The 133204-nt window shown below is 41.9% G+C and overlaps 3 protein-coding genes across 4 annotated transcripts; all 3 read left to right on the top strand.

The window, feature by feature from the left end:
- The first annotated feature begins 15797 nt into the window (after positions 1-15797).
- RRS1 (ribosome biogenesis regulator 1 homolog) lies at positions 15798-17623 on the top strand. The gene has a single exon (XM_030304189.2). It carries the CDS (start codon positions 16046-16048, stop codon positions 17141-17143), a length of 1098 nt encoding a protein of 365 aa, XP_030160049.1. The 5' UTR covers positions 15798-16045; the 3' UTR covers positions 17144-17623.
- A 1572-nt stretch (positions 17624-19195) lies between these two features.
- Positions 19196-50391, top strand: ADHFE1 (alcohol dehydrogenase iron containing 1). Of its 2 annotated transcripts, XM_030304341.1 has the most exons (14): positions 19196-19275; positions 26198-26235; positions 28142-28188; positions 28998-29051; positions 29244-29398; positions 29542-29738; positions 31352-31429; positions 32753-32858; positions 34973-35125; positions 37080-37178; positions 38964-39042; positions 39455-39551; positions 42156-42313; positions 49602-50391. In XM_030304341.1, exons 1-14 carry the CDS (start codon positions 19217-19219, stop codon positions 49683-49685), a joined length of 1404 nt encoding a protein of 467 aa, XP_030160201.1. In that variant the 5' UTR covers positions 19196-19216; the 3' UTR covers positions 49686-50391. The 2 variants fall into 2 exon arrangements, with proteins under 2 accessions (XP_030160201.1, XP_030160202.1); XM_030304342.1 differs by lacking the exons at positions 39455-39551; positions 49602-50391 and having other exon boundaries at positions 42156-42312.
- Positions 50392-77802: 27411 nt separating this feature from the next.
- VXN (vexin) lies at positions 77803-99718 on the top strand. Its single transcript, XM_030304447.1, has 6 exons — positions 77803-78421; positions 82599-82654; positions 90356-90506; positions 94448-94509; positions 97452-97543; positions 98253-99718. Exons 1-6 carry the CDS (start codon positions 78355-78357, stop codon positions 98434-98436), a joined length of 612 nt encoding a protein of 203 aa, XP_030160307.1. The 5' UTR covers positions 77803-78354; the 3' UTR covers positions 98437-99718.
- The last annotated feature ends 33486 nt before the right edge of the window (positions 99719-133204 follow it).

Below are 133204 nucleotides of genomic sequence, written 5' to 3'. Positions count from 1 at the left end.
ACACCACACTTCCATTTCCAACAATACTATAGACTAGATAGCTTGAAATCTTCCTGCTACAAAACATTCAAAATGATTGGCTAAAATAGGAAAACATAATCTTAAATTCATAGTGGAAAGGATATGGAAAGAAAAGATCATCTCAGGGGTCAAAAGCAAATAAAGAACTGGAACCAGAGTAGTTTAAAAAGCAGATGTGATAGCAGCCCTGGGAGGTGAAAATGATGTAGCACTCTTCTCCATAACCTACTAAGGATTTGGTTTTACCGCTCACAAGGAATAAAGTCTCGAGCAACATGAGGTGGGAAGTTAAAACCAAGATGCCCAAAGAAGCCAGGATTTATGAGGAACTTAGATGAAAGAGTAAACTAGAAAACAAATCTAACTACTAGTACAAGTAAATTACAATAAAGAATCTTTTTTTTTTAACATTTATTCATTTATGAGAGACATATAGTGTGAGGAGAGAGAGAAGGAGACACAGAATTGAAGCAGGCTCCAGGCCCTGAGTTGTCAGCACAGAGCCGGATGCGGGGCTTGAACTCACGAACCATGAGACCATGACCTGAGCCAAAGTCGGACACTTAATCGACTGAGCCACCCAGGCACCCCTATAATAAAGAATCTTATCTGACCTGGCCTGGATCAGCTGTGGGGGAAAAAAAGTGTTACCTAGAACTTTGCTATGGACTCCTCATGTAGGCTTGGGATTTGGATTTATACAACCCAAATGATTAGAAGCCCACAAACCAAGTTATTAATATAAAAAGGGTTCCAGGCTGATAATGAAGCAAACTCAAAACTTCACTGGGAGGACATACTCTGCATCCAAACCACATAGGATGCCTACAGATAAAGAAAGCCCTGCTGAAAACAAACACACAATTCAAAACTAACAAACATGTGAAAAACCAATCAGCAGACACAACCAAAGCACTATTACACTCTCAACAACTTCAAATATTAGAACAGATAAAGGACTATAAAATAAATATCCTAAATTATTAAAGAAGCAAAAAACAAACTTGAAGTATGAAAAGAACAAGATACTATGTGAAAAGACTTGAAAACAAAACAATTAGGCTTTCTAACCAAAATCAAAAGTATAACGTGTTCATTAAAAGTCAATAGATAATTTTTAAAAGTTAGTTTAGATACAGCTGAAAGGAGAAGCAGTGAACTGAAAATAAATCTCAGGAATTACCCTAAAGGCAACACACAGAAACAAAGCAATAGACAATAAGAAAGAAGGATTAAAACTTGGAGGACAGAACAAGTTCCAATTTATTTATCTGTAGTTCCAGAAAGGAAAAACAGAAAATGGCAAATGTAATATTCAAAATTATAATGATTAGGAATATTTCACAGCTAATAAAAGACATGAACCCTTTGATTCAGGAAAAAAATCCTAAATGTGATAAATAAATACAAAATCTGAAACTTAGAGACATCATGGGGAAACTGCAGAACCCAAAGACAATGAGAAGACCTTAAATGAAGCCATAGAGAAGAGGGAAGTTATGCAGGTTGGGTTCTCCAGAAGCAGACAGTGAGAGTTTTGGGTACAAAGTGTTTATTAGAGATCAACTCCAGTGGCAGCAAGATTGAGCAGAGGAAAAAGACACACTGTGATGTGGCCTGACAAAGCTTCAGTCAACCCAGCAGAGATTCAGGATCTAGAATTAACCTTCAGAGTGCCCTACTTTGGACTGAAATAGTTAGGCCTTTATATCTCTATCTTGTTTGGTCACAGAATGCAGGCTGACCCAGGAAGGATGTGAACTCAGGCAATGCAGCTCTCTTCTGCTAAAGAAGACCCTGAAAGAGCTGACAGGTAGATGCTGTGTGATGTCCCCACAGTTGGAGAGCATGTCTCTCCTTGAATGGGGATCTGGTACATCTCTGTATCTACCCTGGAAGTTATCTACATAGGAATGACAATTCAACAGACAGCATTTATTAACAATAACAACAACAAAAATGCAGTAAACAACCGGATAGTAACTTCAAAAAACGAGGAAAGTAACTGGCAACCTAAATTTTAAACCCAACCAATTCATCATTCAAGAGTAAAAATGAAATAAAGCTATGCCAAAAATAATTAATTAAAAATAAAAGTGCTCAACACTAACTGATCTTCTGAAAGAACTATTAAAAGATGTATATCAGAAAGAAAGAAAATGAACCCATAAGGGAGGACTAAAATGTAAGAAGAACTAGTAAGCAAAGGAATATATAAACATATGGCTAAATTTAACTGTATGTGTTTTTAAGACGATTAATTTGGAAGGTATAAAAACAAGATGGAATTAAAGCTCAGGAAAATAGTAATGTGCAATGAAAAGGGAGCCATCAGAGTTAAACTATCCTAAGATTCATATATTTGATATGAGGAATGTAAAGTTGTTTGACCTTAGCATAGTTAAGTCAATTACGCTTTTAGCACTTAAAGGGTCACCATAAAGGAATAATAATAGAATGTTGAATATCCCAACCAGCAGGGTGTTAAAATTTAATAAAGAAAATTCCAATCCTTATCAAAATTCCAAAGGAATTTTTCACAGAAATAGAACTTCCCTAAAATTTGTATGGAACCACAAAAGTCCCCAAATAGCCAAAGCAATCTTAAGAAGAACAAAGCTGGAGGCATCACATTTCCTGATCTTGAACTATATTACAAAGCTATGATAATCAAAACAGCATGGTACTGGCATAAAAGCAGATATGTGAGACAGAATCAAGAGACCAGAAACAAACCCATGCATACATGGTCAATTAATTTTATGACAAAGGAGTCAAGAATATACAATGGGGAAAGGGTAGTCTCTTCAACAAATCGTGTTGGAAAACTAGGCAGTGCCACATGCAAAATAATTAAACTGGACCACTTTTTTTTTGTTTTGTTTTAAAGTTTATCTTTGAGAGATAGAGTGCACATACAAGAGAGAGGGAGGGAGACAGAATCCCAAGCACTGTCAGTGCAGAGCCCTATGTAGGGCCCGAATTCATGAAGCGTGAGATTATGACCTAAGCCAAAACCAAGAGTCAGACGTCTAGCCAACTGAGCCGCCCACACACCTCCACTGCCCCAACTTCCTTACATCATACACAAAAATAACTCAAAATGAATTAAAGACTTGAATGTAAGACCTGAAACCATTAAAATTCCTAGAAGAAAACATAAGCAATAAGCTCCCAGACATCAATCTTGGCAATGACGTTTTGGATTTGACACCAAAAACAAAGGCAAAAAAAGCAAAAATCAACAAGTGGAACTACATACAACTAAAAAACCTCTACATAGCAAAAGAAACCATCAATAAAATGAAAATGCAACCTACTGAGCAGGAGTAAATATCTGCAAATCATATATCTAATAAACAGTTAATATCCAAAACATATAAACAATGCATACCACACAATAGCAAAAAAAAACAAACCCACAACACACACACACACACACACACACACACACAACACCCACAACTATCCAATTTTAAAAATTGGCAGAAGATATGAATATGCATTTTTCTAAAGAAGATATACAGATGCCCCAGAGGTACCTAAAAAAGTGCTCATAATCTCTAATCATCAGGGAAATGCAATCAAAACCACAATGAGATATCACTTCATGCCTGTCATAATGACTAGTATCAAAAAAGGCAAGAAATAGTAAGTGCCAGTGAGGACGTGGAGGAAAGGGAACCCTTGTGCACTATTGGCAGGAATGTAAATCGGTGCATCCACTACGGAAAACAGTATGGAAGTTCTCAAAATATTAAAAATAGAACTACCACATGACCCAGCAATTCCACTTTTGGGTGTTTGAAAACAAAAACACTAACTTGATAAGACCTATGCACTCCCATGTTCATTGCTTACAATTACTTACAATAGCCAAGACATGGAAACAACTTGAATGTCCATCAATGGATGAATGAATAAAGAAAGTGTGATATATACATATAATGAAACATTATTCAGCCATTAAAAAGAAAGTAGTCTTTCATCTGTGACAATATGAGTAGAACTTGAGGGCATTATACTAAGTGAAATAAGTCAGACAAAGGAAGACAAACACCATATGATCTCAATTATGTGTGGAATCTAACAAACAAACAAAAACCCAAACTCATAAATACAAAGAAAACCTTGGTCGTTTCCAGAGATGGGAGGTGGAGAGTAGGAAAAAGGGGTGTGGGTGATGAAAAGGTATAAACTTCCAGTTATAAAATAAATAAGTCCTGGGAATGTATTGTACAGCATGGCAACTATAGTTAATTATATTGTGTTGCATATTTGAAAGTTTCTAAAAGAGTAAATATTAAAAGTTCTCATCACAAGAAAACAAATGAGGGGTGCCTGGGTGGCTCTGTCAGTTAAGCGTCCGACTTCGGCTCAGGTCATCCCCACATCAGGCTCTGTGCTGACATCTCGGAGCCTGGAGCCTGTTTCGGAATCTGTGTCTCCCTCTCTCTCTGCCCCTCATTCTCTCTCTCTCTCTCTCTCTCAAAAATAATAAACGTTAAAAAAATTAAAAAAAAAAAAAGAAAAAACGTAACTATGTATGGTGACAGATACTAACTAGACTTATAGTAGTGATCATTTCACAATATATACAAATACATAATCATGTTGTACACCTGAAACTAACATAATATTATATATCAGTTATATCTCAACAAAAAGAAAGAAAGAGATCTCAATCAAGCTAATAAGATACAGAAGCAAAAAAAAAAAAAAATAGATACAAAACATACCAGGTAAATAAAAAGTATATAATAAAACTGAAATAAATATATTAGTAATCACAATGTACTAATTAGTCTAAATGCATTGATTAAAAACTGTCAGATTTGATTTTAAAAAAAAAGCCACCAGGGGTACCTGGGTGGCTCAGTTGGTTGAGCATCAGGCTCTTTTTTTTTAATGTTTATTTATTTTTGAGAAAGAGAGAGAGACAGAGCATGAGCAGGGGAGGGGCAGAGAGAGACAGAGACACAGAATCAGAAGCAGGCTCCGAGCTGTCAGCACAGAGCCTGACATGGGGCTCAAACTCATGGACCATGAGATCATGACCTGAGTCGAAGTCGGATGCTCAACTGACTGAGCCACCCAGACACCCCAAGTGTCAGACTCTTAACCTCAGCTCAGGTCTTGATCTCAGGGTTGTGAGTTCAAGCCCTGCACTGGGCTCTGTGCTTAAAAAAAAAAAAAAAAAGGATTTCAGTCATCAGTTTGGAGCTTCTGGGTGGTTCGGTCGGTTAAGCATCCCACTCTTGATTTTGTCTCAGGTCATGTTCGTGAGATTGAGCCCCATGTCGAGCTCTGCGCTGATGATGCAGAGCCTGCTAGGGATTCTCTCTCTCTTTGCCCCTCCTGTGCTTGTGCTCTCTCTCTAAATAAATAAAATAAACATTAAAAAAAAAAAGAAAATAGCATTTTAGTTATGTCTACACTGGTCTAAAATCTTCCATGGCTCCTTAATTCTTGATCCTAAAAGTACTCCAGATTGGTACTGCCCTACACATTCATCCAAGCCTATTTCTTACCTGTCCCCAATACAAGTCATCTGTCCTAAGCAAACCAAACTGCTAATGGAATCTCTATCGTGTAGCATCTATATGCTTGGGTTGGGATTAGATTAAAAAGGTTCACATCCTGGTTTACCATTTATTAACCTCATGAACTTGAGTAAGCTACTTAACCCTTATGATCATCAGTCTTATTGATAAAACAAGACACTGTTAATATCTAACTCCTAGTCCTATTGTGAGAATTTATAAAGATAACCAGTGCCTGGTATATTGCACCTGCTCCATAAACACTGACACATGCTTTTATTCATATTGTTACCATCTACTAGAACACCCCTCTTCGTCCTCCCATCTATTCAAACCTTACTCAGGCTCAAAGGCCAACTCCAGTACCTCTTCTTTCAAAAAGCCTTCATCATTACTCTAAGGGAGACTTCATTTATCTCCCTCTTCTACAAAGTACAGTAGTTATTAACCATGTGGAGGAGGGGGAGAGAGTCAAAAATGCCTTAAAGAATCTAATGGGGGGGGAAATCTTCTATTCACAAAAAATGCACATGCATACACACATACATTTGCATAAAACATCAGGGGATTCGTGTCCTTCGTAAGTTCACCCATGGAACCCCAATTAAGAATCTCTGTATTTGGGTGTCTGGCTGACTCAGTTGGAAGAGCATGCGACTCTTGATCTCAGGGTCATGAGTTCCAGCCTCATGTTGGGTGTTGAGATTACTAAAAAATAAAATAAAATAAACTTAAAAAAAATTTAAAAAGAACTTGTGTCTTCAAGTATGTTTCACCATCACTCATTCTTTCTACCTGAGACCATCTTAACAAAAGAACAAGATGCTACATTGAGCTAGATGCAGCATAAAGAAGCTAGTGAAACTCAATTCATAGATAAGGAAACTGACAAAGAAGTGAAGTGACTTACAAAACTACACAAACGTATAGAGTAGCAGAGATGGAGCCAGAATCTGTCTCCTGATTATCCCTCTAGGTTTCTTTGCAAAAGTGGCTTGAATAATTTATACCCAACTCACAGAACTCTAAAATTGAGATATAATGTTAGCCCATTTTTCAGGTGGGTAATGACCCCTTAGATAATTTGTCCCCAGGTAATCAGGCCAGAAATTGGCAAGATTTATTCTCAGAATGATAGTTACTAAACATACCAGCAATATTATTGTATTTTATTCTACTTTCCCTTCCTGATATTGAAATTCTCTCATTAGCTTTATCTGAAGCAACACCAAACCAGGAAACACAAAACTGCCCCAATTTTATTATGTGAGGGCATTAACTTCGAAGCTTTTTAAAAAACTTTTCTACAACTGCAACATTCAAAGATCTAGATACGGTCTAGATCTTGGACGCAAACAGACACAAATAAAGTCAATTCACAATCTTTCATTCTCAGACCTGACTTTATAAATACAAACATTTTATAAATACATCGTCTATCTTCTTCCCTCTGAGACATTTTTCCAGAGCAACTAACAAATAGTAAAATGGATTATACCCTGCTCACTCTCTACCCTATGTTCCAAATCTCAAAGAAGTTTAATAGTAAGGAAAAAAAAAAAAAAAGAAAGAAAAACGTCATAAATAACCTACAGAACACAGTAATCAACCTCTACATTTTTAAAAATTGATTAGTACTCATGTAGTCAGTCTTCTTGTGCATTCAAGGAGTTGTTTCACTATGTGGAGTCATACAACCAGCCTAGGAAATGAGATCAATGACTCAGGAAGAGGAGGAGGTTTGTAAAATGAGGAATATTGGTCAAAAACTTTAATTAGCAACCAGAAAAGAAAGTACTTTATAGAAAAATAATAGTGGAGTGCCTAAAGAGCACAAGTTTTTAACAAAAGAAAAATATCTTAGAGATGAATGGTGAAGCCCACCTAGCCAAAACCTTTCATTTTCCAGATGAATAAACTGAAGCTTGAAACCTAAACTGTATCACCTCTAAAATTCATACACTTTCCAGAGAAGGGAACCTGAGAACCCAGCATAAGAAGTCAGCTTGCCCAGAGGCTACTGGGTGGCTCAGTCGGTTAAGTGTCCAACTTCAGCTCAGGTCATGATCTGAGGTTCAGGGGTTTGAGCCCCGTGTCAGGCTTTGTGCTGACAACTCAGAGCCTGGAGCCTGCTCCAGATTCCGTGTCTTCCTCTCTCTCTCACTCTCTCTCTCTGCCCCTTCCCCACTCATGCTCGCTCTCTCGCTCGCTCTCTCTCTCTCTCTCAAAAATAAATATTAAAAAGAAAAATTTTTTAAAGAAGTCAGCTTGCCCAGCTGAAAAGTCATGCTGTCTTGGATAATGAGGCAAGCATAATAAATACTGGAAAATTCCAGGAACATTATTTATACATTCTAAATAGTAAGTCCTTCTTAAGCCTTGGAGGAAAGTACACACACCACAAGCAACAGGATCGTCTGCATTACAAGTGGCTCAGGGACCTAGATTAGATTGCAGTGCACTTCCGGATGCTGACAAGGATACAGTGTCACACCTAATTGTCCTTAAGGCTTTTTTCGTTTGCTTTCTTTAGCAAGTAAAAACACCTAGAAAAAGTGTAGGCTATAGAATTTACCCTATATGTGGTCATACTTTTAGTGTTTCTATCCATTGTTTTTATTTTTCATAAATGTATTCTAAAAATAATGGAGTTAACAAAGATTAGAAACGATTCTAGGTTAAGAGGGACCAAGAATTACTGTTTATTTGGCATAACAATAGCTTCACTATGTATTCTTTATATTGCTTATGTGGGAAATTTAGCAGAAAAATTTTATTGGCAGATTAATACATGTTTACACACGGCCGATGATTGCAAGGACAAATTGAAATCTGCATGGCAATGAAGTTGCTTTCCTTAGGAGAAAGAAATTCAGGACTCAGATGCCTAGAGTAAATCTACTCTAAACTTTTACAAAAATCATTCAGACTCTATTAAGAAAAACAGGGACGCCTGGGTGGTTCACTCAGGTAAGTGTCCGACTCTTAATATCAGCTCAGGTCATGATCTCACAGTTCATGAGTTCAAGCTCCGCATTGGTTTCTGCACTGACAGTGCGGAGTCTGCTTGGGATTCTCTCTCTCTCCTTCTCTCTCTGTTCCTCCCCTGCTTGTGCTCTCTCTCTCAAAACAAACTTCAAAAGAAAAAAAAGAAAAGAAAAACACAAAGAGATTCTTTGTTCTTTGCAATTTTACTTTCATAAGTTAAAATATAATAGAAAATGATTTTTTAAATAAATGGATCTAAATTTTCTGTTACTGGATTCTTTGAGTGCAAAGATCCTAAAGTTCTGGAACTTTAGTTTTCTTTTTATATCAATCTTTTATTCTTATATTGAACTTCTTACGGAGATAAAATATAAAGCCTAACACCAATCTCAATCCCTTGTGATTTAGTGAAGAAGTCTTATGAATGAAAACCATCAGCCAGTGGTGCTTACATATCTTACAGGTGGTGATAAGATTTTGTGAAATGCAGTTTTCTCGGAAAACTGCTTTTGCCAATTTTTGAAAAACAGAAACCATTGTGTATTTTACAGACAGCAATCAACTTAAGTCAATTCTAAAATGCTACCATCGGGGCGCCTGGGTGGCGCAGTCGGTTAAGCGTCCGACTTCAGCCAGGTCACGATCTCGCGGTCCGTGAGTTCGAGCCCTGCGTCAGGCTCTGGGCTGATGGCTCAGAGCCTGAAGCCTGTTTCGGATTCTGTGTCTCCCTCTCTCTCTGCCCCTCCCCCGTTCATGCTCTGTCTCTCTCTGTCCCAAAAATAAATAAACGTTGAAAAAAAAAATTAAAAAATAAAACAAAATAAAATAAAAAGCTACCATCATTTTTCTATCCTAAAATCCAAAGTTCTTTCTAGGCAAATGTACAATGTTTGGTAATTATTCTATCTGCTTCAGTACTAACTACACAAAATCTGAATGCTATGTCTTCTATGTTCAATTGTAAAACAAAACAATGGATTTTTATATAGGTTTCTGACTAAAACTGCACATGAATACGCAGATTTTGTCTGTAATGAAGAAATTTTCAAAATTAATTTTTGCCTTCAAGTACTTCCAAATTAAAATTATAAATCAGTAAAAATGAACCATGTGGAAATAACATAAGCATTTCAAGGGCCCTTTTCTGCTATTTTATCAAATTACTGGCACATTGAACTTCCTAGACAAAAACAATCAAAATAACTACGTTCACAGCAGGATAAATAACTACGTTCACAGCAGGATTAAAGATTGAATCATCCCTAGCAATTTCCACTACCAAAAAGGGGCAACTGAGAAACATTTAGAAAGTAAATCTAAGTTAACGCACCATCCAAAAAATGGAAAAAAAACGCTTACAAAAATGTTTTACTAAACAAAGTTATGTTTTGAGGAAACATAAAGGTATTACTTCCGTGCCTTCTTGCCCCTGACTGGGGAGAAAAAAATCTCCTTCTAGGTTCACTTTTATTATTGAAATATTTCTCAGTAGTTGCTACGAAAATGTAATTGTTGATTTTTCTGTCCTGTGCCTCATTTTTGCCATTCTTGAGAAATGTTCTTAAGGCTCTAGAAAGGTAGCTAAGATAGAAAAATAAGAGTGAGGAATAAATATTTAGAAAACAAGCCTAAGGAGCACTATGATGCCATAGAGTAAAGAGCTATTCGGGGCCAGATCATGACCATCCAAGACCAAGAATAATCATTATTTTGATAGGTAGAAAAGGGAGTTTATGAGAAGCGTGATTTTGCCAGATGGGTGGAAGATAAATCTTCTGGACTGACCTGAAGAATGAAAGCAAGGAACTGGAAGGATGCTCCTAGAATAGCTCCCTGGGTATCGGGCAGAGTCCTGGCAGGAAACAGGTAGCAGTCAAGCCAGGTAATTTAACAAAGATCAACAAAGGGAATATTACAAAGATGTGGGCATGGTTTAAGGAAACTCACAAAGAGTAGTGCTACAACAGCAAGAGCCATACCAACCTCTAGGCCTCCAGCAACCAGGGTAGCAACTAGAGGATCTAAGAGAGGGTAGCTAAATGGAGAGCGCTGCCTGATTGGAGCTATGGCCTTTCAGAAGGAACCAACCAACCACAGCAATCTGCAGAGAGCTAGAGGCATAGATCCCCTCACCTTAACCTCTTTATACCCTGTGATCTTGGATCATTGCCTCCTGCTGGCCACATCTCACTGGAAGCCAGGGACAGAGAGCAGAGTGGAGAGAGGATCTGGAGAAGCAGATGGAAGAGACCCAGTCTAAGGGCAAGGTTGCAGTAGTGAGAATGAGAAGGATACAGTACAGAGTCAAAGTTAACAGAACTTTTAGACTGATTGGATTTGGAGCTGGGAAAAGAAAAGTCAAGGATAACATCATAGTTTCAAGCTTGAGTAACTAGCCTAGAATGATGATAACATCAACTGAGGTGCTTTTACTAACCATTGTATTCCCAATATCCAACACAGTACCTTGGCCATGAAAGGACTTCCATAAACTTTTATTGGGAGAAAAAAATGTGGATGGGTGGATGATGGAAGAAACAAATTTTCAGGAAGATGATGTGTAATTTAGTCTTAGATGTATTGAGTTTAGAGTATTGTGAAAGAGCCCACCAAGTGGTTTGAGATTTGATTCTGGAACTCTGAAAAGGAAAGGAATAAAGATGTACCTCTAAGAACCAGCTGCACAAAAGTGGCAGCTGACACAATGAAAGTGGATGAAATGGCATAGAGAGCAGGTATAAAGAGAAAAGCAGAGTCTGATGACCAAACCTGGGATCTGTCTGTATTATGGGACAAAAGAAGGGAAACAAAGAGAAAAGGCAAAGGGGAAAAAACAACAAACGATGTACAGCCATTGGCTGTACTGCTAAAATATATTCCCATATATTTACACATCCTTGGTAGGCTTCCTTTTTCCTGACACTACCAAGTCTCACCTAACATAAAAATGATACGAATGGAGACCAGCACTTACCTACTTGCCTCACTAAGAAATTTTTAAGCCATTTTACTAATTTTGCTCATCTTGAATCTAACAGCCAACATTAATCCTTTTTTGAATTCAAAAAAGTCTATTTAATAGGTTTATTCATTTAAGCAATCATGTATCAAACATCTGTTATGTATCCAGAGTTATCATTGGCAAAGTAAATGATGGGAGACTCAAGTCATTATTACACTATATGTCAACTAACTTCTATTTAAATTTTTAAAAAATTAGAATAAAAAACATTCATCATAAAACAATTAGAGGGGCGCCTGGGTGGCTCAGTCGGTTAAGTGGCTGATTTCGGCTCAGGTCATGATCTCGCGGTCCGTGAGTTCAAGCCCCGCATCGGGCTCTGTGCTGACAGCTCAGAGCCTGGAGGCTGTTTCAGATTCTGTGTCTCCCTCTCTCTCTAACCCTCCCCCATTCATGCTCTGTCTCTCTCTGTCTCAAAAATAAATTTAAAAAAAATTTTTTTAATAAATAAATAAAAAATAAAACAATTAGAGTTCAATTAAGAGCTGACACATATGATTCAAACCAAATAGCATTTCATACAGTGAGAATTCATACCATTTAACACCTGTTGACATCTGCTTTTTTTTTTCCCTAACTCAGAAGATTGACAGAAGAGCTAAAACCTACAAACATGTACTTCCTATTAAAAGCTCAATCATACCACACTGTAAATTTCTCTTAACCTTTTTTCTTCTCCACTGTTCCATATGGTCTCAGTAATCTTTGTATCTAGTGTCTGGTATATGGCAATCATTCAAATGTTTGTTGAATGAATGAATGAATCAGAAGCTAAGCCAAGCCCAGAACAGCTTTACCACTGTTCGTAACATTCTCCTATGGCAAATCACAAAACCTTTTAAGGGTCAAGGCAGTTACCTACTACAGCCTTCGACCTAGCCTTAACCCCACAATATGAGTGCTATTAAAAACTTGGTGGTGAGTGTTAAGACAAAGGCAGAAAAACTCCTGAAAATCCTAAAATGCTTTTAGAAAAGAAGAGGGGTGCCTGAGTGGCTCAGTCAGTTAAGCATCTGACTCTTGATCTCAACTAGGTCTTGATCTCAGGGTCGTGAGTTCAAGCCCCACGCTGGGCTACACATTGGGCATGAAGCCTACTTGAAGAAGAAGAAGGAGAAGGAGAAGGAGAAGGAGAAGGAGAAGGAGAAGGAGAAGGAGAAGGAGAAGGAGGAGGAGGAGGAGGAGACGAAGAAGAAGAAGAAGAAGAAGAAGAAGAAGAAGAAGAAGAAGAAGAAGAAAGAAGATTGTATCACATTGTCTGATGCATGAAATGTGCTCACTAAATGTTTGATGAGTGAATGAACAAAGGAGAGCTGAGGAAAGACAATGAGCTCCAGAAACCAAACTCAGGGGGCAGGTACAATAGATAGGGCTGTGTCTAGTGTCCTCTCTAGCTGAGACTCAACCGACTCTGTTTCCTAAGGGCTATGATATCTATGGGTTAATTTTCCAGCATAACCCCTTCTACACTACCCCTAACTTAAAAAAAAAAAAAAAAAAAAAAAAAAAAAACAGGCACCTGGTTGGCTCACTTGGTAGTGCATGTGACTCTTAATCTCAAGGTTGTAAATTCGAGCTCCACGTAGGGGATAGAGATTACTTTTTTAAAAAATAAATAAAGGGGGCACCTGGGTGGCTCAATTGGTTAAGTGTCCAACTTCGGCCCAAGTTATGATCTTGCGATTCGTGGGTTCAAGCCCTGTGTCAAGCTCTGTGTTGACAGTTCAGAGCCTGGAGCCTGCTTCGGATTCTGTGTCTCCCTCTCTCTCTGCCACTCTCCTGCTCATATTCTGTCTCTCTCTCAAAAATAAACATTAAAATTAAAAAAAAAAAAAAAAAAAAAACCAAGCCAATAAACTGCAAAATCAGCAGTATGCCTCCCAAACTTGATGTACATACTCATAACCCAGAGATCTCCTTAAAAAGAAGGTTCTGAGGGGCTCCTGGGTGGCTCAGTCGGTTAAGCATCTGACTTTGGCTCAGGTCATGATCTCATGGTTTGTGAGTTCCAGCCCCACATCGGGCTCTGTGCTGACAGCTCGGAGCCTGGAGCGTGCTTCAGATTCTGTGTCTCCCCCTCTCTCTGTCCCTCCCATGCTCATGCTCTGTCTCTCTGTCTCTCAATAGTAAGTAAATGTTAAAAAATTTAAAAAAAAATAAATTCATAAAAGAAGGTTCTGAAAGCAAGGGATGTTTTTCCATCCCATATCTGATCCCTGCTAAAGGTTTAAAACCTAGAAGAAGCCATCAGATATAATCACTTGATTATCTCCCTCTGGTGAAACCTCTCATAAAAGAGACTTACACTATCCATTGTAGAAATCTAAGATACATAAAACTTAGTGCATTCCAAGGTAAATGCTGCATAATGGGGGCCTTATCTCAAAAGGAGAACTGACATCTCAAAAATATAGGGTGCTCAAAACTTTTACTGTCTGTCCTCTTAGGCATTCTGAACTCAGAATTTCCTGATCTCAATGACAAGGAACATAAATTTTTTGGAGCAAAAAACCACATCCAAATTATTGGTTAAGATTATCCTACATGTAATATTGTCAGTTCATTTTTTTTTTTTTTTTCCCAAGATTTGCCTCAATTAAAGCTTGGAGTTACTTTGTTTTTCTCAAAAAAAAAAAAAAAAAAAAAAAAAGGTTCTGAATCATTACATCTCAGTTAAAGCCAGAAACCAATTCTAACAACTTCCTGGTGATGCTATGCTGCTGGTCAACAGACCACACTTTTTATGTATCAAGAGCCTGAAAGACATTGCAGAGAGTATGTATACAATCTTAAAGCTGGAGTTAAGATCCCTCTTGCTCCCATATTTCCTGTTGTATAACCACAGACTCATCTTACAGCTCTGAGCCTTCTTTTGCCATCGGTGGAATATGGTGATTAACTACTGCTAACATTTACTGAGTGCTTACTACGTACCAAGAATTAATGTTCCATATTTATCAATTTATAAATTGAATTGGACTTAGGTTAAACAACCTGTTCAAAGCAGGTACTGTAAAGCTAGATCTGATTCTAGGTAGTTTGAGTCAAGAACCTAGTGTATAATCTCTGTGTAAGACTTTTTAGCTCCTAGAGCCATTACACAGATAAATAACTGGTATTCAGGGGCGCCTGGTGGCTCAGTCGGTTGAGTGTCCGACTTCCGCTCAGGTCATGATCTCACTATTCGTGAGTTCGAGCTCCGCGTCGGGCTCTGTGCTGACAGCTCACAGCATGGAGCCTGCTTCGGATTCTGTCTCCCTCTCTCTCTGCCCCTCCCCTGCTCATGCTCTGTCTCTCTCTCTCAATAATAAATAAACATTTTTAAAAATTTTTTTAATAAATAATAATTGGTATTCACCTAACATTTATTGAGCGCTCATATGTTCCAGACCAAGCTCCCTTGTAAGCATATTAACTCATTTAACCGTATAAAAGCCCTAAGAGGTAGGTACTATTAGCACCCCATCTTACAGGTGTGGGTTTTTTTTTTTTTTTTAATGTTTATTTATTTTTGAGACAATGCAAGAGCCAGAGTGCAAGCAGCGGAGGGGCAGACAGAGGGGAGACACAGAATCTGAGGTGGGCTCCAGGCTCTGAGCTTGTCAGCCTACAGCCCGACCCGGGGCTCAAACTCACAAACCGTGAGATCATGACCTGAGCCGAAGTCGGACGCTCAACCGACTGAGCCACTCAGGCGCCCCTTACAGGTTTTAAATAGGCCCAAATACCCAAAGATCCCACAGCACAGCCAGGACTGGAACTCAGGCAGTCTCACGGCAGAGCTCAGTGCTCTTCTACCACAAGCCTGGAGAGGATGCAATTCCAGGGCTCTGGGCTACCAGACACCAGCTCGCCGACGTGGGCGCACCCTCGCGTCCACTTAGGCAGGTCTAATTGCCAGCCCCTGCTCGCTTGCAAAGCAAATCAAATCTTCCACAATTAGCTTTATGTGTACCTGTGGGAAGTGTCTTTCTCGGCTCACACCCAGGACCCCCATGAACACGTCAGGGCTCTGGCAAAATATAATTTGTCTAATCCCAGAAAAAACTGAGAAGCTAAACATCCTGAGAACTGATTTACACTGAAATTGTTAACAGTCGCAGCAGGACCCCCTCAAACCGCGACCCCCCAAATTTGCACCGCCCCCTTAACGCCGCTGCATCCTGGGAGCCACAGTCCCAATTAGGCCTGGAATTTGTAGTTTGGACTCCTCGAGCCAGCACCGCCTACCTCCGGGCCGCTGGTGAAGGGCCTCCGATAATCCCATCTGCTCTCCAATGCTGCTCTCTGCCGGCCTTTTCTCAGGTTGCCAGGACTGTAAGCCCGTTCCAGGTGCTCCGGAAGCGAAGCTTTCTCTTCCGGAACAAGCGTCTGGGCGACCGCACGTGGTTGCGTTGCCCGGGCTTCTGCCGGCGTTTGCAGAGAAGTAATTTGGACTGTCTCCCCGAAACGAGTGAGCCCAGGCGGAGCCATGGAGGGCCAGAACGTGGAGGAGCTGCTGGCAAAGGCTGAGCGGGACGAGGCAGAGAAGCTGCAGCGCATCACAGTGCACAAGGAGCTGGAGCTGGAGTTCGACCTGGGTAACCTGCTGGCCTCGGACCGGAACCCCCCAACGGGGCTGCGGCGCGCGGGACCCTCGCCGGAGGCCGAGCTGCAGGCCCTCGCGCGGGACAACACGCAGCTGCTCATCAACCAGCTGTGGCAGCTGCCCACGGAGCGCGTAGAGGAAGCGCTGGTTGCGCGGCTGCCGGAGCCCACCACTCGCCTGCCGCGCGAGAAGCCGGTGCCCCGGCCACGGCCGCTTACACGCTGGCAGCAGTTCGCGCGCCTGAAGGGCATCCGTCCCAAGAAGAAGACCAATCTGGTGTGGGACGAGGTGAGTGGCCAGTGGCGACGCCGCTGGGGCTACCAGCGCGCTCGCGACGACACCAAGGAGTGGTTGATCGAGGTGCCCGGCGGTGCCGACCCCTTGGAGGACCAGTTCGCCAAGCGGATCCAGGCTAAGAAGGAAAGGGTGGCCAAAAATGAGCTGAACCGGCTGCGTAACCTGGCCCGCGCGCACAAGATGCAGCTGCCCAGCACGGCGGGCATGCACCCTACGGGACACCAGAGTAAGGAGGAACTGGGCCGCGCCATGCAGGTGGCCAAGGTTTCCACTGCCTCTGTGGGGCGCTTCCAAGAGCGCTTACCCAAGGAGAAGGCGCCCCGGGGCTCCGGCAAAAAGAGGAAGTTTCAGCCCCTTTTCGGGGATTTTGCAGCCGAGAAAAAGAGCCAGTTGGAGCTGCTGCGTGTGATGAATAGCAAAAAGCCTCAGCTGGACGTGACGAGGGCCACCAATAAACAGATGAGGGAGGAGGACCAGGAGGAGGCGGCCAAGAGGAGGAAAATGAGCCAGAAGGGCAAGAGAAAGGGGGGCCGGCAGGGTGCTGGCGGCCAGAGGAAAGGTGGCCCGCCCAGCCAGGGAGGGAAGAGGAAAGGGGGCTTGGGAGGCAAGGTGAATTCCGGGCCGCCTCGCTTGGGTGGCAAGAGGAAAGGAGGACAACACCAAGGAGGAAAGAGAAGGAAGTGATTTTCATCCTCGGACCCGCCTGTAAACAAAGAACTATACTAAATGTTAAGTTGGGGGGGGGGGATGAAAGAAAGCGGCTTCTGCTGCCTTCGTTGAACTTGAGGTTGAAGGGATAGGCTGACCTCCCCCACAAGACAGATGTAAATGTTGGACTTTACAAATGAATGTTTTTCCCACAACCAAGAATTTGGCTGGAGATTAAAGGATGTATTTAAGGACATAAGAATCAGGGAAAGAATTTGGTGGAAACTGGGAACGAGTTCTGTTTTTTAAAACACATCTTTTTTCTTTTTAACTTTGAATATGGTGAGAGGGAGAGGAGAGTTGGTCATATTTCAGACTTGTAATTGATTTCTGCATTATTTTTATGACAAGTGTATCAAAGCAGAGGGGGGAACAGAAAGATTACATTTTCAAAACTGGACTTACAAGTAACTGTTAACCAAGGTTATTTAATAAAAGTGTCTGTGTCTAATGTTGCTTTTGACTTTTTGAGTGTTGGTAGAAATCCTAAGTAAAACCAAGGGGATACCTGGTTCAGATTATTTTCATTTACTTTCTAAAAAACATAAAGCAGTTAATTTATGATGATTTCAGTGAGGCTTATTAGGAAAACTCATACTTCTTTTGGTATCAGATATAATATTGAAAGTGTAGTAAAACTGATACCTCTTTGTAAAAAGATTTTATTGCTTTTTTATACTGTGAAAACATTGCCTTGCGGTAAATTATAAATTTGGGCTTCACTAAATAATAGTACTAATCCTCATTAATCCAGAAAATACTTAAATCCTCTTCAACATATATGTCCCCAATTTTTTTTTTAACTTCAGTGGGGTCTGTTTTAAGAAGAGATAAAGAAACCCACCAAATCTATAATTGGTACGCTGTTATCTTTGATTCATTTGTCAAACTGACCTGGTTTGATGAGGAGGTCAAATGTTGATAGCTATTATGGGTCTTTTTCCCTAATCTCAGTAACTTGTCTTTGTAAAAATAAATATCTTCTTTAAAGGATTCATAGTAGATCTAGATTCCAGGAGGGCCTTTTTGCTGCTGTTACAGCCCTGTGAGCCACTCTTACTGTTTTTTGGTCTGTCAATTGATAGGAAATTAAAGTTGGGAGTTCATTTTGTCTTTTTTTCCAGTGTTGCCTCATTTTTATAAGTTACCTTTAGAAATTGCTATGGAAAAAAAGCAAATTTCATATTCCAAATTTCATAATACGTAACAAAAATTTCAAAATTCATAATACATTAAATTTCAAATTTCATAATACGTTACTTAAAACACAGATGTCCAATTGTTACTATCTTAGGATACTTTGCCATCAATGATCAACTCTTCCACAGGGACGTGAAGCACTTGGCCCTGCTAAGCCACAGAGTACAGTGAAATCCTGGCAAGTTTGCAACTACTGATGAAATCATTCAGTGGTACATTAACTTCACCAAAAGCCAAACTTTTCATAGAGCACTTAACATCTTTTAAGTTCTCAACCATCCAGGGTATGTTGTTGTTACTGTTTTGTTTGGGGATTTTTCTGGTTTTTTGTTTTTAGACTTGATTCAGCAGTCAGACACAGCACTGGCCCTGTAAGAGATAACCCTTGGTGGGCTTTTTGCAAGGTCCTTATTTACTATTAAAACAGTTTAAATGCAGTGTCTTAATAATTTATTAGGAAAACACTTTAGGAAGGCAAAGTAGCATTTTAAAGGAATCAGTGGAAAAAGAATGCCCTTGTTTCTCTCCCTTACCCTACGTCCCCAACATGTGAAATAAAGGGTTTTAAGTAGAGAGACTTATGGAAGTACCCAAGATCCTACAGAGAAGTTACCTTTACCGCAAATTTCAGAGGTGGATGGTGGGACTGCAGCTAAGGCAGCGGAGATTCTGACTCGTGGGAAAACGGTCCTGATCCGAAAAGGGCTAATGCTGTGACAGGAGACTTAGCTGAGGGGATAGGCAAGCTCGGCCGAGTGGGCGGGAACAGTAAGGCGGCGGCCAGGATTGGCCAGTGGAGGGGGTGGAGGGGTAGGAGGAGGGGCTGGCTACTGAGGAGACCCCACGGCCATGGCTGCAGCCACTCGTGCCCGGGTCGCGCACTTGTTGAGGCAACTGCAGCGAGCAGCGTGAGTGCGGGGCGGGAAGGCGGGGGGCCAGAGGATGCCTGCGTGCCCATGCCGGGGGCGAGCCACCCGGGCTCCACGTGTTCTTCCTCGGGTTACTTACAAGAACCTGGGGTAGGGTATACTGCTGCCTGCACCCGCTCCGCGTCAGAGCCGTGCGCCCGGTGGGATAGCATTGTCACAGGGTGCCAAGCAGCCACGCACAGCGCGGTGAGGCAGGTTGTACCCTGCTAGGTCTACGGTAAGGAAACAAAGGCCCGGAGAGGTCAGTGCCTGATCCCATGTCGTGGCAAACATTGGAGGTCTTGACACAGTGGACAAAAGACACATTCATGTGTCCAACCAACACATTTGCACTGGGTGTATGTTACATGCCAAAAACTATTCCAGGTGCTGGGGGTACAAAGGTGAAAGATTCTGGAGCAGTTTAAAGTCTAGCAGGTAATTGGACGAAGGAACAGGGTTTGTGAAATGGGCCTGTGGGGAACTCAGGGGACAGAGAACGTAGAAGAGAAAGATGGCTGTGTGAAATCACCAGGAGCTTCACTCCCTGGCATGTACAGGCAGTCAAGGTATTAAATGTTATGACATGTCTGACTCCCCCTCCAGAAATTCCAGGTGTATAGTAGCCACCTGATAAATCCTTGTGGAATGTGCAAATGCACAAGTCAGCCTGGGAAAAACATGTAAAATTTTGAGCCAATAGGTAGAGGTAAGGGGAAAGGAGAGGGATTAGAGAGGAATTTCAGACAAACTGCAAAGAGCAGCCCCTTTGGCAAGAGATGTAGTTCCAGGAGCTAAAAGTAGTTAAAATCTGGACCTAGTTTCATAGAAGGAGATGAGAATGGAGAAGACCCACCCTTAATAAGAATATAGCATTTATCAGGCACTTACCATGTGCCAGGCACTGCCCTACAGGCTTTACATGTACTATTAATAGTAACTGTAATCCTTAGAACAACCCTATGCCAGACTGTATTATTATCCTCATATTACATATTAAAAAAATAAAAGCATGAAGAAAAAGAATTTGTCCAGATTCACACAGCTAAGCAAATGGCACAGCCATCATTTGAGCCCAGATATTCTAGCTTCACAGTCCTTGTTTTTAGTCCTACGCTAAAGAATTTGAATTATGTCCTATAGATACCGAAAGCTATGGAAGCAATAGTTCTCATTGTGAACCACTAATACTTTGAGATGCCCCATGGGGGGAAAAAATTCCATGGCCAAATAAATGGGAAACCGTTCTTTGCTGCATAGCGCTTTTGGAGAGTCAGGATAATTAGCACACGAAAGGCTCTGAGAAGTCCTACAGGATATAAAAAAAATAGTTGAAACTCTTTAAACTAGTGTATTCAAACTCTTTGTTCTAAATCTGTGTTATCATAAAAATCTTTCTAACAAGGAACACCATTCATATCCTTTGGAACCAGTGTCATGTAGAACATGTTTTTGGAATGGTTGTATGACAAAGGAGTGTGGCATGATTAAAATCATGTTCGAGCTTTCTGGTGGCAGTGTACAGTGGAGAGGAAAGACTAGAAGTAGTTGTAATGCTCCAGCTAAAAAGTGATAGCTTCATGTACCAAAGAGAGGCAGTTGGTACAAGGAGTGGATATGAGAAATATTGAGGAGTCGGTTAAAATCAGCAGGATTTTGGATCTGATTAGTGAGATGGAAGGAGAAGTTGAAGTTTCTGGCTGGGGTGCAGGTACACATTAGGGCCATTTACCAAGATGGGAACTAGAAGAAGCCTAGCTTTAGGAGGGAAATGATAACTTCCCTTAGGGATTTCAAACTGAACATCCCTCATAAGTCCAGACAAAGACCTCCAGCAGGTAATTGACTATATAGTTCTGGAGCTGAGGAGCGAGTAGGAACTCACCCATGTGTATAGAGGACTGTACAGAGGATGTGGAAGCAAAGTCCTTGGTAAACTGTAAACCTAGATGGGTTGAGAATAGGTCCTAGGGAGCAGCATTGTTAAGGCAGAGTAGCAAAATGGGGCTTTTTTTTTTTTTTAATAGGGTAAGCATTTAAAATGTGGGAGATTTCAGATAAAAATTTTAGAAAACTAGGAATGGCATCTTTGGGCCCACATTTCATCTGGGGAAAGTCTGCTAAGGCTGAGGTGAAGTGGGGGCCACCTCCTTTGAACAGGGCAAGCCCTCCAGCTTCCTGAGAGGCCCTGGCATGCAGCCCACCACTTACTTCACACAGCAGCTGCACAGCCAGCCAGCAGCCTCTCATTTACATTATCTGCCAGCCTCCTTAGACGCTTGGGGTTGCAAATGATTTGCACTTCGAATGAAGGAAAAGGAGCCAGCATTAAAGGACAGGAACATAGCCAGACATATAGGAGAAAGCCCAGGAGAGAAGGACTGTACCTCCACTGCTGATTTGCAGTGCTCTCATCTCTGGGGTACAGCAGGAAACAAAACAGCCTAATATCCCTGGTGCTTAAGTGCAGAGGTGGGGCAGGTGGAGTGAACAACAGACTAGTAAAGTTTACAGTATATTACATGTTACTTAAAGAGAAAGTAAAGGAGGATGGGTTAGAAGAAGGGATGCAATTTTAAAGGAGATGGTCAGAGAAGACCTCACTGTATTAGTTTCTTATTGCTGCTATAACAAATTACCGTGAACTTGGTGGCTTAAAACAACACACATTTATTCTGTTACAGTTCTTAAGTCCAAAATCAGTTTTACTGGGCCAAAATCAAGGTGTAAGAGGGCCACAGTCCCTTCAGCTCCTCCAGAGGAGACTCCATTATCTTGTTCTTTCCAGCTTCTGGAGATGCACTTCTTGCAACCTTAGATTATAGCTCCTTCCTCCATCTTAACAGCCAGCAATGTAACAACTTGCTTCAGTGGTCACATTGCCTTTATGTCAAATCTCCCTCTGCCTCCCTCTTAAGATGATGCTTCTGATTACATTTAGGGCCCACCCAGATAATCCAGGATAATCTTTCCATCTCAAAATCCTTAATATAATCACATCTGTAGGGTCCCTTTTGCTTTATAATGTTCACAGGTTTCAGGGATTAAGACCTGAATATCTTCCGGGTCTCAGCCAACCACACTCACTGAGAAGGTAACTGTTAGGAAAGATCAGTGGAAGGAAGGAGCGAGCCATGTGGCTCTCTGGGAAGGTACGTGGAGGTTGAGAATACCTGACATGGTTTCAGAACATGACGACTGGAGAGGAGTGAGGGGGAGGTAAGGTCAGAGTTGTTGGGGGCCAGATAGAGAAAGCCAAGAGGAGTACAAGGTTTTTTTGCCCTGATCAATCGGAAGGATGAAGTTACCATTAAACTCGGGTGGGGAAGAGGTTTTAAGGGAAGACCAGGAGCTGAGTCTTAGGCAGGTAAATATGAAATGCCTAATAGACATTCAGGTGGAGATGTCAAGTAGGCAGCTGAATCTGGAGTTCAAGCAACATGTCTAAATCAGACAAAGGTGGAAACCGTCAGTATGGAAGGCATTCAAGACCATGAGACAAGGTGAGGTCACTCAGGGAGTGAGTGTGGGAAGAAAAGAGCATTCAGAGTCAATAGCATGAAAAGAAACTAGGCCAGGAGCAGCCTGGAAGCCAAGGGAAGAAAGTATTGTCAGGGAGAAGAGAGTGGACAGGAGGATACCACTGGTAGGTTGGGTAAGATGAGGACTGAAATGAGAACTGAGTGATATATTAGTGGGGTGAAAGGCATTAGTGACCTGGTAAGCTTAGACAGTGGAGTCATGGAGCAAAGGCCAATTGGAAGAAGTCCCAGAGAGAATGGGAGAAGAGAAATTGGAGAGAGCATGTATAGTCAGCTAAAATCAAGAAGAGAGGTGGGGGCGACATCAGGAGAGGGAAGAGGGACAAGTGAAGGTTGTTGTGAGTATAAAACTGGAAAAATAATATTTTATGCTGGTGAATAAGATCTATTGAGAGGGAAATTTTGATGATGCAGGAGAGAGATGATGCACTGCTATCCTTGAGTAAATGAGGGAGGCTGAGATTCCACAGGAGAGGAACTGACCTTTGCTGAAGGCTTGGCTAGTTTATCCTGGCCAGTGATACCAGGAGGAAGGCCAAAATAATCAGGCCAGAGCCAAAAGGTAGGTAGATGAGAGCCTTGCTCTAACTGTGGTTTCCTCTGCCTCTCAGGAGGAGGAGAGAAGCCCACCAGTGGCTTCAGACTATCCTAAGAAAGTGGGGGAACCCACAATTTATTCTATTCTCCTTACCCCATGTCAGGTTCTGTGTCTTGGTACACAGGAAAAGAGAGAAGAAGCTAAGAGGATTTTAAATGTCTACATTTATTTATTTCTTCATTTACTCGTGCCTTCAGTCAGTATTTCTTCAATCAGTATTACTTTGTGCCTGGTACAATGGTAGCCACTGCAAATAAAGTCATGATCAAGGGAGATCTTATCTTGCAACCACAAAATTTACAATGTAGAGGCAGATGGAAACAGGAGAATGGTGCCAACAGTACATGTGATGACAGTTCTTCTGGGGAGGGAGGCGTGGTACAGACCACAGAGAGACAGTACCTACCTGGGGCCTCCAGCCCTAGGGAAGACTGCCCAGGGGAAGTGACATTTGCACTGACACTAGAAAGGACACTAATTACCCAGAAGAACAGGGGAAGATATGTTCCAGGAAGAGGAAATAGCAAGCACAAAGTTCAGTTCTGGAGGCAAGAAAGAGAATGTGTGGCCCATTCAAGGAAAAGAACAAATTTTCAAGGAGCTCCAGAGATGGAGCAAGATGAGAGGCCAGGCTAGAGAGATTAGCTGGACCAGTGAGGATGCCCATAGGGCCATGTCTGAAACAGGGCGGTGGGGAGTGGGGTTTGAGTGATGAGGAGGGGGGTCATCAAAGTACGTTTAAACAAGGGAGTGACATCACTGGAAATAAGCCCCTGACCACTGTGTGGCAAAGGTGGAGCCAAGAGAAGCCTGTTAGGAACTCTGTAGTTATCCAGATGAGAGATGACACTGAAACCAGAGATTGGCAGAGGACCCAAGAGAAGTGGATGGATTTTGGTAGAGAAATATTTGAGGCCTTGATGCGTGGTTTGCCATAGAGGTGAGGTGTGACCCCAGTATAGAACCCAACATTTAAGGAATGGGGAGGGTGGAAAAAGCTGCAGAAAGAATAATTAATGGAAGCCCAGGTGAGTAGGGAGTCCTGAAAGCCAAGAAGAGCACTTTGCCCACCTGAGGAGAATGTGGTCCACGGTGTTCATTGCTAGGAGAGCAAGGTGCTGAGGAGGTCTAAGTGAGGGTACAGCAGAAGCTGGAACTTGTTGAGACAGCAGCCAGATTTCAGGGGGCCAAGCAATGTGTGGGAGGCAAGAAAATGGAGCCAACAGATGTATGCCAGAAGGGGAGACCCAGAGGGTGAGCAAGCCAGAGGGGACAAGAGGTTGAGACCTTTAAGCATGAAACTCTTAAATATGATGACAAAGATTGAGTGAGGAGGAAGACCAGGAAATACTGGACAAATGGAGGTCCCAAGAAGGGAAGAGGGGATGGGATTCAAACCATAAGTAAGAACTAGAAATGATTAATCAAGGTAGCCTCAGAACCTTAAAAACAAAATAAAAAGAAGTGGGAAGGGTATAAGGAAGCATGTGTTCCCACGGTAGTGGGCATTGGAAAGTTTTGAGTCTGGCTGTTTTCTTCCCTTTGCCTCTGCTTCCTTGTCCTTGGAGGGGGTAAAGCAGGGAAAGTTCTCCAAAGTAAAACCCACCTTTGACGGACAACAAAGTTGGCCTTGCCCACTTTGATTTCCCTGCAGCAGCCTGAGGATTGCTCACCCCACTGGGATGCTCCCAGGACTCTCCACCACTCTTGACGTTTTCAGCCGTGTCCAGGAGGTGGCAGGCTTGACTCATGGTAGTGCTCTCACCACTTCCCACGTCAGCTTTGACTTAAGTCTGTCTCGGAGGTCTTGAACACTATTGAGCTCGGCACTTTTCCTTTCTTCCCCATCTTCCCCCTCAGATGTTTTTGCTCCAAATTTTAAGGGGGAACAAGGTAGTTGGGGGGGGCATACATTCACATATCTGTTGGGATCCCACTATGACAAGATCCTCTGGCAAGAAATAGAAACATTAAAAAAAAAAAAAAAAAACACCTTACGCGACACTCAAATGCATAAGCAAACAGGAGGAAGGGGGACTGTCCAGGAAATAGGAGGCAACCAGGATTGGGAAGGGACACGGAGCCAAGGGTAGAGAAGTGGACTGGGAACTGAGATAAGGTGAGGGATTCAGGGAGGAGAGGGTGATGGGCATGAGCACACTTCAGGCTGCTGGGAAGGGGGTGACACAGAGGGGACCAGCACGAGGCACCCCAGGGGCTGGCAGGTCGCTGGGGCTGGGAGGAGGAAGGATGGAAGCAGTAGGTGGTGACCTACTGGTGGCCTGCAGGCAAGTGAGGGCTTCTCATAGGGCGGGGTCCAGAGCCAGTTTCAAGAAAATTAAACATCTTGAAGACAATGGGGAAATACAAGTTCGAGTTCCCCGGGGTAGGGGGAATGGGAGGGGAGGCACAGTGAGTAGTTAACCTACTCAACTAACTTGAGCAGTCAATTTGATCAAGCACCTAACCTAGTAAAAGAGCTGAGACCTCATAGAGCACTGAGACCCCATCTCAAACTTAACTGTATCTCCAGAGGGCTTATCTCAGCTCCCTGCAGACATTTATTAAGTACCACTTGAATACTTCTTGAAAGAAGGATCCCGCAACACCGGAAAAATCCTGAGTCAACTTTTTTGTCCATGATGATTTCTGGGTTTTCCTATGTGATGTTTGCCAATAGCTACTGTTTTGACAGCATCTTAAGACTAGAATGTAGTGGGGGGTTACATTAAAGCTTCTTCTCTTGCTTTTCTATTTTCACTTTTTCTTTTCTTTTCCCTAGATGCCAGTGCCCTACTCATTCTCATACTTACTCCCAAGGTAATAATATATTTTGTGTTTTTAAACTGGCCAAAATTTCCAATTTCACCCCCCCCCACCCCACCCTTTGACACTCATATTATATTTAGGCAAAGGATAAATCAAGAAAATCAAGGGATATGAGAGGAAAATTGAAGTGGTTGCCTTTTCACTTGCAGTTGGTAATAATGTAGTTCTAATTATATGATGGTAGCTGAATGCATGCTACTGATTATATGTTTGGCTTAAGTATATATTTAATACTATTTATGCTGTTTTTCTATTTCAAACAGAATTCTTTGCCAAAGCTACAAATAAGATTTGTATAAGCTTTGTGCTTTGTAAAAGCACAGATAAGATTTTAATACTGTCTGAGTCAATCAAACAGAATTAAGATGAAATCTTTGGAAGGTTTTAATTTATCTCAAAAAAGAAAGAGGCTAAAGAACAAAGCAGTTCCTAGAAGGAAAAAACTTGTGTCTATCATTTTTTTAAAACTAACATTCTATTTCTTAATAATTAAAAATAATGACTTAAGTTTTCAGTTCCCACAAACGTCTTAATCCTTACCAACACCATTGTCCACAGAACAGCAGGAAGCTCATTGTAGCTTCAGCGTTATCCTCAGAACGTCACATGAATTACTGACACAAAAACTGATTTCACCTCGTAGAAGAAAAGGTCAAATCTAAAGGGCACCGTAAGAATGGAAACGAGGGGGCCTGCCCATACGGGAAACTAAGCAGAACCCACAGAGAAGCCTGTTGGGGAATAGAACAGATAGAGTAACTAACTGAAGGCTTTTTCCTGCCACTGGTGTTGCTCACCATTTAGAATAAAATAAGCCAAGGGACCTCCCAGTCATTAAGGACCTTCTACTAGGTGAAAGCTTGCCCAGCCTTTTAGGTCCTAAGGGACATATGCAGAATTTTGTCTTCAAGCTGGTTTTTTCCAATTATTAGTTGATTTCAACAAAGAATTAGTAGTTTCCTATTTGGAAGAATAAAATTAATAATTTAAAGAAAGATAACCTCGCTGTTTTCTAAGATTTGATTTAGGTCTTTTTCTAAACCTCAGTAGCAAGAGTAATAGGTTATTTCTTTAAAGTTGATGAGGATCAAAGTAATTTGAATTTTAATTAAGGATACCCTTGCTCTTGGGAAGCCAAAAGTAGACTGTCGTCTAGTGTAGTCTCTTTTCCTTAAAAAAAAAAAAAAAAAAAAGAGGCAGTAAAAATTGTTGTGTAGACTTTTTTTTCACTCTTATGCCTACCCAAGAGTGATAAAAATCAGTGGATTAAAACAAGGCTAAGACTCATTAAGTGGAGCCTTCTTGTTCTAACACAACAGGAAATCATTTCTGCCATAACCAAAACCTGATACATTACAAAGAAATATCAGTTTATAAAAATTTTTATTAAATTTCACAAAGAAAACTAAAATTTCCACATGGGTTCACTTGAAAAAATGTAAATATCTTACTGTGATAATTTTTTCCATGGAAAAACTTTAAATTCAAACAACTGATCACAGCTGTTATAAGAAGTATAAGCAGGACTCTAATTAATGAATTTACTAATAGTTGTTCTCTAACAGTAACCCAACTCTAGCATCTAGAAGGTTTTTCTTTTCTAGAGGGTTTTTACACCTTGTTTCAAAAGTATATTTTAACTTCAATGAAGAAAATATTTTTAATAACTTTATTGTCACACAATCAGCATCAAGTTAGCATTACAGTCTCTTAAAATGCAGGTTTTAATTCCAATTTGATATGAAACCTGAAACAATGAAACCTGAAAATATATTTTAGTTAAGGCTTTTTAAGGGAGATGCTTATGTTCACTGGCAAAATACCAATTTACTATCAAATAAAAATATTTTTGCTTTGTTTTTGAGGCTTACGCTGATGCTGTTTTCTACATTTCTAGCTCTTGGACTTGCACCTTCTGGGAAAACAACAGATTATGCCTTTGAGGTAGATATAATAAGTCCATTCTTTCCTTTAGGAATGACTTGAAAAAAAACTCCAGTATTTTGCTAATGCATTATTGTCTCATTTGAAATCTGCTATTAATTGATGTTCCCTAATCTCATTATTTGATCAGACCCTATTTAGAAAAGTACTTTGTTGGGGTAATGGAATATAAATCTTCTGATAACATGAGTAATGTCTAAAATACGGTCTTTTGTTCAGCCATCAAAATAGGACAAATTCCCAGGGCACCTGGGTGGCTCAGTCAGTTAAGCATCCAGCTCTTGATTTCGGCTCAGGTCATGATCTCTCACTTCCTGAGATCAAGCTCCATATGGGGTTCTGCGCTGATAGTGTGGAGCATGTTTGGAATTCTTTACCTCCTCCCTCTGCCCCTCCCCTGCTCGTGCTTGCCCTGTCTAAATAAATAAATAAACAAATAAACAAATGTGAAAAAATTAAAAGAAAAATAGGACAAATCCCAGTTCGACAAACTCTCTAGCTTATATACATTGTATGTTATATCTTCTTTAGTTTTATAACAATCCCAAAAGAGAACCAAGTAATCTTTTGAAGCAAAAACAAAGGAGCAATGAATTCTGATGAATTTTTATCACACTACAATTATATAATCACTTGTTTTTATCTCTGTCCCCTCCTAGTTCAGGAGCCATAAGCTAAAATGAAGGCCACCCTAAGAAATATACACTTTATTCTCTACACAATAAGGAACCATTCATTTCATTCATAGTTTTTAGAAATGAAATGGCCAATCCTCTAACACACCCTATACCTGAATCTTTTTTTTTCAGATGGCCGTTTCAAATATTAGATATGGAGCAGGAGTTACAAAGGAAGTGGGAATGGCAAGTATTTAAGAATTCCTACAGTCTTCTACTATAAATGTTATATATCTTTTAAAACAAGTACAAATTGACAACAATTGAGTCCTTTGTTTTGAAAAATGTACAATGTTAAGTTTACCAGAGAGAGAAAGAGAGCCTATTACAGTTCTAGGGCAATCAAACCTAACTTATAAATTATTTTTGTTATTGTAGGACCTACAAAATATGGGTGCTAAAAATGTTTGTTTGATGACAGACAAGAACCTCTCCCAGCTCCCTCCTGTACAAATGGTTATGGATTCCCTAGTGAAGAATGGCATAAATTTTAAGATGTATGATAATGTGAGAGTGGAACCAACTGATAGAAGGTATATTTTATTGTTGTTATTTACTTTATGTAGAAGCCAACACACCACTGTTGCTTAAAGTTTGCCCCAAGTCTTGTTTAATGGCACGGCAACTTATTTCTGAAAAAATATGACATAATGGCTTTTATTTTCTCTTCTCCAAGCTTCATGGAAGCTATTGAGTTTGCCAAAAAGGGAGTTTTTGATGCCTACGTTGCTGTCGGTGGTGGCTCCACCATGGACACCTGTAAAGCTGCTAATCTGTATGCATCTAGCCCTCACTCTGATTTCCTAGATTATGTCAATGCCCCCATTGGGATGGGAAAGCCTGTGTCTGTGCCTCTTAAGCCTCTGATTGCAGGTAAAAATTGTTTGTTTGTTTGTTTGTTTGTTTGTTTGTTTGTCTGGCTGTTTTATTTTGCAGTTGGCAAAAGGCCTTAGGAAAGATACAAGCCAGGGATTTTAGGGTATATGTTTCCAAAGCTTTCTGATTTCTTCATTTCAGTGCACTACATTGTTTGGAGAACAGAACAGATATCAATTCATTTATGTTTACAATTCTGATCTTCATTATTGTACAGATAGAGACAATTTGGGTCAGTGTAGGAAAGTTTGCAGATTTATGCTAGGAAGTCACTGTATGGAGGAGGGGGGAAGGTTATCATTTCTATATTATTAGATCCCTCTATTGGCAGGTTTGTCTTTTAAACCCCTCTCTGCTTTGTCCCATTTTGCCAGCCACTGTGGAGTTTAAGGGGAACATTCGCTATTATTTTTCTGGTGTTGACTCAACCCTTTCTTCCACACAATGGCTCTTCAGCTGACCTGGGGCTTTGTCTCTGCCCTGGGACATGTGGCCAGCAAGGCTGCATCACTCTGGGCAACATCTGCTCTGTGGCTGTCCTGGGGACAGACATGCATGCAAATCCAGATCAGAATAGCTTGTCTGTCCCACACAGACCTTAGGATCTTTTGGTCTTTTCTTTCCTCCCATTTTATGGCTGTTAGCATATTACTGTGTAAAGTCTTATAGTTAAAATGCACTAACTGGTAACTGGAAAATATCTGTCTCAAGTTTTGTCCTTTTTCTTCTCCCTCCTGTCTGCCCCTACTGCGAATGGGCCTTGTGATGGTATAGGAGTAAGTTGAAGGCAGATGAACTGCTTTGACGTGAATGAGCAATCAGCAGGGAGCAACATAATTGATGTCTGCAAAATGGAACCCTCTAGTGAAACTGTGTCAGCATCACACAGAGGGGTGATTAGTAAAGTTTAGAAACTTGACAGAACTACAAAACCACGGAGCCCAGCAAAGGCAGAGCATTACTGTGCTTGCTGCCAAGAGGGAATAAAGATGTCTTTTAGAAAAGGCGAATATGAGTTTTCTAACCAGAGATGCTGAGCAGCTTGTGTTTGAATACCCGGCTGCAGCTGCTAAAGTTCTGTTGCTCGAGTTCTCAGAGTTCCTAGCTGTTTATACAGAAACAGACATCACACATACAGGTTAAATATACACACATGTTAATATAGACATGGACACTGTACATACATGTTAGGTGTAGGTACATGTTAGCACAGGCACTGATTTCATACATGTGTGTTAATACAGATACAAGTACCACACATACTCATCAAAGGGGGCAATTCACGTTAGCTATGCCTACATGTTATGCAGACATGGACACGATGCATGTTAAACATGTGTGTGTATTAATGTGGATGGTGCCATCACATCCACATGTTAAACATGCACGTTAATGCTGACAGGCATACTATTATGCATGCATGTAAATGCAGGCACCCTTATACATGTGAAGCATACATGCTTATTAATATAGATACAGACATCAGGTGAGCAACAGACGCAGCAAAGCTTCCTTCTCTAACTTTGCTCCTTGCTTCCCAAGGCTGAATTAAGTATCTCCACTGACCTTTATTTAGAAGCATTATTTAAATTGATATTATTTTGTTCGAGTCCCAACCACCTCAGGAACTGGGAGTGAAACTACAGGAGTTGCCATCTTTGACTACGAACACTTGAAAGTAAAAACTGGTAAGAACTTTGCCCGTAACTTTTTAAAAAATTCTCTCTCTTACCTTTCAACCCCACCTCCTTTTCTTTAATCTTAATATTTAAAAATCAAGGAGTTATAGAGTTAAGGGGAGGGTATGTGTATACATATACATTTTATTTCTCTCTTATTTTTTATTTTTGAGAGAAAGAGAGCATGAGCAGGGAGGTACGGGGGGGGGGTGGGCAGAGGATCTGAAGTAGGCTTCATGCTGACAGCAGAAGCCTAATGCAGGGCTCAAACTCAGGAACCAGGAGATCATGACCTGAGCCGAAGCCAGACACTCAACCAGCTGAGCCACCCAGGTGCCCCTACACATTTTCTTTCTTTTTCAAAGTACATATAAACTATGAAACAGTCCAATAGACTTCTTTCTGAGAATTACCTACAAAAGGATATTGAAATGCCATAATCTCGATTGGCCATTTTTCGGCCGAAGTTAGTAACTGTATGTCAGTGGTAAATGATTATTCCCTTTCTTGGACATCTTTTCTACACTTTAAATCAACTTCATTGAGATACATTTTTTATATAATAAAATGCATACATTTTAATTGTCAGTTTGATGAATTTTCACAAATAGATACACCCATGTAACCACTACCCCAATCAAAATAACAAAACATTCCCATCACTCCTGAAAGGTCCAGAGGTCCCAGGCCTTTGTAGCAGAATAAATTGATATTCAACTGCACATTTACAGTAACTTCTCTTTTTAAAATTAAATTACATTATCCTTTGACATTATTAAAGATAATAGTAGCCAATACTTAAATTCTACCTTACAGTTTTTCTAAGACTTTTACATACTATTTTCTAATGTGATCCTTACAACAGCTATGAAGGATAGAAGCCCTACATTGTCATGAGCTAATCTAACAAAGAATTCAGACTAAATGACTTGTCCGAAGATACATAGTAAGTTGCAGAATGATGACACAAACCGGTGGTGTGCTAGTAAACCAGCTCTTGGGAATTTAATCAGCAACTAAGCACTGATTTATAGTACTGGCCCATTTCTTTGGTGTATAATACTCCCACCATAGCCAGTGGCATCATTCAACTCAGAGTTGGGAAGAGATGCACATACTCAACTCTTTCAAACCAGAAGGAGCTTCAGACCCACTGTAAAACCCAGGTTTCTGGCTCCAAATCTCTTTCCACTGGTCTTGCTGCCTCCCTTCATGAGAATGAATCTCATCTCATTTTTTTAATTTTTTAAGAATAAATTGTTATCCTAAAGTAATCTAATTTTTTAAAATGGTGTCCATACCTAGAGCCTCTATTGAAAATCCCTGTCTTAGGCATTGCTTCCAGAGCCATCAAACCCACGCTGGGACTGATTGATCCTCTGCACACCCTGCACATGCCTGACCGGGTGGTCGCCAACAGTGGCTTCGATGTGCTTTGGTAGGTACTAGTGCCATCTGGAGGGGCTTCTCCAGTTCCTGGGTCTATGGACAGTATGGATAGTGCTTTCTTGCCAAAAGCACTTGCTAAGCATTCATTGGTTAGTGTTCCACAACAACCCCAGCTTTGGTTCTCATTATTCCCTTCCCTACTTGAAAACATGGAACCTATAAAGGTTGGTGACTAGGTGAGCTCCTGGGTGCGCCATATAGCTGCTGTTCAGGATTGACCATTCCAGCCATAGCTGCAGCCACAGGGACACAGTGAAAGGAGCAGTTGGAGCTGGCATGCAGCATCTCAGACCCACGACGCCTGCCTCTAGGGCTACATGAAGCAGGAAATGTCCAGGGCTGCCACACTGTGGAAGAGGGCAGGAAAGGGAGCTAATGTTTCCCAAGCTGGACTGTGCTCACCGTGTCAGCACTTTACACACCACCACTTCACCACGGCTCTGTGCCATACGAAAAAGAAACCTGGCTTTGAGATGTTTAGTAACTTCCCAGAGCCATACTGCAGGCTCTCTTGACCTCAGCTGCAATGTGCTGATGGATCCCTGAGCAGTGTTCCTTCCAGCGGCTTCACAGAGACGCACAGACACTTCACGTTCAGCATGTCCTGAGCTGCCTATTTCATCCACTTGCACATGCACATTTTTTTTCACATTCTAACATATCTAAACTCAGAACACATCTTAAAATCTGTGGCATGACAGTATGGTTTTCTTCCTCAGTGGTACTATTTTTTTTAATTGTGTATCTTATAATGGATGACATCTTAAATTTGATGAAATCTGATAACTATCTAAACCCCCCACCCCCACCCTCACAGCCTCTCCTCCCGAGTCCCTTAACTTAGCAGCAGTCCCTTAAGTTCTTTCTCATGCCCACACACAGCTGGTATTTCCTACCACTTATTCCGCTTGAATCTCTCTCCTGTCTGCTCCCTCCTCTCGAGCCTCATTACTTCCGCCATGGTTCAGACCTGTCCAGCTCTTGCTTGGACAGTTGCAGTAGTCTCCTCATCAGTCTCCCTGCTTCCACCCTCTAGTCCTTCTATCTGTTCTCCATACTGGCCTTAGCAAGTTTTCAGAATGCAATATAACCATCACACATCTACATGCATGCACACACACATACACACACCTCTACCTGACAGGTCTTTCAGTGGCTTTCCACTTCTACTGCCCGAAGGCCACATTTGGCCCTGGAATGTCCCCAGTGCTCAGCTGTTTATCTGCTTGGAGAATTTATCTTCCAATTCCACTGGAGCATTCTTGCCTTGGTGGAACCTTTGGTGACCTTCCCCATTCCTTTCCTGAAGTACAAGTGACCACTCCATTCTTTACTCTTCCCCACTGGGTGGCCTAAACATTCTTTCTGAGACACCTCCATTTCACATGCCCATCTCCTTCACTGCACTGTGAGCTTGATGAAGACAGGACCATCCTACTCACTTCTCCATCCCTGCCCCTTGGCACAGTGACTGTCACATCATAGGTATTCAGTTAATAGCTCTCAAATAAAATTCACACAAGCAGGAGGTGGCAGAGTTAGGATTCACGCCCAGGACTACCCAAGTCCATGGTCTGCTTTTCTCACTGTATTCCATTGCCTGCCAAGAAAGTGGAGAGAAGGATTTACAGCTGACCCCAGGGTCTGTGTTCTCACCACTGCAGCATACTCTTAATAGGAGGCTTGTGTAACTATGACCCTCCTTGAGTAATATGGTATTTGATCAAATACAAGAGGTAAAATGGTAAATATATTTTAAAAGGAAATCATTTTTTAGATTCAGTGCCTTTCCTCATGACTCAAATATTTAAAAATTCAACATCATGAAGATTTATTTGCACCAGAAAAGAGTCATATGTAATCCAGTAATACACACTGGTCAAAAAACACTATAGTGCTATTAATGTAAACTTCATTGTGTCAACTTCTATAATAAGTAATGACTATAGTAGACCAGAGTCTGGTGGAATGCATCGTGATTATCACTACTACATAGCACATCTGTAGCGGAGTCAGTACTGAACAAGAGAGTTTCTAACCTGAATGGAGGGGGAAAATGAAGAAGATACTTTCAATCTGTGTGTTTTCAATATTTCTTGTTAGCCATGCCCTGGAGTCCTACACTGCCCTTCCCTACCACATGCGGAGCCCCTGCCCTTCAAATCCCATCACCCGGCCAGCATACCAGGGCAGCAACCCAGTCAGTGACATTTGGGCTGTCCATGCACTACGGATCGTCGCTAAGTATCTGAAGAGGTATGTGGCCCAGAGGAGATGGAAACAAAACAGAAAGGGTGCCTGGTTGGGTCAGTCAGTAGAGCATGTGACTTTTGATCTCAGGGTTATAAGTCTGAACCCCATATTGGGTGCAGAGATTAGTTAAAAATAAAATCTTAGAAAAAAAGGAAAAAAACAGAACAGAAAACCACATTCCTCCCTCACATAAAATGTAGCATGCCAGATCCTGAAATATCCTGAGCAAGTCTGTTCATGAAAAGATCAGTTCAGTGGACATAGAGAAGCACCAGAGACCAGCAAGCTCCAGAAGGATGCAAAAGTCAGGGAGGGAGACACATGAGGATGGATGAAACCTGGATCCTTCAGTCTGAAAAGGCAAGGGCAAGAGGACAAAATATGAGCCCCTGATTTATGAAGGATGCATATAGAAGGATTATTCATCAAAGCCTCAAAACCAAAGCTAAGGTGAAGGGAGATGTCCTTTGAGAGTTGGTTACACCAAGAGCGGTAATGAGACTCAGAGAGGCAGATGTTGGCTGTGCCCATGCAGGCCCTGTCCAAAGGTACACTGAGTCAACCCATTAAGCAAACTCATATGAACTGAGTTTAAGAAATACATATGTAGAGTTGTCTGTCCCAGGAGATATAAAAAGCCTCCTAAAAGATGTTGAAAGATTTATGAATGATGTATCCATGATTGGCTCCTAAGAAAACAAAGATATACTTAGAGATGAAAGCTGATCCCTGAAACATTAGGAACTATGCAAAATCAGACTCACTTCTGTACTTACACATAATGGAAGGAAAGAACACAGCAGTTTGGACCTAGATGTGAACATGGTGCTTCCTGTGGACCCTGGTTAGAAGCTGTACTAGAGAGGGAGCTCAAACTGTATTTTGTAGTGCAGCAGGGGGAATGGACATAGAACCATTTCAGGAGACCATCAGAGAGCATGGCAGCATTTCACTGGGTAGATGCAGATCCAGATAACGGTCAGCCAGTGTGTGCGACAGGGACAGAAGGCTTGGCAGAGCATGGTGGAAGGTAAGGGGGTAAAATGGACAGAGGACAAGCTAAAGCCCCATCATCTGCTATTTCATCTTGTTATTCAAGGAATAAGAAACTAACCCCGGTTTGGAAAGGGGCCACAGAAGCCTCACCATTCCAAATGAAAGGAGATAAAAGGCTATAGCACTCTACATAACAGAAACCCTTACTCCAGGCAAAATCAGAAAAAGCAAGCACAGAGGGTTCATTTGGCAGTTTTCAGCTTCCTCCCTGGGGCAGGGTTTCTAAGCAAGTGTGTATGAGAAGGTTGAGCTCCATCTGCAAGGGGCCTTTGAGAATTTGCTTTTCCAAAGTGGCACTGGGGACATCTAGAGCAAGCAAAGCCTTGTCCTACAATAACATCCCACTTCTATAATGATAAATATTAAAATAACATGTATAGTTTCCACAGATACTAAGAGGCCTCCAGAGGGTTCTATTTGGGGTAGTGTCACAAAAAAAAAAAAAAAAAAAAGATGGCTGGGCAGGCTGTAATTAGCCTGCAGGTAGCCCGAGGCAGCAGGGACTCTGAGAAGCCGTCTGAGCCCTATGCATTCTGAGTATATGTTTACTTGAAGTCCATTCACAGCTGCAGTCAAGGTCATTGACAAATGAAGAAGAAGAATGACTCTCAGGGCACTTTTCTAGAGCAGCTCACAGCCCAAGGGTCAGTGCTTTCTTCCCCTGGCACTTTTATCACAGGAGCAGCCTGACAGAGTATTTATTATGCCTTTGCCCAAAACCATTGATGAGAAAATATGTTTCCCTTCAGTTTTCATTTAGAAGACAAGATGTCGTTTGAATAAGTTACCTAATTTTTCTTCCTACTGAGTAGCATTTCTCTTTTCCCCAGATCTTTCCCTAAGGCTGCCCTTTCTTTGTAGGAAATGCCAGTGTTGATGTAGATATTTATATCATCCACAGGGCTGTCAGAAATCCTGATGATCTTGAAGCAAGGTCTAATATGCACTTGGCAAGTGCTTTTGCTGGCATTGGCTTTGGAAATGCTGGTGTTCATCTGTGGTGAGCAAATCTGAGACTATATTTATTCACCTAAGCTATTGCTTTTATTTTTAAATGTTTATAATTTGGGACAGGTGTAAGATCTAAATATGCCATAGAAAGAAGAAATTTAACTTTAGGTACTGGAATGTTTTGTTAATTCAAATGTGATTTGTTGAGTCATAGATTTTTTTAAGTTTTTCTTTTTAAGTATATTTTACCCCCAATGTGAGGCTCAAACTCATGACCCTGAGATCAAGAGTCACATGCTCTACTGACTGAGCCAGCCAGGTAGCCCCTAAATTTTTTTTTTTTTTTTGGTAACAGCCTTATGGAAATACAATTCACACACTATAAAATTCACCCATTTAAAATGTATAATTCAGGGACACCTGGATGGCTCAGTAGGTTAAGTGTCTGACTCTTGATTTTGGCTCAGGTCATGATCTCATGATTCATGACATAGAGCCCTCCCCCACAGAGGCCACTTGGAATTCTCTCTCTCCCTCTCTCTGTCCCTCCCTCTCAAAATAAATAAATACACATTTTTTAAAAAGAATATTAAGTAACAAAAGCAATGTTTAAAACTGTATGCACATACGATCATAAATTAAAGATATGCATAAAAAGACCAGAAGATGTACTTTATAATGGTTATCTTGAAGAAATAGGATTATGGATCATTCTAATTTTTACAAGGAATATATACAACTGTTAAAATAAATCGAGGAAAGTCATTCGGTATCATTAAAAAGTTACTTTTGGAAAATACATGAACTCTTTCACTTCAGGAAAAGACACTATGCAATATTTTTCCAAATACTGTGAAGCCTGAGAAAGGTAAAGTACATTCCTAAGTGCCCAGCAATTCAGAGAACCAACAGCTTCTGATCTGTCTCATGAAGACTAATAGGCAAGGGATACCTTTTTTGATAAGTACTCATACAGTTCACCAAAATACTTCATCTTTCTATGAAATGTAAATCTTTTGGTGAATAACCCCAAAGTCGTCTAATAACCCACACAAAAAGACTTACAGACCATTTTACTATTATAAAGCATTTCACTTTCAATATTTTAATTATAAATACATTAACTTCTCACAATATATATATTCTGGGTCATCTAGTAAACTATAATACTGTCCTATTTGTTTGCTAAGAATTCAAGAGGATATAAAGAGGTTTTGTTTTTTCTTTTTTCATTAAAACAAATTTAAAAAAAACCCACAAATAAAAACCATGGTGCCTTTTCTTGATAACCTTTCAAACTGCAAAAATCATTTATGATCCAACTATGTTAGTATATAACATTTGAAAGGATATATCAATTATTGATGGGACAGATGACTGGCAGGTCAAGCTTGCATATCTAATGCAGCACATCTTGGCTCCTAAAACTCCCACCCACATCATGAGCTTGGGCAGGAACACACTGCCAAGGCAGTGCAGAGCGAAATAGAAAACACATGCCCTGAAGCTTATTAAAGAAACTTCAAAGTAAATTCTTCAAGATCATCAAGTTAATCAATGTGTTTGGGGATCAACTTCTGCATGAACACTTTTTAGTGGCATACAATTCCATGAGCATTTGAATTTGAACATTTCAGAGGTTTTGTTAATGAATACACAAAATGTCCAATGCATAATCATATATTGTTGTATCAAAGAAAACACAATGTATAACTTTGTGAGATAACTATATGGTCAACAGACTGTGAAGGCTCTCCCATAAAAGTATCTTTGTTTTGTTAACCTGAATTTCTGGTATCGATGTGTCAACATAAGGACTTTCTTTCTTTTCTAGCCATGGAATGTCCTACCCAATTTCAGGCTTAGTGAAGACATACAAAGCAAAAGATTATAATGTGGATCACCCACTGGTGGTAAAAACATAAACCCTTTAATTAAATTTCATATTCCTGGAGCGCCAGGGTGGCTCAGTTGGTTAAGCGTCCCAACTTCAGCTCAGGTCATGATCTCACTGTTCGTGAGTTCCAGCCTTGCGCTGGGCTCTGTGCTGACAGGCTCAGAGCCTGGAGCCTGCTTTGGATTCTGTGTTTCCCTCTCTCTCTGTCTTTCCCTGGCTCGTACTGTCTCTCTCTGTCTCTCAAAAAATGAATAAATGTTAAATTTTTTTTAATTTCATATTCCTCACAGTTGCCATAAATGTATTTGTTAAATATATTTGTCAATTCTTGATTGTTTGGAGTATAGGGTAAAGTAATTTAATATCTAGAAAATGCATGTTGAAAACCAACGTTGCCCCACTGGTCACCACAGTTTGTTTCTCTTCAGCCTCATGGCCTTTCTGTGGTACTCACCTCCCCAGCAGTGTTCACTTTCACAGCACAGATGTCTCCTGAACGGCACCTGGAAACGGCAGAGATACTGGGTATGAACCATGACACATAAATCTGTGACCCACATATGTGGAGCGTATCATAGGGTTGCTTCTGAAGATAATCCAGAAAGGATAATAATACCTAGAAAGTTGCTTTGAAATAGCTTAATAATAAAATGTGAGTAACCTACCTGAAGTCTGTCTAGCACTAAAATTCTGTAATTTTGCTTCTATTAACAATGAAATGGAACCAAATATTGCTTATGTTAAATTTGGAGTAATAATATTTCTATTGTTTTCATCCCCAAGAAAAGTGACTCTTTATATACTGTTAATGTTACAACTGGCTTTTGCTATGTTTAGTAGGTAATAAAATGAATCTAAATTGGACGTAACAGCACATTCCCAATTATAAAGAATCTAAACAACTAGAAACTTTATAAAAAGATCCCAAAAGAAGAATCTGTTTTGCTGCTCTGTCGAATAAATAATGTCTATAATAAGACACCCACAGTGCTTTTTGAATCTTATAAGAAATAAAATTATATTCAGGATAGCTTTAGTGTTAAGTAAAAATTTTTGGTATTTTTTAAGATGAGAACTCTTTCAAGTAGACTTTGAGTATTTGATTAACTTTCCAAGCATTTTATTCCCCTACTTGTGTTTAGGGTAGGAAGGGAAAAGCTAAAAAGAAAACTTCATTATGCTCTTCTAGCTCCAGCCGTTGGAGAGGTTATTTCCAAAAAGGTAGGCATGACCACAGATTCCTTCCACGTGTGCTGCTCCCTCCACTTCTCTTTCACACTCTGACGTTTGTGCTTTCACAGAGTTCCAGGTGTTGTGCTGGGAATGCTAATGAGAGAAGCCAGGCTAGAGAAGCTGTGCACGGGCTTGATTTCCCAGCATGCGCTGCTGGAAATATGGCGTCGACCTTCCCAATGATCTTGTTTCTTTTCCCTTTCGGACTGGGGTTTATTTTTCAGCCATTTTGGGGACTCAGATGCCTAGATGCCTTGTAAATATGCAGTGTAAGTAGGAGGGAGCCCAAGTAGTCAGCTACACGTCTGGGAAATGGGAAAGTCTTAGAAAACCTAAAGGTAAATAAAATTCCAGGCAACCAACAACACTACTGTGAAAAGCAATTCTTCTGGTAGACAAAGCCAGGGTGGAAGAACCTACCAATTCTTCCTCCTTGCATAGGAAGTTTTGTTTAATGTTATTCCATACTTAGCCATCAACTATTTTAATTCCTTGTGTAATCTTAGATTCTCTTAGCTTTATACCGATTTATTCTCTTTCCCACCCTCTCTTTTTTTTCTAAAACACTTCACAGGAAAACCCAGAGGCTTTGATGGTGTGTTTTATGGCAGCAATCGCAGGAACATAAAAACCTCATAAACCTTGTATCGTGTGTCACCTTTCCACCTAATCCATATTTCAGCTGCCACTGTGTAATACAGACTGGTCTTGTCAGGCAAGGTTTACCTTCCATCCAGCTGCTCTCCCAACTAGCCTTCTATCTGGGTCTATTTATACTTTTTTCCGGATTACTAAAACAGTTCTTGCTGCCATTGAAGAAAAAGGTTAAAACTAATAGTGTGCTTCAGCATGGAGGTAAACTGTACATTCTAGTCTCCTGGTGAACAATACAGAGAAAGTGGACTTAGGCTCGACATGAGGCATTTCGGATAATAAATAATGCTACATCTGTTTGGAGAGTGCTTCACTTCCTGGCAGTAAATGTGTTCAGCTAGAATGGAGGGTGGCTGGAGTGCTAAGGGTCTGGACCTCTCACTGCTACCCCTGCCTGAGGGCAGAACCCCTGGCTCGTCCAGACTGATGTCTCTATGATTTCATGCATTAACTATGAATCGTGTCTACATTTTTTCCTTACAAATTTCCAACCCTTGGCAACCTTCTCCCCTCTTCACCAACATCATTATTATCTACATACTAAACACTGTTTTCTCAGAGTCTTGTTCTTGGTTCTGCCTGACTAGTCCTGTAATATTTATTTAGAGTAACCTGCCCTGGCCCTTAAAATAAAAAGTTTCATAGAAATAGAGAGGAAGTATTTCCTCCCCTGGCCACACATAGTCCATTTTTGTCATTTTCTTCCTTTTGGGCAGTCAGTGTTAGAGCTTTTGCACTTCAATATATCCTTGCCTCACAAGGTGTTTGCAAAGGGTTTGTCTTCTTTGCCTAAGATGTTGCTGGGAGAAAAGACGTTGAACACATATACCTCTAGATGTCAGCAAATTCCAAGCCTTGATAGTTACATAACCTGTGTTTTCTCCTACGAATGCTCCTGCCTCCTCATCCAAACACCAGCCTTCTTTTTTGGTCTCCTCCCTATGCCTCTTCTCTTGGCTCGGTTCCTCTTCTTCCCACAACACTAGGGGCAAGGAGCCCATTGGAAATGTGAGAGCCAGGTTAGCACACCCCAGACGACTTCCCTGCAAAGGATATCGGGGTCCTGCAGGCTGGCCTGGCCCATCTGTGTTCTGCAGGGTTGATGCTGGGCTGGCCTCCATGTGGAGGCACAGCGGTGCCCTTGTCCTCGGTGGTAGGCAGCCAGCAGTAGGTTATGTATTCAGCTATCGTGTGACTGAATGACACCCTCTCTCTCTACAGTCAGCACTTTGTGTCTTCTAGGAGCTGACACCCGCACTGCCAGGATCCCAGACGCTGGGCCTATTTTGGCAGACACGCTCAGGAAATTCTTATTCGATCTGGATGTTGATGATGGCCTAGCTGCCATTGGTTACTCCAAGGCTGATATCCCTGCGTTAGTGAAAGGAACGCTTCCCCAGGTAAGAGATGCAGTGCGTCCTCATGCCTTTCGGAGAAGCACAAAGCTGCTGGAAAAACATGGTCCACTTGGTGGGGGGGTCTTAGGGGAGAGGAAAACCCAGGTCTCCTCCATACCAGAGAACAGCTCTTCTCTTCTCCTATGGGAGGGGCCGGCCTCCCTTACCTATATATTCTTCCATAAACCTGTGGCTTTTTGGAGCTGTTATGATGTAACTGAAAGGATCTTTTATAAAAAATCAAGGCAAAAACATCCATATTTGTCTTGAAGTATAGCAGAATTTCCCTTTTTACCATTTCTGCTCTTTTAAGAGTCCTCTATAAAACTATGTGAAGCCATTCCAAAAGGGCCACTAATATTGTTTTATATTATAAACAGTTAAAATTCCTACTATTTTGTGAAAAATAGGCATGGCCTTTAAATGGATACCATTACAAAATCACTTTTTAACATATCTGGGAGAGTGTACATTTTATATACATAACATCTGTATACACATCTGTGTCACTTTGGGTCTTATTTATCTAAATGTTGCTACACAGATTCCCGCTTACCACAAGTAGCAGTGCTTTTCCCTCATCCCTCTGGTTAAACAAAGGCCTCACACTAGCTTCTTCCCCACTTGGCAACTGCTTAGAATGTTGAAGATCTCACCACTCACATAAGATGTTATTTGTATGGATTGGGTTAACGGATTCACGTGTCCTCAGGAGGTAGGTAGGCAATTGCAATGAACAAAGTAATTTAAAGCAGTAGGGAGTGGCGGGGACATCCGTGAACTGGAAAGCTCATAATCCATCTCATTGGGTGAGCATCTTTTCAGCTACAATTTATTATCTCCAAGCAGAAATTCAGGTCCCAGTGTTCATAGAGCATCCAATTAAAAGTATATATGTATCAGCAATCTGGATGTTTGTATTGCGTTCCCTGTATTACCCACTGTACAAACCAAACATGGCCCATGGGCCAGCAGTTTCCTTCATTTACACTCAAATCCAGTAGCCTCAGTTGTATCTGAAAATACAAATGAATGAGAAAAAGAAACATCTCAAAGTGTAACTGAGCTCCTAGGCTAACTCAGAAACACTTAGCTCTAACCAACAAGTCCAACGGACTAAATAGCCAAAGAATATGACCATCACAGTTATTTTATCCAAACTTACTAGACTGTAAGTTCCAGGAGCGCAAGGATGTGTTTTGCTCCTTCATCCTCTACTGCACCTAGCACAGGCTAGTAAACATGTCAAATGTTTGTAAACCTGCAGCCCTCTCTCCTCCTAAGTCTTCTGGGCAGGTGAGCTTAATGGCTGAATGGTAGTAATTTTTTGAGAAGTTTCCTTACACCTAATAGGAGTCAACTAATGACAAGAAGCCATGAAAGCCTGTCCAGGGATACCAGAGACCAAGTGGTCACCACAGTTTTGACATGGTGCTTGGCTCTTATAGCATGGTTCCAGTGATAGTGTCCATTCTTCAAGACTGGGGGAGGAGGGGATTTCTGAAGAATTCTGTTTGTTCAGGAATGTGTGTTTGTCAACCTCCAGGGATGGTGTCCATGATTTTCAGATGAAACTGTGTGATATTCTTGGCCATTTGATTGCTAGTGGCAACACATCTTCTTGCCATCAGCACACATTGGCAAGTGTTTACTGTTTAAATTCTACTGTGCTCAGTCTTTTACTTTCAGAAACTGTTCCAGATAGCAATCCAAACTAACATTTGAGACCATCCACTAAAATAGCAAGTTAATTAGGTATCATATTAAATGCCTCAGTGTACATGTCACACTGGGAAATCACAGATAGCAAAACCTTAATTAGACAAACCTAATTTCTTAGTTTCACAAAAGATGCAAGACAAATTGAATCCTTTGAATACAAGTCAAAAAGCAGGAGGCCAGGATTTCCTCAAGTTGTATTCATAAAGCAGCCCCAACACGTATCCTGCTTTTTTTTTTTAAATCATGTTTCTATGATTGGGAGAAACATACATAGTTAATTTTAAGAAAGTAGCACTAGTTCCATTTTGGAGTCCATGTAATTGAGTCAATGTGTTCTATATATGGAGAGGACAGGAGAGATGCACGGAACTTAGAAGGCATCTTAGAAATCAGCTTGTCTGTTTTGCAGATGAAGAACTACTATGGGTTTTTTGTTTGGTATTTTTTGGCAGCAGTGAACATTTTACAGGAATGCTATGGCAACTTCAGAATTTTACACATGCACAAGCTAATCTTCACTTATTAGTATCTACAGGATTTAAGGTAGTGAGAGGGATATATTGGTTGCTGCAAAGAATATTGCCAGAAAGATTATTTATGTAGTCGACATTTGATAAAGCTTCTTTTATGTTCAGCAAGGAGGGATCAGTTTTCTCTGGAAGGAACAACCAGGCCAGTATTCTTGACCGAACACCACATCCCATACTGATGGCAGCAAACAGCAGCCCTGTGTGCAGAGGCTTCCAACCGCCATACCCAGGCTGCAAGGGGAGCAGGCAAGAATAAATTAATCTTCCAAGTGGGGTTTCTGAAACCTCTGGAAAAAAACATTTACATTTCAAATCCAAACATTTCATTTCTGAGGAGAGCTGTCTACCAAAATGAGCACTTCCACGCCCTGGCAGACAGGCCAGTCAAAATGTTGTTATTTTATGAATGTGCTAAAAGTAGTAGTCAGGATTTATTTCAGTGCCCATGTTAATCAGTTGTCCTTTGGTTTTATGCATCTATAAATAATAGCGCTGAACACATCTTAATTCTGAGAGTTTGGCTTTTCTATGGCATAGATGATACATGAGGGGATATATCACAAAAATTACATCCTTGCCCCCATTTAACCAATCATGGAGCTTTAGAAATGTGTAGGAGAAACCCCGATCACTTGGCCTGAAATAATTCTGAGAATCCTGAACTATTTCACCAAAGATGAACAGGATCATCTTAAGGGACTCTGAGATCACCAGATAAGATTCTCTCCTGTTATAAACAGAATACTGTGGCAATAATTGTCGGCCATAGCAAATGCTGAATTTCCGTTCTTGACCCTGCCGCTCACAGGTATGTAGGTCGCCATGAACAGGTCTCTGCCTTGCTCTGGATTCTCAAAATTCTTTAGAATCTCTGAAGATCTGCTGCAATATAAACTCTTATTTGGTTTCACCCACATTCATCATATTGTCCCCCATCCTTCTCCCATCTGCCCTTCCATCCTTCCTTTTGTCTTTTTTAATGTTTATTTGTTTTTGAGAGAGAGAGCAAGGGAGGTGCACAGAGAGAGGGAGACACAGAATCAGAAGCAGGCTCCAGGCTCTGAGCAATCAGCACAGAGCCTGATGTGGGGCTCGAACCCACAGACCATGAGATCATGACCTGAGCCAAAGTCTGATGCTTAACCAACTGAGCCATCCAGGCGCCCCTTTCCTTCCTTTCTTTAATTATTTTTTTTAATCATGGTAAAATATATCTAATATAAAATGTATTAATTTAACCATTTTTAAGTGCATAATTCAGTCCCAACGAGTACATTTAGTGTGGTGCAACCATCACTACTATCCATTTCCAGAAAATAGAAGCTCTGCTCTATTGCTTAATGGTAAACAATAACTCCCCTTCCCCAACCTCTGATGACCTCTATTCTACTTTCTGTCTGTACGGATTTGCCTGTTACAGGTACCTCGTTTCATAAGTGGAATCCTACAATATTTGTTCTTTTGGGTCTGTATAATGACTTCACTTAGCATAAATCCTTAATGTCAGAATTTCACTCCTTTTTATGGCTGAGTAATATTCCATTGCATGGATATACCACATATTGCTTTTCCATTTATGTTCAGATGGACATTTGGGTTGTTTCTGCCTTTAAGCTATTGTGAATAGTGCTACTATGAACATTGGTTGTATGAATATGTTTTAGTCCCTGCTTTCAATCTATTTGGCTATATACCTAGGAATAAAATTATAGATCATAGGGTACACCTTCTCTGTTTAACTTTTTGAGGAACTGCTAAACTGTTTTCCATAGAGGCTGTACCATTTTGCATTCCCACCAACAATAAGTGAAGTCAGCAATACACAAGGGTTCCAATTTCTCCACATCTTCACCAAGATTTGTTTTTTCCATTTTTTTATAGCTATCCTGATGGATGGGAAGTGGGAACTCATTGTGGTTTTGAATTGCATTTTGCTAATGACTGATTTCATGTGTTTATTGGCTATTTACATATCTTCATTGAAGAAATATCTATTCAAGTCTTTTGCCTATTTTTGAGTTGGGTTGTTTAGGGTTTTCTGCTGTTGAGTTGTAGCAATTATTTATATATTCTAGATATTACTCCCTTATCAGATGTATAATCTGCAAATATTTTTCTCATTCTGTCTTTTCAACTCTCTTGAGAGTGTCTTTTGATGCATAAAAGTTTCAAATTTGGATGTAGTCCAATTTACCTATTTTTTTTTTATTGCCTGTGCTTTTGGTGTCATAGCCAAGAAAATATTGCCAAATCTAATGTCATGAAATTTTCCCCTATTTTCTTCTAAGAGTTTTAGTATTACATCTTACATGTAAGTCTTTACATTTAGATCTATTTTGAGTTAATTTTTTTTAATGTTTATTTATTTATTTTGAGAGAGAGTTTGTATATGAATCCCAAGCAGGCTCCGCACTGTCAGCACGGAGCCCAGTGCAGAGCTCAATTTCACAAACTGGGAGATCATGACCTGAGTCAAAATCATGAGTCAGATATCTAACCAACTGAGCCACCAAGGCACCCCTGAGTTAATGTTTTTAATACATCCTTCTTATTTTCATTCTTCCTTTTACCTTACCTTCCTTTTACTTACTGAGGTCCTGTTTTTACATGCATTGAACAGGATATGGTAAGGAGAAAAATAAAGTCTCTTCCCTACCTCGTAGACCTAACATTCTAGTGAGAGAAGACAGACAATGGGCATCTAATCAAATCTATAAATAAGGTATAAATGAAATCATTCCCGTTAATGATTAATGATATGAAGGAAAACCTGGGCAATGATATAGTGATTTCACATGGGACAGTGTAGAGGGAACTCCAGCGAGGGTGGTCACAGAAGGTTTCTGACTAGAGGTGGAGGCAGCCACGTTGAGATCTGGGAGAAGCACTCCAGGCAGAGGGGAAAGGCCCTAAGACAGCAGGAAGATGAGCATTTTTGTGGGACTGAGAGGGGATGGTGGGGCTAAGTGAGATGAACTGATGGGAGAAGAGTCAGAGCTGAGGTGAGCATCAGGGCCTGAACAGGGTGGCACTGGAGGCATAGTCTTGTAATTGCAGTGGGAAGTCATCAGAGAGCATGAAGCAAGCAATGATAGGAGCAATTTATACTGGGGGGGTGGGGGGGTGGGGGGAATATCACCTGGCTGCTCTGTGGAGAATGACCTGTAGGGGGCGAGAGTAGAGCAAAAGTGGAAACAGACTTGTGGAGGGGAGAGTGAGGATGACTTAGACTTGGGTTGTGGTGGAACAGGAGGTGAGAGGTGGTCAGATTTGGGATTTACTTTGGAGGGAGATTGGACAAATTTGCTGATGGAGTGAACCTGTAGAGAAAGGAAAGAAAATCAAGAGGACTCCTAGGCTTTTGCCTGAGTGACTGGGTATCACTTCTGAGATGAAGAAAATGGGAGGCAGGAGGCAGAGTTCTGTCTTGAATATGTGAATATTTGAAATGTCAACATCCCCCCTCCCACCACTGTCATTAATTCATCAGATAACTGTTGGGCACCTATGTGCATGTCACGCACTCTCATAGGCACTGGGCAAGAAGACTGAACACAGCTCTGCCCTCATAGAGCTGCCTCATCTACCAGCTATGCTCCTAAATAGGTGCTTAAAAGAAAATAAACTGAGAGACCCGTGAGAATGGAACCAAAAATATAGCATACATCTTAATTTTTTTTTTAATTTTTTATTTTAGAGAGAGAGCACAGGGGAGAGGGGGAGAGGGAGAGAGAATTTCAAACAGGCTCCACCCTCAATGCAGAGCCTGGCATGGGGTTCGATCCCATGACCCTGGGATCATGACCTGAGCCAAAATCAGGAGTTGGACACTCAATCCCTATACCTTAATTTCATTTAGGCCCAGAAATTTGGACACAGGGTGGTCATTATAGTATCTTTTAATCCTCTGTCCCATTGGGATTAAGAAGACACTGATGGGGGTATATATAGCAATAAGATGTGCTGGCTGTCTTTGCTAACTCCATTCAATAACATTGGAGAAATTAAGCAAGTCGCTGAATTCATTTGGGAAGGCAGAAAACCTTAGTTAATATTAAAAAGGAGTCACTTGGGGAGCCTCGGTGGCTCAGTCGGTTGAGCGTCCGACTTCGGCTCAGGTCACGATCTCATGGTCCGTGAGTTCGAGCCCCGTGTCGGGCTCTGGGCTGATGGCTCAGAGTCTGGAGCCTGCTTCCGATTCTGTGTCTCCCTCTCTCTCTGCCCCTCCCCCGTTCATGCTCTGTCTCTCTCTGTCTCAAAAATAAATAAACGTTAAAAAGGAAAAAAAGGAGTCACTTGTTGCCTGTAGCCTGAGAGTTAAGTCCTAATGAAATCTTTTTTAAATATACGTTAAGTCCAAGTTGCAAAGTATACAGTCTTTGAAGTCAAGGACAACCCAGTTCTATTTTCCTTGGCAGCACATGCTATGCCTGGGACAGTGCTCTCTGCCCAGACGACCTACCTGGCATAGGCTGCTGACCAATGCAGTTTGGTCATTATAGGCGGTGTTCTACCCGAGGTTGATTTGGTTCTATACTTTGGGCAGGCTATTGCCAGAACTTAAGCATAATGGCTTTTGAAGGCTTTGTGGGAGAGGTGTCATTCGATAAACTTCTGACTTGGGGATCAGCTAGAATAGGGCAAACAAGAAATAGGATTTTTTTAAGTTTATTTCTTTTGAGAGAAACAGAGACAGCGTGAGTGGGAGAGGGGTAGAGAGAGAGGGAGGGAGGGAGGGAGGGAGGGGGGGAGAGAGAGAGAGAGAGAGATTGAGAGAGAATCCCAAGCAGACTCCACACTGTCAGTGTGGAGCCTGATGCAGGGCTTGAACCATGAAACCGTGAGATCACGACCTGAGCCAAAACCAAGGGTCAGATGCTTTGCTGACTAAGCCACCCAGGCGCCCCAAAATATGATTTCAAAGATATAACTATTATCAAGTGATTGTTTCTTATGGCCAAGTTAATTTACATAACCTAGTACCTTTTACAAACTGTCTTTTCAAAGCCCTGGGTAACTGCTTTTATTTACTGTTTCAGGAAAGGGTCACCAAGCTTGCACCACGCCCTCAGTCAGAAGAGGACCTGTCTGCTCTGTTTGAAGCTTCAATGAAACTGTATTAATTTTCATTCTCACTGAAAGAATTACCACTGGCCATCACAGTCCTGACCACAGAAGCCAAGCTAGCCAGAACTTTGTCTTTTTATTTCCACACATGACATACCTGTTACCAATCTGAATGTGATAATAAGTTTATCCTGCAGAAGATTCCCTAATGCTCAAAGTCAAACTACTTCCGTAAACAGTGGAAGAATGCCCACTATGTTGGACCTTGGGCTAGACATCAGCATTCATGTTCCTGCCCCACACACGGATTTCAACTGCTCTATTTATAAAATGGGCAAAAGCTCAGTATCTATCAAAAACATAAATGCACATATCCCGTGCCCAGTAATCCCTAGTCTAGAAATTGAGCCTATAGAAATATGAGCACAAGTGTGTTAAGGAAGATGGCAAGGATGTTTCTGGCAGCACTCTAATAAAAAATCTGAAATAGGATTTTCATTAATAGTATACAGATAAATAAATCAGAGTATATTAAGTAATGGAATATTATAGTGCTATCAATAAGAATGAGATAAACATATTGGAAATATGCCCATGATATACTGCTAAGTTGGAAAAAAGCAGAACAATTAAATATTTGCATGGTCTGATTTTAACTTTTTAATTATACATAAGTATTTGTCTATATATAGGAAGAAGAATGATACACATCAAAATAACAAAAGTTATCACTAGAGAAATAGAATTTGGGGTACAGAAAATTAAGAGAAAATATTCACCCTATATTTTATACTTCCCCTTTTTATTTTATAAACATCTGTATTGTTTGGATTTGTTATAAGCACATATTTTCTCATTTTAAAAGGACCAGAGAAAAGAGAGAAATATCATTTTATTGTTTTAGGTCAGATTCATCTTAATTTATGAAAATACTAGTAACTAATACTTAAAGATTAAAGCAGATCCAAAGAGGTAAAATATGAGAGACTGATCATGTGGTAAATAAACAAATTGTTCTTTGGAGAAAAACACTAACACCCTACATGGTAATTCCCTCTTTGGAAAAATGTTTTTGGTGCTCAGAATAAATTAATTCAAAAGCAAGCAGTGTTTTAGTTAATAGACTTCAGCCTTGCCAGTAGAATCTAAGTAGCATGATCATTTGCCTCTCTGTCAATCCCAGCCTACAGAAACTTCTACGGCTCATTTCGCCTCACAGAGGTAACCACACTGATGTTTTTTGCCTGCTCAAGTCTTTGGCAGTCTGGATCTCAGTGCCCTTGTGGATTTATTTGTGTTTTAAGCTGAATTAAAGTTTTAATCAAATAAGTAATGCTATATATAATTACATCAGGATTTTTAAAAATGGAAAAGAAGTGCATTACTGTGCCATTCAGCCTGACCAGGCCCACTTTATCTGTATAAAAGTCTTTATGTCCTTGAGATCTTTTAAATAACATTGAAATAATGTTTCTAGAGTTTTCTCTAATTATAAACATAAAATACATTTGGTACCCAAAACTGGTAAACACAAAAGAAAATATTTGTTAATATTGAACCATCCAAAAGATAGCCACTGTTAAAAATTTGGTAGATGTTTTTTATTATATATATTATATGTGTGCATATATTTTTGACTTAGAAATGGTATCATTAAGATATAGTTTTAATTCCTATAGGACATTCAAATTATTTACATCAAGTGCTCTAAAGGCAAGCATAGGACAGGGCCAACAGAATTTCAGTTATACCTTGCAGACCACATCTAGCTAAAATTCCCTCCATTTCAAGAGTATCATGGATTCTGAAAGCAGAAGCTGTGTGAACGAGGCAGAATACAGCTAAATTCTCTGCCAATCTGAGATCCTTCAGGAAACTTTAGTAAAAGTTGTTAATGTTTCCAAATACATTTGGCAGAGAAAAAACATATATGTGTCTCCCCACCAACCCACCCCACCCCCCCAAAAAAAGTCCAGGTAAGTTCTAGAACTCTTACATTCTACAAAGTGATGTGGTATCATTAGAACAGCATTAGGCTAGGGGTCAAAGGCCCTAGGTTCCACTCCAGTCCCTTGGTCTGTCTTGAGTTTTACTTTATTCAACCTAGGCCTCTTCCAGCTTGAATATGCTATGACTAGATTTTATGTATTACCTAATCCTTAATGTGAAATTTTGAGTTTGGGAAATTTAATGTAAAATAGTGAGACATATAAATGAATTCTCTATCTCTTAAACGTTCGCTGCCTTTACTATCAGTAGCCAGATGTCTAAATGTGACTCACCAGAAGTGTTTGGTATTCACAGTGATGATCACTCTGTAGAGGAAGGATTTAAAGGTCAAGCATGAAGAAACAGATTGAGGAAGGCTTCATGTTTTTTATCTTTATACCCATCGTGCTGGTCCTTACACTTTGGGAATATGGAAAAGATGTGTTTCTTGACTTACTGGCTATTAAAAGAGTCTGAGATAAGAAAGTCAGCCCATTTCTGTAAACCAAACACTCTTATGCTTCTGAGACAACAATTAAGTGCATCTTTCTAATTCAAATCCTATTTTGTTATTGATTACCTTTAAAAGACCAAAAGTTGTTAGGGGTTATAGCTCTATTTATTTGGATTCATTTACTTGCTAAGGCAAGAAAAATTAAAAGAATATTATTCAAAAGTTTGTATAATATCACTTTCAGTGAACTATCATATATGGTGGAATTTTCACTTAAAATCCATGCGCTTCCCTATGCTACAGAATACTAATTTGTTTCAAGTACGTCATGTTTATCCTTTTTGTCAAGGGTCACAATAAACAGACTATTCGGTTTGCACTTGTATCCCTTCTCTGTGCACCAGGTCCATGCTGGGCTCTGCATTTTTGCATAGCTGTGGACACAGCTGTGGGGTGTTTTCCAGTGGTCAGTGAAGTAAGTCTGCTCTTGCAAAAGACAGACAAGTACAGTACCAAAATAGAGAGCAAAACTTGCTTTTCTGGCCTTTTAACCCTGAGAAAGATTAATGGCTGTTTGGATTAGAAACTGTACCCTAATGAGGGACTGTTGCCTCCAGGGAGTGGGTATAAGAAAGAGGACTGTTCACCTCCAGGTCAACATTGCACAGGCTGCCTTGTCTCTGATGACCAGCAACCCCAAGCCCAGACAGCTGCCCAGGCCCTCCATCAAACGCCTGACCCTCTGGGAGCTGTTGCAGAGGCCAGCCCACATCCCCGCCATCACTATCACAATGGCCTGCAGGAGGTAGTCTCCAGGGATGAGCCACATTTTGAACGGGCAGAAATTGGTTCTTGAAGCCCTAGATTGAATTACTGGCAGCTGGGGGTGGGAGGGTCTAGTTTCTCTTGCTATTATTCCACTGTCTTTCCAACCACCGTAACAACTCGGAATAAATGCACACCCCCCACAAATCGCAATAACTGTTTGCAATTTTGTCCCCTGTGAAATCCCTCATGAAGCTCTGTGCGGAACAGTCAACATTAAAGTAACCACATTTCATTCTTTCTGGCTTTAAATATTGGCTTTTTAATTTGGGTATTTTTAATTGGTTTTCCAATTTATAAAATTGGAAAACTGATTAAAATAATCATGAGCGCAAAAGAAAAAACTACCATCATGCCATTACCCAAACACAGCTGTTATCATTTGATGTATTTCCTTTCCATCTTTTTCATTTGGGTAGTGTAATTTTCAGCTCTTTTCCCTTGAGGGATGACATTTTAAGTATTTTCTATGTTGCCACATAATCTTCACAATCACTATTTTTAAAAGTACACAATGTTTTGTTGAATAGAAATTTAATAATTTATCCTTATTATAGGGCATCAAGATTGCTTCCAAATTTTTACTCCTACCAATGACAGAGCAATGAATAATGTATATTTGGCTTTTTTCATATTCTAAATTAACTTCTTAGGTTAGTTAATCCCCAAGTTGACTTTTTATATTAGAAAATGGGCATTTTGGGGCTCCTGGGTGACTCAGTCGGTTGGGCATACAACTTTGACTCAGGTCATGATCTCACGGTTCATGAGTTCAAGCCCCGCATCAGGCTCTGGGCTGACTGACTTGAAGCCTGGAGCCTGCTTCTCTCTCTCTTCCTCTCTCTCTCTCTCTCTCTCACTCTCTCTGCCCCTCCCCTGCTAGCACTCTGTCTCTCTCTCTTAAAAATGAATAGACATTAAAAAAAATTAGAATATAGGCATTTTTATGGCTTTTGATTCACACCGTCAAATTATTTATACTCCGCTGTTGTCTTAACTTTGTTTCCCCTCTCCTTCAATCTTCTCTTCAAAATAAGTAGTAGTGCAAACCAGAAAGAAATGAAACAGCTCACATGCGCGACCAGTACTGGGCTATTTGTGCAGACCTGCAAGAGTCACCTGTGTTTTTTTTTTCCTTTCATGTCAGTATATCTTAAACAGTTCACATGAACAGATACAGATTTAAATTCCCAAATAAAATTATGAAACTTACTTTAGTGTTACATTATTGCTTTTTAAGTGAAACTGTAGACCACCAAGTCTGCTTTTGCTACTCACATTTTTTTTCCTTCTAGAACCCTCCATGGGCCCCGAAACCTACAGGTTTGTGTTAGTACATTCATGGTTCCCAGTTTTCCTGGCCAAGAAAAAAGACCCAAGGGAGGATATAAATATCCTTTTCTATAAGGCTGTTCTAGAACCATCCAGGTCTGTGAGTGCAAGGACTGCTGCACTGGGAAGAGGCAACACCAACAACCATCTCCACCGAGATCCCTCCCAAGGGTCTAAGTTGCTTCTCTCATCAAAAACCTCTCTAATCTCTGCAATTACGCACATTGGTCCCAGTGGCTTTGGCAACATTTACTGGAGACCCATGTGATTGGTATACCAAGCACTACATATGAGAAAAGAATGTTTGTAAGGCAACATATAAATGGAAAGATGTCCAAAGAGTACTACCAGGCTGGAGTGGGCACCTGAGTAAGAACAGGCTAATTTCCTTTCATGTTTCACATCTCCTTTAACTATTATATACTCAAAACATAGCTTGATACCTTCACAAACCAGTTTTCCAAAGGAGGAAGGAGACCATGAATTTGGGGAGAGGAGGATGGGGGTTCTGCAGGTAGGGGTGATTTGGGGGTGCTAAGGAATGATTATAGGAACATGACATTTAGTAGTATTTTTAACCCAAATTATTGTCACTTTATAAATACAAATATCAACTCTTATCAAATGCAGCAGCCAATTTACTAGGGCATCTACTACAGCTGGCAATAATAATCAACTAAAGACACTAACAGTTTATTTATTGAGTCAATTTAATGCACCCTCAACCTGTGGCAGGCCCTTTATCAAGGGTTTACCCACTATGAGAGAGGCACTGCTATGTTCTTTTTGCACAAATGAGGAAACTAAGACTTAAGTTATATAAACACACACACACACACACACACACACACACACACACACACACCACCTGCCAACTTCACACAGCTAGTAAAAAGGGTAAGACTATCACTTGATCCCAAGGTCATCCTGACCCTCCATTCCCAGCCACCAAGTTCACTGCCTTCCAAGTACCTTCTGTTGTCTAAGAGCTTCTTAAATTGTATTTAAATACTGTATACACTTGTGTACAACACAGTGCTTTAAACACAGTAGGGACCCCATAAGTACTTGTGAAATAAAGGATTCTATTTTATTAAAGGGGGAAGAAGGAAAAGGAAGAGAAAAAGAAGATTCTGCAAGCCTTTGACATGTCAGAGAGAAGTTGAGCTGCCCATGCTGGTGGCCACACAGAAGGGCATTAGAGGTAACAAAACCACCTTGGGGGTGAATCCCAGCCCTGCTTGTTACTGGGTAACCTTGGGTAAACACTTAGATTGTCTGAGCACAAACTTTACGTCATAGGGTTGTTATAAACAGCAATAGGGAGTAATATATGCTACATGTCTAGAACAGTGGCTAGCCCATAGTCCCATTGTCCTGGCTCATAAATGTTAGTTCTCTTCCCTTTCCTGAATGCTAAGCTTGCAGGAAGACTTTTACCCCAGCAGCTGACTATCAGATCACTGCAGCGATGTCAGTTGGGTACTAAGGGCTTACAAACTTCCCTCAGAACAAGAATTACCTGGGACGCTAGTTTTAGGTCAGTCTTTTCCTCCTATCCCTCTAGAAATTCAAATCCTGCCTACCTGGGTTGGAACCAGGGGTCTGTGGTTGCGTTGATTTGGTAAAGGAAAGTTAAACTGCACTTGGGCCTGTTTGGCAGCCTCTTGGCATAGGTGGTGACAGAAACAGAGCAGTGGGGGTCTCAACCTTCAGCATACATCAGAAGCTTCTGGAAGCCTTAGTAAAACATGTGTTGCTGGGCTGGGTCCCCAGAGTCTCTGTTTCAATAGGTCTGGGTGGGGAGTGAGAATCTGCATTTCTAACTAGTTCCCAGGTAATGCTGTTGCTCCAGGAACCACACTTTGAGAGGATTGCAATTTTCTCACATTTCAAACTTAGCTGGCTCAGATTTCAGCTGGAATTAGTTCTACCCAGTGTGTGGCAAGACCATGAAACCCCGAGGAGAGTCAGGACAACGCCCAGAAACTTACCTCAGGACTTCACCAGACTGGGAACCCATGCCTGAGCGCTGTCCTATCTCTTCCCCACCATGACTGGCTTGCCACACAGCTTCTGCCTCTCGTTTCCACTTTATTTTCAAGGCTGAGACCTTTCAGGATGTGCCCATCAAAGCCTGAGCAGAAAGGAGACGCTTGCTTATGACTCTAGACTTGATGGTATTTGCTTCAACCATGATGAGACCATTAAAAAGTATATAAAGTACCAGAACACTGAGTTTCATTTCAGTGTAATTATTTTAAAGAATGTAAAACTCCCAGCTACAAGGTTACCAGACTGATAAAACTTCTGTCTTATCTCTGTTTAAAAAAGAAAATAACGCACCTGGGTGGCTCAGTCGTTAAACATCTGACTTCAGTTCAGGTCATGATCTTACAATTCGTGAGCTCGAGTCCCACATCAGGGGAGCCCTGCTTCTCTCTCTCTTCCTCTCCCTCTCTCTGCTCCTCACTTGTGCGAAAGAAAGAAAGAAAGAAAGAAAGAAAGAAAGAAAGAAAGAAAGAAAGAAAGAAAGAAAGAAAGAAAGGGAAATATCCTCCTTGTTATATTATTTTAAAAGTTATGTTGGGGGCACCTAGGTGGCTCAGTTAAGTGTCCAACTGGATTTCAGCTCAGCTCATGAATTCACAGTTCATGAGTTTGAGCCCTGCATCTGACTCTGTGTTAATAGTGTGGAGCCTGCTTGGGATTCTCTTTTTCTCTCTCATTCCCTTTATGTCTCAAAATAAATAAATAAACTTAAAAAAAAGTTATGTTGTTAACAGTTTCCATTTTAACAGGAAAGGAATGTTGAAAGAGTGAATACATACATAGTAGTGCATGTAATTATTGGTACATTAGCTCCTTGGATACAAATTAGAATCAAAATGTGCTTCAAGGGCAAAAGTGTCAAAGTGGAGAAAAGAACGACTACTCACATCCAGTTAGAAAAAGACAACCCAGTGGTCCTGCTGCTCACTGAGAGGCACCACAGGGCTCCCGGTTCTGACTCTTCTTGCTGACATTGAACATTAATTAATTACCACATGCCCCCATTAACCATAACAACCAGTTATTTTACCAGCAAAAGATGGTTTTATTTGGGAATAGCAGGGAATCACGATCAAGGACAAGCATACTACTGCAAAAACAGAAGCAAGCAGGCAGAACAAAGAAGAGGGAAGTTGGGAGGGCGATTATAAACAAAAAGCCCATTGGAGTAAACTGAAACGTGTAGTGGCTTTTCATTGGCTGAGTTGTGACTGTCTCTCATTGGCTGGGCATCTCTTCCTCCAGCTGGGACAGCAGTGTCCACTGCAAGATCTGGCTCTTCCTGTTGGGTCTGCAATTGACAAGTGGTGGGGCCTAAGAGCACCCCCTGCTGGCATCCAACTCTACTCTAAACAAGATATCCTTTTGTTAATTTTCACACCCTTGATAAAAGGTTTCGGATGAGCTCGCCAGAAATGAGCACTGGCCAGGAGGGCTGTCATGCTCCTGAAACACCAAAATCTATAGATTTAATTTTTTTGACTTAAAATTGAGTACAAAAAGATATTCCCTAACTTTATGGAGGGAGAGAGACGGAGAGGCTCTCAAATTTTCATCGATTGCTCCCTATGACAAACAGGAGGGATATTATCTTTGCTAGCTTGGATTCTCAGCCTCCCTTGACTGAATTGTCTCCCCAGAATTCATATGTTAAAGCCCTAATTCCCTCAGCATGAGACTGTATTTGAAGGTAGGGCCCATAAAAAGGTATAAGGTTAAAAGGGGTCATATGTGTGGCCCTTAATCCAATCTGATTGGCTCCTTATAAGAATAGGAAATTTGGACACAAAAGAAACAGCAGAGATGCGTGCACACAGAAGACCATGTGAGGACACAGTGAAAAGGTGGGCCAAGAAGAGAGGCTTCAGGAGAAACCAGACCTACTGACACCTGATCTCGCACTCCCAGCCTCCAGAACTGTGAGGAAATAAAATTCTGTTGTTTAAGCCATCCAGTCTGCAGATTTTGTTATGGTAACCCTAGTAACCTAGGGTTTGCTGGCAAATGACAGTCTTGAAGGATTTACATGAGAAAGGGCTAAGAGCCAGTGGCAGAAAAGAAAGTAATTAGTCAAGAGGCAGGAAAGAGAAGGAAAACCTTGATGTGTGGCAAACTGAGTGTAGAGTCTTGGGGGAGGTGAGCAGAGAGGGAGAGATTATGGGCAGCTAACAAGCAAGGCACTGGAAGGTAAAGAGGGGAAGGAGAGTGATTTGGTCTTGTTTTTAAAGTTTGGCTCTGTGTTATGAATGGAACCCCTTTTGGAGTTTCTTGGAAGATGGCAGTAATGATATAGATTGTTTTAAAATTATTTCTGCATGTCAGACTTTTGCTGTGATACTTTTGCTAAGTGCAACACCAAGCCAAGACTGATTCAAACTACAGGCAGTTAAGGTTATAATTACACACACACACACACACACACACACACACACACACACAGTTCACAAAGGCTTCATGAAGGAGGTGACTCCTGTGTTGAACCTTGAAGGAAAGTCAGAATTAGACGAGAAGTAGGAAGTCACAGAGACATTCCAAGTAAAATGAATAGCAGGAATGACAGACAGCACAGAGTAAAAATAGGGTGTGCAGAAAATTTTCAACAATTCAGTATTGCTGGAGTGTCACATGCAAGGCAAGAGGTGGTAAGCTGAGGCTGAAGAAGTAAATATGGCTCAAGTCTGGTGCCTTGTTGGAACTTGGAATGTATTCAGAAAGGTGGCAGAAGACCATCAGGGACTGGCTGGTATGCCACAGACAGATCTGTATTACAGATCGGTCACTTGGACAAGAAGTTAGATTAAGTAGTTACTGATTAACAATTATAGAATAAAAAAAGATAATTACAAATAATCTAATATTTCTTTCATCTTTCTCTGTACCTTTTTTAAAATTCTTATTTGGAAATAATTGTAGATTCACATGCAACTGAAAGAAGTAAGATCCCATATACTGTCACCCAGTTTCTCCCAATGGTAACACCTTGCACAATTGTAGTATAATATCACAACCAGGAAATTGACATTGATACACTCCTTGCACCTTACTCAATGTCACCAATTTTACATGAACCCGTTTGTGTATGTGCTTAGTTCTATCAAGTGTTATGTGCAGATTCACGTGACTACCACTACAGGCCACATCTGGAACAGTTCCATCACAAGGATGCCCTGTGCTTCCCTTTTGGAGCCATAGCCACTTCTCTCCCTCTCCAATCCCTGGCAACTACTGATCTATTTCCTATTTCCATAATTTTGTACGTTTGAGTCATGAAACCTTTTGAGGTTGGCTTTTTTCCCACTAAGCATAATTCTCTGGAGATTCACCCAGGTTGCGGTGTCTACCAATAGTTCCTTCTTCTTTATTACTAAGTTGTATTCCGTGGTGTGGATGTGCCAGTTTGTTAACCATTCAGCCACTGAAGGACATTTTGATTGATTCCAACTTGGGGCTATTACAAATAACGCTGCTATGAACAATTGTGCACAGGTTTCTGGATGAACACAAGTTTTCATTTCTTTGGGTTAAATGTCTAAGAGTGCCATATGGTAAGCACTTGTTTAGTTACATAAGAAAGTGCCAAACTGTTTCAGGGGGCTGCACCATTTTACATTCCCACCAGAAACGTGTGAGTTTCCCCACATCCTACCAGCATTTGCTGTTACAACTATTTTTTGTTTTAGCCATTTGGGTAGGCATGCCGTGAGCTCTCCTTGCCGTTTTCATTTGCATTTCTCCAGTGGCTAATGATGTTGAACATCTTTTCAAGTGCTGATTTGCCATCTGTATATCCTCTTTGGTAAATGTCTGTTCATGTCTTTTGCCTATTTTCTAATTGGATTGTTTATTTTTTTACTGTTAAGTTTTGAAAATTCTTTATATATTCCAGATACAAGTCTTTGGTCAAATACGAGGTTTGCAAATATTTCCTCCCAGTCTATTGCTTGTCTTTTCATCTTCTTACAGGATGCTTTTTCACAGAGCAAAAAATTTTAATTTGATTAGGTCCAATGTATCATTTTTTCCTTTTATGCATCATGCTTTTGGTGTCATGTCTAAGAACTCTGACTAGCCACAGATCTAGATCTATGATTTTAGCCTAAGTTTTTCCTAAAAGTTGTGGTTTTATATTTAAGTCCATGATCCATTTTGAGTTAATTTTTGTATAAGGTATGAAACTTAGGTTGAGGTTTCCTTTTTTTTTTAATGTTTATTTTTGAGAGTGTGTGTGTGTGTGTGTGTGTGAGAGAGAGAGAGAGAGAGAGAGAGAGAGAACGAGCGGGGGAGGTGCAGAGAGAGAGGGAGACACAGAATCTGAAGCAGGCTCCAGGCTCTGAGCTGTCAGCATAGAGCCCAATGCGGGGCTCAAACCCACAAACCAAACCATGAGATCATGATCTGAGATGAAGTCGGATGCTTTGACTGAGCCACCCAGGCGCCCCGAGGGTTTTCTTTTCATTCCTCATGCATGTTCACTTGCTTCAGCACCATATATCGAAAAGATGATCTTTCCTCCATTGTTTTTTTTTTTCCACCTTTGTCAAAAATCAATTGGGCATATGTGTATGGATCTACTTCTGTGTTCTCTATCCTGTTCTATGTCTATCTCTTCACCAATGCCATAGTTTTGATTACTATAGCTATAGAATAGACCTTAGTATTGGTTAAGATGATTCCTATTTTATCCTTCCTTCTCAGAATTGCTATAGCTATTGTATATCATGTACCTTTCAATATAAATTTTACAGTAAGCTTGCCTATCCCAACAAAAAATCCTACTGTGCCTTTAATAGGAATTGCATGAAACCTATTGATAATTCAGGGAGACCTGACATCTTTAGTATATTCGTCCAATCCACAAACACAATGTGTTACTCCACTTATTTAGATCAGCATTTCATTTCATCAGCATTTGTAATTTTTAGGACATAGTCCCTAGGCATGTTTTGTTACTTTTATACCTAAGTATTTCATTTCCTTTACATCAATTATAAATAGTGTGTTTTAAAATTTCTGTTTCCACATGTTCATCATTGGTATATACATCTGTGATTGATTTTTGCACATTTATATTATATTCTGCAACACTGCTGAACTCACTAATTAATTCTAGAAGTTTGGGGGTTTTATTTGTTGTTTTTTTTGTAGATTCCTTGAGATTTTCTACATAGGCAATCATGTCATCTGCAAATAGGGACAGTTTTATTTCTTCATTGTTAATAAGTATGTCTTTTTTATGCTTTTCTTGCTTGATTGCACTGGCTAGAACTTCCAGTTCTATGTTGAGTAAGAGTGAGAGCAGTGAGAGGAGTGAGAGCAGATATCCTTGCCTTGTTCCTGATCCCAGGGGAAAAGCATCCAGACTTTCACATTACTGTAAGGTTAGCTGTAGAGTTTTGTAGGTGCTCTTTACAAACTGAAAGAATCCGTCATCTTTTAAAAATAATATAATAACATAGTAGCTTTTATTATTCTCTGATGTTTATGCTTAGATAATTTATTGGAGCTGGTTATTTTTGTAATTAATAGAAAAAGCAATCTTTTCTATTCATTATAATCCTGTTAAGGTACCCATGCAGGTATTATAATTTCCATTTTCAAAGAAACCTTTTAAAGATTTCTTTTAAAGAGACTCCAGGAATCAGCAAAACTAAAAGGCAACCGACAAAATGGGAGAAGATATTTGCAAATGACATATCAGATAAAGGGTTAGTATCCAAAATCTATAAAAAGCTTATCAAATTCAACACCCAAAAAACAAATAATCCAGTGAAGAGATGGGCAAAAGACATGGATAGACACTTCTCCAAAGAAGACATCCAGATGGCCAATTGACACATGAAAAAATGCTCAACATCACTCATCATCAGGGAAATACAAAGCAAAACCACAATGAGATACCACCTTACACCTGTCAGAATGGCTAACATTAACAACTCAGACAACAACAGATGTTGGCAAGGATGTGGAGAAAGAGGATCTCTTTTGCATTGTTGGTGGGAATGCAAGCTGGTACAGTCACTCTGGAAAACAGTATGGAGGTTCCTCAAAAAACTAAAAATAGAACTACCCTACGACCCAGCAATTGCACTACTAGGCATTTATCCACGGGATACAGGTGTGTTGTTTCAAAGGGACACATGCACCCCCATGTTTACAGCAGCACTATCAACAATAGCCAAAGTATGGAAAGAGTTCAGATGTCCATCGATGGATGAATGGATAAAGAAGATATGGTGTATTACTCGGCAATCAAAAAGAAGGAAATCTTGCCATTTGCAACTATGTGGATGGAACTGGAGGGTATTATGTTAAGTGAAATTAGCCAGTCAGAGAAAGACAAAAATCATATGACTTCACTCATATGAGGACTTTAAGAGACAAAACAGATGAATGTAAGGGAAGGGAAACAAAAATAATATAAAAACAGGGACGGGGGACAAAACAGAAGCCACTCATAAATATGGAGAACAAACTGAGGAGGGGTTACAGGAGGGGTTGTGGGAGGGGGGATGGGCTAAATGGGTAAGGGGCACTAAGGAATCTACACCTGAAGTCATTGTTGCACTATATGCTAACTAATTTGGATGTAAATTTTAAAAAATAAAAAATGAAATTAAAAAAATAAAAAATGAAGAGACTGCAGGGGCACCTGGGTGGTTTGGTTGGTTAGGCAACCAACTCTTGATTTCAGCTCTGGTCATGATCTCACGGTTTGTGAGTTGGAGTCCCTTCTCTTGTTGGGCTCCACATTGGCAGTGTAGAGTCTGCTTGGGATTCTCTCTCTTCCTCTCTTTCTTTCCCTCCCACACCTGCCAAATAAATGAATAAACTTAAAAAAAAATAGGGACTCCAAGGGGTAAAATGTCTTGCCCCAACTTACATGCAAATTAGCAGATTTACACTAAGTCCTAGGGAACTAGTTCAATAATATTGACTATAAACCTAATATTGACAACATGGTTGAACCCTTATGTGCCAGGCACTGTAAGTGCTTTAGGTGTGTTATGTCATTTAATTGCTCAAAACAGCCTGATGAGGTAGATATTACTATTATCCCCATTTTACAGATGATAATATCAAGCCTCAGAGAGCTGTATAATTGACCAAGGTCATACCGCTAGCAAATGGTAGCAAGTAATTTGAACATAGACACAGATCTTGTTCTTAAAAAAAATTTTTTAATGTTTCTTTATTTTTGAAAAAAGAGAGAGAGACAGAGCATAAACGGGAAAGGGGCAGAGAGAGAAGAAGACAAGAATCCAAAGCAGGCTCCAGGCTCTGAGCAGTCAGCACAGAGCCTGATGCAGGGCTCAAACTCATGGACCACAAGACCATGACCTGAGTTGAAGTCGGACACTCAACCGACTAAGCCACCCAGGTGCCCCAACACAGATCTTGTTCTTAACAAGCACTCAGTGCCAAATCCTGTGCCAGGTTCTGGGGATACAAAGATGGATAGGAGAGAGTCCCCTGCCCCTGAAGGAGCTAATAATCCAGCAGGAGAAACAGATCAGCATATTTGTAGCTTGGTTCCTGAAGAAGCAAGCCACAGCCCCAGTTAGTAAAATATCTCACAAGTGTTAGAGCAGCTCAATAATATTTATTGATTGGATGGCTAAATGAAAGAAAGGAAGGAAAGAAAGAAGGAAGTAGATAGGAGTGAGGGAAGGAGGAAGGAAGCCATATTCCTGGTTTCTTGGACAAATCTAACACTGTTTGACATATCTTATATAGAAGTTTCTAGTAGAAAGTACTTTCTACTTTCCAGAAGTAGAAAGAGTTCCTTAAGCCCAATCATATACCTACCTCAGCCAGCCTGGTCAGTTTGCACAATTGTGCTGGGTAACAGTGACTAAAAACTATCAAATATAAAGAAAGGGTCAGCAATAGTATGGAATATCAGAACAAAAAAAAAAAAAGATGGCAGGAGCTGGTCATCCAGAAAGAAGAGTAAATCCTTCGCACACAGCTTCATGGAATAGAAGGGCTCAGCCACAACGGCTAAGGAACGGCTGAGCCCATGGTAGACTTTCCTTTCCAAGTAACTTTGACCACAGGGTTTCCAAAACTGCCACCATCTCACAAGATCTCCAACACCAAGTTCACCTCTCCTTCTTCATAGAGACTCATCCACAGGTAAGGTTTCCTGCAGGGCAGAGACTCTAGGAGACACTGCGGAGAACTGTATTCTCACTACAGTGTCCTTTCTTCCTTCCCATTCCCTAATTTTCCCTCTCCTCCTACCCTCTCCCTGTTCTTACTCTGGGCTATGCTATGACCACTAGGAAATACTCATTCCCAAAGAGGAAAAAGAAATAGGAGTTAACATTAACTGAGTGTAGGGGCGCCTGGGTGGCGCAGTCGGTTAAGCATCCGACTTCAGCCAGGTCACGATCTCACGGTCCGTGAGTTCGAGCCCCGCGTCAGGCTCTGGGCTGATGGCTCAGAGCCTGGAGCCTGTTTCCGATTCTGTGTCTCCCTCTCTCTCTGCCCCTCCCCCGTTCATGCTCTGTCTCTCTCTGTCCCAAAAAAAATAAAAAAAATAAAAAAAACATTAACTGAGTGTAGGTTGTACAAGTTCTACTCTAAGCACTTTACATATTTTTCAATGTTGTCATTTCAACAACTTTTCTATTACAACCAACTTATTATACCTTCCTCTTTACCCCAAACACATACACAACCCCCTTGGCTCAGGCCTACCACCTTTCACTTGGATTACAGCAATCACCTTCTTAATGGTTTCCCTGCCTCCATTTCTTAACCCCTGCAATCCATTTCCCACACTACCCCCAGGGTAGTTTTTATAAAACACAAATTGTCTGACCATGTCTTTCCTTTAATTAAAATCCTTCAGTGGCTTCTCATGTCCTTCAAGAGAGGGCACACACTCCATATCAAGCAGGCAAGGCTGCCCCTGCCTCCCTACCCAGTACTCCTGTCTCCACATGGACACTTCACTGCCGCATCACCCTCCTCCCTAGGGGTCTCATCCAAATTCCCATGATATTCTCTGTGTGCCTCTACTTATCACTCTGTTTCTTGTTGTTCTTAAATACATCTTATTCTTTGTGCAATCATGTATTTCCTTGTCTATCTCCCCCTTTAATCTGTTAACAGAGGGTAAAAGACTTTGTCCTAATCATCTCTAGATCCTTATCACTTAGCATGACAGCAGTAAGTCATGGATAACTTGGCAGAAAAGAATGGAAAGGAGAACATTAAAACAATTAGCCTGATTTTTTTCCTACTCAGACAATCTGACTTTTCATTGGCCAAAGTCTTGAACTTTTCAAGTAAATAAATGCAAAGACTGCATGTCCCAGACCCTCAGCTACAATGAACAAGCAGTAGAACTGATATCTCTTGCCCGTTTATATCCTGATATAAAAACAACCTGGCAAAAAGCAAAAAGTATTCTAGGATGTCTTTTAAAGTCCTGGTCCATTGAGAATACTGGGAGGGTAGCCTGGGGGGGTCCACAGAATTTAGGAGCCCCCCTCTTACAGATCAATGCACAGAGAACCCCCTAGCTAGGCCAATGAGGGACAACTTTGTAAAGAACAGACAACTATTTACCCACACAAAAGAAAATCTTCCTACCATTAGTAACACCATTAACATCTTAGCAGCTTTTCCATTATGAATCTGACATTTTCTTTTTCTTCAAAGCCCAATTTGAGTGCTTTTGATTTTTTTAATGAAATAAAGCCATCAACACACAATAAAAGCTATGCACTATTTATAATTAGAGGTCTCTAGAGTATATTTTATGTTACAGAAAAGATTGAATTTCTAGGCCTTCCCTTTTAAATCTCTTAAAACCTTCAGCTTTAGAATGAGAGACTCAAACTCTTCTCTAGGGTCTTAACTTTTATGGGGCTTATTACTTTTTTATCCCCTCTAAAACTCTAAATCCCTTCAACATAGCTTGGTTCCTTCCATGGCTGAATTGGCAGCAGGCTGATCTTTTTATTGGTGGGTAATGGATTTAGTTTGATTGCTGACACGGGAACAATGAGAGGATAAACAATTCCATTTGTGGCCATGAAATCCCCCATCTGTTGAGTGGTTCATGACTGAAGAGCGCTGGGCAGAGACAGATGAATGAGCCCGCCACGCCCGGTGTTAATGACATCCGTCATACAAGCTGAACATGTGGCTTCATAAATCAAGAGCTAATAGCAACTCTGGTTGCTCATGTCATTAACTCGCCAGCCACTTAAATACCTAAGAATGTACCATAAAGTTGAGCATAGAGACCTGATTTGCAATTCTGATCTCACCAAAAAACCAGAGGTAGCAAGGGAAGGCAAAGTCGTTTTTCTAAGTTAAAAAAAAAGAAAGAAAGAAAGAAAGAAAACTCTTTCAGATGCAGCATGCTTAAATATTTGCAGATGAGATATATGATACCTCAGATATATTGATATCTGGAATTGGTTTCCAAATACAATAAATGGGGGGAGTGGACAGAAATACAGATGAAAAAAAAGATGGGCCATGAGTTGGTCATTGTAAAAGCTTGGTGATGGGAATCTGGGAGTTCCTTATAATACATTCTTCACTTTTTCATATGCTTAAAATTATTCATGATGAAAAGTTTTGTTTTGTTTTGTTTTTAATTTAAGATATGGAGGGGGGATGCCTGGGTGGCTCTGTCAGTTAAGCATCCAACTTCAGCTCAGGTCATGATCTTGCAGCTCTGGAGTTCTAGCCCGCATCAGGCTCTGCACTGACACTGCAGAGCCTGCTTGGGATTCTCCCTCTCTCTGCCTTTCTCCCACTCTCATTTTCTCTCTTTCAAAATAAATAAATAAATAAATAAAATTTAAAAATAAATAAATAAATAAATAAATAAATAATTGAGGATATGGGAGTTTCCATTATTTAGCATAAACATTTTTACCAAATTCTTTTTCCTTAATTATTTTTGAGAGAGAGAAAGACAGTGAGTGGGAGAGGGCAGAGAGAGAGGAAGACAGAATCCCAAGCAGGTTCCAGCACAGAGCCCAACTCCGGGCTCGAACTCATGAACCATGAGATCATGACCTGAGCCTAAAACAAGAGTCAGACGAAACCAAGAGTCAGACACTTACCCCACTGAGCCACCCAGGCACACCTTGCCAAATTCTCTCTTAAAGAAGAAAAGAAAAAAAAAAAAGCTATACTCACACAACAGCTCAAGCATTTAACATGGCAAGTAAGTCATCATCACCAAAGAGGAAAGCAACACATTTCAGAGGGAGGAGATCAGGCAACACCCGCTATGAGTTTTCAGGAATCCACATCACTTGAAGCTCAAGCTCTACTGCCAGGAGATTACTATGTTTGGGAAGTCTCAACAGTCTTCCCACCTCTCACCCTTTTTAATTTCCACTGCAGTGAGTTACCTATTTGTCACCATCACTTCTGCATTTTGTGGCTTTTCATGCATGTTCAGTCTTTAATTAGGGGGCTTTTGTAAAGAAATGGAAAATGAAAGAACAAATGGAAAGGAAAGCAACAAAAGGAAAATGATACTGCCCTCTGCAAAGGACTGTTCAGTTCATTTCTGTTAGGTAAAGCCTCCTAATGTCACCCAGGGTACATTGTCTCAAGTTCAGCTGGATTCCCAGAGGAAGCTCTAGATATGTCTCTATCAATCCTGATATTGTTGGAAGTCTTGAAGAGGAGAAAGAGAGAAAAATCCGGGCCCCTATTAGCCTCCCAACTCCCAAATTATATACAAATAGAGTGTTGCTATACTGAGAACTTACTCTGTGCCCAACACTGCATTGGGCACTGGAGTTAACACAATGAATAGGGCACACAGCTTTTTGGGGGCAGGCAGACAAAGAAACAATCCATCACTACTCAGTGTAGTGCTACAGTGGAGTCCAGACCCCTGACCTGCCTCAGGAATCTTCCAGTAAAAGTGATGCTGAAACTGAGAATGTCAAGTGCAAAGCCCAAGAGCCAGGGGAGATTTGGCAGGTCGAGAACCTGTGTTGTCTGATATGGTGACCACTAGTCACACATGGCTATTGAGCTCTTGAAGTGTGACCAGTCCAAGTTGATACGTGCTGTAATATAGGTGTAAAATACGTACCAGATTTTGAAGACTTAGCATAAAAAAATAATATATGTCATTAGGATTATTATATTGATTATATAATAAAAAGATAATATCTTGGATCTTTGAGGTTAAATAACATATATTATTGGGGTGCGTGGGTGGCTCAGTTGAGCGTCCAACTCTTGATTTCAGCTCAGGTCATGATCCCAGGGTCATGGGATAGAGCCCCTGCATTGGGCTCTATGCTGAGTGTGGAATCTGCTTAAGATTCTCTCTCTCTCTCTCTCTCTCTCTCTCTCTCTCTCTCTCTCTCTGCCCTGCTTGCGCACTCTCTCCCTAAAATAATTTTTTTAACCCATATATTGTTAAAGTTAATTTCACTTATATCTTTGAACTGTTTAAGTGCGACTACTTTAATGTTTTAAATTACATATGTGGCTAGCATTATATTTCTATGGGACAGTGCTGTTCTAGTGGCTCAGTGTAAAATGGGGGAACATTATGGGTTGAGAGCCACCTTGAAGGAACTGAGAGACTGTACAGTCCTCTGGTATCAGAAAAGGGACAAGAGTCATTTAACATTTCCCTTAAATATCAAACTTCAGTTTCAAAACTTAGGTCCTGATCCATAGTGCATGCTGTGGTTGCCACCCAGATTCTCCTGGACCAACACACTCTTCCCCCAGCTGCTTAGTATTGGTTGCTGACAGCTCACAGCTGACTTTCCACCAGAGCTTGTCCTCCATTGGGAAGAACTACATTGCCCAAGATCATGCCCTTCCCAAGGTGGCCTCCAACCAGTGCCAGTCAATATGTAGTCAATTAGGAGGCCTGACCAACTAACTTGAACCAGTTTGGGTAACTCTGAAGGCTGCCCAGGTTCAAAGTTCCTTCGTGGGGTTGGCCAAATTCCTTGTTGGGACCACATGGCAGCCCAGCAGCTACCTCTGGCTGACCCCACTTCCTTCACTTCGCCCCCAAGTGTTGATCCTGCAGGTCCTCGTCAGCAAACTTGCTACCTGCAAATTTCATCTCAGAGTCAGCTTCCTGGGAACTGGATCTACAACATGATCTGCCCTCCAAATCTCTTTCTTCTCTTGGTTCCATCTTAAACTTCTCTCTTTCTCTCATACCCACAGCCTATTGGTCAGAAATTCTATTGGCTTTACCTTAAACTATGTCCAGAATGTGACCAGTTCTCACCTCATCTCCCACCACTGCCCTGATCCAAGCCCCTATGGTATTGCAATGGCCTCCCAATGCCTCTCCCTGCTTCTGCCCTTGCTGCCCTTCAGTCTCTCTCAACAGAGTAACCAGAGTGAAGGTCTCAAGCCAGACCATGGCTCAGCTCGGCTCAAAGCTCACCTGTGACCTCTCGTTCCACTCAGTAAAAGCTAAATCCTTGTTATGGTCTGGCATGACTAGGACAATCCCAGTTTATACCTGATTGCCCAGAATAATTTTAATAGCAATTGCTTTCTCCATCAAAAGTAGCCTAGTTTGGATTATAAACTACATAGTTAGCCTACCTATAAGGCCCTTTATGTAGCTAGCTGCCTGGTGGCCTCTTGGGCCTCATCTCCTGTCTCCTTGTCCACTCTACTCCAGTAAGTCCAGAACATTCTGCAAACAGGTAGACAAACCTCTGCCTCAGGATATTTGCACTTGCTGTTGCCTTGCCTAAGTGTTCTTCCCTCAGTTATTTGCAGGCTAACTTCCTCGTGCCTCTCAGGCTATTCAAAATCATTTTTTGGGATGAGATCTTCCTTGGCCACCCCTTTTAAATTTTCAAATCAACCCTTTATTTCCTTCTTCCTTACTGTATTTTTTCTCCTTTTTTACCTTTTTATAATTTATACATTTACATTTTACTCATTTATTCTGGTGTCTCAGTCCATTCAGGCTGCTGTAATAAAATACTACAAATGGGTGGCCTATAAACAATAGAAATTTATTTCTCACAGTTCTGGAGTCTGGAAAGGCCAAGATCAATGCACCAGCTGGTTGTGTTCTGATGAACACTATTCCTGGTCCATAGCTGATGCTTTCTCACTGTCCTTATATGCTGGAAGGGGCTAAGGAGCTCTGTGGGGTTTCTTTTATAACACTAATCCCACACATGAGAGCTCCACCCTCATGACCTAAGCACCTCCCAAAGGTCCCACCTCCTTATACCATCACATTGGGCATTAGGATTTTAACATGAATTTTGGTGGCATAAACATTCAGACCATAGTAGCTGGTTATCATCTGTCTCTCTCAATAGGATGTAAGCTCCATGAGTTTACACTTCATCATCCTCAGGGATTGAAGCATTGTAGGTGTTCAATAAATAGCAGTTTGGAAGAATGAATGAGTGAAATGTGGATGAACTTCAAAAAGTTTATGCGAAATGAAAGAAGCCCGACACAAAGCTCACAAATTGTATGACTTCAGTTATATGAAATATCAGAATATATAAATTTGCAGACACAAAATACAGATTAGTCGTTGCTAGAAGCTGGAGGAAGGGGGACTGGGGAATGACTATTTAATGTGTGCAGAGTTTCCTTTTGGGGTGATGAAATGTTTTGCAGCTAGGTAGTGGTGATAGTAGGGATGATAGCACAACATTGTGAATATACCAACAATGTATGTATGCTTTAAATGTATGCTTTAAAATAGTGAATCCCAGGGGTGCATGGGTAGCTCAGTTGGTTAAGCATCCGACTTCAGCTCAGGTCTTGATCTTGTGGTTCGTGAGTTCAAACCCCACATTGGGCTCATGCTGACAGCTCAGAGCCTGGAGCCTGCTTCAGATTCTGTGTCTCCCTCTCTTTCTGCCCCTCCCCTGCTTGCTCACACTCACTCTCTCTCTCTCTCTCTCTCTCTCTCTCTCTCAAAAAATAAACATTAAAAAAAAACTTTTTTAAATAGTGAATTTCATGTTATGTGAATTTGACCTCAATAAAAAAAAAAGCAAAAACTCAAATATGAATGAACAGTTGTGGAATGGTGAGGGAGGTCTGGACATCTCAGGATTTTGCTCTCTTCAGTACTCAATGGGGAGTGATGAGAGGTGTTGTACCTTCCTCAGGCCACAGGAGGACAGCCTAAGAACCATGGTAAAGCTCATTTTCTTTTCAGGGCAGGGAGAACGCGCCCTGCAGCAAGTGTGGGACCTTCTCATTCATGCCATGTTTCAACAACCATATTAAATGCCTACCAAGTCGAGGCATGATCCACTCTGAATTGTACAGAGCCCTGTGACAGTACCCCAAAGAAGAAATCAAGCTGCAATAATAGGTCATGCAAAATCTCTGCATATCATTTTCAAATGATTTTCTTCCAAATAAATGTGATATGACAGATTTCTCATGATTCCTGAACTTTTTTTCTGGGTGAAATTGTTGCAGTGTCTCAGAGCACAAGCTTTGGGGCAGGCTGCCTGGGTTTCGATCCTGGCTCAACATCTGAACAGCTAACAAACCTTAGATCAGTGGTGCTCAACCAGGGGTGAATTTGCCAGCTGCCCCTCCCCCCCCCAGGGGACATTTGGTATAGTGTCTGGAGACAAGTTTAATTATTACAACTGAAGGAATGCTCTATTGGCAGCAAATGGGTAAAGGCCAGGGATGCTGCTAAAAATCCTGCAATGCACAGGACAGACAGTCCCCACAATAATTACCTGGCTCCAGATTTTGATAATGCCACTGTTGAGAAACCCTGTCTTAGAGCAATCAGTAAGCTATTTGGGGCGTTGGTTTTCTCATCTGCTAAATGGTGATACTAGCACTGGGCCTACTTACAGGTTTGTGGTAATAAGTAAAAAGTGAGCAAAAGGCTCAAGCATAGTGCTTGGCACATAATAAGTGCTATTTTTTTAAAAGTATTATTAGGCTAAGCCTATGTCTGATTATCTTGATTACTACAGAACCTAATAAGACTGGGTGAATTTGTCTTCTGCCCCTCCTCCAGCCTTAGCTGCAAGCTTCTAACACAGGAGCATCACTGATCACTAGGAGATGGAGTAGGTTCATCACCAGGCCAGAAAACCCACTGCGATAGTTGTGCCTGATTTAGCAAATAAAACTATAGGATGCCCAGTTGCATTTGAATTTTAGTAAAAAACAAATAATTTTTTATGTAAGTATGCCCCATGCGATATATGGGGCATATGTCTTATGCTAGAAAACCATATACTTATACTATACTAGAAAAACTTTTTGTTATTTATCTTAAATTAAAATGGAACTGGGTAACCTGTATTTTATCTGATCACCCTACCCTCCAAGCACCTGCCCTCTGACAAAGAGAGTCTTTTACACACACAAAGAACGTCAATTTGCATAAGTTAAAGATTGAAACCATCTCTCTTTCCCTCAGAGGAACTGAAAGGTGAATGTTACACCCGCTAAAATTACAAATGTACCTCCAATTTTACAAAATGAGCCCCTGAAGATTGAACACAGAGGCCCCTCAAGTCTGCACAGAATAGCACTGTGGGGTTGTAAGGAGTCATGACTGACCTGGATTAGGGACACTCTACTGAGAAGTGGTAGTAGGTCCGCCTTGCCAGATTGTGGTAGGACTAATGTATAAAGCGCCCGGTACATAATAGGTGTTCGACAGTGATATCTTCAACATGGTGTCGACACATAATGGGGTTCTTAAATGTGGAGTGAATGGATGAATGCTGTACAGCATGAGCCAGGGACCATAGGCCACCATTCATGTTGAGGGGCTATCACCCCTCTGCCAGCCACTAAATCCACATCCCCTGGGTGCCTTTAACGCCGCATACTCCTAAGAACCACTCCAGATCTTTGGAATCAGAAAAAAATGGGAGTGCAGCCCAGGCTATATCAAGTGGCTTAGCAGGTCTGATAGGCAATCAGGGCTAAGAACCAAGAGTCCAAAATTGGAGGATGGCTCTGTCAAGAGTGGTTCTCAAACTGGAGAGAAGATCAGAGGCCCTGGAGAGCTTTTTAAAACACAGATTGCTGCATTCTGAGAGTTTCTGCTTTAGCAGGCAGGGTGGGCCTGAGAATTTGCATGCCCCCAGGTGATGCTGCTGCTGCTGTTTGAAGACAATTTGAGAACCACCTCACTCCATCCAAGCCCCAGCTGCACATTACAATCATCAGGGGTGTTTTTAAATACCTACGCCTTGGCCCTGGAGAATCATATTTAAATGGTCTGGTGAGGGACCTGAGCCCCTCATAATTCTAGTGCCTCTAGGCCAGGGAATATCCGCTCTCTTAAGTGAGCTTTCTGCTCTAACTCCAAAGCGTGCCCTGGCACCAACAACAAGGGCTTCCCAGGGCCCCTTAGAAACTCAGTCTCTCAGGCCCCACCCCATCTTAGACCTATGGAATCAGAATCTGCATTTTAACAAGGCATTAATTCCTATCCCATTAAAGTCTGAGAAGCATTGCTTAGGATTCAACCTAAATGAAACTTCTTCTAACAGGACTCCTCCTAGTACCTTTGTGAAGGTAGATCTCCAGAACTCTGAGGTTGGAAAAACACAGAGCTAGCACCACTCAGCCCTTCCCATCAGCCAGATAGGTAGTCAAGCATGCAAAAAATAAAGTCTTCCAGTACACTCATTACCTGCCCTTGGAGTAAGTGTTGAAGCAAAATTTTTAAATGAAAGTAAGTAGGCGTCCAAGTCCCAGGGGTGTAGAATCCTCATCAGTGACTTCCCAGAATCTGAGAGAAGCGGATTCCAGACCAGGACAGACTGCCTTACTTAGGCTTAGGGGCAGAGAATGCTACCAGTATTATAAGTGCAGTGTGCACTCGCATTGCGTACAGATTATGGAGTTTATGTCCCAAAACGAGGTCTCAGCCATGCACCCCTTCATGGATTGGAAAGTACCTGGGCTAGGAGCCCCATAACTGTCTAGTATGATCAAGATTCTTAGCTCAGAGCCCAAAAGCCAAACAGTATCATTAGCAAAAATTTAATAAGTATTGCCTAGGGTGTGGGGAATAAGCCCCTCATATCCAATTGGTGAAAGTGTCAGCTCATACAGAATTATTGGAAAGCAATGTGGAAAAATCCCTCAAAACTTCAAATGCCCATATGCTATGACCCACACTCCCACAACTAGATATGTATCCTACCAAAAAAAAAAAAATTAGAAGATATGTATAAAGATATATACATAAGAATGTTCTTTGCAGCATTGTTTCTAATTTTTTTAAATAAGCTATAACATCTATCAAGAAAGGAATGGATAAATTCTTATAGAGCAGTAGTCTTCTGCACATTTATTTTAAAAATGGAAACTATAGGGGCACCTGGGTGGTTCAGTCGGTTAAGCGTCCAACTTCAGCTAACGTCATGATCTCACAGTTCATGAGTTTGAGCCCCACGTTGGGCTCCGTGCTGACAACTCAGAGCTGGAGCCTGCTTTGGATTCTCTCTCTCTCTCTCTCTCTCTGCCCCTCCCTTGTTCATGTTCTGTCTCTCTCTCTCAAAAATAAATAAGCATTTTAAAAAATTTAAAACAAGGGAACTATAGAGGCGCCTGGGTGGCTCAGCTGGTTAAACGTCGACTTCAGCTCAGGTCATGATCTTGTGGCTCATGGGTTCAAGCCCTGCGTCAGGACCTGTGCTGACATCTCGAAGCCTGGAGCCTGCTTCAGATTCTGTGTTCTCTCTCTACCCCTCCCCCGCTTGTGCTCTGTCTCTCTCTGTCTCTCAAAAACAAATAAATGTAAAAAATAAAAAATAAAAATAAATTAAAAAAACAAGGGAACTATAAATGTTCACACATGAACAGATGCATGCATGCATGTGTGTGTGTAGTACAACAAATCTGGAAATGCACCACCAATCTGTAAACAATGATTGCTTTTAGGAAGTGAGGCTAGAATAGGGGAAGTAGATTTCACTTTTTCTGTATACATGTCTATAATTTTTGAATGTGTTATAAAAAGCATGTATTATTTTTATTGTTTAAAAAACATTTGCAACAGGTAAAAATGATTTCTTCAGAATTGTTTTTCTCTAGGTGTGTTTCCTTACATTAGCTCATTTAGTTCTGTGTTTCAGGCTTATTCATTAGACTTAATACAACATACTCTAATTGACTAAATTTGGGCTTTTTTAGAAAAAAAAATAATCCAGCCTGGATTCCTTGAGATTAAATCCAGGTGACCCTGTCTGGCTTCTGGGTACCCTAGAGGTAAATTTTAATTTAGTATCAGGTCTTTGAAATTACATTTGTGTCTTTTAGCCCCTGCCCTTTACTATTACCTCTTAATAAGCATGTGGTTAACCAAAACTCCAAATTTCTTTTTAATAAAATAGTGCTAAACCAGGTCACCCCAATTCTGTATAATTTTTTTAATATAAAGGTAAATGTTTACATTTAGTTTTATTAAATTCCGTGTATGTTTTATTACCTACAGTCTGTTAACATAATTTCAGTCTGTTAACATAATTTTGGACCTTACTTTCAATTGCATTATATATTCCTCTAAATATCTGTTATTCAAAAATTTAATCAGTGTGGAGATTATAAAATTTATAGACATGTCTTTTAGACAGTACTATTTTTAGCTTAAAGTGACCAAAACCTACTTAAACAAAAAGGACCTTTATCAGGTAGAGACCTAGGTATTTCATTGACCCCAAAGTAGGAATGACACTAGGCCAGAGAGAGAGAGAGAGAGAGAGAGAAAGAGACAAGGCAGGAAATGGAAAACTATCAAATTGGAGCATTTTACTCTCCCTCCCTGATCTCTGTCTCTTCATGCTCTTTCTCAATCTCCCATACCCACCCCTTACTCTCTCAATGCTTTCCTTACCCTCAACCCCCCATCTCTCCCACTGGCTCTCACCCACCTGTGCAGGTAACAACAGACCCACCAAGTGTAGGTCAAGGTGAAAGTACTTGCTTCCTTCCCCCAGAAAAAACTCTTTACCCTGGATTTGCATTGAGGCCTCAGGCCCCTTCCAGACCATGGGCTCCATTTATTTCCACTGGCTTCCCCTCAATGTCATCCCCATTGACCCTGAGAACCACCTAGATATTGATAGTTTATACCTTCCCTCTAGCCCCAGGTTAAGGTCCAATTTCTGTTTCCAGGAAGTAGCAGTCTGGGTTAGGTGTCTACCTGGTCCAATCAAATGTGGTCAAGGGGACAAATTCTGATAGAATAAACATGGCTTCCCAGAGCCATCCTCTGTGGCTGGGTGCAATTTTGAAACAATTGTTATACTGACAACTAACTGATGAGAAAATGCCCCAAATTTGTCTACTCTAGAAATAGCAGTGGACACCAAGTCCAAATCTAAGAGCGGCTCTGAACCCCCAGATTCAAACTAGGGGGCAAGGCTTTGGAGGTAAAGAATGGAATATAATTTAGTGATTAAGTACATTGACTTTGGAGTCAAATTAGTTATTACATCCTAATTCTGCCATGAACTAGGTATTTTAATCTTGGACAAATTACTCAATCTCTTCAGGCCTCAGTTTCCTCACCTATAAAATGGCAAAAATAATAGCTAATCTCATTGGGTGGCTGTAGATATTAAGTGAGATTAGGGGCGCCTGGGTGGCTCAGTCGGTTGAGTGACCGACTTCGGCTCAGGTCATGATCTCACAATTTGTGAGTTCGAGCCCCATGTCAGCCTCTGTGCTGATGGCTTGGAGCCTGGATCCTGCTTCGGATTTTGTGTCTCCCTCTCTCTCTGCCCCTAACCCACTCGCATTCTGTCTCTGTCTCTCTCAAAAATAAATAAAACATTAAAAAATAATTATATATCATGCTTCCTAATTCCTAACAAGCATTTGATAAATATCAACTGTCATTATTTTTTTATTTAAAAATTTTTTTAACATTTATTTATTTTTGAGAGACAGAGAGAGTCAGAGCATGAGCAGGGGAGGGGCAGAGAGAGAGAGAGAGAGAAGAAGACAGAATCTGAAGCAGGATGCAGGCTCTGAGCAAGCTGTCAGCACAGAGCCTGATTAGGGGCTCAATCCCACAAATTGTGAGATCACGACCTGAGCGAAGTTGGATGCTCAACCGACTGAGCCACCCAGGTGCCCCTCAACTGTCATTATTAATATGATTACATCATCATTACCAATATGAAGAAGTAAGTCTGTCACCGTGTAATGAAAGGGTTTGACATAATACACATACATCTCAGCCATACCTTGTTTGTGTGTGTGTGTGTGTGTGTGTGTGTGTGTGTATGTATATATATATATATGGAAAATATAAGACAAAATATAGGCTATATATATATTACTCTATATAAATATAGGATAATAAAATATATAGGATAAGATATATTAGCATATTTAGGATAACAAAAACATAATCTTCCTGTAAATCTAATCTTCCTGTAACACCTTGAGTGTCGGGGCACTGCTTGTCACCATGTCTCTGCAAGCACCTGCAAGGTTGTAGACGGCTCTCTAGAACTGTCAGCCTTGTCACATACGGGCATGAGGCGAAAAGGCTCTGGAAAAATAGTCCTTTTGTTTAAAATAGAAACATAGAAGGACGCCAAATTAACACACAGATTACTGAATATCCTGTTATTGGGAAGGGGGGGCAGGGGGGGAGCCCCTTCATTTCTAAAATGAAGAGAGTAATTGCTGGTACCAAAATTCATGTTTCCTTTTGGGTGAAATTCTCCAGCCAAGCTTGGCGTTAACCAAGTCGGCAATTTCACTTCATCATTACTTCACAAAAGATTTCCAAAATCACTGCGGCAGACAGGCAAAATAAAAATGTTAAATACATCCTGGCTGGGAGGGGACTGAAGCCTCCACACTCAATCAAAGGTTTACAATAATAGGATTCATAAAAAAAAAAAAAAAAGACAGATGGGATTAGAAAATGTTGCAGTGAAGACTCTGGAATGAGATGAGATCACAGCACCAGCCTGTCTTTTGTGGACCTGCACAATGATCCCCGAGCCAGACTGGATTAGGAAACCTCGCGACTAGGGGTTCAGAGAGAGGCTTCCGGTTCCCGGCACTTTGGGGGAGAGAAGGCTGAAACGATGCATCAGATTTACAGCTGCAGTGATGAAAATATAGAAGTTTTCACCACCGTGATCCCTTCCAAGGGTGAGTAAAATTGCCCTTGACTGTTTCCTTAGCGGCACCTTATGCCGGAGGGTAAGGACAATCACGTGCTGTTTTACTATGGTTTTCCTCGGGTCTCTCAGAGGGTTTGATGGGCTCTCTGTTTTGATGGTATTGTTGTTGTTTAAAATAAGGTACATGGATAGACATTAATCATTGAGAAACAATTGATCAAGGGGGTGGGGTGGGAATGAGGGCGGTTAAATACTCCCAGTTTCACTTAATTGAACACTGGCAACCCAATACGCCACCGAATGAAAGTAACAGCAAGCCATTGTTTTAGGAAAGAGAGATGAAAACAAAATTCCCAGGGCAGCCAGAGAGATTCTTTCATGTTCTCCAATGAGCAAGTGGATTTTGAAATGAGAACCAGCTGGCTCAAAAGTATGATTCCGAGCTATGCTGTGAAATGTGAGGGGAAATAACCCCAGCACTGGCCTAAAGTCTAACAAAGTGGTCAAATAGTGCCCTGACCCAGGGCTGGCCTCTAACACAGATCCCAGGGCCATGCTCCCAAACTTCACCTCGAGCTAGCACTGCCAAAAAGTGTGACTCTGTAAGCCCTTGTGCTCCAGGGTGAATGGTGTCAAGTCCCAGGAAGGGCTTTGTGTTCAAGCTCAGAGGACAGCAGGTGTCTGGTTACTGGACAGTTCCCCCGTCCATCCCCTCCAAAGCTCAGCCCTCTCTCCTGCTCCCTCTGTCCCTCCCTGCAGCCCCTGCCTTGCTGGGAGAGCCTGGGACTCTGGCTTAGCCCTGGTTTCATTGTCAGACTTGAATGAAGGGGGCTGGATGTTTGCTGGTGTTGTGACCCCCTGTTCAAACAATTCTTTTCTTCTTCCCGTGTCAGCCACTGACAGGGCCACTGCTCAGGGGGGGAAGGGAGAGACTCAGCCTGGTCACAAAGAGACAGCCAGCAGAACATAAATAAAGCTTTTGACATCTATTGCCACATACAGAGAGAGAAAAAAGAGCTAGGAGTCTGCCCACGTGCAGGAGTTGGAACTCTAGAGACTCTGAAAAGTACCTGAAAGTCAAAGCCTACCACCCTCTGACCCGGCAGTTGCACTGCTGGATACTTTTATCATGGACGTTCACAGTGGCATTGATTCTAGGAGAGCAAAACTGAAAATAAATGTCCTTGAGGAGGAGAGGGGTAAAATGTGGTATCATCATACTATGGAATATTCCACAGTTGTCAACAGGGATGAACTAGATCTATGTGTATACACAGATCTCAAAAGCATAATGTTGAGTGAAAAAAAAAAGCAGGCTGAAAAATTTTATATGTATGATAACAGTTACTACATCTGGAAATAAAAAACAACACTATACATTATTTATGGATATATATCCAGAGAAAGTATGAAAACATAGGCTGGAAAGATGCAGATAAAATTAGTGATCTTATTAGCCCTGGGGAGGGACGGAAGCAGAATTGGGGGAGAGTAGAAAGGGAATCTAAACTTGCCTAATTTTTTTATTTCTTTTACACAAAAAAACAAATTGGAAGCAAATATGAAAATGTTAAAATGTCAATTTTCTGTAATTTTTTCCCATTTAACAATTTTTAAAGAGAGAAAAAAATCAAAGCCCAATGGCCCTTTTTAATTAAAAACTTATTCAACAATTCAAGAGCAATGTCACACTTCACCTGAATAAAATAATTTAAAATATGGCCTCTGATCCCATTTGCTTAGCATAGTGGTCAAGAGACAACTGCCACTTCCGCACTGTGTGACCCTGGTCAGGCTACTTCACCTCTCTGGGTCTGAGTTTCCACTTTTGTAAAAGGGAGAGCTAGAATTTATCTCCCAGGGTTATTATGGAGGGAAAACTGAAATATAGATAAAATATATAATGCATCTAAAACAGCATGTAGTAAGCACCATTAAATATATCACTTACAAAATGATTTCTATTTTCATTCCATATTTACAGCAATGAATATTCAGTCAAAGATAAATGTTTAATCCTATATTCCTTTCTTGCCATTTTCATTCATGGCCATCTCCGGGTAATAAACCAAATATTCATTAGTATTCATGGACATGTCACTGCTCAGGAAGTTCTCTAGAAAAGGAGTATTTGCAGTTTTACATTGAACCATAAATGGAAGAAGTTCACCTCTTTTATTTGTTTTTATTTTTTGCCTCATCTTGCCTTCTCCAAAGCTATCAAGCAGAGGGCTTTCAGTGAGAGAAGACTGTGCTAGGTCTTCTTAAGTAACTGCTTATAAGAGAGATTGGTAACTCTTCATTATGTCCCCACATTCTTTAACAGCAGAAATAGAAGTTGGCTTAATTTTATCTAACAAGTGTTACAGTCCTCCCTGGTATGCCCTTTTCCAAATGCTATCGTTTAGCATGACTAAAATGACCAAAACAGTTTCTGAGCACAGCTTCAGCAGCATGGACAGTGTGGCCAATGGTTAAAAGTATAGGGCCTTGTTCCACAATCAGCTGTGTGGCCCCTAACCTTCAGTATCCACACCAATAAAACGTAGTTAATAAAGAATACCTAGCTCACAGAGTTGCTAGAAGAGTGAATGAGATAAGGCAAATTAGCCATCAGCTGGTAAAGCTCAATGCGAGCTATTATTACATTTATGTTATTGTATTATATCCTCCTGTCCAGCACACACATACATACATATATTGGGTTCAGCTTAAAGGCATGGGATCAAGTCTATGACTGAGAATAAGTGTGGATTTTTACTTTCTGGAGAGAAAGAACCTTACTTGAAGGGAAAGATTTCATAGACAAAATTCACAGTAAATACCAAAGATAAAAGCTGTGGTTTTACCAAGAAGTTATACCAGAAGTTATTTCCTGAGCAACACACTAAAATGGGTTTAATTCTAGGGTGAATAATACCACAGCATTCAAAATAATTCTTCTGAGGATAAACAGCAATGGGGAGGCATTCGTGAGGGGAGTCAGGGGACAGTAGGAAGAAATGGAGAAAACTCCAGAAAGAGAAATCCTGAAGGAATGCTAACTTAGAAGTTATCACCTATTCTTTCCACCTGCCTTCAGTCTGCAGAGATAGAAGAAAGAAAATCGTAAAAACCACTAATTCCTGAGAACTTTCTCTTTGCCGGGCACTGGACCAAGGGCGTTATAAAAATTAATTTAACACCTGTCACAGCCCTCTGAGATGGTTGCTATTAATTACCCTGTCTTACAGATGAGGAGAGTAAGGTGTGGAAAGGATGGGTAATTTGCCCAAGTCACGTAATTGGCAAAGGGTCCTGTTCCAATTCATCCTCACGTGAAAGGAATCGGGAACCCTGGCTATAAACCAGCACACCGTACTCCAGATTTCATGGCTGTAGGTGCTCTGCAGAAAATACCACCAGCCAGCACTCCTCTGATCACTTATCTGGTAGGTGACAAGAAGTCATCTCAGTTCTAGGCAGGGCAGTGACATGGAAGATTTCAGTTCCAAGTATATCATTTTAGCAGCAATATGGAAAACAGATGTCTGAGTATCTCCATTTCAACAAAGTACACACCTTTTCCCACCAACTAACATGTTTTAATGGTTGATTTTTTAAGCTTTTTACTGTAGTGATAAAACATACATAATATAAAATTTACCATTTAGCCATTTATAAGTATACAGTTCTGTGGCACAAAGTACATTCACATTGTTGTGCAGCCATCACCACTATCCATTTCCAGAACTCTTCATCATCCCTGTTAAATAACAACCCACATTCCTTTCTTCCCCCAACCCCTTCGTAACCTCTATTCTACTTTCTGTCTCTGAATTTAACTACTCTAGGTATCTCACATAAATGGACTCATACAATATTTGTCCTTTTGTGTCTGGCTTATTTCACTTAGCTTAATGTTTTTAAGGTTCATCCATGTTACAGTATGTATCAGAATTTTACTTCTTTTTAAGGCTGAATAATATTCCATTGTATATATATACCACATTCTGTTTACCCATTCATCTGTTAGTGGACATTTGGGCTGTTTCCACCTTTTGGCTATTTTGAGTAATGCTGCTATGAATTTTAGTAACACCTAAAATTGTAATCACACCCCATTCTCCCCACTTGCCCCTCCCCACTCTAGGTGCAAACCCTCTCTGAGGCTACATCAGCCTCGCCAGTGTTCTCTAAAACTATCCCTTTCTCTCTCTTTGCAGTGTCCAGTCCAGCCAGAAGAAGAGTCAAAAGTTCTCAACACCTCTTGACCAAGAATGTAAGGACAACTTCAGTTTTCATCCCTTTTGTTGGTTTTCAGTTCAAAAGCAGCATATAGCTTCTTCATTCCCTCTGCCCTGCTCTCAATAACCATGAAGTTTTTCTCTATCGCATACTGCTGTTCTGTATTTCCTGTCCTCCACTTCACCAAAATGATTGACAAATGTCAACTAGGCAGCAAACAGCCCCGTATTGGACTTCACCACCCCAATTCTGCCATTTTCCCCAGACACATAGAGCAAATCTTACTCTCTTAAAAAATTGTTGTTCTTATTTAAAGAGAGTCCAAGATGTGAGTATAGCATCCCTGACCTAAGTGTTCTTCTATTGTTGGCAATTGGCTATGTTCCATTGTTTCACTATTATAAATAGCAGTGCAATTAATTTGTAGTAAATATTATTCTTTTGGATTAATTCCTTGGTGAATTAACAAGTAAAAGGATAAGAATAGTTTCATTTATCCATCCATCCATCCCATATTTGCATTCCTACTATATGTAAGAGACACTGCTAGATGTGGAGAATAGTGATTTTTTTAAAAAAATGGTTTCTGCTTTCAGTTTTGTCACATATTACCAGGAATTCTGAATGGCTGCCAGGCTTCCAGCAATGCTTTTCCATTTGCCTCCAACCTCACTAACATCAACTTTCATTTTTTTTGTATTATCTTTGCTATTCTAATAAGCATATACATTACCTTAAAATTAGTTTACATGTCATTAAAGCCAAATGGTACTGTAAATTTCTCATTTTACTTACAGATTTCTTTATACAAAAATTGTCAATACATCTTTGTACTTTCATTGAAAAGGTTGAACTGCTGATTGTTTCCCCTCAGTTATGCTGGAGTTTCTATCACAATTTTTCATAGAACACCATTTTGATCTTCTAAGTATCTCAATTTTTTAAAGCCTCTTCTCCATTAAAAAGAATTTTGGGAGGGGCACCTGGGTGGCTCAGTTGGTTGAGTGTCCGACTTTGGCTCTGGTTATGATCTCACAGTTTGTGAGTTTGAGCCCCACATCGGGCTCACTGCTGTCAGTGCAGAGTCTGCTTCATATCCTCTGACCCCCTCTCTTTCTGCCCCTGCTCATGCTTTCTCTCTCAAAAATGAACATTAAAAAAAAAAAAAAAGAATTTAAGTGTCCTGGGAATGAGACGGGGTTTTAGTCATTGTTTTATAAACATTACTTTTTTAATTCCCAAAGTAATATGTGCCCATTATAAAATTTCAAATAATATGAACATATAAAGTATAATATCAGAAAATTCTAAAAAGCTGTAGAACAGAACAGTTAGGTATACAGACTTTGAGTCAAACTGCCTGGGCTTAAATTCCAGTCCTATTCATTTCTAGCTAGGTAACCTTGAGCAAGTTGCCCACCATACTGGACTCAATTTGAATGCTAAAGAGCATTCAAATGGGAATAATAGGAGCACACATCTCAAGAACCATTGGAAGGAGCAAATGACTTAATACATGTAAAGTGCTTAGCCCAGAACCTGTGACACATTAAGCATTCAATTAATATTGGCACTTTCTTTTTAAACTTTTTTTTAAATGTTTATTTATTTATTTAGAGAGAGAGAAAGGGCATGAGTGGGGAAGGGGCAGAGAGAGAGAGAGGGAGGGAGAGAATTCCAAGCAGTCTCCATGCTGCGAGCACAGAGCCCAACTCAGGGCTTGATCTCAAGAACCTCAAGATCATGACCTGAGCCGAAATCAAGTGTCAGACATTTAACCGACTGAGCTACCCAAGGACCCCAGAGTTGGCACTTTTTAAGTGAAAATTTCCCATATACTAGCATATCATTATTGTGCTTCATTGCTCAATAACATACTGTTGTGCAATTTGCTTTTTTCACTAAACAATAAATCTTGAATATCTTTACATGCCAATTAATACATATAGATTTACCTCTTCCTTATGAAGACTGCATACCATACCATTATATGAATGTACTATATAATTTTCTACCCAAATCAAATCTGAAGTCTTCTAGATTATTTAACCAAATTACCAACAAATGGTAATTTTTCTTTCTACTAAAACAATGCCACAAGCAATATCTTTGAACATATCTTTCATGCTCTTATGCAAATATTTTTGAGGATAAATTCATAGATATGAAAACGCTGCGTCATCACATCAATGCATTGTACTCCTTAAACTTACATGTTATATATCAATTATATCCAATTTTAAATAAGAAAATGCTAAAAGGATATGAACATTGAAGAAAATGTTGCCAAATTCTTAGCAACTGTTTTCAAGTACTCTTACCAGAATACCCAAGTCAATACTGTATGTCACAATGTTTTTAATCTTTGACAATCTGATAGGTGAAAATATCTTGTTTTAATTTGCATTTCTTTAATTATTAATATCATTCTTCACATTTTCAGGGATCTGAATATTTTTTCTCTACAGATTCCTAATTCATGTCTTCTGCCCATTTTTCTGTTGTACGTCTTTCTAAAATGACTTTTAAGAATATTTTATATATTAAGAAAGAAAAGGACTTTTAAAATTTTTTAGTTTTTTTTAATTTTATTTTTGAGAGAGAGAGACAGAGAGACAGAGCCCAAGTGGGGAAGGGGCAGAGAGGGAGACACAGATTCTGAAGCAGGCTCCTGGCTCTGAGCTGTCAGCACAGAGCCTGATGCAGGGCTCAAACTCACAAACCACGAGATCATAACCTGAGCCAAAGTCTGATGCTTAACCAACTGAGCCACCAGGTGCTCAAAAAAGGGCTTTTAATAGATGGAAAATTTCTTTGTGGTAGGGCAAGAGATTCTTACCTTTTTCCTGGTCCTTGAAAACTTAAGCCCACAGTCTCAAAGAAAAATGCTCCCAACTTTCAAGGAGTAGTGAATGTTACCAAAAATGGAAAGGGAAATCGTTGTCTGCAGGTAATTTAGAATTTAAGAAAAGTTTCACAACACACTTTTCGCTCAAGGGGCATCTGGATTTGAAGGAGACACAAATCATTCAAGAATCAGAGCAGATCTCTTGGGAATTGGGAATCATTGGTTCTCAACCAAGTTCTTGCTTTGAATTTCTAACCTTAAACAATGTCCCTGTCTGAATCACTCCTAATACCAATACCTACTGGCTTTATAATGATAGAACAGTATTTACAAAAGCTTTTAAAATGGAAACTAAATCATTATGCTTTCCAATAGTTAAGATTTAGAACCTAAATAAAGGAGACAACTCTCAGTAGTGATGATGAAGCCACACAGGCCTAAGATACATAAAAGAACCAAAACATGGGGCACAGTCTCCTGGAATATCCAATTGACTTCAACCAGGCACTGTAGAACCAGGCTCTCAGGTTTCTTGGGAGTGGAAATTTTTGAGAAAGACTGTTATGTTTATGGTTTACGACTCTCCCTCTCCAAAATATTTTTACTCAGAGAAAAAAATGACTCAAGTATATGAATACATATTAAAATTTGCTTTCGATTAAAAAAATAAAATCGGAAGCTAGGGTCTTGTTTTCAACTATGCAATCTTCTGGGTGAGACAACTTAATAAGACCCTCTGGCCTTTGATCTCTTCTCTAAATTTCTCACTTCCCCTAACAGCCTGACTCATCCTTTGCTTGCAAAACTTAGCCTAGCTGTACAGAACATTCAAATTAGAAAAGACAAGAAAGGTTTTAGTCTACCTAAGATGAGGAAAGTGAGTCCTAAAGAAAGAACTGTTGGATTTTTTGTTTCTTCATCCAACTGGCTCTTGGCTTCCCTTTGAGTTCCCAAGAAAAACAGTATTTTGCAACTGCTCAAACCTACCAATGTCTATGACTTTCTTTGTCCTGAAATTCTTATTTGTATCTATTCCCACTCCTTGGGCTACCATGTGGAGTCAGGTTCCTTCCTTTACAAATATCTCTCCTCTCTAAGCCATCCTTAGTGCCACAGCGTCACTAAGGTATGGTCAGTTAGGCCTCCCAGTACAGTGGAGCCACTGCCACTGATTGCCAGTCCCAGGATAATGAGCAGCATAAGTACCACCACCAGGAAAGATGGAGAAATAAAATGTGTAAATGTCACATTCTTCCCAGATTTCAACCTTGCCGGGGAGAAATTGGTCTAGAAATCTACTGATTTTTCAAAATGCACTGAGCAATCAATTGTACTTGAAATTTCTTATCTGGATGTAGGCATTTCTACAGGTTTTACAAAAAGCACTCACTTAGAAGTCATGAAATCATGGCTCTCATCCTTGGCTCTGCCCCTTATAGCTCTGTGACTTTGAAGACACATGACCTCTCTTGGCCTCAGCCTCCCTATGTATAAAATTAGGGAGTTGGCTAGAACATTGCTATGGATCCCATCAGCCCTAAATCATGATGATTCTCCATCACTTAGGTCTCACCTATCTTTCCAACGCCCCACCAGCCCCCTAGACTTCAAACAGAAGTGTGAATCAAGGATGTCAGTAGATGGAATCCTGAGGCTTCGGTATTAGCCCATGCCTTCTGTTCTTCCAATCTCTGACCCAAGACCAGCAGGGGATCATCAGCATACTGCACTAGTACATTCCCCTACTTTCAGAAGGCAGTTTGCTAACTAGGAAAGGAAAATCCAGCATTTAACCAGGTCTCCCCCTTCCCTCTCCTCATTCCCCGGTCTTACCCCTGTACTCAGGGTGCTAAAGAGCCTGCTCTCAGATCATTTTTTTCTAAGACCAGCAGCAGTTGCAAGTTCAAACTGTGCCCTACAGACCAGAAAATAACCCAGGCTTTCAGAAGGCCACAGCCATCCATTCAGCTGTCCATTCCCTGGTATGGGCCCGATGTACTCCTCTGGAGCCCTCTTAGAGCTGAACACCTCTCTCTTTCCTTTCCTGCCATTGGCATCCTTTGGGGACTGTAGAAGATACCCAGAAGAGGCACTTGGCCCTAAGTCATGACCTGGGAAGTAACCAGCCTCATCCCCATCCCCAGGAAACCTCCTGCATCCAGCAGAGGGCTGAGCAGCTAATGCCTCTATCCTTCCCAGTTCTCTTCTTCCACCCCACGGTGCAGAGAAGGGACTGCGGAGGTGGTTTCTTGTTCCTGAAAGGGAACATTTGCTTCCCTTTCAGAGGAGGAAATGTTGGGTTTCCCCCATGGACTCCTCAGGCTCTCATTACCTGCCTTACTTTCTCCTTGTACAAAGTAGATCTGAAAACATACCAGTTTTCACTCCCCCTCACTTAGAAGAATGCTGACAGAATGAAAATAAAACCAGAAATACCACTGACAGCTGAGAGCCCTGTGTCAGTAATGAGGTTCAGGTCTCTCCTGTTCAACCTGGAGGTTCATGTTCCAGAGGAAGGCCTTTAGGCCAAAGATTACGTGTCCAGGGGAATGGAGCCCTGAACAACCATTAATCCAGAAATTTCCAGTATTCTGGGGCAACATCATGGCTAAGTACAGTGCCAAGGGTAAGGAAGGTAAGGGGAGAGCAGAGGGGACTGTTAGTACAGGGTGGTCAGTGCTGGACACTCACTGCTGTGCTTCACAGTCCCCAGTGAGCTGGTGCAAGGTGGATCCATGCTGCCCCCAGCTCAATGGAAACACCACCTTCTAATCATACTGCAATTTATAAATGTATCAAATCAACACATTGTATACCTTAGGTACAATGGGAGGAAAAAGGAATAAATATTTGAAGTTATCGGGGAGGGGGGGTGGAGGGACCACCTTCTGCAGTGCCCAGAGGAGAAAAAGGACTAATCCTACATGCTCCTCAATTATCAGCTTTCTCCAAAGGCACAGAATGAATGAGTCTGGGCCCTAAAATGGGTTTGAGAAGAGTTAATTTCCTAATTCAGATAAGACCAAATTTGGGATATATTAATTTTCTAAGCAAAGGACTATTTGTGGTAAACTGAAGCAAAGAGTGACAGCTTCTCCCATTTTACTCTTTGGGAGATATGAACTGCTGATTCTGTAGATAAATATGTGGCACAAAGAGACAGCGCAAGCCATGCTAATAGAATCTCTACAAATGACAGGCATTTACCATGCCCCAATACAGCAAGGACACACAAGAATATCGATCTCCTTTTCACATAACCACAAGGTGTCAAAAGTCAGGTGTGAACTCCAGTCTGCATGACCCCAAATGGAGTTCCCTTCTTCATCACTGACAATCTGAGAGGAGAAAACAAACAAAAAACAAAACAAAGAACTTTGTTTTCAGTTGCATTTAATTATTATTCAACACCTTTTCATGTTTAGCATTTGTATTTCTATGGTTAATTGCCAGCTCATGTTTTTTGCCCCATTTTTCTGTTGTTTTCTTCCTCTTTATTGATTTGTAAGAGTTCTACATACATGGGATAATTCCTCCTCATATGTAACAAATGTTGTATTGAGCCATATTCAATTCTAGTGTTTGTTGTTTTGTTTTGAACATGTATCTTTATCTGTCTGGTATTTACTTTAGTATGAGAAGTGTGAACACGGATTCATTTCCTCCAGTGACCTGACATTTATTCTAACACTATTTATTAAAAATCCAATTTTTCTCCACTAAATTGAATTATAACCCTATTAAAATATTTATAAATTTAGTCTTATTTGCTTCAGCATCCTCCAAAAGCAGCACAGTTGTTCTGTATGGACAACTGAGGGGGATCTATCACAGGTCAGACTACGGGGCTGAGGTGGGTCCACCTAATTCACAGATGCCCCCAGTGCCCAGGATCTGGCACAGAACATGGCCTCACAGGATATCTGCTGAAGGAGCAAGAGAATGAGTGTATGCTAACCTCAGAGAAGCCATGGTGTACTACTGGAGATAACTAACCAGCTTCAAAGAAGTGAAGAAATTCAGAATGAATGACCCCAATGTCCTAGATATGTATAATACTATGCAGGGTATGAGCCAAGAACTGCTAAGGTTCCCTTCATCACTCCTGGTATTAAGATAAAATACAGTATTATTTGTTTCAACTTTTTACATTTAAATTATTCCAGTGATTTAAGTATGTTTGTTATAACTTTTAAGGCCCATTTTGGTGGGTCCTGATGAAAGGGGTGTTTCTTTTTAATGTACTTCCCAAGATAACTATTCAGCAGGTGATCATTACTGAAAACACCTTAGCTCCTAGCATTCTGTCTGGCTTTCTGGAGTTTCCATTTAGTGAAGCACACACAGTGGAACTTCATCTCCCAGCTCCACCTGACACAGGCGTTCTGCAAGGAGGGGAAACGTGAGCAGGGGGGCTGTGCCTGCTCCGTCTTGCCAGCAGCTTCTTTCTTTTTAAAACCTCAGAATCAGTTGGGCTCCGAGTCCTCTCCCTAGCTCTTCCCTCTGCTAGAGCATTCAGAAAACTGTCCTCTGTGTGAACAAGGGTGTCTGCCTAGCTCAAAGACTGGAAGACCCTGATTCCCAGAACTGTTCTCATTTCAAATAGCCTGTTCTGTTACCAAACCAGGTGATGGCTCAGGCTCCTGACTCTGTGAAGGGCTGCTGGTGAGGAACCCCCAGAACCTTCATTTTCCTACACCATGGCACCATTTGGCATGCTGAAATTGAATAAAACAGTTGACTGTTGGAGACCAGTTTACCCAAGTTCTCTCACTGCTGGTAGCATTCGCTGGAGTAAGGAATACTCCAGTAATTCACTGTTGGCACAAAGTGCATCTGAAGATCGGAGGAGAGGAACAAGCTGACTGTCCTTCCTCCTCCCGGCAGGTGGTGATCGAGTCAGACCTCTACACTCCGAGGCCCCTGGAGCTGCTGCCACATCGCAGCGACCGCCGCGACGGCGAGGGCCGCAGGTCGGGCAGGCTCCACGGTGCTCGGCAGCAGGGACCCCACCTTGCCAAGGCCCCAGCCAGACCCGGTATGTGCGTCCTGGATCGAGTCCCTAGAATCTCCCTGGGGGGCAACGACGCGCTTAGACCAGCAGCCACAGTGTCTGTGGCGTGGCTTGCATTTTGTCCAATAACCTCACGATCCTCCCTGGCGTCCTCCATCACGCCAGGTGAGCGCAGCACCTGTGGCGTGGGGCGTGCGCTTCCCCCGCCCCCGCCTCCCCCCGCCCCCGCCGCCGGGGCTGGCGCGTTATGTTCCTGCTCTGAATGCACCCGCTCTCGGGCCCCACCTACAGCTGCAACACAAAACACCTTCTACCTGAAAAACACTCCTGGATGTGTGTAATGAGCAAATGCTTTCATCTACCATCTTGCTCCACAGGAAGTCCTGCTGGATTCAAGAGGAGATGAAAATCATTATGTTTTGGGGACAGAAAACCAGTGTAGACATGACTCATGAAGAAACAGAAGCTTACATTATTTTACAGGCTGTGTGTGTAAATTATACAATCCTTCATAAACTGCCATCTTAAGATCTCAGAATTGTAAATGTGAATGACTTAGGGCTATTTCAACAATCTCTAAAAAGAATTTAGGGACAAATTTGTTTTGGAAACCGGAAACATTGTAAGTCTTAACCTTAAGCACTATTTTGAAAAATGGCTTCCACCCCAAGCAGTTAAACAGGATTCTGCATCTAGCCCACTGAAGTCTGTGATGGTATTTCACCTTCAATCGCTGGTTTAAGTTATTTATGTTATGTCCACAGCCTAAACTAATTCATAATTTAACTCCAAAAATACACAATAGAAAGTCTGGGATGTCCTTCTCAAGGCTTTTCAGTGTCAGCAATTTTATATAAGAACTGAAATAATACATCATGGAATATGTATCTTTATCCATCCATCTACTCTTTCCATAGATGCTGGACTGGATCTCTAAGATTTCTTTGATCACTAACACCCTGATCCTGTTTTTATTATCCTACATATAATAACACATAAATCAAGCCATATTCTCTAGCTAAGTGATTACATATACACATATGTAGAGTGAAAGCATTAGGAAAACCACAATCTGCCTTGCAAATTAAGAGGAGATAAATTTTTCTCTGTGTCTATATATAGGAGGGTGGGTGGGTGCATGTGTGTGTAGAAAGAGAAAAAGAGAATATCTTCGCTACAAAATCATAAAATGAATTTACAGCCATGCTTCTCGAATTTTAATGTGCAAAAGAATCACCTGGGAATCTTGTTTTCATGCAGATTTCAATTCAGTAGGACTTAGCAGGGCCCCAGATTTCTAAGAAGCTTCCCCATGATGTTGATGACGTTGGTCTGAAGACAATATATTGATTAGCAAGGATTTAGAGATGGTCTAATGGGTGGTTCTTGAAGTGGGGTCTCCAGAGCAGCAGAATCACCTGGGAACTTGCTGTAAATGCATATTTTAGATCCCACCTAAGACTTACTGAATCAAATTCTGGGCTACAACCCAATAATCTCTGATTTAACAAGCCTCCCAAGTGATTCTAAAGCACACTGAAGGTAGAGAACCACTGATCTGCAACCACCCCATGCCCATTTACAGAAAAGGAAACTGAAACCATAGAAACTGTTTGACTCAAAGTCACACTGCTTATTAGCAATAGAACTGAGAGTAAATCTTAGGTCTTCTAATTTCCTAGCTAATGCCTCTATACCCCCCTCATTTCCACCCCTAGAGAACAATGTCTTCCCAACTGTCTAGTTTTAGGGGCCACTTTCCTTCCTTTTTAAGTAGCCTGTGGAAGCTTAACTGCCCAAGTCAGTCTTTTATTCTGAAAGAAAACAGTAAGTAATGAAATGGAGAGAATCTGCCCAACATGTGACAGTCAGCTCATGCAGGGAATGTGCTAGTCAGGTTTAAAAAAAAAAAAAAAAAAGATCGAGTTGGGCATGGATTCAATTCCTTCAGCTCCCCCAATCTGATAGACTCCAGAGGGGGTTGGGGGAGACAGCAGGTTTCTGAGTCAAAGCCAGACCCAGTGCTTTCCACGGGAAAGGCTTGGTATTGGCCTTGAGCAATGAGTCTCCCATCCTCCCATCAAAAGGATGTGTGTCTCCAGGAATCTCAGATCTGGGGGCATGCTTCTTTTCTGAGCTACAGGAGAAGGTTCCTGGATGACATAGACTTCTCACATGGGAGAAAGATTCTCTGAGGATCTCGGAAATTGCAGGAACTCTGAAGGAAGACGCCTTCACCATGAGGCCCTGAGCAGGTGAACCTCAAGTGCCTGGAATAGGGACACCCACCTCCTGGGCCCAAGAGAATTGGCTGTCTCTGGAATGTCTCTACCAGGATGTCCTCAGGCACCTGAGAATCAACTTGTTTAAATGGAATGCATCCTCCTCCTTCAAACCGCTCTTCCTTCCTCAAGTAGGATGTTTTCCTTAACATCCCCTTTGTCCTCCCCATCCCTACTCCACCCCCTATGCCACATACTAAATACTGACAATGTCAATTCCTGGATGTCTCATCTCTCCCTCTTGGTACCTACCTCAGGTTACCTGGACTCAGACCCCGTCATCTCTGGTGCCTAGCACCCCACCGTGGCCCTCAGCCACCAGTCCCTCTCCCTATACAAGGCTACCAAAGGGGTCCTTCTAAAGCAGAAAAATCTGCCTCTGCCATCCTTCTGCTTCAGTGTCCTTCCCATCCCCACTGCCCTGCAGACCATGCCCAAGGCCCCCCAGAACCCCCCTCTGCTGACCTCTCCAGGGCCACCTCCTGTGACACTCCTGTCCCTGCCTGTCCATATAAGCAGCAACCCTGAGCTGTGGGGTGATTCTGTGACTACTTCCTTATATTCAGTTTCCTGGTCCTTCCCTGACCCTGGATTGCCCTCCCTGTCTCTACCTGGCAAACACCTCCCAGAGTCCCTCAGTCAAGCTTCCCCAGCCCTGCAAGACCCCCAAAGCAGTCTGCCATTCCCTAGATCATCCTCACCCGGCTTCCTCTAATTGTTATGTATCTCCAGAGCCTCCATTTCCTCATCTAGAAAGTGGGGACTATTATATCTACCTGACGGGGTTATATGGTAAGGATTAAATGAGACAATGTTTATGTGTTTTACACTCCGCACAGTGCCTGACACAGTAAATACTCAAAAATGTGAGCTGCTGTTATGCCAGAGCACTGTACGTTATGATGTAATCTTGGGAGTCTTGTAACTTCATTTTATTGGCATTGAAATGTTTTCTTCCTTGGGTTGGGGAGTGTTTTATCTCTATCCGCTATAGTGTGAAGAATGGGGCTTGTTCTGGAATGTCTGCCCAAGGAGAGAATTATATTGAAAGGCAACTTTCCCCCACCTGTTATTGGCTACCTCAGCTCAACAACTTGATTCTCAGAAGCTGCAGACGTCAGGGTAGAGATTATTCAGAAGTAGGTTGGGCCTCAGGAAAAAAGGCCTAGCAAGAAGGTTCTCATGTGTCTTCCATAGCCAATGGCTCAGAACTCTGATAAACTCCAACCCCCCCACATTCTGAAGCAGTGCTTCCCAACACAGGCAGGACGTCACTGCTCATTTCCACAGAGGGGCGTCCAGGATCAGCAGGCTGAATAGATCCCAGCTGTAAAGACTTAACCCCTGATAACCTCTTGTGATGTTGCACCCTAGGAGGGAAGGACAAGCTAAGGGCACATTCTCTGAGTACCTACTGCACACACAGTATCAAATGCTTCCACACATGTGATCTCATTAGACCTTAGTTTCAGCACCCCCTGGAAGAGTGCCAGGGGTGCAGATTACCCACTCAACAGTTGCCCCACTGCCTGACCCTACTGCCTGATTTTGCTGCTTGGTACGAAGGTTTTTAGAAATTCCCAGCTTGTGATCAGTTAGCTAATGAGATCATCGACACAGAACTAGGGGGGAAGTAGAACACAGAGTTCCACTGACTAATGCCTCCTCTGTTCATCCTTGCAGTGGGGATTTCAGAACCCAAATCATCAAATCTGTGTGGGAATCGAGCATATGGAAAATCTTTGGTAAGTAAAATAAGCCTGGTTAGTTCTATCTGGTGTGCTTCAAACTTCTTGCCCTGCCCTTGGTTCCAGGCCTGAAGATGGTCAGAAGAGCTTCCCTGAGGGTTCTTTGCTCCCCAAGTCTATCATCTTATAGCACACCACTGGATGTTGCTCTCTTTCTTGGCAGAAATTCAGCTTTTAGGCAAACAGAAGATATTACCTAGTGGACATCTCAAACATGGTGGGGAAAGGCGTGGTTTCTGTGGTAGGCACATGCCAGGTGGAAATGCCTGACAGATTCCCAGGGGCAGCTGCAGGGGTAATGAGATGTAAGGGTCTTGAACATTGTGAAAATACAAAACACCAGCCATCTTAGGTCAGGACAACTCTGGAGGACATATGCTCCATGTGAGGTTTTCTGGAAGCAGACTCAGATGTGGGGTATGGGGTATGAGATGTACATTAGGGGTCAGTATGTGTGATAGGAGAAGGGAAGTAGGATTGAGCAGAGTCAACTGCTAAACCACCATGCACACCTGATACCTGCTGGTAGGAGCTCCAGGGCAAGTGTTACCCATCCAGATTGTCCTGAGTTGGGCCCAACTGGCCAAGCCTTTGTTTCCTCCTTGCTTTGTTATGGTATGTGGGCTGCCCCACGGAGTGTGGGTCAGGGTCAGCAGGGAGGGCATCCCCTGGGGTGAGAGGCCCTCTGCATCCTAGGCCCACCCAAAGGAGCTGAGAGCCATTTGCTGCCTGCCCCCATCAGGTGGTGCATGTCCAGATCTAGCACAGAAGACATCTACATTGTCTTCTGGGCATGAATGTGGGTACTCTGCGTTAGCACAGTAGGGAGTGGAATTCTGGCTACAGGTGAGGTCAGCTCAGGCATCCTGGGCTGTGTGAGCATCAGCTCTCCAGATTGATAGATCATTCCATGTGAGGACCAGAAAAGATCCTGGAGATTGTGTGGGCCAGCCCCCTCGTCCTTAAGGAACAAAGTGGGCAGTGAGCACTTCATTCCCAGTCTGAGGAGAAAAATCTAATCTAAATACCTCACTTAGGTCATCCCTGTACTAGGAAAACCCTACAAAGGGTAGGGATGGGACAAGCTGTTTCATCAGGAGCCCCCTGCCCCCACCTAGTACCTAGGAGAAACTGAAGATGGCTGAGCTACTACCACAGAATGCAGACTGTCAGGCTGCAACAGTTCTAACAGCTGCCCACAGCTCAGCCCAGAAAAGACTAAGGTTAAGGGGTAGAGGATGGCTCACAGTCTTGGATTACCTGCCCCCAGACTCTGGGCTGCAGTCAGACAGTACCCTTGGCAGAGAGGTAACTGCATTTGAGAGGCCAGAATGAGTTGAGACGGGATAGGGTAGTAATGGGGACACAGTTTCAAAGGAGGAGGGCAATACTAATGCAGAGAACAAGGAGGCAGGGCAGCATGACTGACCCTTTCCTCTGAGCCTGAGACAGTGCTGCTGGGGTCATGCAGCTCTTAGGAGGCCCCTTATCCCAGGGTGGGTGAAAGAGTGATTCAGAGCTTGCACAGCTAAATCTGATTCAATGCTGCCATGCACCGGAAGAGGACTAAGGACAGTGGAAGAGGAGGGATGTATGTATGTATGTTCCCAGGGCTGGGCTGTTGGCCTGATGGGGAGGAGAGCTCCTGAGAGGCCACAAGGTGGCACAGTAACTCTGCCCACACATTTGGCCAGCTCAGGAGAGAAAGGGACTGTGAAATCATGATGTCCTTGACCTGGAATTTCCCAGCAATTCCAGGAATGTGGTGACCCTGAGCTTTCAACGGGGCTGGGGTGAAGGAACAAAGCATAGTGTATACCCATTGACTGAGCAAACTCTGGAGTTAGCCCTGGTTAGGCCCTCAGTTACTTTTCAATTCAATCCATGTTTCTTGAGCACTCACCACCTTCTTTAGGAGGGCTGCAGTGGGCCACCAAAGGGATTAAGTCCCAGACCCTGACACACACCATGCCACGTTTCTGGGGATCAGGAGACTAGACAAGCACATGACACAAGAAGAGAACGGTAGAAAGATAGAATTGGTAAAAACAAAACAAAACAACAACAACAACAAAGACAGAATTGGTGAAATGCCAAAACATGTCACATAAGTACTCAGAGCTGCGAGGACACGGGACACAAGGGCAGAGAGAAACCATCTTGGGCCACCAGCCTGAGGAAAGACTTCCTGGAAAAAGTGGCCTTGAAGGACAGGCAGAGATGAGGCTCAATCCAGAGAGCAAGGAAAAGCTAAGGGAAGATGCAGAGCTGTGCATGAGCACGAGGACAGACAGGACCAGCCCTTCTGGGACCAGAGCTGTCACAGTACCCACAGGCATCCCAGAAGCTGGAGCCACATAGATGAGGTGGAGCCCAGTTTTGAGGAGCCTGGAAGTGTGGGCTGCAGAGCTGGCCTAGGTCTGGCCTGCAGCGGGGAGGCCCTGCAAATCCAGCGGGGCTGGGATAAGTGGTGGGTCTGGTTGGAAGCAAGGAGGTCCCGGGTGACAGGATCTGAAGGCTGCAGCAGAGGAAATGGAGAGAATGGCACTGATGTAGGCAGTCTTTTAAAGCAAGAATCTGCAGGATTTGACAACAAAGTGGACACAGGCAACGGGAACATGAGGGGGGACAGGTTCTCAGGTAAGAACTCTCTCAAGTTCTCTGGGTCAGTGGTTCTCAAAGTGGGGTTCTGGGACTAGGAGCACCTAGGAACCTGCTACAAATGCAGATTCTCAGGCCCATATCAGACCTGCTGAATCAGAAACTGGGGTAGGCCCAGCACTGTGTTAACAAGCCCCACAGAGGAGATTTGATGCTTGGCAAAGTGTGAGGACCATTGTCCTAGGTGGTGGATCAATTTAGTCAACTGGCTCCCGTCAGTGCCAGAGTTGGGACCATGGCCACAGCCTCACATTCCCTTCCCCTTCCACACAACCCAGATTCCTCCGGTGGCCCGGATCTCCGTGAAAGCCCCAGCCACGCTAGAGGCGACAGCCACAGGCTCAGAGAACGGAGCTGTTCTGACAAGAGGGTAAGTGCTGTCTCCCCGCCTGCTGCCTGCAGGGCTCCCCACACAGTCCTGGTCCTGCCACAGAACAGTAACAGGTGGCCTGGTTTACAGACTCTCAAGATGCTAAAACAAAATCCATGCCAGCTTTAAATTACCTTTTAATGAGGGCAATAATCCTGGGTCTCTGCAGTGTCTTCTCAACTGTTTCCCTAGGATTAAGCTGAAGTGTTTTTGATGGTTTCCACTTCATTAACACCACTCTGTAGACTTAGAGAAGTGTCATTTGGGAGGGTTTTTTGGTTAATTAGATAAATGTAATTACAGGTCATTCAGAGCCTGCTGGTAGGCACACTGGTCTCAGAAACGCTTCATAAATAAGGTTAAGGGCTCCTGCCCAAAGGTAAAGAGGTACGTAAGAAAAGTTTCTAATCAAGTTTATAACCCCCATGATTTAACTGATCCAGAACCAGCAGCTAGAATAGCAGGAGGGGATAATCCCCCCACCAGGAACTCCCTCACTGCCTTCAGTGTTGCATTAAGATGGCAAGCATGTATGCAAAACTCAAGTCAACATGTACATTTATGCCCCTGCCACTATCCTCCATACTGCACATAGCGGAAGAGTGAGTTAGGGAGTGATGAATGGGGTCTACTCCTTGAGGGAAAAAATTAAAAGTCTGGCTCTGTGAAATGACTGTCCTCCTTACCCACCCCTGGCTTTTCTCTTTAGATCCAGACATCTCAAGAAGATGACTGAAGAGTATCCAACACTTCCCCAGGGGGCAGAAGCCTCCTTACCGCTGACAGGAAGTGCTTCCTGCGGTGTCCCTAGCATCCTCCGGAAAATGTGGACAAGGCACAAGAAGAAGTCTGAATATGTGGGAGCTACTAACAGCGCCTTTGAGGCTGACTAAAGGTGACCCTCCCTAGGTGCCCTGCGTTGGCCAAAGTTCACCGTACAAGGGAAGAAAACTTCCAGATGGGAACTGAGCCACATTCACCTCTGCTAGTAGCTGGTCCAAACACATCACCGCCCCTTACTAACCGATAGCCCCGGCTTAGGATACAGGCAAGGAACTTCCCTCGAAGGCAAAAGAAAAGTGTGCCTTCTTAGAATCGATAAAGCCATTGGTCTGAAAGTGGCTTTGGGAGGTCATGGAGTTTATATACCTATCTTTAAGCAAACCACACCACAATCAAACTTTCTCAACCCATTTTAAAGACCTCCAAGGAAGAAAGCAGGCAATTCCTCAGTCTTCCTTGTGAGTTGTTCTAATGTGTGTGATTTCTGGTATAAATATAAGAGCTTGATGTTTGAGGCACTTGTGAACACAGTGGTTCTTACTATTCCTCTTATCACATTTATTTCATCTTGACAAAGTACAATTTTTAATGACAAAGCACTATATATTTACTTCTACTTCTAATATCCATTTGACAGTATTGTCAAGATTGATATTGATCATTTGGCATGATTGCATGAATTCTCTATTCTTTTACATGCAGTTTTTCTATAGAAAAACATGATTAAAAATTAAATGTTGAATGCTAATGTTTTCTGAAGTGGCATAGTCTAGTGAAATTAATAATACCTTGCATTGGTATAATGATTTTAACTTTTAAAAGTGCTTTCCCATCCAATATCTCTTATCTTCACAAAATCCCTGTTAAAGAAAGCACAATTATTCCCAATCTACAGATGGGGAAGCCAAGGCCTTATGAAGTTATGTGACTGGATATAGTTAGTGGTATTAGATACTAGGTCCTTAAGTCCACCAGACTCCTTGCTTTGCTTACTCTAGTAACTGAGGAAGGTTTTGAAGGACAGAAGTACGTCTCTGGGGGCAATGTGTGAAAGGAAAATTTTGATAAAGTTGGAAAAAGTGACTTAAATGAAACACATTATGTAGTAGGTTGAACTAGAAGAAATTGCCATTTCTATAGGTCAAAAATAAATTGATCATTTATTTCATATGGTTCAACCTAATATATAATATTGTGCTTTCCCTCTCTTAATGGAAATGTCATCAATCCCATCTTTAATATCAATAGACTTACAATGATAATGTGATAATGACAGCTCTCATTTGTTAAATGCCTACCATGCACGAGACGTGACACTGAGCACTTTACATACATCCTCCCTATCTTTCTAACAACTCTAAGTTAGATGGCCTTATCTATCTACTGGATGACAGTTTATTTTTTTTTTTTTAAATTTTTTTTTTTTTGTCAATGTTTATTTATTTTTGGGACAGAGAGAGACAGAGCATGAACGGGGGAGGGGCAGAGAGAGAGGGAGACACAGCATCGGAAACAGGCTCCAGGCTCTGAGCCATCAGCCCAGAGCCCGATGCGGGGCTCGAACTCACAGACCGCGAGATCATGACCTGGCTGAAGTCGGACGCTTAACCGACTGCGCCACCCAGGCGCCCCTGGATGACAGTTTAAAGCAGTTACATGATTAGTCTGAAGGTGCCTGACCCATATGGGTGTCAGGCATCAGTGCCTGTGCTTGTTTCCCTTTACACAGAATAGTTCAGAACACAGAGAAGGATCATGGTTAGCAAACAATTTTCGTCTCAAATGCTAAACACAGATGATGGGCAGAGGCTGCCTAGAGTGCTGTGTGGGGAGGAGTCTGAGATGAAGGAGTGTGGTGGTCCATTAGAAATGTCTGCCTGTGGAGGGCATTAGTTGCACATGTCCTGAATATCTGTCATCTGTAGCGTCAACTCTACCCCGAAAAGGCTTGTTTTCTAATTCAGAAGCTTCAATTAATCCAACCCATTTAACAAAATCAGACACTCCATGATGAAATTTAAGTCCAAGACTGGGCTGGAAATTGTCAGGTCTTGGTACAATGAAGAATTTGGCTGCGTTACCAGTCTCAGACTCAATGGTTATTCATAGGCTACTGCTCTGTGGCCACATGTTGCCTTTTGCTGAGTTACCTGTTTCCATGTCTCCAGGTCAACTGTAAGGAGGCATGGAGGAATAAAAGGCCTGGGCTTCTGGGCTTTCACCTTGCTGATCCCTGCCCTTCAGCCATTGTTTTAGACTCTCAGCACCCAATCCTCACGTTGGAACATGACTTGAATATTTGGGCATTGAGTTCTCTTTCAGTGAGGGCCTAGTCTCAATGGACTAATAGTCTTGCACAGTATAGATAATGGGGGGGGGGGAGGGGTGGTGATTTATGCTGGACCTATCAGAGTATCTATTCTACTATTTATTTTAACTTATTTAATTTATAGCTGATGTTATCTATTTGTATGTGGCACCTGGAGATTTCTGTAGGATCTAACTTATAAGGAACTAACTTATTTTTAATTTAAATATTTCATGATTAAGTGTTTGCCTGGCATAAAACATCCTAACTGACCAGTTCAAATAAAAATAAAGTATGCTTTGTTTGTGACCTCAATAAACCACCACAAGAGTATGAGGCTCCCTCATAGACTGAGAAGCTTTCACCAAGGGAAAGAATTATGAATCTGGACCTCACTGCTCCTTTACCTAAATGAAAAGGATTGTGAGAAAGAATCCAGAATGTTCTTTCCATCCTAAGGCAGTGTCTGGTTTTGATATTACAGGCCCTGCCCAACGGTCAACACTAGGGCCATTTCTGACAGGGCTTGGCCTGGCATGACCCATCCTCTCTGGGCTCACCCTCCTCCCTGATCTTGAGCCCTCAGTCCCACCACAAAGTCCAGGGGGGGCCAGTGGCCATCCCAGCCTGCTGGTCTCTCTCTCCCCTGAGGCGAGGGAAGAAGAGCCTTTCTCCTCTGTGCCCACCTCACGTTCAGCCTCGCTGGAGACTGCCCCGTGACTCACGTTGCAGCCACTTGCAGGACGCTGAGGCCAGCTGCAGACTGCTGTCCAGGATGACGGAGCCCGGAGCCTTCCTGTGCCAGAGGCAACAGGGTTTCCAGGACATTTAGGGTAATAAAATCGCCTCTGTTAGGACCAAGTCCAGTCAAATATTTCAGTTCTTACTTGTGTGCTCTCTGGAAGTCCCCCCACCCCTCCCAATACTTGGGTTGCCTTCAGAGCAGGCAGATGGGCAGTGGGCAGGCAGAGCAGCAGCAGCCAGAGCCCAATTTTAAAAGGAATCATGTGATGTGTTGTCTCTGACTCTAAATTGGCAGAGACCTAGGGACAAGCAAGGAAAAACACACGAAGATAACTCGCCTAAGGATTCTAATTCTTAGGAACTGCATGTAGTTTTTAATATAAGAAATGTCAGCCTCTGTTGAGAGGCTGGTGGTGAATGCATTGCCAAAGTGCAGAGGAAGAAAAACTTCATTTTGCAGACAGGCCACGTGCCTAGAAACAAAGTTTTTTATTTTGGGGGTTTTTTGGTCACTTTGGACCTGGCACAAGACTCACACCTATTAATATCCTTTGTTGGGAGGGAGCATGTAGTTTGGGGAAAGGCCATGTGCTATCAAGGGAGTGGCAGCAGAAGAAACCTGACATGGGACTTGTTCACTGACAGGACCCGTGTCAACCTGGTTCCTAGCCCCTAGTCAGGATTTGTGGGGAAACCAAGTAGACAGACTCATAGCATTTCACATCATAAGTCCTCCCCACACCCCTGGTGCTCCTAGAGACCTCATACATCTCGAGTCCTGGGCAGAGCCACTGGAGCACAGGTTGTCATGAGGCTAAACTTTCCTCCCAGGGGGGCAAGCAGCCAGGCCTTTACCTGATACCCTAAGAAGCATATGTGCTTTTCCAGGAAAAATGGGGAGGGGAGGAGGAACCTGGACCCCATCTAGCCCCCGAAATAGCAGGGCTGGGGGGTGGTACCTAGAATTCTGGGCAAGTGCTGATCAGCATTTCAGACTCCATCCACAGAGGAGCAAATTGAGTTTCCTAATCTTTGACAACCTAGGCCCCGGCAATTCTTCAAAGAGAGGCCCTACTCCAACATGAACCAGGTTTTTGCTCGCATCACAATCCACAGAGCTCAGGATTCTACGCAGCTTAGCAACTGCAGGGAGTGGGGGAGGGGCATTAGGAGTTAATCAGCAGCCCCTGATGAACAAGACACAGCTATTTCTAAAATCAAATGCCACAGCTAATGCTCCAAATGTGATCACATTCTCTGGGTGACAATCTTCCCATATAGGGCAAGAAGCAAAGCCAACAATGTCTCCCATGTCTGCCCACTTCCACCCTCCTTCATCTTCCCAGCCAGCATCAAAACACACACACACACACACACACACACACACACACACACACACACACCTTGTCTTTCTGTTGTTTCCCCACAATCTGCTCCTTGACATCTGGGGTTAGAGCCCGTGTGGTGCCCTCTGCCAGCCCAGGGCTCCCATCTCCTCTGTCTCACAAAGAGCCTCCCATCTTGGATACCCCATGCTCTAAACTTACCCAACTGCCAGAAACTCACCAGCTGTGAGAGCTTGAGAAGCTGTTGAACCTCATGGATATCGTTTCCTCAGTCTTTGAAAAGAAAATGTAGTATCTTCCTCCAAATATCCTAGAAAAGACTAAACAAGACAATTGGCATTAATATACAATGGTGCCCCCAAGTACGGTGGTACAAGTGTGGAAATATCAGAGCGCTTCCCCACTAGCTGGCAATGGCCAATGCCCAGAGCTCCCCGAGGCGCCACACTTGCCCTGGTTGCCCAGCCCCCTCCTGGGATTCTTGCAGACCCTCCCCACGGATCAGCAGCTGAGGTGGTGCCTGGTGCTATGGAGGGGGTGACAGAGGCTTCAACACCCACTCCGTGCTCTAGCCGCTGTTTGTTCTCGCTAGTTGCTCAGGCTATGCCAGTCGCTAAAAATGTATACATTCTCTTGGAGACTAATAACCTTAAAAATAAAACTTCTGGTTCTTTAACCAGCAAAAATGCATTTATTAAGGAATAGCAGAGAACTACAAACTGGGACACGGAAGCTATGCAAACACCACAATCAAGTTTAGGGAACAAAGGAAAGGACCGCTCTTTTATAGAAGGCGGCTGTTATAAACAGCAAGCCCATTGGAATAAACTGGGAGTTTGAAGTATAGTGGCTTCTCATTGGCTGAGTTATCACTGTCCCTCATTGGCTGGGCTGTTACCGAGGGGAGAAGAAAGCTTTCCTTCCTCCTGCTGTTGTAGTGAAGTGGTATCCACAAGCAAAATCCACCTTTTCCTATTGAATTTGCAATTGAAGAGAAGCGGAAGGGTGTGAGAGCCTCCCCTCCTGAACCTCCTGACTCCATTTTAGTGACGCTTTCTTTAATTCATTTTCACAAGACCGTGGGTTTGAATATGCTTTTCTTGTAAGTTGAGGCATAAACTACATAATTGTAAGGTAAGCTAAGGCCTGGAGCAATAGCCCTTTAAACTGTAGTCAATCATTTATGCCTTAGGAGAGTGAAGGAAGGGAGAAGAGGTTTTCTTAGGAACCTGGAGGTAAGGTGAAAGGAATGGGTAAAGTGCTGAGGAAGGAGTGAGCATCTAGAAAGGGTCCCTCATGGGGGAGCAAATTCAGGCTACTTCCTCTACTTTGTCTATAGTCCTGCTTATCCCCCACCAGCATTTTAAACACCTTGGATCCAAAGTGCAGTGCTCCCCAGAAGCAAACTTCCTCCATCAAGAAGAAAAGAAATGGCCACCACAGGTGGTCCTGCAGTGTCTCATTTGCCAGTGCCCTATATCCTGGACACACCTGGACAGGTAGAGTGGTAGGGATGAACACCAGACTCAAGACAGGAAGCCTGGTTCTTAAGACTCAACTCCACACTGACTTGCAGTGTGCCTGTGTGCATGGGTGTCTTGATCAAGCTGCCTGAGTTTCTTTGAGCCTCCATTGTTGCTCATCTGTGAAACATAGATTAAATTACCTGCCCGGTGGACCTCACAGGCTGATGAAAGACCAGAAGAGAGCTGGTGCATAAAAAGGCTTTATAAATTGTGAATTGCTCTTCTAACATATGGTGTTATGCTAATCTACTCCATTCAGAAAGAAACAGAGCTGGGAGTGAGAAGTGACTCAGGAAGCTCAAGACAGGAATGAGGGCTGAAGAGCTAGTCAGCAACCTAAAATAGAATCATGTTCAGAGCCTGGGGCCAGACTGCGGGAGCAGGCCCACCAGCAGCTGGCAGCCAGGAGCTCCAGGCTGGCAGGGGCCCAGGCTACCTGCTCCCTCGACATGGCCTGTGGGGCCAGTGCTTGCAGCCCGGTGGCTGTGCCTCGGCCAGGTCAATGCAGGCCAACGGCCATCGGCTCACAGGCAGGAAGTGAAGGGCAGTGACAACTCGGGTGACTTCACTGTGAATTCAAACGGCTTTCCCTCTCTAGATGTCCCCTTGCTGCCAAATGCTGCCCTGGCCTCTTGCCCATATTCCCTACCAGCGAAATTAGCCTGCAAATGAAACCTACAAAGTACATTGGCCCAGGGGACCACAGGCCCTGCCCACATGCTCCCACTCCAGGAAGGAAGCTGGCCCCTGCCCATCCTGCCCCAACCATGTTCCAGCCCTTTTGTTCCAAGGCAGGTAACAGACACCTGTACCCACAGGACTAAAGACTGAAGACCTACTGAGGGATTGGGGTCTGGAGGCAAGCTGGCCTGCTTGGATGTAACTAGGCAGGGATTTGATGTTTCACAAACAAACACTGCTCCAAGGCATTCCTGCTGCTGGCTCAGGCCAAGGAAAGCAAGGTAATAACTCAAGGAACAGTGACCTCATCAGGAAAGCAGGCTCCCCAGTGTCTCACACACACCCCACATCCCCAAACAACCCAGGAGACTGTTTGTCATGAAAAGTCCCAGAGAGGCCTACCCTGTAGAATGAGCAGGTGGCCAGTCTGGAAGCAGGCTGGGAGCAGGGAGGGAGCTTTCTTTTCCTACTGTCTGGAGAAACCACCATTCCAGGGCAGAGGGGTAGGGACTGGAGGCTGGAGCAGGGGGGTCATTTTCCACCTCAGGGTCCTCCCTCTTGCCACAACATAAAGAAACCAAAACAAAGCCAAAGCTATCTGTCATCTGGGCTCTCTAGGGCCCTGGCCAGGCTCTGAGCCATCATCATGCTGCCTTGGGCAAGCTTGGGGAGCGGGTGCTGTTGAGTGCATTCAGCCTGGCCCTGTCTCACTTCCCCCATCTGTTGCTACTTTGTTCTTCCTCAGGATGTGGCGAGAGGTGGAGATTAGGGGAAGAAGTAGGAAGTGGGCAAGAGAAGGAATGCCTGGATGCTCTGGCTGTTTACTCTCTATTCCTCCAGCGGGAGGAGAGGAAGGGCGGAAAGCCATCCTGGCTTCAGAAACTGGAGAAACTAACTTGCAGTTGCCCAGGGCTGTGTGCCAAGGTCTACCTGAAGCCACAGGCTAAACCTACATATCTCCCTAAGCCCTCCAGCAGGGCGTGGTGGACTTCATTACATTAAGATAAATACAGGTGTATTAATCAGAGCAAACACTTATTGGGTGTTTACCATGTTCCAGGCACTGGGCTAAGTGCTTAAAGTACCTCAGCTCCTGCAGTGCTGCAAACAGTGCTATGATATAGTTCTTTCCTTTACTCCCTCCCTTTACAGAGGCTTAGAGAGTTCCCACAGCTGTGGGTGGCAGGCCTGGATATAAACCCAGGCAGCCTGACTCCAGAGCCCACTACATGCACATGTCCAGTCTGTTCAGTGCTCTAAAGGGCCTTTCTAGGGGCGAGTGCCATGTGCCCTGGCTCAGGAGCCTGACACACAAGCACCTGTCAGCTTGCCTTGAAGGGGCACCTGCTCAGTGGAGGCAAAGTTCACTCAAATATTTCAGTTAAAGCCTGAGGTCTCTTTGAGTGTGTTGTATCAAACAACAATATAAATTATATATGTTATATAAAACATCTAATCTATATAATTTATTTTTTAGATGTAAAGTAAAATATAAATCATGTATATATATGTATATGTGTATATATATATATATATATTCACTCTTCCTCTTGTTCTTCCCTTCCTAAATAACTCAGTCCTAATGTAGTTTGGCCCCTTAGAGCAAGCTAGGTATCCATGCAGGGTGAGGGGGCAGAGCCACAGTGACCCAGTGAGAAGGCAGGCTGGATCCTTTTGAGGTAAAAGACACTACTGGGTCAGTTGGAGAAACTCGAGTGGGGTTTGCAGATGACAGTCATGTATCCATGTGAGTTTCCTGATTGGATGAGTCTTTTGGGTTTTATACGGTAATGTCTTTGTGGGGGGGGGGGGGAGGATGATGCCAGAGACTTACTCTTTTAAAATGTTCTTCTTTACTATTTTTACCTTTTCGTTTACTTTTTTTTTTTCCTTCAGCTAAGACAGCCAAAGAGATGATTTGTTGTACGTGGGTTACATTCAGCCACAAATGAAAATAGAATTAGTCCTGAGAGTCACAGGTTCAAGGTAAAGGACCAAAATGGACTCTTTTAGTATGAGGAAGGTGGATCTCTCAAAGGTGGATGGATGTTCTAGATGCATTGAATCAAGTTCTAGAAAGTAGGCATGCAGTCCAACAATTTGTCCCTCTGGCTTTCCTTATTTCTGCTGGCTTCCATGGGTGCACAAGCTAGCAATTTACTTAGACTTCTGCCCCATCTTTCTTCTTTTTCACTTCAGTCTGCACATTTGCTTCTTCCTCCATTTGGCTCTCATGGCACAGAGGTGTCCAAGAAGATGGTGCTAAGGCCAAGAGAACCCTTTTTCATTTATTTTTAAAACAAACTAGTAATGTATGCATATACTCTCACTGTGAAAAAAACATCAAGCAATACAGAAGTTATTCATTAAAAAATAAAAGTACCATTCCCTCCCTTTCAATTATCAGTGCCTTTGTCAGAAGCTACCACTATCATCAAGGTGATATCTTCATAGAATACAAATATATAAGGGAGAGAAAGAATCTTCAAGTCCTAATCACAAGAAAAAAATGGAAACTATGTGAAGTGATGGATGTTAACTAAGCTTATCGTGGTGATCATCTTGCAGTGTATGCATATATCAAATCATTGTGTTGTACACCTTAAATTGATACCATGTTATATGTCAATTATATCTCAATAAAACTGAAAAAAGTAAAATAGCCAAGTAAAAATAATAAAAAAATTTTTAATTCTCACTACACACACACACAAAAATACTGTTGTGAAACTTTCATTACATTGGTTGTTAAAGTCAAAAAAGGTTAATAAAATATAGTTTGCTTTTGAAAAAAAATATATAGCCAGTTGACTTTTACATGTTTCAGAGGAAAGCAGTTATTTGCACTGTAATGTAATGTGGTATGTGTGTAATGTGTGTAATGCAATGTAATGTTGGGAATGTTTCAGCATATCTTAAAAATTAACAAGAAAACACACACAAACCAAACATAAGCCTTGAAAGAAAATTTGCTCTTAGGTTGGAGACCCCCAGGGCGTATCTCCATGGTCTTCTGCCATTAGAAGCACTAAAGGAAGGGTATTTGGGGAGTCTGGCCACACCCAAGCCAAGCTGTCTAGAAATACCAGGTGCTCTGAGTGTCCCCAGGGAGTGGAGGTTTCCTTCCTGGTGGATCTATGCTCCCTGGGACACTTCATGCCCTCCAGCCTCCACTTGGGAGTTCCAGCAGAAAAAATGACCTAAACAGCAATGCCTCCAGGTTCTCTACTGCCCAGACTCGCACCCCTGCCTCCACCCACCACTCCCGCAGCAAAAATGCCTGCAAGGTCTCATCACACTTTATTGATTGCAACAATCACCCTAAAGAAGAAGTGGTCATTGTACTCTGGGTTTCCTCTCCAAAGGCAGGAACTTTTCTGGAATTAGTTAATATTGATGGAGAAATGTCTTGGGAGGGAGGGAGGTATGAGAAAGTGCCAGGTCTAATGATGATGTCCCCAGCCTGGGACTGTCCAGGCTCCTAGAATGGTGTCCCTATCCAGTTTCTACACCATGAAGATCATGCCTACCTGCTCCTCTGCGTTCAGGGCAAAGGGCATGGATATTTTCCGCATTTCCAATAATCTGTTTCTGTCGGATAGTCTTTCATTTTAAGGACCAAGAGAAGGGTAGAAACTCCAGCCTTCCTGACCAGAACCACAGCTAATTTTCAGAGGAAGGAAATGCTGCCTGATGTTCCCAGCCTGTTACTCAGCAGGTGAGCTGATTGCGAAAGACAGTTGTCCCAGTGTCCAGGGCAACAGCACAAACAGTGCGGGGGGTGTTCAGGTCAGGACTCCCTCACATAAAATTCCTACCTCATGTGTGCTGAGAGGGGGCAGAGCACAGAATAAAACAGGTACGCTTCTTGACGTGAGAACACTTCTCCAGTCTTGGAACACTTCTAGGCCCCTTACTTTGCCTAGAAATACAGTTAATAAGAAACCGTGGGCCCAATTCCCACCTAAGTCATTTATACAGGACCTTCAGAATGACAGCCCCTCCCTCACATGAAACTTGGATTTGTGACAGGGATTTACAAAGCACATCCTCCTCCACAATTTAATACTGTTTTGAAATGCAACCCCTGCCTTCCTATAAGACAATAAAAAGCAAATTTATCCTAAGGAAACACCAAATTTAATGGTGCCTATATAGGAATTACTGGGCAAGCAAGAGGAAGAGGAAGTTAGGAGATATGAACTAGCAGAAGTGAGCTCAGGGAATCAGATGTGAGAATGTGGGAGGGCAGGTAGAAAGAAAAGACAAGGAGTTTAAAGAAGCTTAGAATCAGAAAGCAGGATGATTTCAGACAGGAGAAACTGACCATTCAGCAAACTATCCTGGACATGGAGAATACAAAAACGTAAAGATAGTCCTTGCTTGAAAAATGAAACAGTCTAGTGGAAGATACCGACATAAACCAATTCAAAAACCCCATGATCCTAGTCACAGTTGAGAATTTAGAGGCCAAGGAAAAATAAAGGAATAAGCATCTGACTGGGGGGTCAGAGACATTCAAGCTGGGATGAAAGGAAAGGATGATACAAGTTTTGCCAAGAAAGGAAAAGGGCCTGAGGACCTTCCAAAGGTAAGTCAGTTACAAAGAACTTGAAGCAAAGGGCAAAGAAGTCAGTTCAGGGAGACTCCTCTTACTATGAGAGCAGATAGCATCCTGGGCAAGATGTCTGGACTTTTTGTTAAGGGCTTTGGAAAATGACACTACAGATCAGTCTAAACTGAAAAAGCATGGTGAGCAGGGGAAGCGAGGGAGAATGGTCTTAATTATATTTTGCATAACATCTGAGGCTTTCACCTCAGATTACTTGCCTATAAAATAGAGATAATAATATACGTGGTAAGGATACCCACTCCTCTAACATGTTTTGGGGGGAGTGATCACTAAATACTCTTTTTTTTTAAGTAGGAACCCAATAAATACTTGTTGAACTAAAAGTTAACTATATCAGTTTACCTAGAGGAAATCAAGACAATCCATCGCTTTCCTGGAAAATAGAATTCCTAAGAAAGTGGGGTTGGTACTATGCCTTCCAAAGGAGGGAATAAGAGCCTGCCTTGCCAACCACTCCTTTTAACACTCCTGCCTTGCCAGCCATGTGAGGGGAGCTACAGTAGAGGCATTGGTGGTGGCCCCACAGACCATGGGTTCCATGGGAACATGAGGCAGATTACCCTGGAACTGCCAAGATCATTCCTGAATTGGGGCGCCTGGGTGGCGCAGTCGGTTAAGCGTCCGACTTCAGCCAGGTCACGATCTCGCGGTCTGTGAGTTCGAGCCCCGCGTCGGGCTCTGGGCTGATGGCTCAGAGCCTGGAGCCTGTTTCTGATTCTGTGTCTCCCTCTCTCTCTGCCCCTCGCCCGTTCATGCTCTGTCTCTCTCTGTCCCAAAAATAAATAAACGTTGAAAAAAAAAAATTTAAAAAAAAGATCATTCCTGAATGGAGAGGTGGGAGGCTGAGAGGCATGGTGCTTATAGCTGCAGTGATGGAGGCTCTTGCCCAGAGTGTGCCACTTCATGGCACCCTGGCCCAGGAAAAAAATGTCACCCCATTGCTGGTTGTGCCTCTTAGTAGAAGAAACTCTGGGCAAAAGACATGGAGCCAAACTTCAGAGGAATGATGCTGTTATGGGCTGAATTGTGTCCCCCCTAAAAAGTCACAGATTAGAGTCCCAATTCCCAGTACCTCAGAATGTGACCTTATTTGGGGATAGGGTCTTTACAGAGGTATTCAAGTTAAATGAGGCCATTAGGGCGGACCCTTCTTCAATACATGTCCTTGTAAGAAGGGGAATTTAGACACACTTGAAAGGAACAGAGTGCAAAGAGATGTGGAGGGAAGACTACCATCTACAAGCTAAAGAGAGAGGCCTGGAACAGAGACTTCCCTCACATCTCTCAGAAGGAATCAACCCTACAGATACTTTTATTTCAGACTTCTAACCTGCAGACAGTGAGACAATCAATTTCTGTTGCTGAAGCCACCTAGCCTGTGGTACTTTCTACAGCAGGCCTAGCAAACTAACACAGGTGCCAGCCCTGCTCCATTCTCTACTGCGGCCCCCTTCAAGTGGTGCTCAAATTTCAATGATGCACAGATAGATTCCTTTTAAGGGTGGAGGGGGACATTCTCTTGCTCCATACCTATCCCATGGCAATTTAAATTATTTTTTAATTATCTCTAAAGTAGCAAAAATAGTGGTGCCTGGGTGGCTCAGTCAGTTAAGCATCCAACTTCAGCTCAGGTCGTCATCTCGCAGTTCATGAGTTCAAGCCCCACATCCAGCTTAGAGCCTAGAGCCTGCTTCAGATTCTGTGTCTCCCTCTCTCTCTGCCCCTCCCCCCACTCATGCTCTGTTCTCTCTCTCTCCTCTCAAAAGTGAAAAATAAAATTAATAAATTAATAAATAAATATTAGTAAAAATAGTTACAAACATAAAATCAAGCATACATTTATATTTTCTGCTCTTGTAGAATTAAAAAAATCAAAACAAAATGTTCTCTGCATTAAGATTATCCACTGAAATAAAATCCCAGAATTTAAAAATTCTTGTGGCGATCTTGGTGGTGTCACTTTAAGGAAAACTACCCTGAAGAATTTATATGCTGGGAAGACTCTGTGTCACTATAAAGCAATGCCAGTGGGTGGACATGGATGAAAAGTCCCAGGAATCGTAGAATCAGATGGACAGCTGGATGGATTGTGCACTAAAGCTGGTATATCTCTAAGGAAACAACTTCTCTGTTCCCCTGCAGAGAATCTTCTAGATGTTAAGAAACTGATAGCTTCCTACAGCTCAGAGCCTGTAGTCAAATGTTGAAGCCCTGAGCAAGTAGGAGGCTATGGAGGAGATATTTGGGATGGAAGTAGGCAGGCTCCCCATGTGTGCTTGTCCCCCTCCATATTCACTGTGTCTGCTTTGTAGCAGATTCACAGGCTTGGTTTATTAGAATAATTAGATAAATAATTTTTAAAGTGCCCACGTGTTAGGGGCTGAATTGTGTTCCCCTAAATTCATATGCTGAAGTTCCAACCCCCAGTACCTCAGAATGTAACCATATTTGGAGATAGGGTTTTTACATAGGTGATAAAGGTTAATTTAGGTCATAAGGGCGGGACCCTCATCCAATAGGACTTATGTCTTTATAAGAAGAGAGAGAGAGAGACACCAGGGGTGTACAAGCACAGAGGAAAGGCAATGTGAGGACACAATGAGAAGACAGACACCTGCAAGCCAAGGAGAGAGGCCTCAGGAGAAATGAAACCTGTTGACAACTTGATGTCAAACTTCTGGCCTGCAGAACTGTGAGAAAACAAATTTCTATAGTTTAAGCCACCCAGTCTGTGGTGTTTTGTTATGGTGGCCCCAGCAAATTAATCCCCCTACCCCCGACCCTCGCGTGCCACAGGGATGATCTCTCCGAGCCAATATCCCCCAGCACACTATTTGTTCATGATATGGGTGGGTATCCGACCACCCTGAAGAGAGCATCATGCTGGCTGCTTTGGGAGTTGTGGAAATCAGGGTTGGATATTTGTGGAAATGTTTTATCTCCTCTACCGAACTGTAATTCCTGAGAAGCCAGGACTGTGTCTCACTCTGCTATGACCAAGAGCACACAGGGGTCTCCTATTCAGTATGTGCTGGATATATGAATGAAAAACAGAAACATATGAGATCTAACTTCATATTTAGAAACAGACAAAGAATATACACCAAAACATTTATAGAGATGGCCTCTGAAAATGGGATTATGGATGATTTAACTTTTATTACTTTCACATCAGTGTTTTCTTGATCTCCTACAACAAATGTGTATTGTTATAATAACATAAAATAGGGAATGTTTTATTTTGCTTTGCTTGTGGTGTTTGAATATCAGAACTGTTGCTCACTGAGACTCTGGCAACAGAATTTAAACTCATTCCTTTGCTGATTGCACCTAGAAGAAAAGAAGGACCCGCGAGAAGACCTGAACCACAGGGACGTTTCCCTCGGTACCCCTGAGACAAGGGGATTTCACTTAGAATAAAATCCCCAAATTATCTGCCAGCCCTAAGTCCTGCTATGTGAAGAGAAGATCCAATATCCAAGATCGGCTGAGAGGGAGCAGGCAATTTGACACCAGGGCCTGGGTGGTGCCTGCACTGGAGGCCACAGACCAGCTTTCTAGACATTCATGTTGGGTGGTCCAGGGAAATGAAGCCTGTGTCCATTCGTGGAGCTTCATAAGGACTTGGTCACCCTGTCTTCTACAGAACGCGTCAAAGTTTTGCACAGACCACAGTTCACTCTTAGGCAAATTCAGCCTGTACTGTGTAACGTAAATATTCCAGAGGCCCTCCAGCCAAAATGATCTCTTACTTTGTCCAACAAGAGGCCCTCAAATCCCCACCACCAGTAGCTGCCCATAGTCAGGCATCATCTACAAAAGGATTCAAGGGTAACAGCTTATTAATCCATTAGCACATAAGTGCTCAGCAAGGAGTCCCAAGGGACTGAGATGAAGGCATTACATGTTGTGATACAAGGAAGAAGTTGAGTAGTATCTATTACAGTTCTTCCCAAACATGAGCAATGCACAGACTCCTTTTAAAGGAAAAAAATAACTTGTATCCCCAGTACTGACTCAATTTAGTGTTATTCTGAGGCAATGTAAATATGTGCAAACATATAATTAGGTAGGAAAATAGACCTTAAAATATGGAAATGTATGTTGAATATGGAAAATGTAAATATTAACAAAATCCAAACTATTCCATACTCTCATGTGACACATTGAACTGTTTTGCTGAAGCTAATTCATGGCACACAACAGGAATGCAGTGCTGGTCACAGCAGCAAAGTTATGCTAGAGAAACTTGAGTGTGCAGGGCTCCTACCACTTTCTACTTGAATCACCACGAAGCCTCCATTGTACCAGCTGCTGTCCAAACTCTTGGCTCCAACACATCATTTACATATTCCATCTTCCTCCATTCTTTTTCTATTAGACAATTAAAGATATTCTTACCTACTTGACACTGATGCCATTATAACATCATCAACAAAAGCCTGACACTGAGAAGGGATGGTCATAACTTCAGTAACAAGACAATTACCCAGATCACCAAGGAGGTGTTAGATTATCACAAATGAAAGCACATATTTGAAAATTCTCACTGATGCCTCTGTTCGACCTCCAGTTTGAGAAACTTTTATTCATAAGGCACACTACTAACCAGAGAAAATAAATACAGGTGGGAACAAGGTTGGAGGAAACTTTTAAAAGAAAGCAGCAAAAGACTATGATTAGGTGCCTAAAAAAGGTTGAAAAAAGAGCAGAAGGAACTGAAATAAATTGGGAGATGTAAATGAAGAGAGAAAAACAAACAGAAGCTACCTGGTTTGATTCTTGAAGATGATCATGATTTTTGGTCTGGTTTTGGCTAGGGCTGCCTCTGGATTTCTCCTAATCATCTCGTTATAAAGTAGTATTTAGAACATGTGGTTGAATCAGACACCTCTGAGACAAGATTTCAGTTCCGTAATTTCCCACATAAACTCAGGAAGTAGCTTGGCTTCTCTAAATCTCGGCTTCTTTCTCTGCAAAAGGATTGTTTTGAGGGTTAAATGAAATAATCCTTGTTTTAAAAAAAAATCACTAATAGGGCGCCTGAGTGGCTGAGCTCATTGGGCATCCGACTCTCGGTTTCAGCTAGGATCAGGATCTCACAGGGGTTCGAGCCCTACATGGGACTCTGTGCTGACAGCATGGGGCCTTCTTGGGATTCTCTTTCTCCCACTCTCTCTGCCCCTCCCCATTTTGTGCTCTCTCTCTCTCTCTCTCTCTCAAAAGAAATAAACTGAAAAAAAATTTTTTGATCTTATATTTTAAAGTATTTTTCTTAATAAATACCTATTCATAAAATAAAATGTTATAAAAGACATTGAAGTTACTTATTAAAATTTATGTCAACAAACAACTACTATCAGTCATTATCTAAAAGATCTATCTAGGGGTGCCTGGGTGGCTCAGTCGGTTAAGCATCCGACTTCAGCTCAGGTCACGATCTCGCGGACCGTGATTTCGAGCCCCGCGTCGGGCTCTGGGGCCTGGAGCCTGCTTCCGATACTGTGTCTCCCTCTCTCTCTGCCCCTCCCCCGTTCATGCTCTGTCTCTCTCTGTATCAAAAATAAATAAACGTTTGAAAAAATTTTTCATAAAAAATAAAATAAATAAATAAATAAAAGATCTATCTAAACTTGTACCATTTTCCAATGATTGGCTCCTCACCTATCAATTCACTGGACCAAATCTCCTGAAAACCACATTTTAGAATTGTATGAAATTTTTTCTTAAAATTACTTCACTTTGTTAAACACATTTTAAATATTCAGCAGGAGGGAAAGATAAAACTTCTTCTACATGGTTTAAAGAATTGGTAATTGCTGGGTTACTTAAGCAATTGCAAGTGATTTGATGCAAAGCAACTCATACAGAAAAGAGAGATGCCAAAATTAGCAGAAACTTGATTTCCAAGGAAATAATTTTTGGTTAGAAAAAAATAGTCATTGGAACTAAGTCAAGAGATAGGCGTGTGTGTGTGTGTGTGTGTGTGTGTGTGTGTGTTCTCCTCCAGAAGAGGAAATATGAAGTAGTACTACATCTAAGAAAAGAGAATTTAAGGGCTTCCTTGAGATGAGCAAATTAGTTTTATCAAGAGTAGCATTAAGTGGTTGGAGGAAGCTAACCACCCAATTGCAGTCATGAAGCAGGAAGGCCATCAATGCTTGTCAAGGAGAGCAACACAAAAACTAAAATCCATGTCACTAGCAAAGAGGTCATAGGCAGCCAATGGCCCAGGACTTACAGGCAATGAGAAAAATCATAGCTGGCTAACCATCTGATTTATCTCCCAAACGTACACACTCTTGAAAGTAAAAGTGAACATAAAAATAAATTAAAATTATATACACTTCGAAATATTTATTTTAATGGACAAATTGAATTTATTATATGAGTGGACCTATATAATAGTTATATTCTGAAGTAAAATTCTTTCTTTAAAATAAACAGCCAATGACCATGTATATTAAAGCAAACTAAGAAAAAAAATGTATTCATATGGATTATCTGAAGACTAAAAATAAAATCATTCTCAGTACATATTTGTGTAATCAGTTACTTAGTCATATCTTTCTCATTGAAAAAATTTGAAGAGTGTATTTTTTATTACATTCTTGTAAGTTTTATTTGATTAAGTTGCCTGCAATTTTCTGCAAAGTTGTATTTTATGATTAACAAATTTTAAATTGTGTACATCTTCAATTGATTCCTCTATGAACAACAATATTTTTAGTTGGGAAAATACTCTCTACAGGTGCTCAAATACCTGGTAAACCGAGAACAAATTCTGCTAAATAGAAGGATTCACTGTTCTAATTTTCTCTACATTGAAATGTATAATTTCTACATTGAAATGAATAATTCAGACCAAATATTTTCATGGATATTATCATCTTTCCTAAGGTCAAAGTACATTTCTTTCACAAATATTTTAATAAATGTTGCAGAATTATAGGCCTTCTAGCTATCATTCCATTCCACTACAGAATCTAAATTCATCCAATTAAAAGTAGGGGTTTTGTCAAAAGACTGCACAAGTCAAAATTCTCCAAAGCATCAGCACAATTATAGATTTTTTAAATTAAAACTTCTACAACATTTAAGGCTTCAATGTTTAATTGTTAAATTTCTCCTTTGCCTTGTGAGGGTAAATTTCACTATTGTCCTATTTGCAACTTTGTTTTCAATAGCTGCAATTTGTTATAAATTTCCAATTCTGAAGTTTTTTGGTCCTTCATTGAATACTTTGATTAAACATTTAAAACTTATTTTAATCTAAATGCAAAGGACTCATTTACCAAAAAACATTTCTTCTGCTACTAAAGAAGCCACCACATTAATATCAATGGTTTCAGTTTTTGAATACATACGTGAAACTTGGAATTAAAAGTGACTGAAATTCATCTAGAAGAAATGGAATTTGATCTAATGAAAAGTCATGCTTCACTGAGTGATCCATAAATGCATCTTCTACAGCTATATCATCTTTCTGCCCAGTCTTAAAATTAAAAAAAAAAACTTTTGAAATAGATGCTGATGCATCCTCAGTGGACCTGTGTCTTCTGTTTTTCCTGTGGCCACTATGGCCTTCCATTGTGGACAATAAATGTTGACACTTTGTTCAAGTTACATGTTACATCAGTTACATGTTAGAACATGTTACAAGTTACATCAGTTATCTTGAGACACATAAATTGGAGTGTCTAATTTTTCATAAAACGTGAACTTTTCATTTTTTAGTTGACTATGGCAGAATGATTTATTGCAAAAGCAAAAAAGCATTCCAAGTGTATGAGATTTCCCATGCTGGTATAACAGATTAACACAAACTTAGTGGCTTAAAACAAGACGAGTTTATTATCTTGCTGTTCCAGAGGTCAGAAGCCCAAACTCAGTCTCACTGGGCTAAAGTCAAAACATCAGTTAAACTGGTTCCTTCCACCTAATTAAAAAATGGGCAGAATACACTAACAGACAAATTTTCCAGAGAAGACATACAGATGGCTAACAGACACATGAAAAGATGCTCAACATCACTTATCATCAGGGAAATGCAAATCAAAACTACAATGAGATATCACCTCACACCAGTCAGAATGGTTAAGACACAAGAAACAACAAATGTCGGTAAAGATGTAGAGAAAAAGGAACCTCATGGGAATGCACACTGGTGCAGCCACTGTGGAAAACAGTACGGAGGTTCCTCAAAAAATTAAAAATAAAACTGGTGTGCCTGGGTGGCTCAATCGGTTAAGCATCCAACTCTTGATCTCAGTGTAGGTCTTGAACTCAGGGTCATGAGTTCAAGCCCTGTTTTAGGCTCCACACTGAGTGTGAAACCTACTAAAACAAAAAAATTAAAAATAAAACTACCATATGACCCAGTAATTCCGCTAATGGGTATTTACTCAAAGAAAGCAAAAACACTAATTCAAAAAGATATATGCATCCCCATATTTATTGCAACATTTTTTATAATAGCCAAATTATGGAAGCGACCCAAGTGTCCATTAATAGATAAATGAATGAAGAAGGTATGTGTACACACACACACACACACACCATGGAATATTACTGAGTCATAAAAAGAATGAAATCTTAATGATATCTTGCCATTTACAACAACACAGATGAATCTAGAGAGTATAATGCTAAGTGAATTAAGTCAGAGAAAGACAAATACCATATGATTTCACTCCTATGTGGAATTTAAGAAACAAAACAAAATGAAGAAAGGGGGAAGAAGAGACAAAAAAACATTCCTAACTATAGAAAACAAACTGATAGTTACCAGAGAGGAGGTGGGTGGAGGCATGGGTGAAACAGGTGATGGAGATTAAAGAGTACACTTATGATGAGCCCTGAGTAATGTATAGAAGGCTGAATCACAGTAGTATACACCTGAAACCAATATAACACTGTATGTTAACTATACTGGAATTTTAAAAAATTAATGTTTTTAAAAAATTGGTTCCTTCTGGAAGCTTTGAGGGAGAATCATTCTCCTTGTGTTTTTCTATTTCTGGACTCCACTTGAATTCCTTGGCTCATGATCCCTTCCTCACATCATTCCAACTTCTTTTTTGGTGGTAACATCAGTTACTGACTCTGAGCTCCTGCCTCCCTCATATAAGGATCTTTGAGTACATCAGGCCCACTTGGATAATCCAGAATAACCTTCCCATATCAAGATCCTTATTTAGTCACATCTGCAAAATTCCCTTTGACATGTGAGGTGACATATTTACAGTTCCCAGCGTTTGGGACATCTTCAGGAGAAGGAGGGCATTACTCAGCCTACCACACTAAGCAATGTAAAAACTAAATGCAGATTCACACAGTACAATAAATGACACAGCCGATGTAGCAGGAACTTTCAGATACTCCCTATATGCTCTGAGTGGAACTTCTTAGCCTTTATTTCCTAAACATATCTCAAGTGCACCTATGTTAGCCTGTATTTCCCCATACTTCACACTGGCCACATGGACTGTCAGCCTGGGCACTTGGAGCATACGGCATCCCACAGGCCAAAGCATGGGTCACCGCACAATTGATTCGCACACCAAGTCACCAAGAGTGATCAATAGCTGGTACAGCAGCAGCAACGACCACCACCTGGGGCAAGAGGGCGTTAATTATCCCTAGCTGCTGTTGTCCAAGAACACTTCATCTTCTCAGCAAGCATGCTGCACACTGTCCTTGAAAACAAGCTGCTGGTTACGCTGCATCTGGAAAACTGGAAGAAAAGTGACCGGTGTGCCTTGCCGTCTTTCAGATTTAACCGCGTGTTGAAGGAAGAACTCTGGCTGCTGTGCTGTATCTCACACACTGCTTGCCAAGGCCAGATGCCACGGTAGAGGCTACCAAAACCATCCCTTCTTCTCTTGGAACCAGCAGTATTAATATCTCCTTTTTAAAAAGGAAAATCTGGAGGCACCTGGGTGGCTCAAGTTGGTTAAGCGTCCAACTTCAGCTCAGGTCATGGTCTGATGGTTTGTGAGTTCGAGCCCCGCATCGGGCTCTGTGCTGACAGCTCAGAGCCTGGGACCTGCTTCAGATTCTGTGTCTCCCTCTCTCTCTGCCCCTCCCCTGCTCACATTCTCTCTCTCTGTCTCTTGTCTCCCTCAAAAATAAACATATTAAAAATAAATAAGTAAATAAAGTAAAAAGGGAAATCTGAGACAAAGGCGAATCCAGACAGGATGCCAGAAAAAGAGGTATCATAAAGACTGTTCCAAGTAAACCGGGACCTATGATTTTGCTCTAAAAAGTGAAAGAAAATTTAATATTTCCTTTAAATTTTTTCAATGTTTATTTCTGAGACAGTAAGAGCAGGAGCGGGGGAGGGGAGAGAGAGACAGAATCTGAAGCAGGCTCTAGGCTCTGTCAGCACACAGCCCGACATGCGGCTTGAACCCACAACCATGAGATCATGACCTGAGCTGTAAGTCTAGCACTTAACCAACTGAGCCACTCAGGTGCCTCTAATAGTTCCTTTAAATTAGGAAAAAAGAAAAGCAAGCCAAGATTTACCTAAGTAGCTACTGGTAATTAATAATCAAGGTTAACGACAACGGAATTTAACCTGTATTTACTTTAGATTATGGATCTCTTTATGAGAATAAATTCATAATAGCTTATTTTACAAAGAAGATACACATTTTCAAGGAAAACGTTAAGAGAATGGACTGTAGGATCCTCTATGATTTCTTAGTTATTCACGAACCAATCAAACCAGGGCAGCTATCCAAATACCAATAACTACCCAGAAAACCAGCCAGGTGGGGCGCCTGGGTGGCGCAGTCGGTTAAGCGTCCGACTTCGGCCAGGTCACGATCTCGCGGTCCGTGAGTTCGAGCCCCGCGTCGGGCTCTGGGCTGATGGCTCAGAGCCTGGAGCCTGTTTCTGATACTGTGTCTCCCTCTCTCTCTGCCCCTCGCCCGTTCATGCTCTGTCTCTCTCTGTCCCAAAAATATATACACGTTGAAAAAAAAAAAAATTTAGAAAACCATCCAGGCAATCAAAATCTAGTAAGTGATAACAAATAGTAACTCCCCTCAGGCCCAAACTGACCCTCACTGTGTTTATATCTCATACCTGCTTTTGCATGGAACCCTCATGATTGCACATTCCCTTTCTCCAGACTCTGCCTGCTAGGCTTCCTTGGCCAGCCTCCCCTAGGTTCTCATCTCCTTAGGTTCATTTCCTTGGTTTCCTGGCTAGTTTCTCCTCCTCCGCCCGCATGCTGTAACTGTAGGTCCCTGGACACTGAGGCCTCAGCCCTTTGCTCCTCCTGCTTTACCATCACCCTCTTGGAGCATTACCTACAATCCATGTAACTAAAGATCCATATCCTTTCTTGATACCAAACTCCAGACCCCCCAGTTCTTACACTTTTTTTTTTCAAGTCTGGCTCCAGATCTCACTATTTTCTTTCTGTGAATTCTAATACATCACATGATCTGAAATATATATATATATATATATATATATATATATATATATATCTCCTATGCTCTTCCCTGCACATTTCAGCCAGAGTAAAATCTCTTCAAGTAGAGGTAAGGTTTTTCATTCATTCGACAAACATTTATTGAGCGTCTACTATATGCACATACTGTTTTAGATACATAAACAGACAAAACAAAGATCCTTGACTTCATGGAGCTAATATTTTAGCGGTGTGGGGTGCAGAGATGTGGGACCATGGAGGAACAATGAACAATAAACTAATAACTAAGTAAATTGGATATGGCATATTAGTAAGTAGTAAATGCTCAATGGCTGCATGTGGCTCGTAACTATCATATGGGACAGTACAGATCTCATGTCTAATTCCCTGGATTTCATTTAATTTAATCTGGGGGGAAATGTCAGAAACAAATCAAGTGGCGATGTTAGCAGTCATTTTCTCAAATGCAAAGCAGCCCACTGCATCCACATTTTTATACCACGATGCAGGTGGTGGGAGTAAGCTGGGGTTGTTGCTTTGTCTGTTGCTCCAGTTATACAAAAAGCAAACAACAGAGTAACTATATTGGCAAATTCAGGTGCACAGGCAGCTCCATCAGGTGTCCCAGGGCTTACACCCTCAGGGTTCAGTCATCAGAGGACCCCTTTTCTCACTATTAAAAAAATGCAAGAAACCAAATTGTCTCACAGGCTTTGAAGAGCAATGACAAAGGAGATGTTCCAAAAACATTTGGGAGATGATATCACCAGAATCAACGGACTGCTGGCCAAGGTTTTGGAGAAAATAACCCACATTAGAATGTACAGCTTTCATATGATCGTCATATTACCATCTGATCAGAGGCAGAAGCAGACTATTTGCATACAGATTTTGTGACGCAGCTATTTTGACAGGACAACTATTTGACAAAGCTGCATCAAAACCACCCCATCAGCCAACCCCATGGGCACACTTGACACTTGCTCTGTCCCCGTCACCATCATTTATGGAGGATTTTTGCTTACTCTATTACTTTCTGACCTGTATTAGTCTTTTATTTCTTTTTAATGAAAAATTATATACAACATGCAACATTTAGATTAAAAATGTAGGCAGTTTATATTTATATGTGCTTGTTATGTAATATTTTTAAAATTTTTTTAAGTTTATTTATTTATTTTGAGAGAGACAGAGACAGCACAAGTCGGAGAGAGACAGAGAGGGAGACAGAGAATCCCAAGCGGGCTCCACACTGTCAGCATGGAGCCCAATGTGGGGCTCAAATGAACACACGAAACTGTGAGATCATAACCTGAGCCAAAACCGAGTCAGACACTTAACCGTTTAAGGCACCCAGGTTCCCCTGGAAGGACATTTTTTGAAACACAATGATCCATTACCTCTAGGGCAGGATGTAGGGCACAGGGGACCAAGAATGGGGAGAACATCACTCCTCACAACATATCTTTTTGAACTCTGAGTATTTTTTTACTATATGCATCTTACTTATTTTTTTAAAAACCTTTTTCTAAATTTATTTTTTAGCAGCTTTAGTTTCACAGGAAAAAAAATAGGCAGAAAGTACAGAATTTCCACGTACTCCCTCACCCCTTCACACCCTATTATGAATACTTTGCATCACTATGGTACATTCCTTCCAATTGATATGCCAGTATTTATAAATTATGAAAGTCTACAGTTTACATTAGGGTTCCCTTGATGTTGTACATGTGGCTACTATAGGCCCGGCACCTGTTCTCACAAATAGGTGCTATGAGGTAGCCCTCCCTGCAATCTCATTTTCTAAATGAGGACACACAGGCTCAGGGAGGTTCAGGAACTTGCCGAAGGTCACACAGACCCTGTGTCTGTGTGTGGCCTCAATCCTAGACTGGCCCATTACCCACAGCTGTAGTGTATCTGAAAGAACTACACAAGAAGCATGAAACCATTTGTCTTTAAATTTAACAGGAAAAGAAAAAGAAAAAATTTCTTGAAAATGTTTTCAAATGATGGCTACATGACCATGAGCAACAATAACCCCCCTTGAAAGGGGAAATAATTTGGCTACTTGTGGTTAAGAAATATTGCCCCACCCTCAATGTCATACCTACCAAGTCAGTGAGCTCCCTACTTACTGTGCCCTCAGGTTGAGTCACATGAATGTACCAGGGATGGAAAAGAGGGGAAATTCCACTCAACGTCGGAAGTCCTGGTTCAGGAATGAGTGACTCAAATGCCACCGACAGACTCCCTGCCCAACCAATCAGCCTTTTTAAGGAGGCACATGCTTTCAGTGCATGCTTAATGGGATTTAGGTCCCTAGAGCCCCAATTTTTAGCATATGGCTAAATTCTGGGCCCCAAATCTGCAGACAAAATCTTCAGAAAGTTTTCAGTGATTTAGTTTCCCTTGTTGACTTCATGTCTTCAATAGCCATGAGTGAAGTGCCCACAGAAGACTGAAGACACAGAAGAGAAGGCAGGTGGGACAGAGGTAGAGCTCTGGCAATAACATAATGGGATGAACATGAAACAGATGAGGAGCAAAGAGACAGGGGCCCTGAGGAGGACTTGCTAGTTTTTTCTGTCTTCAGGGAGATTTCTTTTGATATATACCATAGCTATAATAAAATGAAATCCACCAAATGTGCCTTGAGAACAGCACAAAGAAGATATTATGGGGATTCAAAATGAGCAAAGTGGTTTGAGAAACTTAGTTACTATGCACAATTTGAAAATTATGTGTAGATCCCTGCTTCTAGAGGTGTGGGCCACACAGCTGGAGCACAGGTATCACCCGGGAGTTTGTAAGAAATCCAGAATTGCAGACTCTACCCAGGATCTGCATTTTACTAAAACCCTCTGGTGGTGTGGATGTGCAGTCAAGCTTGAGAAGTACTGGTTTCGAGCCAATACAGCTCTAAAGCTTGTTTTAAATATGTTTTTTTTTTTTAAGGTAAACAATACGCAGAACTAAACTCTCTGTATTGTGAGATTAGCCTAACCACAACATAATCTTTCAAAATTAGTCCTTCTTTTCCGTTAAGTGCATCTTGTATTTCCAATTCTTCCTTTATTCAATCTGAGAGGGATGCAGGTGTGTGAGGCTCAAAAAAGAAAAGAGAAGGAGAAAAAAATAGATCCTGTCTGGGAGGCAGACAGGGCTGGCAAGCTACCAGCAGATTCAATTCTAGAAAAGAAAGCCTTTGTGCTTTGAGGTGGTCTGAGGCCATTTGCTCTTAGATCCCTGTCTCACCTGGCCTGGCAGCTGTCCTGCTGTACTGCCACATCAGCACCAATGCGTGCATTTTTATGCTGGTTTCATCTCATATGTGGATCCGGAAACATTTGCAGGGGATACCTATTAAGTACCTGTAAGTACCTAACATGAGCTAAATGCTGTCAGGTACATAAAGGAGTGGTCAAAGATGTGTAGAAATAATTCTAAGAATAGGTAGAAAGCAAGTAGTATCTCTCAAAAGAGAGAGAGAGAGAAACTGAAGACGATGAATGTTCAGATAAGGGAGAGAAAATTCCTGGCTCAGGAAATCCTGGAAGGCTTTGTGAAGGCTTTGTGAAGAAGTCAGCAGACCCATCTGGGCCTTAAATTGATGGTTAGGATTTCAAGAGGTAGACATAGAATTAGAGCACTTTAGAAAGAACAGCTAGCCCAGAAGAAGTATGGGGGCGGGAAAATGAAGCGTTTCTCTGAGGAGATGAGAGAAGCCGACTGAGGAGTGTGAGGGAGCAAGCCAAGAAGCAAGGCCAGGAGTTCGGGCATAGTCCCAAATGCCCAAATGTGACAGCAGGAAGTCACTGAAGATTTCTGAGTAGAGCATTGACCTGACCATATCTGTGCTTTGGAGTTTTTATACGCCAGGCATTCTTTGCAGGTGAGGGAGTGAGTGGGAAAGGATAACAATTTATGAGACTTCTACTGCTTCCTGCAATTCCCAGTGGAAGACATAGATATTATCCCCTTCCTTCATGATCTTCCATCCCCACACTCCCCCCACTTCCTTACGACCATGCAATCAATACCTGCTCAGCATCTCGAAGTTAACAGGGGCTGGAGTGGAGTCCAGCACCCCTCCCCCCACCCCAAGGCCATGCCCGAGGGCTGGGAAGTGGCACGAGCCCTGTTACCAGGGAGATGGCCACAGAACACAGGTGTGTTATGACGGTAAATATTAAAGGCTCCGATTTATCACAGCCTGGGGTTGTGATGACTACCACTGGGCATGTTCATCATCAGAAATGAGAAGATGATCAGATAAGAAACCCCACTTGACAACAATCTCCTTTCACCTGTACTTGTTTCTGTTTGTTCTGTTTCTGGGTATGTGCTGTTCTGAGAAGAACATCCAGGCCCTTTTCTGGTGAACTTGATTCCCCTGAACCAGCTGTTTCTTCTTTCTCACATCACAGGACTTGGGAACTGGATAGGACTGCAGAACCATTTTGCCAATTCCATCATGTGTTGGAGAGGCTGGGCGACTTACCCAACTGCTATCAGCCAGGGGAGAACAGGACCTTTTAAAAATATACAAAACGTACGGGTGCCTGGGTGGCTCGGTAGGTAGAAAGTGCTCTTGGTTTCAGCTCAGGTCACGATCTCACAGTTCGTGGGTTCAAGCCCCACATGGGGCTCCACGTTGCCAGTGTGGAGCCTGCTTGGGATTCTCTCTCTCTCTCTCTCTCTCTCTCTCTCTCTCTCTCCCTCCTTCTCTCTCTGCCCGTCCCCTGCTTGTGCCACCTCTCTTTCTCTCAAAATAAATAAACTTTTAAAAATGTTTTTAAAAATAAACAAAATGTAAAACCTGGAGGAGGGTCCCTAGCACCCCACACACACACACACACTTGGAACGGAAGTGGGGAGGCTTCCCCATCATCCACGTCCACAAGTCTGTTGGGTGGGTGCCCAGGAGGCCCAGCTCCAGCCTCAGTGTGGGCTGCAGGCCAGTGGGAAGGCTCCTTTACACCAGGTGCCAAGGTCGGCAGACCCTCTGACTGCAGAAGCAGGAGACCTGCCCGCAGGGCCTGGCCTGGATGTCCCCACCCCTGGCCTGACTCCCATTTTCACTCCTCTTAAAAACAGAAATGTAACGGAATTATAAACTATTTAGAAGGGAATTCAACGTTAAGAAAACACAACTTCTTCTGCTTGGCCTAGACCAAAATACAAAGAGGTTGGTGTGAAATCACTTCCTCAATGGGAACTAAGTGAGACACGCTCAGTGGCTTCCCAGCAGAGGTGAGAAGGAGTTATCCTTCTCTGAGTCCTTGTGGAGAACCACCACACGTGGGGAAATTCCCTGCCGAAGTGTTCAGGGCTTATTGCTGTTCACAGACACCTTCTCCAAGTCACAGCCACAGGTCTCACCATATCAAAATATCCCCTCAGGCCTTAACTGTCTTACGCTTTGATTTAAACTTATAAAGGAGAGGGGCACCTGGGTGGCTCAGTCAGTTAAGCCTCCGACTCTTGATCTTGGCTCAGGTCATGATCTTACAGATAGGTTGGTGGGATCCAGCCCTGCCTTGGGCTCTGGGCTGTGGAATCCCTCCACGAAGCCTGCTTGGGATTCCCTCTCTCCCTCTATCTCTGCTCCTCCCCTGTACTCTCTCTCTCTCTTTCAAAATAGAGAAATAAACTTTAAAGAAATAAACTTATAAAAGAGAAAAGACACGGTGAGATAAAAAGACAACAAACATTGAAAGTTCTTGGCAGATTTTCCTTTGACTTGGGCTTTGTCTAATCACCGGTGCTAAAACACAAGGCTAAGAGCCAGAATTCATTTCCAGAACAGTGCCAGTCAACCAGAGGGCAGAGCCTTGCTTGGCTCCTGATTTTTAGAAACAAGGCAAGATTCCCAGCTTCAAAACAATCTTGTACTAGAAAACACTGAAGCCAGGGGCGCCTGGGTGGCTTAGTCAGTTAAGTGTCAGACTCTTGATTTTGGCTCAGGTCATGATCTTGCAGTTGTGGGATCGAGCCCCACATTGAGCCCTGCATTGACCCCTCTATCAGGCTTTGCACTGACAGTATGGAGCCTGTTGGGATTCTCTTTCTCTCTCTCTGCTCCCCCACCTGAAAATAAATAAATAAACATTAAAAGAAAAAACAAAAAACACTGAAGTCAGAAAGACTGGGATTCCTGAGAGTAAGATAAAGACAGATCAGAGAATTGTGTCATCCAAGCAGCCAGCCTGATGAGGGAGGATGAGGGCTGGACAGTAAGAAAGTCGTCTTTTTCCTAATACTTATGTCAGCTGTGTCTAATTGAAATATAATGCATTCCACGTATGGCATTTTAATTTTTCTGGAAGCCACATTTTAAAAAGCAAAAAGAAACAGAAATTAATTTTAATATTTCCACTTAGCACAATGAATCCAAGATATTATCATTTTAATATCTGGCCAATATAAAAATTATTAGGGATATATTTTCCATTCCATTTTGTACTAAGTCTTCAAAACCTGGTGTGTATTTTACCCTTAACGCACATCTCAATTCAAACCAGCCACATTACAAGTGATGAATAGCAACACGTGGTTAATGGCCACTGTGTTGAACCCCTCAGAGTCAGAGAACTAAAAATAAATGAGAAAGATAATCTAAGGACACCACTATTCTGAAAAGAGGCTGCCTGCCTACTGCAGTCGAGGCAAAGGGGGATGGCTTCTCTGGGAAGATGCCACCACATCGTCGTCTTTATGGAGTTTATTTCATCTTTACCCTGACCCTGTGAACTGGATATTATTCTCTCCTGATTAACAATAAGGAAACAGGGTCAGTAGTCTAAAGGCTGGGCCAAAGTCCCCGGGGAATAAGTGGATATAGGATTCAAGCCCAGGCCTCCTGACTCCTCATGCTGGCCATGCAATGCTCTGGAAGAGCCCCACTTCCAGGAGACAATTCCTGAAACTCCAGGGGACTCTCTGTGACATCCTTCTGTCTGTCCCACACAGATTTTACTCTCTTTTTAGAAGACCAATGACACATCAACCCAACAGAGATGGGCATCTGTGTATATTATCCAGGATGGTTTCTAGAAATGTGGGGTTAGGTGGGAAGGTGGATTCAAGAAAGGCTGGCCATGGACAAACATGTCAGAATTGTTTTTTGGTGTCCTCTCTGGAGCGCCTCCTCCCTTCACCCCTGTGCTGGGCTCTTACCCTGGATTCACTCACTATGGACCTCTCCCTGCTCCTCATGCCCCATAGTACATTTGGGCCAAGTGTCATTACCTGCACACACTGCTCTCTCTGCTTAAATGATGAAGTATGCTCATGTGTTGGACTCAAAGTCACCACAGCAGATATAACAGGGGCCTTTTCTGGAGAGAACACCTAGACCTGAAGAGAGTAAATCAGTGGTGCAGATGTTCAGAAGATAGAGAGGGATCTTCACATCATTTCCTTTTAAGTCTACTGTTCCAGGTCAGTGGTGCTCCAGAAATGAATGCCCCATTCAAACCTAAACAATAGGGCATTTACCATTTCGTCTAAATAGTGCCCAAGCCTCAGACTGGGGTAAGCCCCATTTACTGGAATCAGTTCTGTTGCAGACCTAGAGATAGGATCACCCCAGGTGGTAGGGCCATGAGGCATGTGGCTGCGGATAGAGTAAGGCTCTGTCCACTTATCTCCTACCAACCTACCCCCCCTGCTCCCCACTCCCTCACTCCCACACACACAAACACTCTACAAATCAACACCTGGTCAAGGAGCTGGCCACATCTCCTACCTGTCAGGTGTTGCTCTGCCCATGAACCCTGGCCTAAGACATCAACAGGGGGAGTCTCTCTGGGAGGTCCCCATGTCCCTCCCTCCTCTTCATTACCCTCTCTCTCTGCAGCTCACACAGCCTGGACCCAGTACAAACCCATCCCTCACTGACATCCTTTGCTTTCAAAGAGTTCTCTGAACAATGGCCAGCCGGGCGCTCACCCGAGTGCAAACAGGGCTCTGCTCTCTGCTCCCTGAAAGGCCATATGGAAACTCCCCCTCATTTGTCCGCCACATCTGACAGAGCTAAAGTCTTTTATCTCAGAAGGAAAGAGCTCAGTTCTGAGCAGCAACCACGCCCCTAAGCACACACAAAGTCAAAAAGACATTTGTCCAAAGGGCCTGTCACAGAGGAGAAGTCTTGTGTGTGTGTGTGTGTGTGCTTAAAGAATTTTCTCTTCCCGCCAAAATGTCTGTACCAGCAGCAGCAGCAGGTCCGTGGAGAGCCTGCCATCTGACCTGCTCCGCAGGTCCCTAATTGCGTCCCATCTGGTGTCTGGCACACACAAAGGCCACCGGCCCGGCCCCGCCCCCGGCCTTTCTCTGGGCAGTTTTGTGCATTTGTGCAGCATGGGCTAGGCCCACCCTGCCAGGCCCGACAGGGCGCACTGCTGGCGTGCGCCAAGGCCCAGGGGCCTCCCAGGCACTCAGACCGGCTGGCAGCTCAGGGGAGGAAGACAAAGGCCGTGCCTGGCGAGGTGGGCCTGTGCTTCAGGGCGGGCACCAGCATGGTTTGTCAGCCCAGGACTGACAGGTGACGGGGCAGGGGGCGGGGGTTATGGCTCTCAGCCAGAGAAAGAGGATGGACCAGCCCCAGGATGGACCAGCCCCAGGACCCCATTGAGTTGGCAGTATGCATTAAAATGCGCTTGCCTCTGACTCAGCAATTCCTAACTCCTAAGACTGTCCCAGACTGCAATTCAGAAGGGCCCAAAGACAAAGACCTCAAAGGTTCCCAGCACCACCTTTTCACACGATGGCAAAAACTTAGAAACAACTCTAACAATTAAGAATGGGTTGGGTTGCATAAATTGTGGAACATACACACTATAAAATACCATGTAGTGATGAAAGGTGATGCTGGAGGCCTGTGGATGTTGGCATCCAAGGATATCCACAAAAACATTCTTAAATTTAAAAAGCAAGCTATAAAATAATATATATGATATAATCCTATGTCATTACAAAATATTTTTATGTAAATTGATATATACATGCATGTATGTGGGTATGTCTGTATGTAGAAAAAAATATATGTACCAGGCTGTTAACTCATTGTTTCTGGATATTGAGTTTATGGCTGATTTTTCTTTCTATTTTTGATCATCTGCATTTTCTGACTTTTACACATTTTCTATAATTATATAACAAAGAAATTTTAAAATGAATGCTGGAGACCACTCTTTCATTTACTTACAAATATTATTTAAAGCATGGACTAGAGGAAGTCATCTGAAGGAAACTATAGAGAAGGAGTTCCAGGGCAGAGGACTAGGAACACCAATATTTAGAAGTTGGGCATAGGAGGAGGAAGAGACAGGAAAGGAAAACAAGAAGGGGCAGCTAGTAAGAGAGGGGAAAAACCAGAAGGACCCCAGAGGCCGAGTGAAAGAAGTGGCTCTGGCAGAAGAGAGAGGCACTGTCACTCGTCCTAAGCGGTCAGGTAATCAGATTAGGACAGCAAACTGGGCAAGCAGAATAAGAGGGAAATTGAGGAAGAGTTTTGCTGTGAAGAAAGACAAAAATGGAAGATGTGGAGACTGTTGTCTGCTGAGGGAGGGCTGTTTTTTAAAGGTGGGAGATATTTCAACACCGCTGTAAGGATGACAAGAATGGCCAAGCAGCGAGGGATGCTGGGAGAGAAGGGAGGGTTGCAAAAGCACAAGCTTGGCTGAGTGAGAGGCGCAGGGTCCAGCTCACCTTCGTCAAGGAGGGAAAAGCAGACAGGTGGGCGCGATGCAGGAAGCTTGGGAGGTGTGGCCGGGGAGAGGTGAGGTATTTCCACCTGTGCTAGACTTTTTTTTTTAACAAATACGGAAACCAATTTGACAATAAATTTCATATTTAAAAAATATATATAAATTAAAAATAAATAAAAAGGAGCAAGCTGTGAGTGAAGGGAAGTCTGAGAAGAGAGGTAGGCACGACCTCCTCAAACCCGGGAAGAGTCAGCTGTGCAGGGGTGCGGGGTAGGGTTGTGCTTGCGGCCTCCGCACCCATGCACGTCATACAGGAGGTCGGTTGGCACTCTTGTGTGTTTGCCTCTAGCCGGGCTCTGGTGTTGTGTGAGTGAGCGGGCTTCCCACGGTGCGGATGGGGATGGCCAGGGCGTCGTGAACGCTGCCTGCACCCGCCAAGCATTCCTTTCTGCTGTGCTTCAGCCGGTTGCTGGCAAAGACTTCTCCACCTTGGCCCAAAGCCTATTTACTGACTTTAAGACTTAATTTAGGGGTTGCAGGCTTCAAAGAGCTGAGGGAGTTGCTATCACTAAGCACACGAACTGTAATTAGGTATCTGAAAATTAAACTAGGAGTTCCTTGAGGGCTTACGGGTTATGCTTACCTGTATTTCCTGAAGTAGTTAGCAGCTCAGTACACAGGTGTTGAAGGGAAGAAAGGAGAAGGGACGGAGCGGGTAGGGAGGAAGGTAAGGAGGAAAAAGTTTCCTCATTTTAGAACTGAGGAAATAAAAACTCAGAAAGGTAGGGGCGCATGGGTGGCTCAGTTGGTTAAGCTTCCAACTTTGCATCAGGTAGTGATCTCACAGTTGGTGAGGATTTCACAGTTCATGGGTTCAAGCCCTGAGTTGGGCTCTGTGCTGACAGCTCAGAGCCTGGAGTCTGCTTCAGATTCTGAATCTCCCTCTCTCTCTGCCAGCCCCCCACCCATTCATGTTCTGTCTCTCTCTCTCTCTCAAAAAATAAATACTCCTCACCCACTTGCACTCTGTCTCTTTCCCTCAAAAATAAATAAATATTAAAAAAAAAAGACTAAGAAAAATAAACATAGGTCTTCTGTTTCCAAACTCTGCTTATAAAACCCAGCAAGAGTAACATATTAACATTGGTCATGTTATCAGACACATGACTCAAGCTAGAGGGACCTTGCATAGGATTTGCTTATGCTTATTTTCACGGTGTAATTATTAATGGAGTCATCAGAGGTCGTGGAATTCAGATGAGGGCTGGTTGCTTGAGTGAAACCTTTCAGAACAGTCTGCAAACTGAAAATTCAAAACTTTTTCATGGTTATCATGTGGATCAGTGTCAGATTCTCACTTTTGACCATCCCTCCACAACCCCAGTGTATTACACACGGGTGTGAACTGAGCTATACCTTTCTAAAAATATTTTGCTCCTATTTTTTAATTTTGTTACGATTTTACTGATTACACATATCAAACGAAATTGAATTTTTACAGCTTTTTTGAGGTGCAACTTACATACCATAAAATTTACTCATTTTACTCGCTCAATTCAGTAATTTTTAGTAAACTCACAGTTGTGAAACCAAATAAAATAATTGGACTAATTTTATTTATAGGTGGGAAATCAAGTATATCTTGAGCTTTCTATTAACATGAATTATTTAATGCACACAACTCCAAATATACACTCTGGAACTTTCTCTCCTTCAGTTTTATAATAATTTATATCTGTGTCAGGAAATGACTTCATCTCAACTCTTAAGATAATAAACGAGAATTAAAAAACAGCAATCATATTCTTGAGCATGATAGTACTTTAGTATTTTTTCCCAGGACACACTCCACCTTATGGTTTCATGAAAATATCACAAATGAGGAGATCTCTCTCTCTCTCTTTATAATGCCGGGGGAAAAAACAAGAGCTGACAACTGATAATTAATTACACAGCCCAGCGTAGTTCTGCCTCTAAGGTTCCTCTGCTCAGGCTCACCCAACCGTTCTACCTTCTCAGCCACCTACTCTCACTGTGGTTTTTACTAAATGGATATCCTGACTTGTCATTTAAGACATTTTCTCTGGATTATCAGAGAAGAAAATCCATGCAGCTGTTGAGAGAGCAATGGTCCTTGTTTTCCCACCGGCCAGTTGTTCTTTCCCACACCTCACGTTCTGTATGAGGATTTGGGGTTGGAAACCATTGACCAACTTCTTCATCACAGACTCTAGAAAGATACCATCATGACACACATTTATCTCACATTTAATATTATAGAAGCAACTACCCTGCCAACTACTATGAGTACAGTTTCTGATATCAATGTGCCAGGAAAATAACAAGAAGACCTAAATCCTAACTTCTCCTCAAGCTTGATGTCCTAGCTCATTGACCACAGAACACATCCAAGAACATCGACAATACAAGGAAGTGTCTGGAAGAGAGTAAAAGTCAGAAATCTTTCTGGAACCC

The sequence above is a fragment of the Lynx canadensis genome, chromosome F2, assembly GCF_007474595.2.
Source record: "Lynx canadensis isolate LIC74 chromosome F2, mLynCan4.pri.v2, whole genome shotgun sequence".
In the NCBI taxonomy this organism is placed as follows: Eukaryota; Metazoa; Chordata; class Mammalia; order Carnivora; family Felidae; genus Lynx; species Lynx canadensis.
Note: the sequence above shows the minus strand (reverse complement) of the source record. Positions and strands in the feature narration are given on the sequence as shown.

Coding starts and splice junctions, on each gene's coding strand:
- RRS1 (XM_030304189.2), top strand. CDS start 16,046: ATGGAGGGCCAGAACGTGGAGGAGCTGCTGGCAAAGGCTGAGCGGGAC.
- ADHFE1 (XM_030304341.1), top strand. CDS start 19,217: ATGGCTGCAGCCACTCGTGCCCGGGTCGCGCACTTGTTGAGGCAACTG. Junction 19,276..26,197: donor AGGCAACTGCAGCGAGCAGC/GTGAGTGCGGGG, acceptor TCTTTTCCCTAG/ATGCCAGTGCCCTACTCATT. Junction 42,314..49,601: donor TGAAAGGAACGCTTCCCCAG/GTAAGAGATGCA, acceptor TTACTGTTTCAG/GAAAGGGTCACCAAGCTTGC.
- VXN (XM_030304447.1), top strand. CDS start 78,355: ATGCATCAGATTTACAGCTGCAGTGATGAAAATATAGAAGTTTTCACC. Junction 78,422..82,598: donor CACCGTGATCCCTTCCAAGG/GTGAGTAAAATT, acceptor CTCTCTTTGCAG/TGTCCAGTCCAGCCAGAAGA. Junction 90,507..94,447: donor CAAGGCCCCAGCCAGACCCG/GTATGTGCGTCC, acceptor TCATCCTTGCAG/TGGGGATTTCAGAACCCAAA.